This window comes from Ascaphus truei, chromosome 3 (genome assembly GCF_040206685.1).
Source record: "Ascaphus truei isolate aAscTru1 chromosome 3, aAscTru1.hap1, whole genome shotgun sequence".
NCBI classification, from domain to species: Eukaryota; Metazoa; Chordata; class Amphibia; order Anura; family Ascaphidae; genus Ascaphus; species Ascaphus truei.
Genome location: NC_134485.1, coordinates 7,171,945 through 7,309,444, shown reverse-complemented (window position 1 = coordinate 7,309,444; position 137,500 = coordinate 7,171,945). Strand labels below are relative to the sequence as shown.

The 137,500-nt window shown below is 44.0% G+C and overlaps 2 protein-coding genes across 3 annotated transcripts; one reads left to right on the top strand and one right to left on the bottom strand.

Annotated features, from left to right (window-relative positions):
- Positions 1–34,746: 34,746 nt before the first annotated feature.
- LOC142490608 (uncharacterized) lies at positions 34,747–37,325 on the bottom strand. The gene is made up of 3 exons (XM_075593025.1): positions 36,576–37,325; positions 34,814–35,554; positions 34,747–34,755 (listed from the first exon to the last, which is right to left on the bottom strand). Exons 1-3 carry the CDS (start codon positions 36,858–36,860, stop codon positions 34,747–34,749), a joined length of 1,035 nt encoding a protein of 344 aa, XP_075449140.1. The 5' UTR covers positions 36,861–37,325.
- Positions 37,326–58,247: 20,922 nt separating this feature from the next.
- Positions 58,248–114,962, top strand: LOC142491270 (cell surface glycoprotein CD200 receptor 1-A-like). Of its 2 annotated transcripts, XM_075593575.1 has the most exons (6): positions 58,248–58,569; positions 93,169–93,468; positions 96,341–96,604; positions 106,459–106,558; positions 107,477–107,540; positions 112,345–114,962. In XM_075593575.1, exons 1-6 carry the CDS (start codon positions 58,470–58,472, stop codon positions 112,411–112,413), a joined length of 897 nt encoding a protein of 298 aa, XP_075449690.1. In that variant the 5' UTR covers positions 58,248–58,469; the 3' UTR covers positions 112,414–114,962. The 2 variants fall into 2 exon arrangements, with proteins under 2 accessions (XP_075449690.1, XP_075449691.1); XM_075593576.1 differs by lacking the exon at positions 106,459–106,558.
- Positions 114,963–137,500: the final 22,538 nt, after the last annotated feature.

The window sequence follows — 137,500 nt, the reverse complement described above, 5'->3', positions numbered from 1 at the left end:
ATTATACACACACACACACATCATTATACACACACACACATCATTATACACACACATACACACATCATACACCTCTGTACTGCTTGCTCGACTCCCCACGCTTCTGAGCACTGGAGGAGTAAAGCCAGGAAGAGGAGGGCTTGTGTATACAGCTGTCCCCCTGCTATGTTCAGTTTTGGAGACAATTGGGCCTATTCACTAAACTTCGATAAATTCATTGCATTACCAAACGTGTTTGCATGTTCCTACCGAACGCTATGAAATTTGTGTAAAAATCGCAAATATTTTAGCGTTCGGTAAAAAAAATGCTAAACCGCACTAATTGTTTGTTTTTTTTGAGAGATTATTTTTTATTAAAGATAATACATTCTGTATGAAACATGATAATAAAAATGTGCACGTGTATTTTAGCTTTGATTTAATGCTTTTTTTTTTTTTAAGCTACAGACCAAGCAATATCCTACATGTGTTTTTTTTAAATAAATCAGTTCTGTACTATGAGAAAATACTGCTAGCATTTTTTTTCCCAACAGCTCGAAATTACATTTTTTTTTTTATAACTCTCATTTTTATTTGGTATTACAGTGCGTACATAATATCATCACCTATTGGCATACGTTACAGAATACACAATTTTATCATCCAAACAGTGACACTTAGACAGGACATGAGACAGACGTAACGAACCACGAGTAAACCACACCACTAAGACAGACAGGACGAACAAAACTGGGGTGAGACACAGTATTGTGGGGGGGGGGGTGGGGGCCACCTGGAGCTGCTGCATCGGAGCGGAGGAACTGCTTTTTGCTCGGTGTGTACGCTAGGGTGTATTGTGGATGTCTCAATAGTTCTACGTTCTCCGTCGCTATGTCAACGTCACGTCGGGTCTGCTCTGTCCAAGGAGAACGCATTTATATATATTAGTGCAAAATGGTGGCGGCGTCCACCCCCGGGATGTCTGTTTGGGCCAGCCATGGGGCCCATACGTTTAGAAATTTGGGGCCAGAGTCGTTTATCCAACTCGTCAACTGTTCCATCTGGCAGACATGCCAAATTCTGTTCCTGATTTTAGCTATAGTGGGTAATTCCTGTTGTCTCCATACTGCTGCGATCTCACACCTCGTGGCGGTTGCGAAATGTGCAACCAATTTGAGTGTCGCGTTGGACACGCCCTGAGGCCGACTGCCCACGAGGAACAGCCACGGGTCCAGGGGGACCTCCAAGTTGAGAATCCTTTCTAGCCATTCCCTAATAGATTCCCAAATCGGGACCACGTTCGGGCAAGACCACAACATATGTTTTAAATCAGCAGTTTCCCCGCACTGTTTTGGGCAGAGCGGGGAATAGCCCTCGATAAATTTAGATAATTTCAATGGGGTATGGTACCACCGCATTAGGACTTTATATGCGTTCTCCTTTAACGTGGCACAGATTGAGCTTTTGGTAGCTGCCTGTAATATCTGATCCCATTCCTCGTCCTCTAGCGTCTCCCCTAAATCTGTCTCCCACTGTCGCATGTATTTCAGTCGGGGGGCATCGGAAGTCTTCGGACAGATCACCTCCCTGTACATCCGAGAAGTTAGTCCCCTTGTGTCTGTCTCTCTGGAACACAGCTGTTCGAAATTGGTTCGTGCTGGGCGAACCGGGAATTTATTATAGAATACCCTGACCTGGAGGAATCTAAATAATTCTGTGTTGGGTAGCTTTTTCTCATCCTTAATCATATTGAACGTCTTGATATATTTACTTCCTTCCAGGTCCTTTAATCTTAAATATCCCGCTTGCGTCCATTTTACAAATTTGTCACCTAACAGCCCTGGAGCAAAATCCGGATTTCCCACCAGGGAGGTCATCAAAGACTGTCGTGTGGTCAATTTAGCTTTAAATTTAGATGACTCCCAGACCGCTAGCGAGTTCGCAATTGCACAGAGTGGCATCCCTAATGATTTCTTACACTGTTTTGGAAGCCAAATCAGATCATGTAGTTTTACTGGTGCGCAACATTCTGTTTCTAGGGCCACCCACCTTCTATTTGCTGGGTTCAAGTGCCAGAGGACAATTTGGCATAATTGTGCCGCCTTGTAGTATGCCAACAAGCAAGGTACCGCTAACCCTCCTCTTGTTACTGGTTTTGTCAGTATGTTTTTCGCAATTCGTGGGCTTTTTTTATTCCAAATAAATTGAATAATGCGAGCCTGCAGCGTGAGGACCTCAGTCCTAAAAAGAGGTATTGGGATGGCTTGAAACAGATATAACAATTTAGGCAACAGGTTCATTTTGACACTGTTGATCCGCCCAAACCATGATATGCCATAGCCCGCCCAAACCCTGAGATCCTCCTTCCGTTTCTTCACCATTCTGGGGAAATTTGCTTTGTATAGTGTGTTGTTGTCCTTTGTGATATATACCCCTAAATATTTGATAGCGGAGGGTTGCCATTTAAAATTGTAGTTGAGCTCTATCAATTTTTCGACCGGCTTGGGTAGATTGATGTTAAGCGCTTCCGACTTGGCCTGGTTAATTTTAAACCCCGACACCAAGCTGAAAGTTCCCAAGATCGCAAAGACGTTGGGCAAGGAGGTGAGGGGTTTTGACAGTGTCAAGATTACATCGTCTGCGTATAACGTTACTTTATGTTTCTGCTCCAATAAATCTATCCCTGTTATATCTGGGCTTGCTCTGATATGAGCCGCTAGCGGTTCTATGCAGAGAGCGAATAGTAACGGTGAAAGTGGGCATCCTTGTCTTGTCCCGCTACGGATGTTAAATACCTCCGAGGGGAACCCTTGGTGTCGCACCCTTGCAGTGGGACCATTGTAAAGGGCTAGCATTGCCTCTAGGAGGCGCCCCTCGAACCCAAACGCCCCCAGCATCTCCCTGAGGAAGGGCCAATCAATCCTATCAAAGGCCTTTTCGGCGTCCAGACTCAATAACATAGACGGAATATTTTTCTTTTTTGCCAGATCAATCAAATCTACAATCCGCCTAGTATTGTCTGCCGCCTGCCTGCCCCAATAAAGCCTACTTGATCCGGGTGAATCAGCCCCGGAAGGACAATGCCCACCCTGTTAGCTAATAATTTTGAGAAGATTTTAGTGTCTGAATTGATCAGGGATATTGGCCGGTAGCTCTTGACGTCTGCCGGGTCCTTACCGGGTTTGTGGATCACAGAGATAGACGCCTGGAGCATCTGCGCCGGGAGGGGTTCTCCTGCTAGAATCCCATTAAATATGGACAGCAAGTGGGGAGCCAGAATCTTGACGAATTTTTTATAATATAAATTTGAAAATCCGCCTGGACCAGGGGCTTTAGCGGGTTTAAGGGACTTCATTACCTCTGTTACTTCCTCGAGGGTGAAGTCGCCCTGGAGTGCCTCCCTATCCTCCCTGCTCAAGGTAGGTAGATTTGCCTCTTTTAGAAATTTGTTCAGAGCTGCTGCGGTCTTTTGTGTGTGGCTGACCTTATATCCGTCATATAGTGTGGCGTAATAATTCTTAAACACCTCCACTATTTGTCTAGGATCAGAGGTAAGGTCCCCCCCCTGAGATTTGATGGATGCTATGTGGAAATTTGGAAGCTTGTTTCGGAGCTTATTGGCTAATAAGGTATCTGGCTTGTTGGCTTTCTCATAGAATCTGCGCTTTGACCATGCCAACTCCTCCTCGGCCTGAGAGGACAGCACCAGGTTAAGTTTAATTTTAGTGTCGCTCAGTTCTTTCCAAACCAACCTATCCTTATGAATTTTGTGTTGAGCAGTGAGATGTGCCAATTTCTCCCGCAGCTCTTTTACTTTCGCCTCCTTCGCTCTCTTTCTTTTACCTGCTATGTTCAACAACACCCCCCCCAGAGCGTGGACTGAGCCATCACACTGCCTGTGTTGTCCCGAAAATATTCTTTGATTCGCTCACCAATTTCTTTTGCAGTTACGGGGCATTTAAGGAGGAGCTCGTTGAGCTTCCAGTTTGCTCCAGGTCTGTCTAAGGCATCTAATGTGCACTGCAGCTCTACCGGTGCGTGGTCGGACCACGAGATTCCATGGATCTCTGTGTGCCCCACCACTGGAACCACTCTATTGGATACCAGGAGGTAATCTATCCGACTGTAACGATTGTGTGGGTGGGAAAAAAAGGTATATTCCCGTGCGTTGGGATGTTGTTCCCGCCAGATATCTATCAGCTGACAGTCTTGCAGGCCCTTATGTATAGTTAGTACGTCCTGTTTGTGGGATAGGTTAGGTCTTGTACATCTGTCCAGGTCAGGGTCTAATGTGCGGTTAAGATCGCCTGCTAAAAAGATATGTCCCTTCGCGACCGTGTGTAATTTATTAAAGAACTGCGTAAAGAATGCAGAACTCATCTCGCATGGGGCGTATACTGACACTAATGTCAGAGGTTGGCTTCGTATCATCCCCGTAAGGATGATATACCGACCTTCTGGGTCCGCATAGTGTTTGTTTATATCTAGCGCTAGGTTATTGTGTACTAAGATAGCCACCCCTCTTTTCTTTGCCTTGGTTGAGGCAAGATAAAATGTTCTGTAATTTTTGTCTAAATATTTCGGGTGATTGGAGCGGGAAAAGTGGGTTTCTTGTAGAAAAATTATATCGGCTTTCAGTCGGTTATAATCTTTGAATGCGATTCTACGTTTAACCGGGCTGTTAAACCCTTTAACATTATGTGTGATCATTATTAGCTCATTACTCATCTTGTCTGCGGGAATGGTGCGCTCCGTTAGCAAGGTCATCTGGGCCGTTTGTTGGTCCACAAACTCCATCTGCTGCTGGGTATCTGCAGGTCTCCCTCTTCCTGTAGGTTGGTGCACTATCGGGGAGGAGAGATGAGAGGGGGGGGGAAACAACTAGACAAACATAAACAAAACATATAAACATTGATCTCAGAGCCTCGGTACCAGTACCCTGGCTGTGAGACCAACGCCCTTGGGCACTCAGTGTAGGCAGCCAGGTACTCCCATTCCCCCAGCCCTCCTCCCTCCCTCACTGAAATCCCCTCCCAAGGGACTTGACGTCATGATTGGGACATCATAAAAGAAACCGACGTACGTTTCGCGCCACCTGGCGCTTTCTCAAGGTAATGCAGGCACTGCTGGAGCGTCATTTCCCTGGTATTTTATCTTGATTGGCTGGAGGTCAAGCCAATTTCCAACGGTTTCTTTTATGATGTCCCAATCATGACGTCATCAGGTGGCGCGGGGTCGGAGTGGTGACTGAAAGACGGAGAGACCAGGTTGTATACTACCTTCCCAGCAGGATCGCAAGCCTGCGATCGAACCTATTCAAGGTTTATACTAAGACTGGGTTGTTTGTAGCAAGCACTGGTTGGCGCAGTAAGCAGCTTATAGCTGCATGAGTCGGTTTTTTTCTCTGCTCCATGATTAAATAAGGAATAAACTTGTACACACGTATTACAGAGTATATGCTACAGCAGACTATGCGCCTACCAGTCAGATTATAACATCGCATGACAGTAGTCACTATATAACAGATAACTGGTAGGCTTGCACAATATCTGTGTTTTATGTGTGTTTCTGTGCAGTGTATGTATGACGATATAGAGCGGTAGTAAACATTATATGCCTGCTCCTCTGCTTCATGTAAGCAATAGGGAAGTACGCACATCCCATTAAGGGAATAGATATATGTATCTGACCCAACCACTGGTGAAATAGGATTACCTGTGTGGTATTGCTACAAGCACACATAGGAGGCACCTAGCACGTTACCCTCTGTCCCCACTTACCCCCTGATCAATTTTTAACCCATTAGTTGGTATATGTCTTTGCATAGATGTTCAATAAATTGTTTTAATATGTTTTTTTAAATGGTGTATGGGCTCCTCCCAAGGATTCAATTGTTCCTAACCATTTATTTGAAATAGCGAGTGCAAATAGGTTCTTTTTGGGCTACTCTCTCTGTACCCTCCCCCCTTATATGTATCTACCTATCCTGTATGCACCCTATTTTTGACATTATTCATTACTGGTGGAGAGCGGCAATATATCTTGTTGTGTATACATGGGCAACTTAAAAATTAGCCTGCTATATTTGGTCAAACATTTCATTAACTCACCACTAATGTGATGGCTGGAACTGCTTCTCTTTGGTGAGGTGTGTGATGATAGCTGGTATTGATGATTTTGGGGGAGGGGGGGTAAAATCCCCCCCCCCACACACACACACATACACTCTCACACACACAGGGGGGGGGGGAATTGGAGCAGGGGGAAAATCACACACACACACACACACACACACACACTCTCAGACACACACTCTCACTCAGACACTCAGACACTCACATACACACGGGGGAAATCAGAGCAAAAGGGGAATCGGAGCAAGGGGGTGAATCGGAGCAAGGGGGTGATTCGGAGCAAGGGGTTTCTCGCTATGCACCATCCCGACTCTTGCGTTCTGCTCAAGGATGTCTTCTTTCTACCCCCTTTTTATCTAAAGCTCTCCCGCCTTAAACCTTTTTCACTGACTGCCCCACACCTCTGGAATGCCCTTCCCCTCAGTACCAGACTAGCAACCTCTCTATCCACCTTTAAGACCCACCTTAAGACACACTTGCTTAAAGAAGCATACGAATAGCACTGTGAACATTCTGAACACATGATACATAAAGCTTGGCCCCCTGCAGATGCACATACCAGAACTCCCTCCTACTGTCTCTGTACGTTCTCCCTACCTACCAATTAGATTGTAAGCTCCTCTGGGCAGGGACTCCTCTTCGTTAATGTTACTTTTATGTCTAAAGCACTTATTCCCATGATCTGTTATTTATATTATCTGTTACTTATTCGATTACCACATGTATTACTACTGTGAAGCGCTATGTACATTAATGACGCTATATAAATAAAGACATACAATACAATCAGAGCAGGGGGGGGATCGGAGCGGGGGGGGAATCGGGGCAAGGGGGAAGCAAGGGAGGCATGGAGTAGACTTACCACTTGCTCCATGCAGGAAGAGGCGGGCCTCTCTTTGCAAGCTCGGATAGAGTTTGCTGTGGGCCAAAAAAAAAAAAATCTTGGCAGTGTGCCAGCACGCGGCAGCCAATCAGGAGAGGGGGAGGTTTTTTTTCTTTTCTTTCTTTGTGCAGGCGCATCGAGAGCGTGCTAAAACCTGTCACCCAGTGGTAACCGGGCGACGGGATTTATCGAGAGGCACGGCCGCGCAGGGGGCCCCGACTCACGGGAGCCAGACCAAATGATTTTGGGGGCCTTATGCGGCATGCTGGCCGGACGTTCCCCACCCCTGCTCTGGATCAATATACTGTAAGTACGGATATAGTATCTGCCGTGTAAATTTAGCATAGGTTGAACGTCATGGACGCATGACTTTTTTCAACCTCATCTACTATGTAACTATATGTAAGTATGTAACTGTGTAACTATGTAACTATATGTAGCTATGTATGGTAGAGCTGCATAACTTCCTCCCATTATATTTCATTATAGAGATTTCATTTGACCGGTTTAAGGAGAGTTCGAAGGTGCTGTCACTGCAAATCTAAACCCCAGTAGCTAACCTTTGATTTACTGTAGCGATTGTCGACACTGCACAACCCTGATAAACTTTAGCGCTGTTTTTTTCTCTGCATTTCTGCCTTCCTGCTGAGCTTGGACTGCTAGCATATGAGTAAGAGGTGTGTGCTGTCAGTTGTGGGGGAAGTTATTAGTGGTTAGAGACCACAAAATAAACTCTGGTCATAACAGACCATTTTGCAGAAAGTAGAGCATGTGCTCAAACTAAAGTCTAATTCCTTGACCTGATGATTTGGTGCAAACATGTGTTATTAAGAATTTGAATGGAAGAGCCAAGAAGCAAAAAGGAAAGCTCTTAAGACAATTTTTTTAAAAGCTGTTAATTTGTGTATATGATCATGTGAATCTCTTTAGTGGTATTCTGTGTGGAACTGTGCGTTCCCGGGAATGCTTTAAGTACTGCACGTACTCAGTGGTGGATTTACCTTTTTTCCGCCTGTATGCTCGGGGGCGGCCCTCCTCTGCAGCGTACCGTCACGTGACGTAGCGTCATTTGACATTGCGTTGTCATGGCAATTCATCGTCATGTGATGAGACGACATCATTTGACATCACGTCACCATGACACTGGGTTTGACAAGCAGTGAGACACCCATAGTAAATACAGATAATACTAGAAAACTACTAAAGACTAAACCAAGTGGGCGCAGAAAGTAAGGAGCAGATAAGATAATAGTACAGGCATACCCCGGTTTAAGGACACTCACTTTAAGTACACTCGCGAGTAAGGACATATCGCCCAATAGGCAAATGGCAGCTCATGCATGCGCCTGTCAGTACGTTCCGAACAGCAATACCGTCTCCCTACCTGTACCAAAGATGTGCGCATGCGGGGAGACTATAGAGCCTGTTACAAATGCGTTATTTACATCAGTTATGCATGTATATGACGATTGCAGAACAGTACATGCATCGATAAGTGGGGAAAAGGTAGTGCTTCACTTTAAGTACATTTTCGCTTTACATACATGCTCCGATCCCGTTGCGTATGTTAATGCGCGGTATGCATGTACAGTGAAACAAGAACACAGCGCACAACGCAAAATAGTGAACTATGAACAAATTAAATTTATAATAAAACATTTAAGGTTCTGCGTACATCAATATGAAAAAAACAGGCAACCAGTAAAGTATTATGGAATTACCGCACGCCGGAACTGGAAACCGCAGATAGCAGAAACACCAGTGGTACATCAGCAGCAGAAAACTTCCTCCAAAGCACCATTCATATGGCCCCTCTGTGATCCAACAACAATTAAGTCAATGGTGTCGGTAAGAACCGATGGCAGGCTCCCACAGTAATGTCCTGAGCACTCGTGTTTCCAGCTTCGCGCCCCGCTACACTTACTTCCGGTCGCGTGACTCAGGTGCACCGGTCGCAAGCTGATGACGTGTCACACACAGTACACCTCTCTCAAGGGTTGGATGATAGTCCAATCGTGTGCAACATAACAGGAGCGCAACAAAGCAGCATGGGTATAAGGGACAAGCACAAATGGGCCAAATGATGCAGATAGGGCAGATAATGCAGAAATAACTGTTAGCAGTTGTTTGGCATATATCCAACGCATTTCATACCGCGAAAGCTACTTCTTCAGGGAACGTGAAGCACTGGGCAAACACTGATATTATATACCCATCATTCCACTTTGATTGCTCAGGTTCTCAAATTACCTGGCGAATCACAACACATTGCAGAGACATGTCAGACATCTGTAAGCACAATACATAATTAAACATTGATAAACAACATAAAAAGGTATATAAAAATATATAAAATTATGCATAAACAATACATAAAATATATAAAACCAAACGAATGCTGAAAGAAAAGAACACCGAATTAGAAATACAGGTAGGGCATAAATAAATAAAAAATATTCAGTTAATGGACTAGAAGGAGAAATAAGAAGGAAACAGTAGTACTAGCATTAATAAAGGGACCAGATATCTATATCCTCATTTAACCCTTTCGGGGAGAGAGAGTCGAGCTTATATATCCAGAATGTCTCCTGATAGGAGAGACTCTTGATCCTATCACCCCCTCGTCTCTCCCTAGGAACAATCTTTATTCCCTTAAACCTCAATGTGGAGGGGTTCTTGTCATGATGTGACGCAAAATGGCGAGATAAACTATGTTTATCATAACCATTCTTAATGTTCCTGATGTGCTCCTGGATACGCACCTTCAAATATCTTTTTGTGTGGCCTATATATTGAAAACCACAAGCACAATTTATCAGATACACCAAGTGGGTTGAATTACAATTAATGAAATTATCCACAGTGAAGCTCCCACCAGTAGCAAAATACGCAAATGTTTTTTCTATCAGTGTGCATAAATTTACACACAGCACATTTCCCACAAATGAAATTACCAAGGGGTTTTTTGTTGAGCCACAATTTAGCATCAAACTGACCCAGCTTGACCCCACCATCACTGGGGGCAAGACAGTTTTCAAATTTCTTGCTCTCCTGTATATGAATTTAGGGGAATCAGTGATGCGGTCACCCAAAACAGAATCATTACATAAAATCCCCCAATGTTTTTTTAACAATTTTCTCTATTTTCTGTTCACAGAGTTAAAGGTAGTAATAAAGGGTATCTCCAACCGACTGCCGAGATCCCGCATATTATCTCTAACTCTGGGAACAAGCATGGGAACAAGCATGGATTGCCTATCCATAATTCTGATTCGATCCAAATCTCTAAGTAGACTGTTTTTAGAATAACCTCTCTCCAGGAATTTGTATAACAGTTGTTGTGCCAATACCTCGAAATCCTCCTCACCACTGCAGTTTCTTTTAATCCTTATGAATTGGCCTCTAGGTATGTTGGTAATCCACGATCTTGTACTGTATGTTTGCTAGAGGCCATCTTCCTTGAAAAAAAACTTTAGTGGAAATATTTCCATTCTCCAACGTAGTCAACCTCAGATCCAAAAAGTCAACTGTTTTAGAATCTGAAATATGTGTGAAGACAACATTTTTGTCATTGTCATTCAAATAAACAAGGAATGAATTAATAGAGGAATCATCCCCCTCCCTGAATCAGAGAATGTCGTCTATAAAGTGACGCCAGACAATATGTTTTGTCTGAATGGATTATTAGTCCAAATTCTCTGCGTTTCCCATTCTCCCATGTGCAGGTTTGCGAAACTGGGCGCAAAGCACGTCCCCATTGCAGTTCCGCAAACCTGTAGGAAGAATTCTGAGAGGAACATGAAATAGTTATGAGTTAATATGAACTCAATGGATTTCAAAATGAATTCAATATTCAAATGGTGCAGTGAAGTATCCGCCTCTAGGAAGGATTTCACTGCCTGCAGTCCCTTATCATGTGGAATATTGGTATAAAGAGCCTGTACGTCACAGGTTAACCACCTGTACGTGCTCTTCCACTCAAACTCCTGAAAGGTCTGCAGGACAGAGGAGGTATCCTTCAAGTGAGGTGGCAAATCACTCACGTACATCTGAAGAAAAAAGTCTACATATTGCGAGAGTTTCGCAGTCAATGATTGTATTAACAAAATTATCGGGCGTTCGGGGGGATTCATAATCGACGTATGTATTTTAGGTAAATGATACAAAATCGGTACTTTTGGGAACTCAGAATACAAAAAATCAAATTCTACCTTGGTGATCACAGATTTAACTAGAGCATCATCCAATAAATCCTTCAAAAGAATGACATACTCACTTGTGGGGTCTTTTTGCATTAAAGGAATGGAAGCAGGCACACGGTCTTACTAAGGTGCAGTTTATTGTGCCACCAAAGGTCCAACGTTTCGGCAAATAGATTGCCTTTATCAAGGAGAGGGCTACAGAACATGTTAAACATACCACAATATATACACAAATGGGTACTCACCCCCCCACGATCACTGCTGCCTTGCTCCTGGATGTCAACGCCCCCATCGTGACGTCAGGGCGCCAGCGCGACGCAGCGTGATGACGTCATGCACCACCAGGGGAGGAGGAGACAGCCTCCCCAATGCCTGTAACAGGCTAAGATGGCTGTCCAGCAGGAAGCTGGAAACTCAGGGAGCCGCCCCCTCACTGGCAGCAGAGGCTCCCCTGGTGACGTCATCACGCCCTCACGGGGGAGGAGGGGGGGCGGGCCTCAGGCATCAGACCTGCCCTGGAGTGGAAAAAAGACAGCCTGATGCCCAAGGAGGACTGAATGATCGTGCTGGGGTGAGAGCCCTTACATAAACAATCAAGTGTAATGTGACTACAGTTTTATTAAATAAAATAATCAAATAAAGTGTACAAACTAATAGTATAACCACAGTGTCATCTAATGCAGTGTATAAAAAATGGTGGAGGCTGTATTTATGCTAGCAGCATTACATATAGAATTAGAACCTGAAAGGATACATGATACATATAGATAAATGCATATACAGCAATCCTTAGAGGAGCATAATGTACATAATGGGTCGCAGGGGTCCACGGCGAGACGCACAGAGCCTTACAGAGTCCTTCTGCTACCTCCTGTTGAGAAAGCATTTGAAATTTTGTTGTTCATTAAGACCCCTGCCATTACTTGTCTGCAGTGTGTGGATCCAATAAGCCTCACGCCTCAGTAAGAAGGTTTCTCTATCAGGGTATCCTTGTCTTGGTGCTATGTGTTCAATCCCCATCACTCTGAGGGATGACACATTGTGTCTGTGTTCAACACAGTGCTGTACCAGTACAGTAGGGTCCGTACCCTTACTGCACCGACACACTTTATTCGAGCAAATGCCTGGTTTGTACCTGGCAGAAACCTGGAATCCGCCACTGCTCACCTCTTGCATGCTTCGTTGCGCTTGCCTTCCCAGCCACGGTTCATGCCTGGCTGACGGGGGCCTGATCTTGTTAAATGATAATGAGAATGATTTACTAGGCTGCGATGTTTCGATTGTCCACCAGATGGCATAAACTCATGACTTAAGTAATGTGTGGCCTTTGCAAGTTGTTTCGTTTCCAAAAAAAGTTACTTTATCCCAGTACAGTATGCTATTGTGTAACTTGTCCTTGAGACTGAAGGAATAGTTGCAAAAAATGTATCAATTTAGGCTTTACATACAGTAATGTATTAAATAAAGACAAAGATCATTTTCACTTACACTATTCTACAGAGACATGAGTGAACAAGTGGAGCCCGTGTTCCAAAAACCTGACAGAAGTTATGCTTATTTGATATGGGCCGCTATAAATGCAACAGAGGATAAGATGGCAACAGTTGTTCAAATTTATCAGTATTTTATCGAAAATTATGACTTTTACAGATTTTCGCCAACTCCTCATTTGTGGAAGCATGCAATAAGGAAAAGGTTATGTAGTGACCCCTGTTTTCACCGTATTGAGCCCCAATTTGTTGGAGGGTATTGGTGTGTGTCACAGGGTTTTTCCCGTATCTATGATAATGGAGGCGGCAAAAGGCGAAGGGTCGTGTTAAAACGAAATAAGAAGCGACAGTCCCTGCCAAGCAATGCGCCAGAACCAGAACCAGAACCAGCAGCAGCACCAGCTTATCATCATGGTCCTGCCGTCGGTGACAAATCTGAGATGGATTTCGCAGCCAGTTTTGATGAAGCTTGCATGTACCTAAGCGATTTCCCGCTGACTACAGGTGGGCTAGTCCCTCTGCAAAATGATGAAAGCTGGACTGGAAGTGGGCCGGCGCCAGCGCAAGCTGAATGGGAAATTTAGTAATACTGTACTGTACAGTATGGTGAGTACTGTATTTTTGCCGTATTATTTTGGTGGGGCTGGCTGGGAACTTCTTTAGGGGGCTGACCATTACTGTACATTAAAACTTTTCATTTTGTTTTTCCTCAGAAAAGAAAACGGCTAATGGGGGGATTTCGATGGATTATATTGTACTGTATGCTGATGTTTTCCGGCCATACAGTATACTGTGTAATAAACCCGAATAAATAAAACTACTGTATGCATTTATTCTACAGTACATGTTCAGTAAATTACTGCACATACTGGGGGCGAGATGTGTTTGCAGCAGAGAGAGATTTAATAATATTGTACAGTGAGCAGGGGGTTCCCTGAGCCAGAAATTAATGCTCAGGGAACCCCCCTGCTCCTGATCAATATTATTAAAAATACGGAAAATGCTGCGTCATTACCATAGCGGATAGCCGCTAAGGCAATGAAGGGGTTAACCCACCGTGCCCGCTTTATTGTGTGTAGTGGGGATGGGTGAGGGGGGTATTTGGCCCTTGGTGTGAGTTTAGGACTTGCGGGAGGGGGGGGGGGTTGCGGGTGCACTTAACCCCTTCACGATCGTAGCAGTTAATACCGCTACGGTCATGAAGGGGTTAAGCCCTCCCGCTACCCCACCCCCCCCCCCCCCCCGCAAGCCCTCCCCAACCATCGTTGGGGCGAATACCCCATTCACCCACCCTCCCGCTACCCACAATAAAAAAATACACACACACAGCAGCCGCCAAAAAATAAATAAATAAATGACAATAAATACATTGGAAATACATTTTTATTGATAGTGTAGATGTGCAGGGGGTCTCCGGAGCTGAACCGCGGTGGTTTTAGGTCTGGGGACCCCGTGCCCCCCGAGATACAGGCCCCTTTAGGGGGTGCCGGTATCCAGCTCTGCGTTAAAAGCCCCGATCACGTGACCGCGGCCTGTAAACCAAGCAGAGCAGAGGGATACCGGCACCCCCTAAAGGGGCCTGTATCTCGGGGGGCACGGGGTCCCCAGACCTGAAACCTGTGCGCTTCTGCTCTGGAGACCCCCTGCACATGTACACTATCAATAAAACACATACAATATACAGTATAAATAAACACTCGTTCTTTACCTTAGCGTCTATGCGCTATGGTAAAGAAGCATCATTTCTGTATTTTAATAATATTGTACAGTACAGTGAGCAGGGGGTTCCCTGAGCCAGAAATTAATGCTCAGGGAACCCCCCTGCTCCTGATCAATATTATTAAAAATACGGAAAATGCTGCGTCATTACCATAGCGGATAGCCGCTAAGGCAATGAAGGGGTTAACCCACCGTGCCCGCTTTATTGTGTGTAGTGGGGATGGGTGAGGGGGGTATTTGGCCCTTGGTGTGAGTTTAGGACTTGCGGGAGGGGGGGGGGGGTTGCGGGTGCACTTAACCCCTTCACGATCGTAGCAGTTAATACCGCTACGGTCATGAAGGGGTTAAGCCCTCCCGCTACCCCACCCCCCCCCCCCCCCGCAAGCCCTCCCCAACCATCGTTGGGGCGAATACCCCATTCACCCACCCTCCCGCTACCCACAATAAAAAAATACACACACACAGCAGCCGCCAAAAAATAAATAAATAAATGACAATAAATACATTGGAAATACATTTTTATTGATAGTGTAGATGTGCAGGGGGTCTCCGGAGCTGAACCGCGGTGGTTTTAGGTCTGGGGACCCCGTGCCCCCCGAGATACAGGCCCCTTTAGGGGGTGCCGGTAGCCCTCTGCTTGGTTTAAAGGTCCCGATCACGTGATCGCGGCCTGTAAACCAAGCAGAGCAGAGGGATACCGGCACCCCCTAAAGGGGCCTGTATCTCGGGGGGCACGGGGTCCCCAGACCTAAAACCTGTGCGCTTCAGCTCCGGAGACCCCCTGCACATGTACACTATCAATAAAAATGTATTTCAAATGTATTTATTGTCATTTATTTATTTATTCATTTATATTTATTTATTAATTGTGCTGCTGCTGCTGCAAGTCGTAAACTCACACCAAGGGCCAAACACCCCCCTCACCCCCAATAAAAAAAAATCACGCACAGCAGCCCCACAATTAATAAATAAATCTAAATAAATAAATAAATAAAATCTATGTAAAACCCCCTCCCCCTATTCTCGCTTTTAAAACGCCCTGCCTTCTCTCTAATCTATGTAAAAAAAACCTCCCCCTATCCCCCTATCCCCCTATTGTGTGTGTGCGTTAAGCTTCCCTGCAAGCTATGTAAAAAAAACCTCCCCCTATTGTGTGTGTGTTTCAATCTGGCTGGCCTGTGTTTCTGAGTGCTGAGTGCTCTGCGTTTAACCAAGCAGAGCAGAGGGATACCGGCACCCCCTAAAGGGGCCTGTATCTCGGGGGGCACGGGGTCCCCAGACCTAAAACCTGTGCGCTTCAGCTCCGGAGACCCCCTGCACATGTACACTATCAATAAAAATGTATTTCAAATGTATTTATTGTCATTTATTTATTTATTTATTTATATTTATTTATTAATTGTGCTGCTGCTGCTGCAAGTCGTAAACTCACACCAAGGGCCAAACACCCCCCTCACCCCCAATAAAAAAAAATCACGCACAGCAGCCCCACAATTAATAAATAAATCTAAATAAATAAATAAATAAATAAAGACATGAAGAGAAATAAATACTGTATATACTGTACAGTATATACACTGTATACATATATATATATATATATATATATATATATACAGTATACATATATACACTGTGTATATATACTGTATATATATATATATATATATATATATATATATATATATATATATACATACTGTATGTGAGTGAAAAGAGAAAAAAGTAACCCGTATGGGAGCACTCAGGTATGCAATTGATATATTTGTTTATTTATTTGACACAGTGCAAAAAGGGATGAATAAACAGTACATGATTTAAAAACACTTAAAAAAGAGGCATGGACCCTTAAACACTAATGAACAGCACTAGGGAACGACACACACTGTCAACCCTAAACATGAAAAGGATAGTGACTCAAAAAACACTAGGGAGAATCAAAGTGAATCACAATACAGTAGGTTACTGGGTTTAAAGGCACCTACAGTATACAACGCTAAGGATAATGCACACTACAATACCAAAAAGTATTTTAACCAAGCAAGTAAACCAAAATCAATATATACTGTAAGTAACAACCAGAAAAGACAATTTAAAACCAAACTAACCCTTACAATACCAAGGATTACATCTATCTAATTGTAAAAAACCTTATACAGTACATTATACACAGCATTGTTTAAAAACCCCTTCCCCCCCTAATGTTTCTGTTAAGTAGATTACACTGAAGGGAGAGAGATATAAAGGCCTAAAGCCCCTTCCCCCCTAATGTTTCTGTTAAACAGATTACAGTACATTGAAGGGAGAGAGATTTTACAGAAACACACATTAGGGGGGAGGGGGCTTTAAACAGATTACAGTACATTGAAGGGAGAGAGATGTTTCTGTTACCAGTAAATCTCCCTCCCTGCATTGCTAACCACCCTCACCCCCTACCCACATACCGTTAACCCCCCCCCCCATCCTGGCCATGGCCCCTCCGCTTCTGCAAAACAGACACAAAAATTAAAACATACAAAGTAATGTCCCCTAACCCCTTAATCACCATAGCGGTTATTAACCGCTACAGTCATGAAGGGGTTAACCCACCCTCACCCACCCACCACTCGGGATGCCTACATACCCTCCCACACTAACCCCCCCCCCACCCGTGAGGCCTAACCACCCAATCAGTTCCCACAAGGGAGGCCTACCCACATACCGTTGGGGAAACACCCCACCCCCACCCCAGTACCCACAATAAAAACAGTACAATCACCCACAATAAACAGCATTCTATTTATTAAATACATTACCCACCCCCTGTGCCCCCCCCCCCCCCATAAATACAAGATTTATTCTTTTACATTCAGGGTCCATAACGCAGCCCCACGCTAGTCCCCGGTGGGCTGGCAGGGCACCTGGACAGACCTACAGTTTACCAGCAGCATTCCACAGGTTCTGGAGGCCTGCTGGTGGATCCTGCCAGCACCATGGCGCCCAGGTGGTCTCCTTGGGTCACCGTGAGCCTCAATTGGGTCCACACGGTAGGCCCAAGGATGTCTGGGAGCCCCGGGTCAAACCCACAGGTGTCTGCGGGGCCTCGGGTGGTTCCCATGGGGGTCTGGGGAACTCACGGGTGCTCACTACGGGTCCGCGGTGCCCCCACAGAAGTGGGACCACACATCATCATCCCCGCACCTACGGCTCGGAGGTGCCCCCACAGAAGTGGGACCACACATCGTCATGCCCGCAGACTACGGGTCCGCGGTGCCCCCACAGAAGTGGGACCACACATCATCATCCCCGCATGTGTCACCCGTGGAACCACCAGCCTGCTACCCTTTAGGATACCCGAGGATTCCCCGCGGGTGGTCTCCAGAGGTCCCACGCAAAACCACGGAAGTAACCCTGAATGTAAAAAAAATAAACCTGGCCAATACATTCAATACATACACCCTCCCCCCCAACACCTACAGTACAATAATGTGCAAAATAACTATTATCCAGATATGGATAATAGATTAATTGCCCATTATTAAAAACATTAACTAGCATATACAAATAAATAAAGTACTACTGACCTCATCAATACGAAGTGTCCGATGCCAGCGCCTTCCTTCTCTTGCCCACACAAAACATAGCCAAAACCAAGCCAATACATTGCAATTACATTCAGATATCAATTAACCCCTTAAACACCTTATCGGATAATAACCGCAAAGGTAATTAAGGGGTTAAGCCACACAGGCACGATACCCACCCTTCACCCATGAATTTGTACTGTGGCTTCATCATGCAACTATATATATATATACTGTATATATATACATACAGAGAGACAGAGAGAAAGAGAGAGAGAGAGATATATACAGTATATATATATACACACGTTATATACACACCCATGATAAACCAAATATACAGTACAAATAAATGTAGAAGGGTTATCAAAACCATACTGTTCTACAACCAAACACTTCTCCATACAGATACTACATTAAAATCAATTTCCTTTAAAAATCCTAACTGATCTCACAATCTACTGTACTGTATATGATCACAAACCAATGAAAAAAAAGTCACATTCCAAAATGCATAAAATCTATGCACCATACTGTATACATTCTGCAAATTAATCAAACGTAAACAAAAATCAGTTAGCAATCATTATTTACACCCCTAAACATTTCACACTCAATCAAGAACAATGAGACCATTAACAGATTCACGCCTAGAGCAGAACAATTAAGCCTTTGAAAAAATATAAGTACCGACAAAAATACAACCTTTACAGTACAGTACAACCAAGGCTATCTATCCCTGACCTTCCTCAAACACACAATACAATACCAAGGAATAATACATCTATCTAATTTTAAAATACTTTAAACTCACAAAATAATTAAAAACACATCTAATCCAGCTTTTAAAACATCATCATTTCTTACCCTGAATGTATACTGTACAGTATATCTCTCTAGACATATATATTGTACATACATACATACAGTGGCAAGAAATGATATACCACAAGCAAAAAAAAAATACACAGGTTAAAAAACCTTTTGAAATAATGAACAAGTTAAATAAAATACATTTCTTTACTGTAGTTCACTTACCATTACTTGCCCCCACCGACTCCCGTTGCCCAGCTTACTCACGAACCAATCCACGATCAGGAACCCATAAAATAATAAACCATTGAAAATAATAAACATTAAACTAAAAATCCAAACCAATCCACGGGTCTTCTACTTGTAATACACCTTCATCTGTATTCTTCTTTCTTCTATCTCCTTCCGGGCGGGGCAGGGCGTGGTCTTCTTTCCATCATCGGCCACGCCCTTGTCTTTTTCCTTCTCCGGAGGTCCTTCCTCCGCGGCGTCTGGCTGCAAAATGAGACGACATAGGCTTTTAAAGGCCTATGACGTCACATTTTGCGTCATGGTTCCCACGGTCCTGATTGGACCGTGAAAACCATGTGTGTTGGCCGATAATAAAAAAATGATGACGTCACTTAAAGGGAATGAAAGCACAGCCAATCAGAATGGCTTTGCTTCAATTGCCTTTAAGATGACGTCATGAAAAGGCACATGGTCGTGCACACATGGTACTAGAGCCAATCAGAGCGTGGGAACTTTATGCCTACTCTGATTGGCTCTGGTATACCATGTGTCAGGGGCTTGGGGGAGAAAGGATGTGACGTCAATGAAAACCTGTCACGTGGTACGGTAGCCAATCAGAGCGTGGGAACTTTATCCTTATTGACGTCACATCCTTTCTCCCCCAAGCCCCTGACACATGGTATACCAGAGCCAATCAGAGTAGGCATAAAGTTCCCACGCTCTGATTGGCTACCGTACCACGTGACAGGTTTTCATTGACGTCACATCCTTTCTCCCCCAAGCCCCTGACACATGGTATACCAGAGCCAATCAGAGTAGGCATAAAGTTCCCACGCTCTGATTGGCTACCGTACCACGTGACAGGTTTTCATTGACGTCACATCCTTTCTCCCCCAAGCCCCTGACACATGGTATACCAGAGCCAATCAGAGTAGGCATAAAGTTCCCACGCTCTGATTGGCTCTAGTACCATGTGTGCACGACCATGTGCCTTTTCATGACGTCATCTTAAAGGCAATTGAAGCAAAGCCATTCTGATTGGCTGTGCTTTCATTCCCTTTAAGTGACGTCATCATTTTTTTATTATCGGCCAACACACATGGTTTTCACGGTCCAATCAGGACCGTGGGAACCATGACGCAAAATGTGACGTCATAGGCCTTTAAAAGCCTATGTCGTCTCATTTTGCAGCCAGACGCCGCGGAGGAAGGACCTCCGGAGAAGGAAAAAGACAAGGGCGTGGCCGATGATGGAAAGAAGACCACGCCCTGCCCCGCCCGGAAGGAGATAGAAGAAAGAAGAATACAGATGAAGGTGTATTACAAGTAGAAGACCCGTGGATTGGTTTGGATTTTTAGTTTAATGTTTATTATTTTCAATGGTTTATTATTTTATGGGTTCCTGATCGTGGATTGGTTCGTGAGTAAGCTGGGCAACGGGAGTCGGTGGGGGCAAGTAATGGTAAGTGAACTACAGTAAAGAAATGTATTTTATTTAACTTGTTCATTATTTCAAAAGGTTTTTTAACCTGTGTATTTTTTTTTTGCTTGTGGTATATCATTTCTTGCCACTGTATGTATGTATGTACAATATATATGTCTAGAGAGATATACTGTACAGTATACATTCAGGGTAAGAAATGATGATGTTTTAAAAGCTGGATTAGATGTGTTTTTAATTATTTTGTGAGTTTAAAGTATTTTAAAATTAGATAGATGTATTATTCCTTGGTATTGTATTGTGTGTTTGAGGAAGGTCAGGGATAGATAGCCTTGGTTGTACTGTACTGTAAAGGTTGTATTTTTGTCGGTACTTATATTTTTTCAAAGGCTTAATTGTTCTGCTCTAGGCGTGAATCTGTTAATGGTCTCATTGTTCTTGATTGAGTGTGAAATGTTTAGGGGTGTAAATAATGATTGCTAACTGATTTTTGTTTACGTTTGATTAATTTGCAGAATGTATACAGTATGGTGCATAGATTTTATGCATTTTGGAATGTGACTTTTTTTTCATTGGTTTGTGATCATATACAGTACAGTAGATTGTGAGATCAGTTAGGATTTTTAAAGGAAATTGATTTTAATGTAGTATCTGTATGGAGAAGTGTTTGGTTGTAGAACAGTATGGTTTTGATAACCCTTCTACATTTATTTGTACTGTATATTTGGTTTATCATGGGTGTGTATATAACGTGTGTATATATATATACTGTATATATCTCTCTCTCTCTCTTTCTCTCTGTCTCTCTGTATGTATATATATACAGTATATATATATATAGTTGCATGATGAAGCCACAGTACAAATTCATGGGTGAAGGGTGGGTATCGTGCCTGTGTGGCTTAACCCCTTAATTACCTTTGCGGTTATTATCCGATAAGGTGTTTAAGGGGTTAATTGATATCTGAATGTAATTGCAATGTATTGGCTTGGTTTTGGCTATGTTTTGTGTGGGCAAGAGAAGGAAGGCGCTGGCATCGGACACTTCGTATTGATGAGGTCAGTAGTACTTTATTTATTTGTATATGCTAGTTAATGTTTTTAATAATGGGCAATTAATCTATTATCCATATCTGGATAATAGTTATTTTGCACATTATTGTACTGTAGGTGTTGGGGGGGAGGGTGTATGTATTGAATGTATTGGCCAGGTTTATTTTTTTTACATTCAGGGTTACTTCCGTGGTTTTGCGTGGGACCTCTGGAGACCACCCGCGGGGAATCCTCGGGTATCCTAAAGGGTAGCAGGCTGGTGGTTCCACGGGTGACACATGCGGGGATGATGATGTGTGGTCCCACTTCTGTGGGGGCACCGCGGACCCGTAGTCTGCGGGCATGACGATGTGTGGTCCCACTTCTGTGGGGGCACCTCCGAGCCGTAGGTGCGGGGATGATGATGTGTGGTCCCACTTCTGTGGGGGCACCGCGGACCCGTAGTGAGCACCCGTGAGTTCCCCAGACCCCCATGGGAACCACCCGAGGCCCCGCAGACACCTGTGGGTTTGACCCGGGGCTCCCAGACATCCTTGGGCCTACCGTGTGGACCCAATTGAGGCTCACGGTGACCCAAGGAGACCACCTGGGCGCCATGGTGCTGGCAGGATCCACCAGCAGGCCTCCAGAACCTGTGGAATGCTGCTGGTAAACTGTAGGTCTGTCCAGGTGCCCTGCCAGCCCACCGGGGACTAGCGTGGGGCTGCGTTATGGACCCTGAATGTAAAAGAATAAATCTTGTATTTATGGGGGGGGGGGGGGCACAGGGGGTGGGTAATGTATTTAATAAATAGAATGCTGTTTATTGTGGGTGATTGTACTGTTTTTATTGTGGGTACTGGGGTGGGGGTGGGGTGTTTCCCCAACGGTATGTGGGTAGGCCTCCCTTGTGGGTAGTTAGTGGGTGAGGGTTGAGGGTGGTTAGGCCTCACGGGGTGGGGGGTTAGAGTGGGAGGGTATGTACAGTAGGCGTCCCAAGTGGTGGGTGAGGGCGGGTTAACCCCTTCATGACTGTAGCGGTTAATAACCGCTATGGTGATTAAGGGGTTAGGGGACATTACTTTGAAAGTGTTATTTTTTTTCTCTGTTTTACTGTACAGCAGCGGAGGTTGCCATGGGTAGTGGGTAGTGTATTGAATGTATTTATTGGTTATTATGCGTTAACCCCTTCATTACCTTAGCGGCTATACGCTATGCTAATGAAGCCTCGTTTCTGAACTTTTAATAATATTGTGCAGGAGCAGGGGGTCCCCTGAGATTAGATTTCTGTCTCAGGGAACCCCCTGCTCACTCTACAATATTATTAAAAAGACAGAAATGCTGCTTCTTTACCATAGCGCATAGCCGCTAAGCTAAAGAATGATTCTTTAATGATGTGTGTGTTTTATTCACAGTGTAGATGTTCTCCGGAGCTGAAGCGCACAGGTTTCAGGTCTGGGGACCCCGTGCCCCCCGAGATACAGGCCCCTTTAGGGGGTGCCGGTATCCCTCTGCTCTGCTTGGTTTACAGGCCGCGGTCACGTGATCGGACCTTTAAACCAAGCAGAGGGCTACCGGCACCCCCTAAAGGGGCCTGTATCTCGGGGGGCACGGGGTCCCCAGACCTAAAACCTGTGCGGTTCAGCTCCAGAGACCCCCTGCACATCTACACTATCAATAAAAATGTATTTCCAATGTATTTATTGTCATTTATTTATTTATTTTTTGGCGGCTGCTGTGTGTGATTATTTTTTATTGTGTTTAGCGGGGGTGGGTGACGGGGTTTATAAATGTGAGTTTATAAATAAAATAAAGAATATTATTTATAGGGGCCTTAGAACAGAAGTTCCCACGCCAATTGCGCGCTCATTGCTCTTTTGTTACAATGTTGCTGGTCTTGCGGGTTTGCAGTCTGGCAGCAAAAAGCAGTTTGTACTGTAGTACTGTGTGTGAGATAAAGTAACCAGTTCTTTTATTGCTGAAGTCGCCACTAAAAACTTTTATTTACAAATACAGTACAAAAACCGTGCAACACACAACAACATTCAGTATCCTTTGTTTAAGTACAGCAGGTACTATAGGGTAAAACATGTACTGTACAGTACAGCACAACATTACAGTATGGTCTCACTGAAAGTCCTCCCCATTTTCCAGCCATGGCCGATGCCTTGCATGGCGCAAAACGCCATTAATGCAGTCTCTAACGCCTCTCATTACAGGATCTGTAACAGGGTAATAGCGCTGCATTTCTTCCACAATCTTTTTCCTTAAATTGGCAGGAAGGGCATTTTTTTGGCGATTCCCATCATAGTTCACTTTGAACACCCACTCGCAGTACAATGTGTAGGGAACATGGTGTTTAAATATGATCAAGGCATACTTGTGTGGTATACCAGCACTCCTCACCCTATACTTCTCCCTCAGCGCCGGTGTCAGATCGCACAGGGAGATGTCGGGCACTGTTTGTATGCGAGCGGGTGTAGGAAGTCTTTTGGGAGCGGGTGTACTTGAGGCGATGGGCAATGGTAGGGTGTCTGGGAGGAAGCTTTCCTCCGGTAGTGGTCGCCGGGTTGTCTCCTGGCGTGGTCTAGATGGGGTTGTCATGTCCTCCTCAATAGCATAGTACACTGTATCTTCTGGTGGAGGGTGTGTGCTTGGTGATGGAAGGGGGTCGAAGGTACCATGCATCACATCCATGTCACCCCCCTGCTCCAGCATCGGGGAAACAGGGGCATTAACACCGAGCAAATAATGTATGCCCGCTATGTCTGCCTCTATCTTGTCCATCCGTTGATCCATCCGTTGCTCCATATGTAGCATCCGTTGATCCAGCCGTTGCTCCATATGTAGCACCGACTCCAGAAGCAGATCTAGCTTTGCCAGCACACTAGAATTCCCGGGGAGATCCACACTTAGCCCATTCAGGATCCGGTCCAACGAGCTGCTTGTGCATGGCATCTGGAGATCTGGGGGGATGGGTGCAACGGAGGATGAGATGGGGGTTCCCTGGAGAGAAGCGGCATCGATGGAGAGTGGAAGAGGTGACCTGGGGATGCCCGGTACAGGAGAAGCTGCAGCGTGGTGGAAGAGGGATGGAGAAGGTGACCGCTGGATTTCCGGGAGAGAAGCAGAGTCGTCCAAGAGCAAAGGAGACAGTGACCCGTTGATTTCAGAGGCAGCAGCATCTTCAGATGGAACCGGAGAAGATGGGGGTGGAGAAGCCGGGCTGAAGATTTCCGGGACAGCTACAGCAGAGTCGTCGAAGCATATGGGAGCAAGTGGTCTGCGGATTCGGTGAGTTGGCTGCCATGCGTCTTGCGAACCGAGCACAGTACCGTATTTCTTCTTCACATAATAAGGCTGACGTGTTTTAAAAGCCTTAGCCTTTGGGGTCAGCAGAAGGTTTTCTTTGTTGGCCTTAGCCTGTCGCTTTGCCTTTGGCTTGGGAACGGTAACTGCCTTTCTTTTTTTCAGTGTGGCAGGCACAGCAGAGGTGAGATGATTCTTTCTTCCATAGAACCGGGGCTGCTCCATGTAAGCGGGAGGCACAATGCAGTATCTGGACAATGCCTCAGATAAAGATCAGCAAGTGGTGGGCTATGCAACGTGTACAACCTTTTATGCATGGTGGCCAGGTACAGGTGTTGAAAGTGGGTGGTCTGTTATGTGAGTCATTAACATATAAATACACCATCCATTTTGTGGATTCACTGCACATTGAATACACATCGACTAAACATCGAATACACATTCTTGTGTTTGTATTTCTTTCTACAGTACTCGCAGCAATGCCTGTTAAGAAGATTTCAAAGGATCTCAGCATGAGAATGAAGGAGATGTACACGAGCGGACAACGAATTGCAGATATCCAGCGCTGGTTAACTGCTTCTGGCCTCGTTGTGCCATCAAGCACTGTGTGCTATCATGCACAAGGAAAAAACAGAGACCGCAAAAAGGCACCAAGGGTAACAAATGCGTAAGTATACTGTATTTATAAAACTTAACCAAAAAAAATATAGAAAACTGTAGTGTACATCTACAGTATACCGTATTTATATAGTATATTTATTATATTACAACAGTATATACTGTAGTGTACTGTATGTGTGGTCAATTTATATTTTTTGTGCAGCAGTATACACTTTTGGTATATTGCAATTCATCTGACAACGGAATATACAGTATATGATGTGTATTTATTATGATATAACAACAGTATACCGTATTTATATAGTATATTTATTATATTACAACTGTATATACTGTAGTGTACTGTATGTGTGGTCAATTTATATTTTTTGTGCAGCAGTATACACTTTTGGTATATTGCAATTCATCTGACAACGGAATATACAGTATATGATGTGTATTTATTATGATATAACAACAGTATACCGTATTTATATAGTATATTTATTATATTACAACTGTATATACTGTAGTGTACTGTATGTGTGGTCAATTTATATTTTTTGTGCAGCAGTATACACTTTTGGTATATTGCAATTCATCTGACAACGGAATATACAGTATATGATGTGTATTTATTATGATATAACAACAGTATACCGTATTTATATAGTATATTTATTATATTACAACAGTATATACTGTAGTGTACTGTATGTGTGGTCAATTTATATTTTTTGTGCAGCAGTATACACTTTTGGTATATTGCAATTCATCTGACAACGGAATATTTATATAGTATATTTATATTACAACAGTACTGTATACTGTATATTTTGTCTATTTATATTTATAGTACAGCAGTATACATTTTTTGTATATTTATATTTACTGTATATTACAACATTACATGTACAGTATACAGTATACATTTTATATTGCTGCATATTAATAACACAATATAATTTCTTTGCATTGTAGGGAGACTACTCTTCTGGTGGACAGAATAAGTGAGGAGAATGATGAGAGGAGCGCATTAAGGGTTAAAAACACTCTTCAGGAAAACCACAATCTGACTGTATCCGAGAGCAGCATAAAGAAGATGAGACGCAGAATTGGATGGAAATATGGACGTGTGAGGTTAGTAGTGGACAGTACAGGAGGTACTGTACTGTAAAGTAAAAATGTTGTTTTGCAAACTGTACTGCGCTGTGACGCTAACATTTTTTATTCATTGTCATTACAGAGCGTACCCCATGATACGGGACGCAAACAAAATCAAAAGAGTGCTCCAGGCCCAGGCATGGATCGACAGCGGTGAGACTTTCCAGGATTGCATCTTCACTGATGAGTCTACTGTGTCGCTGGAGAGATTTGCAAGATTTGCGTTCCACAAAAAAGGCCGCATAACTTTGAAGCCACGGCCAAAACACCCTGTGAAGCTGCATGTGTGGGGTGCCATCTCTAGGCGTGGACCGGGATGCATTGTCGTCTTTGAAGGTACAATTTCTCAAATATAATGCCGCCTAATGCACTGTACTTGACTAGTGTTGCCTTACCGTATGCACTGTACTGTACTATTGAGCACTTTTCTTTTCTTGCTATAGGAATCATGAATAAAGATTTCTTCCAAGACAACATTGTGCCCGTGATAGTGCGATACATCACACAAGACTTTCCCAATGGTCATCGCTTTTACCAGGACAATGATCCCAAGCACACCGCGTCGACGGCGCATATCCTTGAGCGCGGCATCAACTGGGTGAAGACGCCAGCGGAGTAAGTGTAGTAGACCGTGTCCCATTTATATGTTCCCCACTGTTTTTACTGTGTACTCTATCTCTTAAACTAATTGTCCTTTCTTTCCAATCACAGATCACCAGACTTCAATCCGATCGAAATGGTCTGGCATCAGCTGAAGGACCACATCCGTAAAGTGGCGAAACCCTCCAAGAAGGACGAGTTGTATACAGCCATAATGAGTTTTTGGAACGATGTACTCACCGAGGAACGATGCAATAAATATATAGACCATATTGCCACTGTGTTGCCCATTGTCATCGCGCGCAATGGACAAGCATCAGGAAAGTAGTACAGTGCTGTAGTATTGTACAGTAGGTACACTATGATACAGGTAAGTATGGCACAGATTTTAGCTTTCCCAATAGTCAGAGTTTACAGTAGTTCCAGTATACAGTACAGTAGACTAGTTTGACATACTACAGTAACTGCCTACTAACTGCTCCATTTTTTCTTTCCAGAGAAAGCTGCACCAGCCACCTACTGTACAGTAGGTCTACCATAATACAGTACGCACATACAGTACAGTACAGTAACTAAACAAAGTTTTTGTTTTCTTGTCGTTCCAGGAAAAAGGGTGCACCAGGGTGGAGGGGGGGCCTTGTGTTCGTCAAATCTGCTTGTGCAGTCAAATGTACAGTATATAAACAGCAGTAATGATGTACACAAAACCTCTCCTCTCTCAATGAACTACTGTACCGCAGACACAATGAGGATACTGTTACAGTATGAAGGGAAAAAGAACAGGATGGGTTATTTAACATTACAGTATACTGTGCAATATTTATACTGTATATTTATATATACTGTATTTTTATTCTAAAGGTATTCGAGAATGTACTCTACTGTATGAGGACCTGGTGACTTTCAACCCTCTCAGACCCACAGAAAGGATTATTTCACATCACTGTATATTTATCCTGTATATTTTCAGTAATTTAGAAGCAGTGGCTGTTCTGAACAGCCCAGGGCCAGATTAACAAAACAATGGCTTGGATTGGATTAGCCAGACGATTGATGCTTGGCCAGGGAGGGATTAAAATCTCTAAGGGAGGGGGTGGGTGGTGTAGCTGTAGGATTGTACTGTGTCAGTATTTCCAACGCCAGGTCACCCTAATAATTGCATGAATAAACCCCCAAAGACAAGGCCCAAATATACTAGTACAGTATACTGTACAGTACTGTAAAGTATGTATTATTGTGTGTTGATGTTTTGAATTGCTGTTAACTTGAAAAGTTTCACCATTGTATTGTACTGTATTTGTAAATAAAAGTATTTTGTGGCGACTTCAGCAATAAAAGAACTGGTTAATTTATCTCACATAAAGTACGTGAATACGACCGCAATCACCATTGTACAGTAAATGGGTGCATAGGATGGAACGACAGGTGCTAAAGGGGTATACAGTAAATATGATACTGTATTTATCAGTATTGATCAAAGAGAGTTGATCAGAAGGATTCCCCTTATAAAGTATACAGCACTCTATTGTCATTCATACAGTACAGTATACTGTAGTAAAGGGTAGACAACACATGGTCTTGCAGTATACTGTATTACTAAAAATCTGTCAGGTTGACCAGAATCACTGCGGATATCGGAAAATAATACAATTTTATTAATTCTACGTACTGTATATAAGGGGAATCCTTCTGATCAACTCTCTTTGATCAACACTGATAAATACAGTACAGTAATTTATCTCACACTCAGTACTACAAACTGCTTTTTGCTTGCAATAAACAAACAAACAGGGAAGCGCTACTGTATACTGTATGAGTTAGGATCAGGCCCAGCAGCCACTTTATGTTGAAAACCACATATGAAATGAGCATAAATTTGCATGAATAATTACACAAAAATATATAAAATAAATAGCACAAGTCTCTGACAGAGAGAAATTGTCCAGGTGGTGTGGATACAGGTTAATGCCCCTGTCTGATAGGACAGACTCGGGCAAGAATGGCCTGTGAGAGGTGAAAATCCAGAATGGTAGCTGGGATGGAAAGCGCTACCAACTGTGCAGGTATTGAAGTGTGTAGAAATGGGAAGGTGCCGTAGGCATCAAATGTGGAAAGCGCTCACCCAGACTTCATACAGTACACTGCGCTTTTTGCTTGCATACTGCAAAGCCGCAAGACCAGCAACATTGTAAAAAAAGAGCAAAAAAAAGAGCAATGAGCGCGAAATTGGCGTGGGAACTTCTGTTCTAGGGCCCCTAGAAATAATATTCTTTATTTTAGTTATAAACTCACATTTATATATAAAGTATATATTTATTTCTCTTCATGTACTGTATTTATTTAGATTTATTTATTAATTGTGGAGCTGCTGTGCGTGAGGGGCCATGGCCAGGATGGGGGGGGGGGGGGGGGGTAACGGTACAGTATGTGGGTAGGGGGTGAGGGTGGTTAGACCTCACAGTACATTATGCACATTGGGCCCCCCTCCTCCCCACATTTACATACTGTACTGTACACTACACGACATCAATGCAGGGAGGGTTTACCAATGCAGGGAGGGTTTACCAATGCAGGTAAGGCTTTAGGCCTTTATATCTCTCTCCCTTCAGTGTAATCTACTTAACAGAAACATTAGGGGGGGAAGGGGCTTTAGGCCTTTATATCTCTCTCCCTTCAGTGTAATCTGCTTAACACAAACATTAGGGGGGAAGGGGTTTTTAAACAATGCTGTGTATAATGTACTGTATAAGGTTTTTTACAATTAGATAGATGTAATCCTTGGTATTGTAAGGGTTAGTTTGGTTTTAAATTGTCTTTTCTGGTTGTTACTTACAGTATATATTGATTTTGGTTTACTTGCTTGGTTAAAATACTTTTTGGTATTGTAGTGTGCATTATCCTTAGCGTTGTATACTGTAGGTGCCTTTAAACCCAGTAACCTACTGTATTGTGATTCACTTTGATTCTCCCTAGTGTTTTTTGAGTCACTATCCTTTTCATGTTTAGGGTTGACAGTGTGTGTCGTTCCCTAGTGCTGTTCATTAGTGTTTAAGGGTCCATGCCTCTTTTTTAAGTGTTTTTAAATCATGTACTGTTTATTCATCCCTTTTTGCACTGTGTCAAATAAATAAACAAATATATCAATTGCATACCTGAGTGCTCCCATACGGGTTACTTTTTTCTCTTTTCACTCACATACAGTATGTATATATATATATATATATATATATATATATATATATATATATATACAGTATATATACACAGTGTATATATGTATACTGTATATATATATATATATATATATATATATATGTATACAGTGTATATACTGTACAGTATATACAGTATTTATTTCTCTTCATGTCTTTATTTATTTATTTATTTATTTAGATTTATTTATTAATTGTGGGGCTGCTGTGCGTGATTTTTTTTTATTGGGGGTGAGGGGGGTGTTTGGCCCTTGGTGTGAGTTTACGACTTGCAGCAGCAGCAGCACAATTAATAAATAAATATAAATAAATAAATAAATAAATGACAATAAATACATTTGAAATACATTTTTATTGATAGTGTACATGTGCAGGGGGTCTCCGGAGCTGAAGCGCACAGGTTTTAGGTCTGGGGACCCCGTGCCCCCCGAGATACAGGCCCCTTTAGGGGGTGCCGGTATCCCTCTGCTCTGCTTGGTTAAACGCAGAGCACTCAGCACTCAGAAACACAGGCCAGCCAGATTGAAACACACACACAATAGGGGGAGGTTTTTTTTACATAGCTTGCAGGGAAGCTTAACGCACACACACAATAGGGGGATAGGGGGATAGGGGGAGGTTTTTTTTACATAGATTAGAGAGAAGGCAGGGCGTTTTAAAAGCGAGAATAGGGGGAGGGGGTTTTACATAGATTTTATTTATTTATTTATTTAGATTTATTTATTAATTGTGGGGCTGCTGTGCGTGAATTTTTTTTATTGGGGGTGAGGGGGGTGTTTGGCCCTTGGTGTGAGTTTACGACTTGCAGCAGCAGCAGCACAATTAATAAATAAATATAAATGAATAAATAAATAAATGACAATAAATACATTTGAAATACATTTTTATTGATAGTGTACATGTGCAGGGGGTCTCCGGAGCTGAAGCGCACAGGTTTTAGGTCTGGGGACCCCGTGCCCCCCGAGATACAGGCCCCTTTAGGGGGTGCCGGTATCCCTCTGCTCTGCTTGGTTAAACGCAGAGCACTCAGCACTCAGAAACACAGGCCAGCCAGATTGAAACACACACACAATAGGGGGAGGTTTTTTTTACATAGCTTGCAGGGAAGCTTAACGCACACACACAATAGGGGGATAGGGGGATAGGGGGAGGTTTTTTTTACATAGATTAGAGAGAAGGCAGGGCGTTTTAAAAGCGAGAATAGGGGGAGGGGGTTTTACATAGATTTTATTTATTTATTTATTTAGATTTATTTATTAATTGTGGGGCTGCTGTGCGTGAATTTTTTTTATTGGGGGTGAGGGGGGTGTTTGGCCCTTGGTGTGAGTTTACGACTTGCAGCAGCAGCAGCACAATTAATAAATAAATATAAATAAATAAATAAATAAATGACAATAAATACATTTGAAATACATTTTTATTGATAGTGTACATGTGCAGGGGGTCTCCGGAGCTGAACCGCGGTGGTTTTAGGTCTGGGGACCCCGTGCCCCCCGAGATACAGGCCCCTTTAGGGGGTGCCGGTATCCCTCTGCTCTGCTTGGTTTACAGGCCGCGATCACGTGATCGGGACCTTTAAACCAAGCAGAGGGCTACCGGCACCCCCTAAAGGGGCCTGTATCTCGGGGGGCACGGGGTCCCCAGACCTAAAACCACCGCGGTTCAGCTCCGGAGACCCCCTGCACATCTACACTATCAATAAAAATGTATTTCCAATGTATTTATTGTCATTTATTTATTTATTTTTTGGCGGCTGCTGTGTGTGTGTATTTTTTTATTGTGGGTAGCGGGAGGGTGGGTGAATGGGGTATTCGCCCCAACGATGGTTGGGGAGGGCTTGCGGGGGGGGGGGGGGGTGGGGTAGCGGGAGGGCTTAACCCCTTCATGACCGTAGCGGTATTAACTGCTACGATCGTGAAGGGGTTAAGTGCACCCGCAACCCCCCCCCCCCTCCCGCAAGTCCTAAACTCACACCAAGGGCCAAATACCCCCCTCACCCATCCCCACTACACACAATAAAGCGGGCACGGTGGGTTAACCCCTTCATTGCCTTAGCGGCTATCCGCTATGGTAATGACGCAGCATTTTCCGTATTTTTAATAATATTGATCAGGAGCAGGGGGGTTCCCTGAGCATTAATTTCTGGCTCAGGGAACCCCCTGCTCACTGTACAATATTATTAAAATACAGAAATGATGCTTCTTTACCATAGCGCATAGACGCTAAGGTAAAGAACGAGTGTTTATTTATACTGTATATTGTATGTGTTTTATTGATAGTGTACATGTGCAGGGGGTCTCCAGAGCAGAAGCGCACAGGTTTCAGGTCTGGGGACCCCGTGCCCCCCGAGATACAGGCCCCTTTAGGGGGTGCCGGTATCCCTCTGCTCTGCTTGGTTAAACGCAGAGCACTCAGCACTCAGAAACACAGGCCAGCCAGATTGAAACACACACACAATAGGGGGAGGTTTTTTTTACATAGCTTGCAGGGAAGCTTAACGCACACACACAATAGGGGGATAGGGGGATAGGGGGAGGTTTTTTTTACATAGATTAGAGAGAAGGCAGGGCGTTTTAAAAGCGAGAATAGGGGGAGGGGGTTTTACATAGATTTTATTTATTTATTTATTTAGATTTATTTATTAATTGTGGGGCTGCTGTGCGTGATTTTTTTTTATTGGGGGTGAGGGGGGTGTTTGGCCCTTGGTGTGAGTTTACGACTTGCAGCAGCAGCAGCACAATTAATAAATAAATATAAATAAATAAATAAATAAATGACAATAAATACATTTGAAATACATTTTTATTGATAGTGTACAGTACATGTGCAGGGGGTCTCCGGAGCTGAACCGCGGTGGTTTTAGGTCTGGGGACCCCGTGCCCCCCGAGATACAGGCCCCTTTAGGGGGTGCCGGTATCCCTCTGCTCTGCTTGGTTTACAGGCCGCGATCACGTGATCGGGACCTTTAAACCAAGCAGAGGGCTACCGGCACCCCCTAAAGGGGCCTGTATCTCGGGGGGCACGGGGTCCCCAGACCTAAAACCACCGCGGTTCAGCTCCGGAGACCCCCTGCACATCTACACTATCAATAAAAATGTATTTCCAATGTATTTATTGTCATTTATTTATTTATTTTTTGGCGGCTGCTGTGTGTGTGTATTTTTTTATTGTGGGTAGCGGGAGGGTGGGTGAATGGGGTATTCGCCCCAACGATGGTTGGGGAGGGCTTGCGGGGGGGGGGGGGGGTGGGGTAGCGGGAGGGCTTAACCCCTTCATGACCGTAGCGGTATTAACTGCTACGATCGTGAAGGGGTTAAGTGCACCCGCAACCCCCCCCCCCTCCCGCAAGTCCTAAACTCACACCAAGGGCCAAATACCCCCCTCACCCATCCCCACTACACACAATAAAGCGGGCACGGTGGGTTAACCCCTTCATTGCCTTAGCGGCTATCCGCTATGGTAATGACGCAGCATTTTCCGTATTTTTAATAATATTGATCAGGAGCAGGGGGGTTCCCTGAGCATTAATTTCTGGCTCAGGGAACCCCCTGCTCACTGTACAATATTATTAAAATACAGAAATGATGCTTCTTTACCATAGCGCATAGACGCTAAGGTAAAGAACGAGTGTTTATTTATACTGTATATTGTATGTGTTTTATTGATAGTGTACATGTGCAGGGGGTCTCCAGAGCAGAAGCGCACAGGTTTCAGGTCTGGGGACCCCGTGCCCCCCGAGATACAGGCCCCTTTAGGGGGTGCCGGTATCCCTCTGCTCTGCTTGGTTTACAGGCCGCGGTCACGTGATCGGGGCTTTTAACGCAGAGCTGGATACCGGCACCCCCTAAAGGGGCCTGTATCTCGGGGGGCACGGGGTCCCCAGACCTAAAACCACCGCGGTTCAGCTCCGGAGACCCCCTGCACATCTACACTATCAATAAAAATGTATTTCAAATAATTTTTAATGTGTGGATGTTTGCGCAGAGAGAGAGCAGCGGATCTCTCTCTGCTGCAAACACATCTCGCCCCCGCCGCCCATACAGTACTGTAGTATCATTTATGTATGTGCATATACAGTACAGTACAGTACTGTATGTTAGGGCTTACAGGGGTTGTTGTTATACAGTATATATATATATATATATATATATATATATATATATATATATATATATATACTGCATTACAATTCATTATAGGGGACGGCTTCACAGAGAATAGCTCGCAAGCGCCACCATGTGTATTTTGACGGCATTGCAGTATTGTAACCAGCCGGAATAAAAAGCTTAAATTCCTGCCGGAAAATAACGCAATGCACTCTGGCTGAAAAATATCAGAAACCTGAATACACCCGAGTATACCCGAATTCGCGGGACTAGCCGTGCTCGAATAAAGTGTGTCGCCAGTGTACGTATCACACTTTTGTGTTCAATGTATCTCACTTTAAGCATGCGTGTAGTCTTGCCTACATAGACAAGACCACACGGGCACCTGATAATATACACCACAAATGTAGATCTACATGTAATACGATTATGAATAGTGATTTTTTTACCACTATGTGGATGACAAAATACGTCCCCGGTAGTAAGACTGTTACACACTGAACAATTCATACACCGGAAGTTACCCTGTTTACCGCCTTCTAGGAAGTGGGGCGTATGGTAGTGGTCCTTGTTGTCAGCATGTATCAAGTTGTCTGACAAGTTTCTCCCTCTCCTATAAGCGATCAAGGGGGGTGTCTGACAACTAGCTGCTAACACCTCATCATTCTGCAGCAGGTGCCAATGTTTCCGGATAGTAAATCTGACTAAATTACTGGCCCTATTGTATGTGGTGGAAAATACAATGCGTTTCTCATCCTTAGTCGCCCTATTAGGAATCACCTCTCTGTTAAGGGCTGCATCAAGCACTGCCGGGGTATATCCCCTTTTAGTGAACCTTTCACGAAGGTCATCCATGGCCGGTGCTAGTTTGTCCTGTCGACTAGTGATCCTAGAAACCCTCACTTTTTGTGAGAAAGGTAGGGCATTGATGAGGGATGGGGGATGGTGACTGTCAGCACGTAACAGGGCATTTCTGTCAGTATCTTTCCTGTAAAGGTCTGTGTGGAACTCACCATTTTCTTGGGAAATCAGGACGTCTAGAAAGGATAATTGCTTAGAGCTCCAGACATTAGTAAGCTGTACAGGAGAAGGGAGATTGTGTAAATAATCAAAAAATGACAATAACTGGTCCTCAGTACCTGTCCACACAAAGAACAGATCGTCAATATATCTATAATACCCAATTATGTATTTATAGTATATTGATGCATATATGTACTTCTCCTCAAAATCTACCATAAATAGGTTGGCATATGCGGGCGCCATGTTGCTGCCCATCGCAGTTCCCTTAATTTGCAAAAAATGCTCCTTTTCAAATTTAAAATAGTTTTTTATGAAGAATGAAGTGTAATAGGAGCAAAATATATTCAGTGGGGACTGTCGCCTGGTAATGGGCAGATAAAGCAGTTTTTACTATATTTAAGCCATCCTCATGAGGTATAATAGTATAGAAGCTGGAAACATCCATACTGACCATTATATGGTCAGTACCATTGCATGGAATATCTTTGAGTTTGGTTAAAAAGTCAAAGGTATCCTTTACGTATGACCGTGCTTTTTGTGCTATGGGGTTGAGGAATGTGTCAACATATATGGCTAATGGCTGATTAAGTGAATGTATAGCTGCTATTATTGGTCGCCCTGGAGGTAATTGGAGATTTTTATGTATTTTCGGGAGGGTGTAAAACAGTGGGCATTTGGGATGTTCTATTGTAAGAAATTCTGCTTCAGTCTCAGATATCCAGCGGTTATTAAGGCCAAGCTGGATAATCTCCTTTATCTCCCTCGCATACGCCGGAGTGGGATCTCTATCCAATTTGATGTAACAATCAATAGAGCTCAGTTGTCTTTTAATTTCTGTTTTATATGCTATGTAGTCTTGTATGACAAGGGCGCCACCTTTATCTGCCCTTTTAATGATAATATCACTATTACTGGACAGTTTTTTAAGGGCGTTCTTTTCCCTAAGTGTCATATTGTGCGTGATTTTATGCCTATTGGTAGCATATTTAGCAATGTCTGCCTTAACTAATCGCATATAGGTGCTCACTGATTGGTTTTTGAAAGGAGGTATGAATGTGGATTTTAATTTACATACTTTGGTACCTTTCTGATCGGCTGAATTAACTGTCCCTGACGGTTCGATAGGCAGTGCCAAATTATCTGTCCCTGGTGGCTCTGTAGGCGGCATCGTTTCTGTTGTCCTGTGGGAAAAAAAGGATTTCAGGTTAAGTAAACGTTCAAACTTAAATAAGTCAACTTCTAGCCCAAAATCATCAAAGTTCAAGGTGGGTACATAGGAGGGGCCACGTGCCAGTACAGACATTTCATCTGCACTTAGTATATGCTGTGAAAGATTAATGACCAGGGTATCCATACTCATTGGCGCGTTTGTGATCGGAGGTAAGGAGATTTTCCTTTTCTTCCCCCGTCTGGTTTTCTTGCCCCCTTTTCCGCAGTCTGTCCTAAAAAAGGAGTCCGCGGTGCTTCCCTCTGTCGTTCAGTGGAGGAGTGGGCTTCGGAATCACTGGTGTTGGCGTCTGTGTTTGTCGGGGGGGTCTGTCCCTTCCTGGGTTTGCGTTGCTTGCGATCCTGCTTTAGCCACGGGTAGACCCTTACGTCCTTATAATCCTGCACCACTTTCTTGAATTTCAATTTTTTGAAATGGATCAGGTCACTCTTAATTTTCTCCAATTTGGTCTTTAAAGTGTCCAGAGATTGTATAATGTCAGTACTGGAACTCGCCTGCTCAATCAGGATTTCCACCTTCAGTATATCCCTTCTGGTGTTATTAAGTTGTTCCCCCACCTCCTCAATCACCAAGATGATAAGGTCTAATGAGGCCTTATTAAGTACCTGGCACCACCTTTTTGCATTACCCTGTAGAAAGGGGTATCATAAAGGAGATGGGCTTGACCTTTATTGTTGAGCCCAGTTACCCCCTCACCGTCACACACAGGCCTTGTCCCACTGCCTCCCCTGTGACTCACTGAAGCTGCTGTGGGTGGGGAAAACCCATGATATCTCCTGGCAGCCTGTTCTTACCAGGGCTTACTGCCAGGAGGGGGCAAATTGGTAGCCAGAAACCAGTCCTGGCTACACTTATATGTTAAACCGGATCTAAAACCTATTGTAAGGGAAGATGTTTATGAGGGGAATGATGAAAATGTAGAGAACATTTGGATAGAAATTAGCAGTGGAGGTAAAAGTATAAAGATAATATTTGTAGTGATATGCTATAAATCACCAAATATCTGTGAGATTGAGGAAGCTAAAATACTTTTACAAATGGAGAAGGTATCAAAACTAGGTCATGTTTGCATAATAGTTTCCCCTAGGCATAGGGAATTGGGGTTACATACATATACATACATACATACATACATAAAAAAAGAAGAACAGAGAGCGCACCTCCCATAGTGTAAAACAGTACATTTATTTAAAAAAAGCACAAGGGGATTAAGGACAATCACAAGGATAAAAGATAAAAAGGCAATTTGTGATATATATAATCACCACCAGCAAAGCCACACCGTTCAGGAACACATCTGGTAGGTACAGGGTCCCTCCGGTGTATCTGCAGCAATAGTTGGTAATGAGGAACAAGTTCTATCAGCGTCCGTGCAGTTATAGAGATTTTTTCAGCCTCAGATCAGCTCCATGTGCTCTCCGGCCGTAAAGCACACACTGCGTGATTACGTAATGTCGTGGTTGCCTCCCTGACGCGTTTCGTCACGACAGTAACTTTTTCAAAGGGAATAATAACTGAGGGGAGGGCTCGGTATTTAAAGGAAAGCTTTCAATCAAGTGGGAGTGGTAACAGAGCAACCAGTGGCCAATCGCCAGTGTCCAGACAGATTATCAAGGCATTGGCGACGGGCCAATGAGAAGAATCCTCCCAAACCTATCAACACAAGTATACAGTGCACTTGGGTATATATAGAAACAAATACGAATATATACACATATATGCTCCATGCAATATAACCAATCTTAACCACTGAACAAGACAGGTATATGTGTTAAGGATAACAAAGCTATTGCACATAATCACTAAGAGAATTAAACACAATATGAAGATGAGAGTTAAAAACCCATAATGTTAAAAATATCTTTGTCCATATATAGGTACCGATATCAGTAATTAAACATACAACAAGAGTAAATCCATTATTAAAGGAAGACCCTAATTAAATAACACTTATTTAAACAATCAATAATTATATAAACACATAGACATATACATATGTTATGAATCCAAAAAAAAAAAACATTAATTATTAATTATAACCTCACTAGACTATTGAAAAGGATGAAAAACAAATAAAATATAATAATTAAAATAATAATTAAAATATATATATATCACGATGTATAGGAAGGGAGGGAAGGGGAGGAAAAGGGGGGGAATGGAGGGGGGGGGGGAAGAATTTGCACTATGGAGGGGGAGAGGGGAAACTTTCTAATTGGAGGGAAAGAGAACAGCAGAGTCAATAGACCAGGACTGGGGATTACACCAAGGTACTAGTGTCTAAACATTCATTGAGTCTACCGGGGGTTAAAGTTCCCAACTGGTGGATCCAATATGTCTCCCTCCGACACAACATTTTGAAACGATCCCCCCCTCTAGCAGAGGTCGGAATGTGTTCAATACCCATAATCTTTAATGTGTCTGGATTCTTGTTATGAACATTTCTAAAATGTCTAGATAGACTATGGGCATTTAAACCATGCAACACATTCCTCCTGTGCTCGAGGAACCGAGTACTGAGGGGTCGTGTGGTGCGACCAACATATTGCTGGCCGCAACCACATTGTACAAGGTAGACAACATAGGTGCTAAGGCAATTTATACTGCCCCTCACCTCATGTTTCCTCCTTTTCGAAGGGAGACAAACTCCGCTGAGCTATTGAGATGCTTACAAGTGATGCAACGGCCTCTGCCACATCTGTGGTTACCGTTAGGACCCACATGTGAGGCACAGGCAGCCCCATCCATCTTGGATCATTTACTCGGAGCTAGAATAGTTTTTATATTTCTGGCCTTTCTATATATTATAGGTGGTCTCTCAGGGAGGATATTACCCAAATGGGGATCGCACAAAATGGGGATCGCATTTCAAGATACTCCAGTGGGAATTTAATATACCCCTAATAGTTCCAAACGCCTGATTGAAAGTGGTAATAAACCTTGGGTTCCCATCGATGTTATTCGGTCCATTCCCAGGTTTACCATAACCCACATGCGTCTTAATGGAGTCTTTAGATTTCTTGAGTAGCGTAGATCTGTCCGCTGCCCGTGCCCTACCAAAAGAGTCATTGACAAGGACGGGGTCATAGCATTTGGCAGCAAATTTGTTACTTAAATCAATTGACTGATCCACAAAATCGCTCTCTCTGGTGCAGTTCCTTTTAAGACGATAGAACTGCCCCAAAGGTATATTTCTGAGCCACTGTGCATGATGATTACTGGATGAATGGACATAGTTGTTGACTGAAACTGGCTTGAAATGAGTGTTAGTGATAATATTCCCCTCTGCATCCGAGGTCAAATTGAGATCCAAGAAGACTGCAGAGGTAGTATTTATTTCAAATGTGAATTTCAAGCCCAGTTCATTGTGATCAAAGGAACTCAGGACATCAGACAAAACTGTGCTATCACCCTCCCAAATCATAATAATATTATCAATGAAACGGCCATAGTAGACGTGGCCCACCCCCAGTTCGGCATTTTGCCAAATGGTTGTTTCTTCCCAATAACCCATAAAAGGTTGGCGTAACTGGGGGCAAACCTCGTACCCATGGCCGTTCCACAAATTTGAAGGTAAAATAAATCCTCAAAAGAAAAATAGTTGTGCGTTAAAATAAAAGTGATACTATCCAATAAAAATCTTTTGTGAATTGTGGGGATAGCGGGATCCGTGTTGAGCCAGAAGTCAATCGCCCTGACCCCCCTGGAATGATCAATGCACGTGTATAATGAAGACACGTCGCAAGTGGCCCAGACGTAATTGGGCTTCCATTTGAACTCAGAGATGGAGTCAATGACATGCAGCATGTCCCTAATATGTGACCTGAGCTTAGCTACAAAGGGTTGAAGATAGTCATCAACATATTGGGACAGGCTAGACGTCATCGACTCCACCCCCGAGACAATGGGTCTTCCAGGGGGGTCAGTGAGAGACTTGTGGACGTTGGGTAAGTGATAGAAAATGGGAATACGTGGGTGCTCTGAATAAAGAAATTTGAATTCCAATTTATTAAGTATACCATTATCCACAGCCTGTGATAGAAGTGATTTTAACTCACAAAGAAAAGGTGCAGTGGGGTCGGACGACAAGGAAGAATAGGAGGCAGAGTCACCCAGTAGTCGAAAGGCCTCCCTGAGATAGTCCGATCTATCCTGGATGACTATGCCACCACCCTTGTCGGCCTGTCTGATGATAATATCCTTGTTGTTCCTACTGTAAGATCACTAAGAGCATCCAGTTCACCTTTAGTCAGATTGGAATTAAATCTATAAGGTTTTGTGCACAGTGACTCGAAATCTCTCAATACCAAGTTGTAAAATGCATCAATAAATCCTCCCTTAGATTGATAAGGGAAGAAAAGCGATTTTGGTCTAAAGGGGGAATGCATCACCAATAATTCCTCCTCCAGACCAGTATCTATTGGTGATGCATGCCCCCTTTAGACCAAAATCGCTTTTCTTCCCTTATCAATCTAAGGGAGGATTTATTGATGCATTTTACAACTTGGTATTGAGAGATTTCGAGTCACTGTGCACAAAACCTTATAGATTTAATTCCAATCTGACTAAAGGTGAACTGGATGCTCTTAGTGATCTTAGGAACAACAAGGATATCATCATCAGACAGGCCGACAAGGGTGGTGGCATAGTCATCCAGGATAGATCGGAATATCTCAGGGAGGCCTTTCGACTACTGGGTGACTCTGCCTCCTACTGTATTCTTCCTTGTCGTCCGACCCCACTGCACCTTTTCTTTGTGAGTTAAAATCACTTCTATCACAGGCTGTGGATAATGGTATACTTAATAAATTGGAATTCAAATTTCTTTATTCAGAGCTCCCACGTATTCCCATTTTCTATCACTTACCCAACGTCCACAAGTCTCTCACTGACCCCCCTGGAAGACCCATTGTCTCGGGGGTGGAGTCGATGACGTCTAGCCTGTCCCAATATGTTGATGACTATCTTCAACCCTTTGTAGCTAAGCTCAGGTCACATATTAGGGACATGCTGCATGTCATTGACTCCATCTCTGAGTTCAAATGGAAGCCCAATTACGTCTGGGCCACTTGCGACGTGTCTTCATTATACACGTGCATTGATCATTCCAGGGGGGTCAGGGCGATTGACTTCTGGCTCAACACGGATCCCGCTATCCCCACAATTCACAAAAGATTTTTATTGGATAGTATCACTTTTATTTTAACGCACAACTATTTTTCTTTTGAGGATTTATTTTACCTTCAAATTTGTGGAAGGCCATGGGTACGAGGTTTGCCCCCAGTTACGCCAACCTTTTATGGGTTATTGGGAAGAAACAACCATTTGGCAAAATGCCGAACTGGGGGTGGGCCACGTCTACTATGGCCGTTTCATTGATAATATTATTATGATTTGGGAGGGTGATAGCACAGTTTTGTCTGATGTCCTGAGTTCCTTTGATCACAATGAACTGGGCTTGAAATTCACATTTGAAATAAATTCTACCTCTGCAGTCTTCTTGGATCTCAATTTGACCTCGGATGCAGAGGGGAATATTATCACTAACACTCATTTCAAGCCAGTTTCAGTCAACAACTATGTCCATTCATCCAGTAATCACCATGCACAGTGGCTCAGAAATATACCTTTGGGGCAGTTCTATCGTCTTAAAAGGAACTGCACCAGAGAGAGCGATTTTGTGGATCAGTCAATTGATTTAAGTAACAAATTTGCTGCCAAATGCTATGACCCCGTCCTTGTCAATGACTCTTTCGGTAGGGCACGGGCAGCGGACAGATCTACGCTACTCAAGAAATCTAAAGACTCCATTAAGACGCATGTGGGTTATGGTAAACCTGGGAATGGACCAAATAACATCGATGGGAACCCAAGGTTTATTACCACTTTCAATCAGGCGTTTGGAACTATTAGGGGTATATTAAATTCCCACTGGAGTATCTTGAAACGCGATCCCCATTTGGGTAATATCCTCCCTGAGAGACCACCTATAATATATAGAAAGGCCAGAAATATAAAAACTTTTCTAGCTCCGAGTAAATTATCCAAGATGGATGGGGCTGCCTGTGCCTCACATGTGGGTCCTAACGGTAACCACAGATGTGGCAGAGGCTGTTGCATCACTTGTAAGCATCTCAATAGCTCAGCGGAGTTTGTCTCCCTTCGAAAAGGAGGAAACATGAGGTGAGGGCCAGTATAAATTGCCTTAGCACCTATGTTGTCTACCTTGTACAATGTGGTTGCGGCCAGCAATATGTTGGTCGCACCACACGACCCCTCAGTACTCGGTTCCTCGAGCACAGGAGGAATGTGTTACATGGTTTAAATGCCCATAGTCTATCTAGACATTTTAGAAATGTTCATAACAAGAATCCAGACACATTAAAGATTATGGGTATTGAACACATTCCGACCTCTGCTAGAGGGGGGGATCGTTTCGAAATGTTGTGTCGGAGGGAGACATATTGGATCCACCAGTTGGGAACTTTAATCCCCGGTGGACTCAATGAATGTTTAGACACTAGTACCTTGGTGTAATCCCCAGTCCTGGTCTATTGACTCTGCTGTTCTCTTTCCCTCCAATTAGAAAGTTTCCCCTCTCCCCCTCCATAGTGCAAATTCTTTCCCCCCCCCTCCCTTCCCCCCCTTTTCATCCCCTTCCCTCCCTTCCTATACATCGTGATATATATATATTTTAATTATTATTTTAATTATTATATTTTATTTGTTTTTCATCCTTTTCAATAGTCTAGTGAGGTTATAATTAATTATTATTATTTTTTTTTTGGATTCATAACATATGTATATGTCTATGTGTTTATATAATTATTGATTGTTTAAATAAGTGTTATTTAATTAGGGTCTTCCTTTAATAATGGATTTACTCTTGTTGTATGTTTAATTACTGATATCGGTACCTATTTATGGACAAAGATATTTTTAACATTATGGGTTTTTAACTCACATCTTCATATTGTGTTTAATTCTCTTAGTGATTATGTGCAATAGCTTTGTTATCCTTAACACATATACCTGTCTTGTTCAGTGGTTAAGATTGGTTATATTGCATGGAGCATATATGTGTATATATTCGTATTTGTTTCTATGTATACCCAAGTGCACTGTATACTTGTGTTGATAGGTTTGGGAGGATTCTTCTCATTGGCCCATCGCCAATGCCTTGATAATCTGTCTGGACACTGGCGATTGGCCACTGGTTGCTCTGTTACCACTCCCACTTGATTGAAAGCTTTCCTTTAAATACCGAGCCCTCCCCTCAGCTATTATTCCCTTTGAAAAAGTTACTGTCGTGACGAAACGCGTCAGGGAGGCAACCACGACATTACGTCATCACGCAGTGTGTGCTTTACGGCCGGAGAGCACATGGAGCTGATCTGAGGCTGAAAAAATCTCTATAACTGCACGGACGCTGATAGAACTTGTTCCTCATTACCAACTATTGCTGCAGATACACCGGAGGGACCCTGTACCTACCAGATGTGTTCCTGGACGGTGTGGCTTTGCTGGTGGTGATTATATATATCACAAATTGCCTTTTAATCTTTTATCCTTGTGAGTGTCTTTAATCCCCTTGTGCTTTTTTTAATAAATGTACTGTTTTACACTATGGGAGGTGCGCTCTCTGTTCTTCTTTTTTTATAGTTTTCCTGTTGGAATTGGTCATTCCTTCTGAGAGCAGCCGTGGATCCCTGAACAGCATACTTTATACATCATCATTGACTTTGCACTGGATTTCCATCAAGGGTTGGACTTTACTCCATTTTTTGTATCCTCTTCCCAATTTTTCCCTGTTTGATTATCAGCACATTCACCCACCACTTTTTCCCCCCTTTTTTTTTCATATATATAGTTTTTCAACATCAAAATATACTGTTTGTCACATGTTTTAGATTGATTAATATTGTAATATATTGCACATAACTATTGCACTTTTATTACTTTTAATTAATTATTATTATTATTATTGATACTTGGTTTCACGAGTGGCGCTACTGAAATTCCTTTTTGTATACATACATACATACATACATACATACATACATACATACATACATACATACATACTGTGACAGAGTCACTGACTCAGTAAGCTTGAATGGAGGATATGTGTGCCTTCCAGCACTCAACCAGTTCACCTCCTGCTTGAGAACTACATGCACCTGCAGCTAATAAAGCAGAAAGGACTCCTGAGAAACTGCAGGTTTAAAAGGCAGGAAGTGGCTTACATAAGCAGTTAGTTTTTCCCCAGGAGGATAGAGAGGCTTCTCACAGCCGGGAAGGACCCTGGCTGTTCTGGTTCCCCAGCCCTGCAAGAAGCTCTGCTGCTGGGACCCAAACCCAGGATAAAGACTGATACGAGCTGGAAACAGCCTGCTCCCCGGAACCAGCGTTCCTTATTGCTGTTGGAGCTACAAGGAGAACTTGGGATAGGAATCTCCTACAATTACAGATAAAAGACTTTCTTATTGAACTTTCAATGTGTAGTACTTGTTTTGGGCGGATAACGAGATTATTTAGCTAGCCGTTAGAAAGGGCCACAGTAAAGTTCCGTAACGGAAATAGGTGTTTATTTTATGGTTTATTTTGCCTTAAAAGGACAGTGCACCTGATGTTTATTTGTCTTGTGGATAATAAACCACTACAGTTAAGCTTTACATAGTGTCTTAGTGTCTTACTGACCCTGCTGCGATGCCGTCCTGCCAAAATACATACATACCATACTTTATATAAGTTATGGTGGGTGAAAAAGGTGACAAAAAACTTCCACCGCATAGCATATAGCAAATAAAAGATCACTTGTGAGCACATTCATTTGTCTTAGACAGGTCTGCGACCCTGCCTTTGACCATTATCACCTACAGTAGTATACAGTGCTTCCACTGCGGCAAGGGATTCTGGGAAATGACATGCAAATGAGCACACTGTGTCACATTTTGCTCGAAATCCTTTTTTATATGTAACCCTTATAAGCTAATGCTTACTGTTCACGATGCTTTTAAGCACAGCATGGGATTATATATATACTTTTGAGATGCTGGTATCCCCATGTTAAAATCCTGTGGGTCACATGACCGTGGGATCTAAACAAAGCAGAGGGATACCGGCACCCCATAATGGGGCCTGTATCTCGGGAAGTAGTGGGTTCACGAGGCTGAAATCAACTTTGTTCAGCTCAGAAGACCCCCTGCTCCAGCAAGCTAGTATCAACTCCGTCCCCCAAAGAAAAAAATCATTACCTTAGTGGATAGCTGCTAAGGTAATGAAGCTGCTTACATTGTATTTTTGTTCAGAGTGTGCATGAGCAGGGGGTTTCTGGAGCTGAACTAAGTTGATACATTTGCTTTCTAATTGCTCTGATTATTTGTATGTCCTGATATAAAAGTCAGATGCTGACGAGAATATAAATTCATGGTCCAAGCTGGGAAATAGAGAGCACGGTAATAACGGCTCGGTGCTATTTATTTATGATCTGTAAATGGAACAGGCCCTGCATCAGACTGTCTGCAGAAATAGCTATATATATATATATATATATATATGTCTTATTATATATTAGTGAAAGCACTGTATGCCTGTCTGCATGTTCCTGTGTCCCTAGGGGAAAAAATCTCATTGGTCCCTTGGGCCGCCCGCCCCTGCACCTCTCATTGGCCTGAGGCGGAGTGACGACACACACACACACACACCCTCCAAGTCATCGTGACCCACGCGCACCTCCTCCTCTCCCCGTGTCTCCCTGTTTCCCGCGCTTTCACCCCCCCTGGCGCCGCTACAGTCAGCGGGGGAGCGGAACGAGCGCCCGGGACACCCCCCCACGGCTCTCAAGCACGCGCCGCGCGCCCCCGCGCTCTCCTCCTCTCCCCACGTCAGCTCCCCCCGGTGCTCCGCTCAGCTCTCCCCCCCGGAGCTCCGCTCAGCTCTCCCTCCCGGTGCTCCGCTCAGCTCCCCCCCCGGTGCTCCGCTCACCTCCCCCCCGGTGCTCCACTCACCTCCCCCCCGGTGCTCCACTCACCTCCCCCCCGGTGCTCCGACAGGCAGTGGACACGCGGCGCCTAAGATGGCGGCGCCCGGAAGGACCCCCTTCCTCCCTCGCGGAGTAAGATGGCAGCGGACGGAAAGAGAGGTGACGTGTGTGTGTGTTACACTGTGTGTGTGTGTTACACTGCCTCTTACTCCTGTCTGGGTGTGTGTGTGTGACACTGTGTGTATGTGTGTGTGTGTGGGACACTGTGTGTGTGTGTTACACTGTGTGTGTGTTACACTGTGTGTGTGTGTGTTACACTGCCTCTTACTCCTGTGTGTGTGAGTGAGTGTGTGTGTGTGTGTGTGTGTGTGTGTGTGTGTGTGTGTGTGTGTGTGTGTGTGTGTGTGTGTGTGTGTGTGTGTGTGTGTGTGTGTGTGTGTGTGTGTGACAGTCTGTGGTGGGGGCCGGGGGGTGATGTGGTGGGGGCCGGTGGGTGATGTGATGGGGGCCGGGGGGTGATATGGTGGGGGCCGGGGGTGATGAGGGGGGGGGGCAGTAATGTGAGGTGCAAGGGGGGGGAGTCATGTGAGGTGCAAGGGGCGGAAAGTGATGTGATGTGCAAGGCGGGGGACACTGATGTGGGGGCCAGGAGGGGTGGAGAGTGATGTGGGGTGCAGGGAGGGGAGATGTGAAGGGGGGGGGGGGGCGGAGCTGTGAAGGGGAATGGAGTTGTGAACGTGGGGGCCAGCCAGCTGTGAAGGGGGGTAAATCACGTGCAAAGCCGGGTATATCAGCTACTATATATATATACTAGCTGAGAGCCCCGGCGTTGCCCGGGATGTTTGTGGTGTGGGTGTGGCATTTGGGTGAGGAGTGGTCAACGCGGCCCATGTGCGGTGGTAGTGCTGCTGTGGCTGTACTGATGGTGATTGTATCGGTGTGCTGATTTGGGAGGGTTTGGTGCTGATGTGGGGGTGCGGATGTGGGTGTGCCGATGGGGGAGGTGCAAAGGTGCCGATGTGTGGGTGCTGATGGTGTTGATGGGGGCTGGGAATGGTGGGGAGCCGAGAATGCCAGTGTGCTGGGGCGGCATGGGATAGCGGTGTGCTGATGTGGTGGTGCTGGGGATAGTGTGTGTGTGTGAATACGTGTGTGTGTATACACGTGTGTGTGTGTATACATGTTTGTGTGTGTGTGTATACATGTTTGTGTGTATACATTGTATGTGTGTGTGTGTGTGTATACATGTGTACGTGTGTGTGGGTACGTGTGTGTGTATACACGTGTATACACATGTGTGTGTATACACATGTGTGTGTAGACATTGTGTGTATGTATATATTGTGTGTGTGTGTGTGTGTGTATCCATGTGTGTGTGTGTGTATACATGTGTGTGTATACACATGTGTGTATACACATGTGTGTATACACATGTGTGAATACACATGTGTGTATACACATGTGTGTATACACGTGTGTATACATGTTTGTGTGTGTGTATACATGTTTGTGTGTATACATAGTATGTGTGTGTGTATACATGTGTGTGTGTGTGTATGTGTAAGTGTGTGTGTGTACATTTGTGTGTGTATACATGTGTGTGTATACATGTTTGTGTGTGTGTATACACGTGTGTGTGTGTGTGTGTGTGTATATGCGTGTGTATACATGTGTGTGTGTATAGGTGTGTAAATACACGTGTGAGTGTGTGTATACGTGTGTGTATACATGTGTGTGTGTATACATTATGTGTATGTATACGTGTGTGTGTATACGTGTGTATGTCTACATGTGTGTGTGTATGTCTCCATGTGTGTGTGTACGTGTACATGTGTGTGAGTATACGTGTACATGTGTGTGTGTGTACATGTCTACGTGTACATGTGTGTGTGTGTCTACGTGTACATGTGTGTGTGTACGTGCGTGTGTGTACGTGTGTGTGTGTCTACGTGTGTACGTGTGTGTCTACGTGTGTGTACGTGTGTGTGTCTACGTGTCTGTGTGTGTGTCTACGTGTGTGTGTGTGTCTACGTGTGTGTGTGTCTGTGTGTGTGTGTGTCTATGTGTGTGTGTGTATACGTGTGTGTATACGTGTGTGTGTATACGTGTGTGTGTGTGTGTGTGTGTGTGTATACGTGTGTGTCTACGTCTGTGTGTGTGTGTGTGTACGTTTGTGTGTGTCTACGTGTGTGTGTGTGTCTACGTCTGTGTGTGTGTGTGTGTGTGTACGTGTGTGTCTACGTGTGTGTGTGTCTACGTGTGTGTGTGTCTACGTGTGTGTGTGTTTACGTGTGTGTGTGTCTACGTGTGTGTGTGTGTGTGTCTACGTGTGTGTGTGTGTGTGTCTACGTGTGTGTGTGTCTACGTGTGTGTGTCTACGTGTGTGTCTACGTGTGTGTGTGTGTGTCTACGTGTGTGTGTGTGTGTCTACGTGTGTGTGTGTGTCTACGTGTGTCTGCGTGTCTCTGCGTGTCTACGTGTGTCTGCGTGTCTACGTGTGTCTGCGTGTCTACGTGTGTCTGCGTGTCTACGTGTGTCTGCGTGTCTACGTGTGAATGCGTGTCTACGTGTGTCTGCGTGTCTATGTGTGTCTGCGTGTCTACGTGTGTCTGCGTGTTTCTGCGTGTCTACGTGTGTCTGCGTGTCTACGTGTGTCTGCGTGTCTACGTGTGCCTGTGTATATACGTGTGTCTACGTGTGTGTATACGTGTGTCTACGTGTGTGTTTGTACGTGTGTCTATGTGTGTGTGTGTCTACATGTGTGTGTATACGTGTGTCTACGTGTGTGTATGCACGTGTGTGTACGTGTGTGTGTGTGTACGTGTGTGTATATACGTGTGTCTGTGTGTATACGTGTGTATAAGTGTGTGTGTAAACGTGTGTCTGTGTGTATACGTGTGTCTGTGTGTATACGTGTGTCTATGTGTATACGTGTGTCTGTGTGAATACGTGTGTGGGGGGAGCTGCTTACGTTGCAGTTGTGTGTCTACGTGTGTGTGTGTGTCTACGTGTGTGTGTGTCTACGTGTGTGTGTGTCTACGTGTGTGTGTGTCTATGTGTGTGTGTCTACGTGTGTGTCTACGTGTGTGTGTCTACGTGTGTGTGTGTCTGCGTGTCTACGTGTCTCTGCGTGTCTCTGCGTGTCTACGTGTGTCTGCGTGTCTACGTGTGTCTGCGTGTCTACGTGTGTCTGCGTGTCTACGTGTGTCTGCGTGTGTCTGCGTGTCTACGTGTGTCTGCGTGTCTACGTGTGTCTGCGTGTCTACGTGTGTCTGCATGTCTACGTGTGCCTGTGTATATACGTGTGTCTACGTGTGTGTATACGTGTGTCTATGTGTGTGTTTGTACGTGTGTCTACGTGTGTGTGTGTCTACATGTGTGTGTGTATACGTGTGTCTACGTGTGTGTATGCGTGTGTGTGTACGTGTGTGTATATACGTGTGTCTGTGTGTATACGTGTGTGTATAAGTGTGTGTGTATAAGTGTGTGTGTAAACGTGTGTCTGTGTGTATACGTGTGTCTGTGTGAATACGTGTGTGGGGGGAGCTGCTTACGTTGCAGTCGGCAGCATCTTCCTCGTGCAGGGCGGGAGCCCCCCCCCGCTGCCCTCCGGCTCGAGGTGAGGCCTCCTGCAGGGCGGGAGCCCCCCCGCTGCCCTCCGGCTCGAGGTGAGGACTCCTGCAGGGCGGGAGCCCCCCCGCTGCCCTCCGGCTCGAGGTGAGGCCTCCTGCAGGGCGGGAGCCCCCCCGCTGCCCTCCGGCTCGGGGTGAGGCCTCCTGCAGGGCGGGAGCCCCCCGCTGCCCTCCGGCTCGGGGTGAGGCCTCCTGCAGGGCGGGAGCCCCCCCGCTGCCCTCCGGCTCGGGGTGAGGCCTCCTGCAGGGCGGGAGCCCCCCCCGCTGCCCTCCGGCTCGAGGTGAGGCCTCCTGCAGGGCGGGAGCCCCCCCGCTGCCCTCCGGCTCGGGGTGAGGCCTCCTGCAGGGCGGGAGCCCCCCCGGGAGCCCCCCCGCTGCCCTCCGGCTCGGGGTGAGGCCTCCTGCAGGGCGGGAGCCCCCCCGCTGCCCTCCGGCTCGGGGTGAGGCCTCCTGCAGGGCGGGAGCCCCCCCGCTGCCCTCCGGCTCGGGGTGAGGCCTCCTGCAGGGCGGGAGCCCCCCCGCTGCCCTCCGGCACGGGGTGAGGCCTCCTGCAGGGCGGGAGCCCCCCCGCTGCCCTCCGGCTCGGGGTGAGGCCTCCTGCAGGGCGGGAGCCCCCCTGCTGCCCTCCGGCTCGGGGTGAGGCCTCCTGCAGGGCGGGAGCCCCCCCGCTGCTCTCCGGCTCGAGGTGAGGCGGCGGTGCCGAGGAGCATTGCAGGCGGCGCCGGGTCACCCATCCTGCCGCTGCCTCACTCATCCTGCCGCTCCCACGTGGATGTGAGGCGGGAGGCCGCGTGTGGTGGCCGCTCCCCCGCGTGTGTCCCGGGCGCTCGCTCCGCTCCCCCGCTGACTGTAGCGGCGCTGGGGTGTGAGCTTGGGGGGGGGTGAGCTTGGGGGGGGATGAGCTTTGGGGGGGGTGAGGTGTGTGTGAGATTGGGGGTGGGTGGGAATGTGTGTGTGTGTGTGTGTACACGGGACTCCGGGTAAGTTCGGGCACAGGGGGGGTGTGGAAGTTGAGGTGCGGTCCAGCTGACGGGGGAGAGTGAGGGGCACCGGGAGGGGAGTGTGTGTGTGTGTGTGTGTCCCTGTGTGTGTGTCCCTGTGTGTGTGTGTGTGTCCCTGTGTGTGTGTGTGTCCCCCTGTGTGTGTGTGTGTCCCCCTGTGTGTGTGTGTGTGTCCCTGTGTGTCCTTTGGCCCGTCACTCCGCCTCAGGCCAATGAGAGGTGTGCGGGGGCGGGCGGGCCAAGGGACCAATGAGATTTCCCCTAGGGACACCGGACATCCAGGCAGGCAGGCAGGCAGGCATACAGTGCTTTCACTAATATAGTATAAGATATAAATAAAAACTCACATACACACATATACACCCAACAGGGGTGGGGAAGTTGCTGGCTCGAAGCTAACCATATTACTTGGTGCCAAAACAGTCATAGCATAAGTTACATATAAGGCTAGTGACGGTGCTCAGGGGTAAGATACAGTATATAGCACTGCCATCTACGGCACTTATTCCTTCACCTACAGTCTCTGTAAGTTTCCCATGAAACCTCTTAGATTGTAAGCTCTTCAGGGCAGGGATTTCCTTTCCTATTGTCTTATTTTGCTGCACTTATTGTATAATTATAATTCCCTGTACTGTATTCTTTGTGAAGCGCCGAGTACACTTTTGGCGCTATATAAATAAAGACATACAATACAATACAACAAATGCTACAAAACCAGTGAAATTGTTTGGGGAGTGAAAAGTGCAAGAACTCCCCCCTCCCGCCCCCATCATACACAATAAAGTAATGATATTAGTAGACATGAGTCATAATGGCACCTATCAAAGAGTGTAGTACTTGCAAATATTGCAGTTGTGTGGGTGGATCTGCAAAATCACATGAAAGGAATTAGCTTCCATACAGGGACTCTCTCTAAAGCACAACTGTTTTATTTCATTAATCAGCGATAATTTGGGGTATTACCGCTGCATTTCAAGGTGGTAAGTAGGCAACAAAACAGACACACAAGGTTATTACTGGGAGTTATACTGTATCAGTGGGAAGCAATTAGCGGGGGGATTTTTTAATCAGTGAAAGTTTGGTGGCAAGTTATAGATATTATAAGCAGGTGGGCACTCTAACACTAAAAAACAATAGGAACATAACTAGGTGCTAGCGCAGGTTGGATGGCAATCTGCGGGCCCAGCCGGGAATACTGAGGCAAACAAGAAACGGCAGAAACTAACAATTCAATGAAAAAATGGTCAGGTGATGCAGCGTGAATGTGTACAGAGAACAGAAGCACAACGTTTCGGGGGTCAGCCTTCTCACGGATTTGGCTTTGTCTTATACAGTCCCACACCGCGCGTATTGTGCTCTCACGGGTCCTGTTACTGAGAAAGTCCAAAGGCAGAGGTGTGCAGCGCACAGCAATAAGTAGAAACTTCTTGATAAAGTGCACTAGCACGAAACGCGTAGAAGGGTTGCTGCCCTCGATTTTATGGCTTGTCAATATTTATGTTTTATGTAATGTCAATAAAGGTTATATTTTAAATGTATGTGGTGTGCATCTAAGTGAATTCTACTCTGAGTGCACTGCCTTGTGTGCTCGCCACCTTCCTTGTCAATAAAGGATTCGTTTGCCAGACCTGCTCTTTCTACTTATTGCTGTGCGCTGCACACCTCTGCCTTTGGACTCTTCATCCTGCTACAGCTGCATGCTCTGGAAGGGAGGCTCTGGGAGATCTGAGTTACGTGAGTAATTACCTGGGGCTAACCCAATGAGGAAGGGGAGGGTGTCCTAGGGCAACCTACCCCAACCTTCAGGGTAACCTTAGTGCCCCCCTAAAGGATTAGCACTGTTACTACTTTATTATCAATACCCAGTTTATGCTCCATTCCATCACATATATACGGTCCCAGCACTTTTGAGCACCATCACACCACTAAACCCTGTTACTGAGAAAGGGCAGGCATGGCACGCCGGACGCTTTCTGCTCACAATATATCTCTGTGTTCATATTTTGAATTGTCTGCGTCCGCTGGGATAAATGCTGACCGTGCCTCCACCTTGCAGGTACTGTTACCTTTTGTGTCATGTTTGGAAATAATTGCAACCGCGTGTGTTACATTATTTTAGATTCAGTTTGCTACAATGCTTATTCATGGAGCCCCTCCCCCACGACTCCAAGGTCCCCTAGACCAGGGGCGAGCAAACTTTCTGTGCTGCCCCCCCCTTGCCTGGCAGCCCCTATGCTTGCGCCCCCCCCTTACCTAATATCCAGCGTCAAATGACCCGCCGGGTCATGTGACATTACATGACTCCTGCGGCGTCATTTGACGTGCGTTGCTATGGCGACGTTTCATGCCTGAACGGCAGCCCGAATCCTTAGCAGTGCTCAACCCGACTTTTCTCATTTCTACATGTTCAAACATCTTCCATCAGGAAGGGGTAACCACACCAGTCAGATGTTACCAAATGACCAGCTATATACACTCTATTTTATTGACTTAATGTCCTAACACGATAGGATATGTTAGAATAAACACAGCACACCAAATCATATAGAAAGACCCCCACTACCCCCAATATATATAAAAAGACCCCACCCCCCCAATACATATAAAAATATAAAAGCCCCCCACTCCCCCAATACATATAACAAGACCCCCGCTCCCCCAATATATATAAAAAGACCCCACCCCCCCAATACATATAAAAATATAAAAGCCCCCCACTCCCCCAATACATATAAAAAGACCCCCACTCCCCCAATACATATAAAAAGACCCCCACTCCCTCCAATACATATAACAAGACCCCACTCCCCCCAATACATCTAACAATACCCCCACCCCCCAATACATATAAAAAGACCCCCACTCCCCCAATACATATAAAAGACCCCCACTCTCCCAATACATATAAAAGAACCCCACCCCCCAATACATATAAAAGACCCGACTCCCCACCAATATATATAAAAAGACCCCCACTCCCCCCCAATACATATAAAAATACCTCCACTACCCCAATATATATAAAAAGCCCTCCACTCCCCCAATACATATAAAAAGACCCCCACTCCTCCAATACATATAAAAAGACCCCACTCCCCCCAATACATATAAAAAAAAAAGTAGACATACCTTGGGGATAATGGTGAACCCCGCTTCAGCTGAATATTGAGTAAATGTTTAGGGGTAAGGTGCTGATGGGTGACGTAGTAGGTAAACAACAAGGAGAAAAAAACCCACTTAAAGCACTCATTGCCCCCTGTGAAGTATAGTGATAATATTAAAAATAATCTTTAATGGTAAGCTAATTAAAATAATGGGTGTTAAAATACATCAAATGACACACATATATAATAACCCTATGATGAGTATATATGACACTCCGGGTTAATGTAATAGAGGGACAGTTTGAGGTGTATTAGATCAAACGTGCCCAGAGAACAGATATGCAGTGTTCCCTAATTGTGGTAGTTAGGTATGAGCAAAGGTGGGGAGGGGCTGCAAAATCACCTGTCTTGGGTGTAAGACAAGTCCCAAGGTGATAGTAGTGGGAATGTGAGACTGGTCGTAATGTTGCTATGTATCAGCAATAGATAAATACACACCAATCAGTGTGTGCTCACTAGACATATAGTATATTGCATCAATGATAGAAGATCAATATTTTAAACACTGTATATTCTCCCACACGTGACCACCTATTAACAGCTAATAAACTCCAAATTGGTAAGGAGCTGGCTGTCATACACAGAACACAAGTGCAATGGCTAATAGCTCCCAATAGATGGTGTGGCTGTTGGTATACCTATGCACATATTCATGAATGTGCTACCACCGTCAGGAATGCTTCTACCACTATATAACTGTGTATAAGTATAACGAGACCTGTCTAAAGTGTCAAACAAGTCCCAAGGTGGATAAGTGGGGAAAGATGAAGATGTGAGACAAATCGTAGTCCTGCTAATAAGCAATAAATACACACTGATCAGAGGGTGTGCACTCAGCATATGATATATTAAACCAATAATGGATGGTCAGTCACATATACCCCACATGTATACACCTAAAAATCAGATAATAAACTCCAAGATAATAAAGAGCTAGCTGTCAACAATGAACATAGATGCCATGGCTAATAGACTCCTATAGACGGTGTGGCTATGAGTATACCTATGCACATATTCATGAATGTGCTACCACCGTCAGGAGTGCTAATACCACTAATATCGAGAGAATTCGAGAGAATCGAGAGAATTCAAGCAGCCCTAACCTCACCATATCGAGAGAATTCAAGCAGCCCTAACCTCACCATAAGCTGCCGAGTCACCACAGAGACTCCTGCCCAGTATTGAAGGGAGTGCACGTGAATCCTCACACGCGTTTCGCGATTAGAAACGCTTTCTCAAGGCTCAGTGTGAGGGGGAAGTCCCATTGATCGTAATGAGGTTTATATATGCATGAGTGTGTTTCAATTAGTTGGGGGTTTCACCCTAGAGGTCTGTCTATGTAGTGCTGTTGTACAGGCTCTAATACAGCACTATCTAGTAAACATAGGCTGTCCTCAGACAAATACAGTTGATATAATCACAAAAACGTTACTGCAGTGCGTAAGGAAGGGTTGAAGCACTGTTGCACATGATCCCTGCATGTTAAGTGTTAATAAGCATGATGGGCAGAGAGTTGTGATAATGATGGTGGGGTGTAAATAAAATGTAACCCCAGAGGCTCAAATGTAATAAAGACTCTAATCAATGCGGGTGAAACATATAAGATATTAATCAGGATGTAGCATAATCATCTTCTGTGGATAATACTCACAGAATTAAGATGTAGGTAGATACATAACCGACCTAATAAAGCAAATTTATAATTAGTAGTGGAAAATGGCAGGCAAGATGAGGCCGCGTTGAGCAGTGTGGGTGAATATATAGTGTACACAATGTAGCTATAAGTGCCACATTGTGTACATTCTGAAGGACCGAAATCAGGTAAGTATGCATATAAAGGTAAAAATCACAGTATGTACAAAATGGTTACTTGATACCACAGTTCTGTACACTATGGGAGGTCTGCACCAGGTAAGTGTATATTCAAAGGATGTGATAAATATCCGTATAAGGTAGAGGGATAGACATTTACAGACATACATCAGTATATGAGGTGTTACATGGTAAATACATACTAAGTTCTAGAATAGTTGTTCTTGACAAGATCTTAAATGAATGGCGTGAACACAAACCCTTCGTTCAAACCCTTAGGCGATAATGTCTGTAATGTATATATCCATCTTGCCTCTTTTTGTAACAGAACTGTGTCCCAATCCCCATGTCGTCGGTGCATTGAAAATTGATCCATACCAATGAATTTAACAAGGATTTGATTACTTTGGTGAACAGAGTTTATGTGTCTCGCTAAAGGAATATCCATTTTATTTCGTATGGAACCCATATGTTCCAAGACCCTTACCTTCAATGGGCGGCGGGTCTTGCTAACATATATCTTGCCACAGTCGCAAATGGCTTGATAGATAACGCCTGCGGTCTGGTAATTAATAAACTTACGGATAATGTAAGTTTTGGTTCCATTCCAATTTGAAAATTTACTGGTGGTAAGCATGTGATCACACGCCTTACATTTGCCACATTTGAACGACCCCTGTGGTTTGGGAGGTAGCCAGGTCCTTTATACCTCTTCGTCAAAGTGGCTATGAACCAAAACATCATTCAAATTTTTGGCCCTCCTGCTGACCATTGATGGACGGTCATACAGAAATTCCCCAATGGTGTTATCGGCCCTTAAAATGTGCCAGTGTTTGCAAATTATGTCCCTGGCATGTTTCCATTGGTTGTTGAATGTGCCAACAAACCTTACTGTTTTATCATCCGTCTTAGTGATCTTGTCTTGGAGCAATGAACAATGTGTGGTATACTTGGCTCTTTTATATGCCAACTTCACTATTTGCTTACTGTATCCACGTTTGTGAAACCTTGGGGATGGTCAGGACAGGTGGCTGCGGGGTCAGGTGGCCGGTGGGGGGTTTGAGGAGCCATTTGGCTGGGGAGGACGCTGAGCGAAGGCCCGGGTCACATGGGCCTGCCCAGAACAGGACTCGCAGGCCGCGGAGGATGGTGGATGCCGGTAAGGGGAGGGGGGGTGGGAAGTGGAGGGGAAAGGATCCTAGTAGAAGAATGCCGGGCGGTAGGGCCTGGCGGGGGGCCCGAGGGGATACGGGTAGGGGCCCGGGAATGGTGAGGGGGCCTGGGGATGATGGAGGGGGGCTGAGGAGCGTGGCTGGGGACTCGGGGAGAGCTCAGGTTAGGTCCTAGCCGCCTGGGCCCCTACTGCAGGCAAAGCGGGCCTTTTTTTTTCAGACACTTTATTTATTTATTTTTCCTGACACGGGACCGACAGCGGCCGCGGAAAGCCAGGCCCCCTGAGTCACCGGCCCGGGATGCCAACCCCGGCAGGCCCACCCTGTTGGTGGCCCTGCAAAGGCACAGCAAATATGTATACAGGCAGTTACAAATATAAAAGGAACGGCAAGTTCAACTTTTAAGGAAAGAACGTTGTCATTATTACAGAATGTAATGGGCAGGAAAAGATCTAGAATTTTAACAGCATATTTACATTCAAATGTGCAGCAGTTACCATGTTTACTGAGAAATAAAAGAGGACATATTAAACAAATGCAAAAGTGAGGTTATTAGGGCATGTAAAAAAAGAAAAAAACGTAACATTCAAAATGTGGTCATTTTCAAGATGTCATACGACTCCATGTAATGGTTACAAAATAACATTTTCTATGAGATCCACCACGTGTTATCTCATTATGTTAAAACATGAAATACAGTAAATATAGTACACTGACACATCACTGCTCAGCTCACATCAAATGCAACATATCCAGCAGAGTGCTTCCTCACTGTCAGCTTCACATACCACGCAGGAAACCCAAAGCTGCTGCACAGGTCAAAAATAGGAACCTCTCCTCCAGACCAAAGCTAATCTGTCTGGAACAGAACAGTGAGCCTGGCTGCGCCGCCGATGCTAAAAGAGAAGGAGTCATCGACAAACTCGCCATGACCACGGCTGGCTCTGGACGTGACATTGTGAAGTAACACTGGGCATGATGATGGTGAATAAGAATCCTAATGTGCACTTTCTACAGACAATATACGTTGTGCTTAACCTGATGATATTTAGTTTCATGCATTTGGTCGCAGCAGGTAAGACTTTTTTCAGTAAGCCCCTTTTTTTTTTAGTGTGTTGAGGCAGAATTTAAGACCACAATATACTTAGAGTGGTCCGCTGTATTTCCATTAGTGGATGGAGATAGAAAGTACAGTATAGGCAATTCCAAAGACCCTATGAGGTTTCTTCCCTTATCAATATTTTGCTCCTTTCTTCCTTTCATAAGACTGCCAATTGGTGAATAGTTATAATTCAATGTTTGCCTGCTTTAAATGGGAATTGTGGTTGTGATCTGGCTACAGTATTGTATAGTCACACTCCTATAACTGAAAGCTTGAGGTTGTAATTTCTATAAATGACAATTCTTGTGCATACAGTAGTAGGTGTATAGTTATAAATAAAAAAAAAATACAATTCGGGGAATCTGTAGGAGACTCCGTGGGCTGGTGCACTTCTGAGAGATGCACACAGTACATTAAAAATAACCTTTAAATCCAACGGGAACTCCCTGTCTACAAACCTTTAGCACAAAAAAGGATCCTTTCACTTCTAACCTCTCACGGGGTAGGTACCCAGTTCCAGTTTCATTAATACCTGTTCTCACATTTAACATTTGATTACTGGCGACCTGTTAATTAAACTCGGAAGAACACGTTGCAAATGCAGGTACTGTACCTGCAGTGAGACAGGCTATTTTACTGTCAAGAACAAAGTTCGATGTGAAAAATATGAATTGTGCTTAACAGAGATGTAGTGTGTATTACCAAAGATTATGACCTGCTACGTTATTTAACTATTTTGACAAACTAAATCTATAATTATTTTCATGTTAAGCAACTACATTGATTGATTATTTACTACTATTGTTTTTAGGCAGGGTACATTTAAGGTATATTTTTATTATGTAACTATTTCAATGTGTTATATACGATTTCTGTTGACAAATAATACATTTAGGCTGTGTTCACAATCACCCCCTAAAAAATAACTAATCAAAGTACTGTACAGTTTTGGGTCATGAATTCCACACAATAAGTTATGAAATTCCACTTGTGGGTCTATCCCAGTATTACATACAGTGAGTAATCGGGGAACATGCGGCTACCAATGCATTACCTCCCATTTATTTACGTGGATTTGTAATTGGGGAGAGTTATGCATTTCTTAATTGATTAAAATCCTCATACTGTACTCAGTGAGTGTAACATTACTACATTACGATGCTCCACAGCTCACACTGTACTCAGTGAGTGTAACATTACTACATTACAATGCTCCAGAGCTCACACTGTACTCAGTGAGTGTAACATTACTACATTACGATGCTCCAGAGCTCACACTGTACTTAGTGAGGGTAACATTACTACATTACGATGCTCCAGAGCTCATACTGTACTCAGTGAGTGTAACATTACTACATTACGATGCTCCAGAGCTCATACTGTACTCAGTGAGTGTAACATTACTACATTACGATGCTCCAGAGCTCACACTGTACTCAGTGAGGGTAACATTACTACATTACGATGCTCCAGAGCTCACACTGTACTCAGTGAGGGTAACATTACTACATTACGATGCTCCAGAGCTCACACTGTACTCAGTGAGGGTAACATTACTACATTACGATGCTCCAGAGCTCAGACTGTACTCAGTGAGGGTAAAATTACTACATTACGATGCTCCAGAGCTCAGACTGTACTCAGTGAGGGTAACATTACTACATTACGATGCTCCAGAGCTCAGACTGTACTCAGTGAGGGTAACATTACTACATTACGATGCTCCAGAGCTCACACTGTACTCAGTGAGGGTAACATTACTACATTACGATGCTCCAGAGCTCACACTGTACTCAGTGAGGGTAACATTACTCCATTACGATGCTCCAGAGCTCACACTGTACTCAGTGAGGGTAACATTACTACATTACGATGCTCCAGAGCTCATACTGTACTCAGTGAGGGTAACATTACTACATTACGATGCTCCAGAGCTCACACTGTACTCAGTGAGGGTAACATTACTACATTACGATGCTCCAGAGCTCACACTGTACTCAGTGAGGGTAACATTACTACATTACGATGCTCCAGAGCTCACACTGTACTCAGTGAGGGTAACATTACTACATTACGATGTCCAGAGCTCACACTGTACTCAGTGAGTGTAACATTACTACATTACGATGCTCCAGAGCTCACACTGTACTCAGTGAGGGTAACATTACTACATTACGATGCTCCAGAGCTCAAACTGTACTCAGTGAGGGTAACATTACCACATTACGATGCTCCAGAGCTCACACTGTACTCAGTGAGGGTAACATTACTACATTACGATGCTCCAGAGCTGACACTGTACTCAGTGAGGGTAACATTACTACATTACGATGCTCCAGAGCTGACACTGTACTCAGTGAGGGTAACATTACTACATTACGATGCTCCAGAGCTCATACTGTACTCAGTGAGGGTAACATTACTACATTACGATGCTCCACAGCTCATACTGTACTCAGTGAGTGTAACATTACTACATTACGATGCTCCAGAGCTCATACTGTACTCAGTGAGTGTAACATTACTCCATTACGATGCTCCAGAGCTCATACTGTACTCAGTGAGGGTAACATTACTCCATTACGATGCTCCAGAGCTCACACTGTACTCAGTGAGGGTAACATTACTACATTACGATGCTCCAGAGCTCACACTGTACTCAGAGAGGGTAACATTACTACATTACGATGCTCCAGAGCTCACACTGTACTCAGTGAGGGTAACATTACTCCATTACGATGCTCCAGAGCTCACACTGTACTCAGTGAGGGTAACAGTACTACATTACGATGCTCCAGAGCTCATACTGTACTCAGTGAGGGTAACATTACTACATTACGATGCTCCAGAGCTCACACTGTACTCAGTGAGGGTAACATAACTACATTACGATGCTCCAGAGCTCACACTGTACTCAGTGAGGGTAACATTACTACATTATGATGCTCCAGAGCTCACACTGTACTCAGTGAGGGTAACATTACTCCATTACGATGCTCCAGAGCTCATACTGTACTCAGTGAGGGTAACAGTACTACATTACGATGCTCCAGAGCTCATACTGTACTCAGTGAGGGTAACATTACTACATTACGATGCTCCAGAGCTCACACTGTACTCAGTGAGGGTAACATTACTACATTACGATGCTCCAGAGCTCACACTGTACTCAGTGAGGGTAACATTACTACATTACGATGCTCCAGAGCTCACACTGTACTCAGTGAGTGTAGCATTACTACATTACGATGCTCCAGAGCTCACACTGTACTCAGTGAGTGTAACATTACTACATTACGATGCTCCAGAGCTCACACTGTACTCAGTGAGGGTAACATTAGTACATTACGATGCTCCAGAGCTCACACTGTACTCAGTGAGGGTAACATTACTACATTACGATGTCCAGAGCTCACACTGTACTCAGTGAGTGTAACATTACTACATTACGATGCTCCAGAGCTCAAACTGTAATCAGTGAGGGTAACATTACTACATTACGATGCTCCAGAGCTCACACTGTACTCAGTGAGGGTAACATTACCACATTACGATGCTCCAGAGCTCACACTGTACTCAGTGAGGGTAACATTACTACATTACGATGCTCCAGAGCTGACACTGTACTCAGTGAGGGTAACATTACTACATTATGATGCTCCAGAGCTCATACTGTACTCAGTGAGGGTAACATTACTACATTACGATGCTCCAGAGCTCACACTGTACTCAGTGAGGGTAACATTACTACATTACGATGCTCCACAGCTCATACTGTACTCAGTGAGTGTAACATTACTACATTACGATGCTCCAGAGCTCATACTGTACTCAGTGAGTGTAACATTACTCCATTACGATGCTCCAGAGCTCATACTGTACTCAGTGAGGGTAACATTACTCCATTACGATGCTCCAGAGCTCACACTGTACTCAGTGAGGGTAACATTACTACATTACGATGCTCCAGAGCTCACACTGTACTCAGTGAGGGTAACATTACTACATTACGATGCTCCAGAGCTCATACTGTACTCAGTGAGGGTAACATTACTACATTACGATGCTCCAGAGCTCACACTGTACTCAGTGAGGGTAACATTACTACATTATGATGCTCCAGAGCTCACACTGTACTCAGTGAGGGAAACATTACTACATTACGATGCTCCAGAGCTCACACTGTACTCAGTGAGGGTAACATTACTACATTACGATGCTCCAGAGCTGACACTGTACTCAGTGAGGGTAACATTACTACATTACGATGCTCCAGAGCTCACTGTACTCAGTGAGGGTAACATTACTACATTACGATGCTCCAGAGCTCACACTGTACTCAGTGAGTGTAACATTACTACATTACGATGCTCCAGAGCTCACACTGTACTCAGTGAGTGTAACATTACTACATTACGATGCTCCAGAGCTCACACTGTACTCAGTGAGGGTAACATTACTACATTACGATGCTCCAGAGCTCATACTGTACTCAGTGAGGGTAACATTACTACATTACGATACTCCAGAGCTCACACTGTACTCAGTGAGGGTAACATTACTTCATTACGATGCTCCAGAGCTCACACTGTACTCAGTGAGTGTAACATTACTACATTACGATGCTCCAGAGCTCACACTGTACTCAGTGTGGGTAACATTACTACATTACGATGCTCCATAGCTCACACTGTACTCAGTGAGGGTAACATTACTACATTACGATGCTCCAGAGCTCACACTGTACTCAGTGAGGGTAACATTACTACATTACGATGCTCCAGAGCTCATACTGTACTCAGTGAGGGTAACATTACTACATTACGATGCTCCAGAGCTCACACTGTACTCAGTGAGTGTAGCATTACTACATTACGATGCTCCAGAGCTCACACTGTACTCAGTGAGTGTAACATTACTACATTACGATGCTCCAGAGCTCACACTGTACTCAGTGAGGGTAACATTAGTACATTACGATGCTCCAGAGCTCACACTGTACTCAGTGAGGGTAACATTACTACATTACGATGTCCAGAGCTCACACTGTACTCAGTGAGTGTAACATTACTACATTACGATGCTCCAGAGCTCAAACTGTAATCAGTGAGGGTAACATTACTACATTACGATGCTCCAGAGCTCACACTGTACTCAGTGAGGGTAACATTACCACATTACGATGCTCCAGAGCTCACACTGTACTCAGTGAGGGTAACATTACTACATTACGATGCTCCAGAGCTGACACTGTACTCAGTGAGGGTAACATTACTACATTATGATGCTCCAGAGCTCATACTGTACTCAGTGAGGGTAACATTACTACATTACGATGCTCCAGAGCTCACACTGTACTCAGTGAGGGTAACATTACTACATTACGATGCTCCAGAGCTCACACTGTACTCAGTGAGTGTAGCATTACTACATTACGATGCTCCAGAGCTCACACTGTACTCAGTGAGTGTAACATTACTACATTACGATGCTCCAGAGCTCACACTGTACTCAGTGAGGGTAACATTAGTACATTACGATGCTCCAGAGCTCACACTGTACTCAGTGAGGGTAACATTACTACATTACGATGTCCAGAGCTCACACTGTACTCAGTGAGTGTAACATTACTACATTACGATGCTCCAGAGCTCAAACTGTAATCAGTGAGGGTAACATTACTACATTACGATGCTCCAGAGCTCACACTGTACTCAGTGAGGGTAACATTACCACATTACGATGCTCCAGAGCTCACACTGTACTCAGTGAGGGTAACATTACTACATTACGATGCTCCAGAGCTGACACTGTACTCAGTGAGGGTAACATTACTACATTATGATGCTCCAGAGCTCATACTGTACTCAGTGAGGGTAACATTACTACATTACGATGCTCCAGAGCTCACACTGTACTCAGTGAGGGTAACATTACTACATTACGATGCTCCACAGCTCATACTGTACTCAGTGAGTGTAACATTACTACATTACGATGCTCCAGAGCTCATACTGTACTCAGTGAGTGTAACATTACTCCATTACGATGCTCCAGAGCTCATACTGTACTCAGTGAGGGTAACATTACTCCATTACGATGCTCCAGAGCTCACACTGTACTCAGTGAGGGTAACATTACTACATTACGATGCTCCAGAGCTCACACTGTACTCAGTGAGGGTAACATTACTACATTACGATGCTCCAGAGCTCATACTGTACTCAGTGAGGGTAACATTACTACATTACGATGCTCCAGAGCTCACACTGTACTCAGTGAGGGTAACATTACTACATTATGATGCTCCAGAGCTCACACTGTACTCAGTGAGGGAAACATTACTACATTACGATGCTCCAGAGCTCACACTGTACTCAGTGAGGGTAACATTACTACATTACGATGCTCCAGAGCTGACACTGTACTCAGTGAGGGTAACATTACTACATTACGATGCTCCAGAGCTCACTGTACTCAGTGAGGGTAACATTACTACATTACGATGCTCCAGAGCTCACACTGTACTCAGTGAGTGTAACATTACTACATTACGATGCTCCAGAGCTCACACTGTACTCAGTGAGTGTAACATTACTACATTACGATGCTCCAGAGCTCACACTGTACTCAGTGAGGGTAACATTACTACATTACGATGCTCCAGAGCTCATACTGTACTCAGTGAGGGTAACATTACTACATTACGATACTCCAGAGCTCACACTGTACTCAGTGAGGGTAACATTACTTCATTACGATGCTCCAGAGCTCACACTGTACTCAGTGAGTGTAACATTACTACATTACGATGCTCCAGAGCTCACACTGTACTCAGTGTGGGTAACATTACTACATTACGATGCTCCATAGCTCACACTGTACTCAGTGAGGGTAACATTACTACATTACGATGCTCCAGAGCTCACACTGTACTCAGTGAGGGTAACATTACTACATTACGATGCTCCAGAGCTCATACTGTACTCAGTGAGGGTAACATTACTACATTACGATGCTCCAGAGCTCACACTGTACTCAGTGAGGGTAACATTACTACATTAAGATGCTCCAGAGCTCAGACTGTACTCAGTGAGGGTAACATTACTATATTACGATGCTCCAGAGCTCATACTGTACTCAGTGAGGGTAACATTACTACATTACGATGCTCCAGAGCTCACACTGTACTCAGTGTGGGTAACATTACTACATTACGATGCTCCAGAGCTCACACTGTACTCAGTGAGGGTAACATTAGTACATTACGATGCTCCAGAGCTCACACTGTACTCAGTGAGGGTAACATTACAACATTACGATGTCCAGAGCTCACACTGTACTCAGTGAGTGTAACATTACTACATTACGATGCTCCAGAGCTCAAACTGTAATCAGTGAGGGTAACATTACTACATTACGATGCTCCAGAGCTCACACTGTACTCAGTGAGGGTAACATTACCACATTACGATGCTCCAGAGCTCACACTGTACTCAGTGAGGGTAACATTACTACATTACGATGCTCCAGAGCTGACACTGTACTCAGTGAGGGTAACATTACTACATTACGATGCTCCAGAGCTCATACTGTACTCAATGAGGGTAACATTACTACATTACGATGCTCCAGAGCTCACACTGTACTCAGTGAGGGTAACATTACTACATTACGATGCTCCACAGCTCATACTGTACTCAGTGAGTGTAACATTACTACATTACGATGCTCCAGAGCTCATACTGTACTCAGTGAGTGTAACATTACTCCATTACGATGCTCCAGAGCTCATACTGTACTCAGTGAGGGTAACATTACTCCATTACGATGCTCCAGAGCTCACACTGTACTCAGTGAGGGTAACATTACTACATTACGATGCTCCAGAGCTCACACTGTACTCAGTGAGGGTAACATTACTACATTACGATGCTCCAGAGCTCATACTGTACTCAGTGAGGGTAACATTACTACATTACGATGCTCCAGAGCTCACACTGTACTCAGTGAGGGTAACATTACTACATTATGATGCTCCAGAGCTCACACTGTACTCAGTGAGGGAAACATTACTACATTACGATGCTCCAGAGCTCACACTGTACTCAGTGAGGGTAACATTACTACATTACGATGCTCCAGAGCTGACACTGTACTCAGTGAGGGTAACATTACTACATTACGATGCTCCAGAGCTCACTGTACTCAGTGAGGGTAACATTACTACATTACGATGCTCCAGAGCTCACACTGTACTCAGTGAGTGTAACATTACTACATTACGATGCTCCAGAGCTCACACTGTACTCAGTGAGTGTAACATTACTACATTACGATGCTCCAGAGCTCACACTGTACTCAGTGAGGGTAACATTACTACATTACGATGCTCCAGAGCTCATACTGTACTCAGTGAGGGTAACATTACTACATTACGATACTCCAGAGCTCACACTGTACTCAGTGAGGGTAACATTACTTCATTACGATGCTCCAGAGCTCACACTGTACTCAGTGAGTGTAACATTACTACATTACGATGCTCCAGAGCTCACACTGTACTCAGTGTGGGTAACATTACTACATTACGATGCTCCATAGCTCACACTGTACTCAGTGAGGGTAACATTACTACATTACGATGCTCCAGAGCTCACACTGTACTCAGTGAGGGTAACATTACTACATTACGATGCTCCAGAGCTCATACTGTACTCAGTGAGGGTAACATTACTACATTACGATGCTCCAGAGCTCACACTGTACTCAGTGAGGGTAACATTACTACATTACGATGCTCCAGAGCTCACACTGTACTCAGTGAGGGTAACATTACTACATTACGATGCTCCAGAGCTCACACTGTACTCAGTGAGGGTAACATTACTACATTACGATGCTCCAGAGCTCACACTGTACTCAGTGAGGGTAACATTACTACATTATGATGCTCCAGAGCTCACACTGTACTCAGTGAGGGTAACATTACTACATTACGATGCTCCAGAGCTCATACTGTACTCAGTGAGGGTAACATTACTACATTACGATGCTCCAGAGCTCACACTGTACTCAGTGAGGGTAACATTACTACATTATGATGCTCCAGAGCTCACACTGTACTCAGTGAGGGAAACATTACTACATTACGATGCTCCAGAGCTCACACTGTACTCAGTGAGGGTAACATTACTACATTACGATGCTCCAGAGCTGACACTGTACTCAGTGAGGGTAACATTACTACATTACGATGCTCCAGAGCTCACTGTACTCAGTGAGGGTAACATTACTACATTACGATGCTCCAGAGCTCACACTGTACTCAGTGAGTGTAACATTACTACATTACGATGCTCCAGAGCTCACACTGTACTCAGTGAGTGTAACATTACTACATTACGATGCTCCAGAGCTCACACTGTACTCAGTGAGGGTAACATTACTACATTACGATGCTCCAGAGCTCATACTGTACTCAGTGAGGGTAACATTACTACATTACGATACTCCAGAGCTCACACTGTACTCAGTGAGGGTAACATTACTTCATTACGATGCTCCAGAGCTCACACTGTACTCAGTGAGTGTAACATTACTACATTACGATGCTCCAGAGCTCACACTGTACTCAGTGAGGGTAACATTACTACATTACGATGCTCCAGAGCTCATACTGTACTCAGTGAGGGTAACATTACTACATTACGATGCTCCAGAGCTCACACTGTACTCAGTGAGGGTAACATTACTACATTATGATGCTCCAGAGCTCACACTGTACTCAGTGAGGGAAACATTACTACATTACGATGCTCCAGAGCTCACACTGTACTCAGTGAGGGTAACATTACTACATTACGATGCTCCAGAGCTGACACTGTACTCAGTGAGGGTAACATTACTACATTACGATGCTCCAGAGCTCACTGTACTCAGTGAGGGTAACATTACTACATTACGATGCTCCAGAGCTCACACTGTACTCAGTGAGTGTAACATTACTACATTACGATGCTCCAGAGCTCACACTGTACTCAGTGAGTGTAACATTACTACATTACGATGCTCCAGAGCTCACACTGTACTCAGTGAGGGTAACATTACTACATTACGATGCTCCAGAGCTCATACTGTACTCAGTGAGGGTAACATTACTACATTACGATGCTCCAGAGCTCACACTGTACTCAGTGAGGGTAACATTACTACATTATGATGCTCCAGAGCTCACACTGTACTCAGTGAGGGAAACATTACTACATTACGATGCTCCAGAGCTCACACTGTACTCAGTGAGGGTAACATTACTACATTACGATGCTCCAGAGCTGACACTGTACTCAGTGAGGGTAACATTACTACATTACGATGCTCCAGAGCTCACTGTACTCAGTGAGGGTAACATTACTACATTACGATGCTCCAGAGCTCACACTGTACTCAGTGAGTGTAACATTACTACATTACGATGCTCCAGAGCTCACACTGTACTCAGTGAGTGTAACATTACTACATTACGATGCTCCAGAGCTCACACTGTACTCAGTGAGGGTAACATTACTACATTACGATGCTCCAGAGCTCATACTGTACTCAGTGAGGGTAACATTACTACATTACGATACTCCAGAGCTCACACTGTACTCAGTGAGGGTAACATTACTTCATTACGATGCTCCAGAGCTCACACTGTACTCAGTGAGTGTAACATTACTACATTACGATGCTCCAGAGCTCACACTGTACTCAGTGTGGGTAACATTACTACATTACGATGCTCCATAGCTCACACTGTACTCAGTGAGGGTAACATTACTACATTACGATGCTCCAGAGCTCACACTGTACTCAGTGAGGGTAACATTACTACATTACGATGCTCCAGAGCTCACACTGTACTCAGTGAGGGTAACATTACTACATTACGATGCTCCAGAGCTCACACTGTACTCAGTGAGGGTAACATTACTACATTACGATGCTCCAGAGCTCACACTGTACTCAGTGAGGGTAACATTACTGCACCGACACACTTTATTCGAGCAAATACCCGGTATGTACCTGGCAGATACCTGGAATGCGCCACTCCTGACCTCTGACAAGCCCCGTTGCATTTGCCATCCCAGCCTGGGTTCATGCCTGGCTGATGGGCGGCTGATCTGTTAAATGATAATGATTAGGATTTAATAGGCTGCAATGCTTCGCGTGTCTACCAGATGGCATAAATTCATGAATTGTAATGCAGTTTATATATATATACTGTGCAGTATTGCAGCCAGAGGGAATAAAATGCTTCAATCCCTGCTTGGAAAATAACTCAATGCACTCGGGCAGAAAACAGTCACAAACCTCAATACACCCGGGTATACCCGAATTCGTGGGACTAGCCAAGCTCGAATAAAGTGTGTCGCCAGTGTTACTACATTAAGATGCTCCAGAGCTCAGACTGTACTCAGTGAGGGTAACATTACTATATTACGATGCTCCAGAGCTCATACTGTACTCAGTGAGGGTAACATTACTACATTACGATGCTCCAGAGCTCACACTGTACTCAGTGTGGGTAACATTACTACATTACGATGCTCCAGAGCTCACACTGTACTCAGTGAGGGTAACATTACTACATTACGATGCTCCAGAGCTCACACTGTACTCAGTGAGGGTAACATTACTACATTACGATGCTCCAGAGCTCACACTGTACTCAGTGAGGGTAACATTACTACATTACGATGCTCCAGAGCTCACACTGTACTCAGTGAGGGTAACATTACTACATTACGATGCTCCAGAGCTCACACTGTACTCAGTGAGGGTAACATTACTACATTACGATGCTCCAGAGCTCAGACTGTACTCAGTGAGGGTAACATTACTATATTACGATGCTCCAGAGCTCATACTGTACTCAGTGAGGGTTACATTACTACATTACGATGCTCCAGAGCTCATACTGTACTCAGTGAGGGTAACATTACTACATTACGATGCTCCAGAGCTCACATTGTACTCAGTGAGGGTAACATTACTACATTACGATGCTCCAGAGCTCACACTGTACTCAGTGAGTGTAACATTACTACATTACGATGCTCCAGAGCTCACACTGTACTCAGTGAGGGTAACATTACTACATTACGATGCTCCAGAGCTCATACTGTACTCAGTGAGGGTATCATTACTACATTACGATGCTCCAGAGCTCATACTGTACTCAGTGAGTGTAACATTACTACATTACGATGCTCCAGAGCTCACACTGTAATCAGTGAGTGTAACATTACTACATTACGATGCTCCAGAGCTCACACTGTACTCAGTGAGTGTAACATTACTACATTACGATGCTCCAGAGCTCACACTGTACTCAGTGTGGGTAACATTACTACATTACGATGCTCCAGAGCTCACACTGTACTCAGTGAGGGTAACATTACTACATTACGATGCTCCAGAGCTCACACTGTACTCAGTGAGGGTAACATTACTACATTACGATGCTCCAGAGCTCACACTGTACTCAGTGAGGGTAACATTACTTCATTACGATGCTCCAGAGCTCACACTGTACTCAGTGAGTGTAACATTACTACATTACGATGCTCCAGAGCTCACACTGTACTCAGTGTGGGTAACATTACTACATTACGATGCTCCAGAGCTCACACTGTACTCAGTGAGGGTAACATTACTACATTATGATGCTCCAGAGCTCACACTGTACTCAGTGTGGGTAACATTACTACATTACGATGCTCCAGAGCTCACACTGTACTCAGTGAGGGTAACATTACTACATTACGATGCTCCAGAGCTCATACTGTACTCAGTGAGGGTAACATTACTACATTACGATGCTCCAGAGCTCACACTGTACTCAGTGAGGGTAACATTACTACATTACGATGCTCCAGAGCTCACACTGTACTCAGTGAGGGTAACATTACTACATTACGATGCTCCAGAGCTCAGACTGTACTCAGTGTGGGTAACATTACTATTTTACGATGCTCCAGAGCTCATACTGTACTCAGTGAGCGTAACATTACTACATTACGATGCTCCAGAGCTCATACTGTACTCAGTGAGGGTAACATTACTACATTACGATGCTCCAGAGCTCACACTGTACTCAGTGAGGGTAACATTACTACATTACGATGCTCCAGAGCTCACACTGTACTCAGTGAGGGTAACATTACTACATTACGATGCTCCAGAGCTCACACTGTACTCAGTGAGGGTAACATTACTACATTACGATGCTCCAGAGCTCATACTGTACTCAGTGAGGGTATCATTACTACATTACGATGCTCCAGAGCTCATACTGTACTCAGTGAGTGTAACATTACTACATTACGATGCTCCAGAGCTCACACTGTACTCATTGAGGGTAACATTACTACATTATGATGCTCCAGAGCTCATACTGTACTCAGTGAGTGTAACACTTCTACATTACGATGCTCCATAGCTCATACTGTACTCAGTGTGGGTAACATTACTACATTACGATGCTCCAGAGCTCATACTGTACTCAGTGAGGGTAACATTACTACATTACGATGCTCCAGAGCTTACACTGTACTCAGTGAGGGTAACATTACTACATTACGATGCTCCAGAGCTCACACTGTACTCAGTGAGTGTAACATTACTACATTACGATGCTCCAGAGCTCACACTGTACTCAGTGAGGGTAACATTACTACATTACGATGCTCCAGAGCTCATACTGTACTCAGTGAGGGTAACATTACTACATTACGATGCTCCAGAGCTCACATTGTACTCAGTGAGGGTAACATTACTACATTACGATGCTTCAGAGCTCACACTGAACTCAGTGAGGGTAACATTACTACATTACGATGCTCCAGAGCTCACACTGTACTCAGTGAGGGTATCATTACTACATTACGATGCTCCAGAGCTCATACTGTACTCAGTGAGTGTAACATTACTACATTACGATGCTCCAGAGCTCACACTGTACTCAGTGAGGGTAACATTACTACATTATGATGCTCCAGAGCTCATACTGTACTCAGTGAGTGTAACACTACTACATTACGATGCTCCATAGCTCATACTGTACTCAGTGTGGGAAACATTACTACATTACGATGCTCCAGAGCTCATACTGTACTCAGTGAGGGTAATATTACTACATTACGATGCTCCAGAGCTTACACTGTACTCAGTGAGGGTAACATTACTACATTACGATGCTCCAGAGCTCATACTGTACTCAGTGATGGTGACATTACTACATTACGATGCTCCAGAGCTTACACTGTACTCATTGAGGGTAACATTACTACATTACGATGCTCCAGAGCTCATACTGTACTCAGTGAGTGTAATATTACTACATTATGATGCTCCAGAGCTCATACTGTACTCAGTGAGTGTAACATTACTACATTATGATGCTCCAAAGCTCACACTGTAATCAGTGAGTGTAACATTACTACATTACGATGCTCCAGAGCTCACACTGTACTCAGTGAGGGTAACATTACTACATTACGATGCTCCAGAGCTCATACTGTACTCAGTGAGGGTAACATTACTACATTACGATGCTCCAGAGCTCATACTGTACTCAGTGAGGGTAACATTACTACATTACGATGCTCCAGAGCTCACACTGTACTCAGTGAGTGTAACATTACTACATTACGATGCTCCAGAGCTCATACTGTACTCAGTGAGTGTAATATTACTACATTATGATGCTCCAGAGCTCATACTGTACTCAGTGAGTGTAACATTACTACATTATGATGCTCCAAAGCTCACACTGTAATCAGTGAGTGTAACATTACTACATTACGATGCTCCAGAGCTCACACTGTACTCAGTGAGGGTAACATTACTACATTACGATGCTCCAGAGCTCATACTGTACTCAGTGAGGGTAACATTACTACATTACGATGCTCCAGAGCTCACACTGTACTCAGTGAGTGTAACATTACTACATTACGATGCTCCAGAGCTCACACTGTAATCAGTGAGTGTAACATTACTACATTACGATGCTCCAGAGCTCACACTGTACTCAGTGTGGGTAACATTACTACATTACGATGTTCCAGAGCTCATACTGTACTCAGTGAGGGTAACATTACTACATTACGATGCTCCAGAGCTCATATTGTACCCAGTGAGGGTAACATTACTACATTACGATGCTCCAGAGCTCACACTGTACTCAGTGAGTGTAACATTACTACATTACGATGCTCCAGAGCTCACACTGTACTCAGTGAGGGTAACATTACTACATTACGATGCTCCAGAGCTCACATTGTACTCAGTGAGGGTAACATTACTACATTACGATGCTCCAGAGCTCACACTGTACTCAGTGAGGGTAACATTACTACATTACGATGCTCCAGAGCTCACACTGTACTCAGTGAGGGTAACATTACTACATTACGATGCTCCAGAGCTCATACTGTACTCAGTGAGGGTATCATTACTACATTACGATGCTCCAGAGCTCATACTGTGCTCAGTGAGTGTAACATTACTACATTACGATGCTCCAGAGCTCACACTGTACTCAGTGAGGGTAACATTACTACATTATGATGCTCCAGAGCTCATACTGTACTCAGTGAGTGTAACACTACTACATTACGATGCTCCATAGCTCATACTGTACTCAGTGTGGGTAACATTACTACATTACGATGCTCCAGAGCTCATACTGTACTCAGTGAGGGTAACATTACTACATTACGATGCTCCAGAGCTTACACTGTACTCAGTGAGGGTAACATTACTACATTACGATGCTCCAGAGCTCACACTGTACTCAGTGAGTGTAACATTACTACATTACGATGCTCCAGAGCTCACACTGTACTCAGTGAGGGTAACATTACTACATTACGATGCTCCAGAGCTCATACTGTACTCAGTGAGGGTATCATTACTACATTACGATGCTCCAGAGCTCATACTGTACTCAGTGGGTGTAACATTACTACATTACGATGCTCCAGAGCTCACACTGTAATCAGTGAGTGTAACATTACTACATTACGATGCTCCAGAGCTCACACTGTACTCAGTGAGTGTAACATTACTACATTACGATGCTCCAGAGCTCACACTGTACTCAGTGTGGGTAACATTACTACATTACAATGTTCCAGAGCTCATACTGTACTCAGTGAGGGTAACATTACTACATTACGATGCTCCAGAGCTCATATTGTAGTCAGTGAGGGTAACATTACTACATTACGATGCTCCAGAGCTCACACTGTACTCAGTGAGTGTAACATTACTACATTACGATGCTCCAGAGCTCATACTGAACTCAGTGAGTGTAACATTACTATATTACGATGCTCCAGAGCTCATACTGTACTCAGTGAGGGTAACATTACTACATTACGATGCTCCAGAGCTCACACTGTACTCAGTGAGGGTAACATTACTACATTATGATGCTCCAGAGCTCACACTGTACTCAGTGAGGGAAACATTACTACATTACGATGCTCCAGAGCTCACACTGTACTCAGTGAGGGTAACATTACTACATTACGATGCTTCAGAGCTCACACTGAACTCAGTGTGGGTAACATTACTACATTACGATGCTCCAGAGCTCATACTGTACTCAGTGAGGGTAATATTACTACATTACGATGCTCCAGAGCTTACACTGTACTCAGTGAGGGTAACATTACTACATTACGATGCTCCAGAGCTCATACTGTACTCAGTGATGGTGACATTACTACATTACGATGCTCCAGAGCTTACACTGTACTCAGTGAGGGTAACATTACTACATTACGATGCTTCAGAGCTCACACTGTACTCAGTGAGGGTAACATTACTACATTACGATGCTCCAGAGCTCATACTGTACTCAGTGATGGTGACATTACTACATTACGATGCTCCAGAGCTTACACTGTACTCATTGAGGGTAACATTACTACATCACGATGCTCCAGAGCTCATAATGTACTCAGTGAGTGTAATATTACTACATTATGATGCTCCAGAGCTCATACTGTACTCAGTGAGTGTAACATTACTACATTATGATGCTCCAAAGCTCACACTGTAATCAGTGAGTGTAACATTACTACATTACGATGCTCCAGAGCTCACACTGTACTCAGTGAGGGTAACATTACTACATTACGATGCTCCAGAGCTCATACTGTACTCAGTGAGGGTAACATTACTACATTACGATGCTCCAGAGCTCATACTGTACTCAGTGAGGGTAACATTACTACATTACGATGCTCCAGAGCTCACACTGTACTCAGTGAGTGTAACATTACTACATTACGATGCTCCAGAGCTCATACTGTACTCAGTGAGTGTAATATTACTACATTATGATGCTCCAGAGCTCATACTGTACTCAGTGAGTGTAACATTACTACATTATGATGCTCCAAAGCTCACACTGTAATCAGTGAGTGTAACATTACTACATTACGATGCTCCAGAGCTCACACTGTACTCAGTGAGGGTAACATTACTACATTACGATGCTCCAGAGCTCACACTGTACTCAGTGAGTGTAACATTACTACATTACGATGCTCCAGAGCTCATACTGTACTCAGTGAGTGTAATATTACTACATTATGATGCTCCAGAGCTCATACTGTACTCAGTGAGTGTAACATTACTACATTATGATGCTCCAAAGCTCACACTGTAATCAGTGAGTGTAACATTACTACATTACGATGCTCCAGAGCTCACACTGTACTCAGTGAGGGTAACATTACTACATTACGATGCTCCAGAGCTCATACTGTACTCAGTGAGGGTAACATTACTACATTACGATGCTCCAGAGCTCATACTGTACTCAGTGAGGGTAACATTACTACATTACGATGCTCCAGAGCTCACACTGTACTCAGTGAGTGTAACATTACTACATTACGATGCTCCAGAGCTCACACTGTAATCAGTGAGTGTAACATTACTACATTACGATGCTCCAGAGCTCACACTGTACTCAGTGTGGGTAACATTACTACATTACGATGTTCCAGAGCTCATACTGTACTCAGTGAGGGTAACATTACTACATTACGATGCTCCAGAGCTCATATTGTACCCAGTGAGGGTAACATTACTACATTACGATGCTCCAGAGCTCACACTGTACTCAGTGAGTGTAACATTACTACATTACGATGCTCCAGAGCTCACACTGTACTCAGTGAGGGTAACATTACTACATTACGATGCTCCAGAGCTCACATTGTACTCAGTGAGGGTAACATTACTACATTACGATGCTCCAGAGCTCACACTGTACTCAGTGAGGGTAACATTACTACATTACGATGCTCCAGAGCTCACACTGTACTCAGTGAGGGTAACATTACTACATTACGATGCTCCAGAGCTCATACTGTACTCAGTGAGGGTATCATTACTACATTACGATGCTCCAGAGCTCATACTGTGCTCAGTGAGTGTAACATTACTACATTACGATGCTCCAGAGCTCACACTGTACTCAGTGAGGGTAACATTACTACATTATGATGCTCCAGAGCTCATACTGTACTCAGTGAGTGTAACACTACTACATTACGATGCTCCATAGCTCATACTGTACTCAGTGTGGGTAACATTACTACATTACGATGCTCCAGAGCTCATACTGTACTCAGTGAGGGTAACATTACTACATTACGATGCTCCAGAGCTCACACTGTACTCAGTGAGTGTAACATTACTACATTACGATGCTCCAGAGCTCACACTGTACTCAGTGAGGGTAACATTACTACATTACGATGCTCCAGAGCTCATACTGTACTCAGTGAGGGTATCATTACTACATTACGATGCTCCAGAGCTCATACTGTACTCAGTGGGTGTAACATTACTACATTACGATGCTCCAGAGCTCACACTGTAATCAGTGAGTGTAACATTACTACATTACGATGCTCCAGAGCTCACACTGTACTCAGTGAGTGTAACATTACTACATTACGATGCTCCAGAGCTCACACTGTACTCAGTGTGGGTAACATTACTACATTACAATGTTCCAGAGCTCATACTGTACTCAGTGAGGGTAACATTACTACATTACGATGCTCCAGAGCTCATATTGTAGTCAGTGAGGGTAACATTACTACATTACGATGCTCCAGAGCTCACACTGTACTCAGTGAGTGTAACATTACTACATTACGATGCTCCAGAGCTCATACTGAACTCAGTGAGTGTAACATTACTATATTACGATGCTCCAGAGCTCACACTGTACTCAGTGAGGGTAACATTACTACATTATGATGCTCCAGAGCTCATACTGTACTCAGTGAGTGTAACACTACTACATTACGATGCTCCATAGCTCATACTGTTCTCAGTGTGGGTAACATTACTACATTACGATGCTCCAGAGCTCATACTGTACTCAGTGAGGGTATCATTACTACATTACGATGCTCCAGAGCTCACACTGTAATCAGTGAGTGTAACATTACTACATTACGATGCTCCAGAGCTCACACTGTACTCAGTGAGTGTAACATTACTACATTACGATGCTCCAGAGCTCACACTGTACTCAGTGTGGGTAACATTACTACATTACGATGCTCCAGAGCTCACACTGTACTCAGTGTGGGTAACATTACTACATTACAATGTTCCAGAGCTCATACTGTACTCAGTGAGGGTAACATTACTACATTACGATGCTCCAGAGCTCATATTGTAGTCAGTGAGGGTAACATTACTACATTACGATGCTCCAGAGCTCACACTGTACTCAGTGAGAGTAACATTACTACATTACGATGCTCCAGAGCTCATACTGAACTCAGTGAGTGTAACATTACTATATTACGATGCTCCAGAGCTCACACTGTACTCAGTGAGGGTAACATTACTACATTATGATGCTCCAGAGCTCATACTGTACTCAGTGAGTGTAACACTACTACATTACGATGCTCCATAGCTCATACTGTTCTCAGTGTGGGTAACATTACTACATTACGATGCTCCAGAGCTCATACTGTACTCAGTGAGGGTAATATTACTACATTACGATGCTCCAGAGCTCACACTGTACTCAGTGAGGGTAACATTACTACATTACGATGCTCCAGAGCTCAGACTGTACTCAGTGAGGGTAACATTACTATATTACGATGCTCCAGAGCTCATACTGTACTCAGTGAGGGTAACATTACTACATTACGATGCTCCAGAGCTCATACTGTACTCAGTGAGGGTAACATTACTACATTACGATGCTCCAGAGCTCACATTGTACTCAGTGAGGGTAACATTACTACATTACGATGCTCCAGAGCTCACACTGTACTCAGTGAGGGTAACATTACTACATTACGATGCTCCAGAGCTCATACTGTACTCAGTGAGGGTATCATTACTACATTACGATGCTCCAGAGCTCATACTGTACTCAGTGGGTGTAACATTACTACATTACGATGCTCCAGAGCTCACACTGTAATCAGTGAGTGTAACATTACTACATTACGATGCTCCAGAGCTCACACTGTACTCAGTGAGTGTAACATTACTACATTACGATGCTCCAGAGCTCACACTGTACTCAGTGTGGGTAACATTACTACATTACAATGTTCCAGAGCTCATACTGTACTCAGTGAGGGTAACATTACTACATTACGATGCTCCAGAGCTCATATTGTAGTCAGTGAGGGTAACATTACTACATTACGATGCTCCAGAGCTCACACTGTACTCAGTGAGTGTAACATTACTACATTACGATGCTCCAGAGCTCATACTGAACTCAGTGAGTGTAACATTACTATATTACGATGCTCCAGAGCTCACACTGTACTCAGTGAGGGTAACATTACTACATTATGATGCTCCAGAGCTCATACTGTACTCAGTGAGTGTAACACTACTACATTACGATGCTCCATAGCTCATACTGTTCTCAGTGTGGGTAACATTACTACATTACGATGCTCCAGAGCTCATACTGTACTCAGTGAGGGTAATATTACTACATTACGATGCTCCAGAGCTCACACTGTACTCAGTGAGGGTAACATTACTACATTACGATGCTCCAGAGCTCAGACTGTACTCAGTGAGGGTAACATTACTATATTACGATGCTCCAGAGCTCATACTGTACTCAGTGAGGGTAACATTACTACATTACGATGCTCCAGAGCTCACACTGTACTCAGTGAGTGTAACATTACTACATTACGATGCTCCAGAGCTCATACTGTACTCAGTGAGGGTATCATTACTACATTACGATGCTCCAGAGCTCATACTGTACTCAGTGGGTGTAACATTACTACATTACGATGCTCCAGAGCTCACACTGTAATCAGTGAGTGTAACATTACTACATTACGATGCTCCAGAGCTCACACTGTACTCAGTGAGTGTAACATTACTACATTACGATGCTCCAGAGCTCACACTGTACTCAGTGTGGGTAACATTACTACATTACAATGTTCCAGAGCTCATACTGTACTCAGTGAGGGTAACATTACTACATTACGATGCTCCAGAGCTCATATTGTAGTCAGTGAGGGTAACATTACTACATTACGATGCTCCAGAGCTCACACTGTACTCAGTGAGTGTAACATTACTACATTACGATGCTCCAGAGCTCATACTGAACTCAGTGAGTGTAACATTACTATATTACGATGCTCCAGAGCTCACACTGTACTCAGTGAGGGTAACATTACTACATTATGATGCTCCAGAGCTCATACTGTACTTAGTGAGTGTAACACTACTACATTACGATGCTCCATAGCTCATACTGTTCTCAGTGTGGGTAACATTACTACATTACGATGCTCCAGAGCTCATACTGTACTCAGTGAGGGTAATATTACTACATTACGATGCTCCAGAGCTCACACTGTACTCAGTGAGGGTAACATTACTACATTACGATGCTCCAGAGCTCAGACTGTACTCAGTGAGGGTAACATTACTATATTACGATGCTCCAGAGCTCATACTGTACTCAGTGAGGGTAACATTACTACATTACGATGCTCCAGAGCTCAAACTGTACTCAGTGAGGGTAACATTACTACATTACGATGCTCCAGAGCTCACATTGTACTCAGTGAGGGTAACATTACTACATTACGATGCTCCAGAGCTCACACTGTACTCAGTGAGTGTAACATTACTACATTACGATGCTCCAGAGCTCACACTGTACTCAGTGAGGGTAACATTACTACATTACGATGCTCCAGAGCTCATACTGTACTCAGTGAGGGTATCATTACTACATTACGATGCTCCAGAGCTCATACTGTACTCAGTGAGTGTAACATTACTACATTACGATGCTCCAGAGCTCACACTGTACACAGTGAGTGTAACATTACTACATTACGATGCTTCAGAGCTCACACTGTACTCAGTGAGGGTAACATTACTACATTACGATGCTCCAGAGCTCACATTGTACTCAGTGAGGGTAACATTACTACATTACGATGCTCCAGAGCTCACACTGAACTCAGTGAGGGTAACATTACTACATTACGATGCTCCAGAGCTCACACTGTACTCAGTGAGGGTAACATTACTACATTACGATGCTCCAGAGCTCATACTGTATTCAGTTAGTGTAACATTACTACATTACGATGCTCCAGAGCTCACACTGTACTCAGTGAGGGTAACATTACTACATTACGATGCTCCAGAGCTCACACTGTACTCAGTGAGGGTAATATTACTACATTACGATGCTCCAGAGCTCACACTGTACTCAGTGAGGGTAACATTACTACATTACGATGCTCCAGAGCTTATACTGTACTCAGTTAGTGTAACATTACTACATTACGATGCTCCAGAGCTCACACTGTACTCAATGAAGGTAACATTACTACATTACGATGCTCCAGAGCTCACACTGTACTCAGTGAGGGTAACATTACTACATTATGATGCTCCAGAGCTCATACTGTACTCAGTGAGTGTAACACTACTACATTACGATGCTCCATAGCTCATACTGTTCTCAGTGTGGGTAACATTACTACATTACGATGCTCCAGAGCTCATACTGTACTCAGTGAGGGTAATATTACTACATTACGATGCTCCAGAGCTCACACTGTACTCAGTGAGGGTAACATTACTACATTACGATGCTCCAGAGCTCAGACTGTACTCAGTGAGGGTAACATTACTATATTACGATGCTCCAGAGCTCATACTGTACTCAGTGAGGGTAACATTACTACATTACGATGCTCCAGAGCTCATACTGTACTCAGTGAGGGTAACATTACTACATTACGATGCTCCAGAGCTCACATTGTACTCAGTGAGGGTAACATTACTACATTACGATGCTCCAGAGCTCACATTGTACTCAGTGAGTGTAACATTACTACATTACGATGCTCCAGAGCTCACACTGTACTCAGTGAGGGTAACATTACTACATTACGATGCTCCAGAGCTCATACTGTACTCAGTGAGGGTATCATTACTACATTACGATGCTCCAGAGCTCATACTGTACTCAGTGAGTGTAACATTACTACATTACGATGCTCCAGAGCTAACACTGTACTCAGTGAGTGTAACATTACTACATTACGATGCTCCAGAGCTCACATTGTACTCAGTGAGGGTAACATTACTACATTACGATGCTCCAGAGCTCACACTGAACTCAGTGAGGGTAACATTACTACATTACGATGCTCCAGAGCTCACACTGTACTCAGTGAGGGTAACATTACTACATTACGATGCTCCAGAGCTCATACTGTACTCAGTGAGGGTATCATTACTACATTACGATGCTCCAGAGCTCATACTGTACTCAGTGAGTGTAACATTACTACATTACGATGCTCCAGAGCTCACACTGTACTCAGTGAGGGTAACATTACTACATTATGATGCTCCAGAGCTCATACTGTACTCAGTGAGTGTAACACTACTACATTACGATGCTCCATAGCTCATACTGTACTCAGTGTGGGTAACATTACTACATTACGATGCTCCAGAGCTCATACTGTACTCAGTGAGGGTAATATTACTACATTACGATGCTCCAGAGCTTACACTGTACTCAGTGAGGGTAACATTACTACATTACGATGCTCCAGAGCTCATACTGTACTCAGTGATGGTGACATTACTACATTACGATGCTCCAGAGCTTACACTGTACTCATTGAGGGTAACATTACTACATTACGATGCTCCAGAGCTCATACTGTACTCAGTGAGTGTAACATTACTACATTATGATGCTCCAGAGCTCATACTGTACTCAGTGAGTGTAACATTACTACATTATGATGCTCCAAAGCTCACACTGTACTCAGTGAGGGTAACATTACTACATTACGATGCTCCAGAGCTCATACTGTACTCAGTGAGTGTAACATTACTACATGATGATGCTCCAGAGCTCACACTGTACTCAGTGAGTGTAACATTACTACATTACGATGCTCCAGAGCTCACACTATACTCAGTGAGTGTAACATTACTACATTATGATACTCCAAAGTTCACACTGTACTCAGTGAGGGTAACGTTACTACATTATGAGGCAGCACTCCGGCGCTCATACGTTTTATGTTTTTGGGGGAACATAAAACATGGCTGCTATTTCCTCCCAGGGGGAAATGTAAATAAAATAAAAACAGGGCGCAGGTCGCTGGATACTTGGCATCACTATCCCCCTCAATAACATTTAGGGCTTATTCAATAAACTGCGTAAACGCAGCTTTGGCATCACCGCACCAAGTCCTACAGAATTGGCGCAATTACAATTTACTGAATACACCTCAATAAACGTACAATTATACTGCCGTGTACTGTATGTCGTGCAAACAAATCTATGCGCCTTATTCAGTAAAGTGCAGATTAGGCGATACCGAACCAACATACAATTAAACTCAATACTGTACGGCTTTCCGTGTGGAACGCTGATCACACGTTACTGTACAGGGCTCTACGGGGCCAATAAAGTTCATTCCGATTTGATCCCTGCCATATCACAGTTACATATAGTTACATAGTTACATAGTTACATATAGTTACATAGTTACATAGTAGATGAGATTGAAAAAAGACGTAGGTCCATCAAGTTCAACCTATGCTAAATTTTGACAACAGATACTTTACCCTATATCTATACTTACTTATTGATCCAGAGGAAGGCAAACCAAAAAAACCATTAAGGGGAAAAATTAATTCCTTCCTGACTCCCAGAATTGGCAATCAGATTAATCCCTGGATCAACATCCTTCCCATGTATACTTATTTGGTATATCCCTGTATACCAGGCCTGCACAACATACGGCCCCCGCGATGACCCCCTTCACACACCCCCCTTCACCCCTCCCCCCTTCACCCCTCCCCCCTTCACCCCTCTTCCCTTCACCCCCCTTCCTTGGTAAGGACAGGTGCGCGCTCCAGCATTAAGTACGAGCGCGCTCCAGCAGTGTCTGTGTGACCGCGCTCTCCAGGGGGGGGGGGTGGGCTGCTGGCATGTGAGGGGGCGGGGGTGGGCTGCTGGTATGTGAGGGGGGATGGGCTGCTGGCATGTGAGGGGGGAGTGATGTGCGGTGCAGCGGGAGGGGGAGTGTTGTGAGGTGCAGGGGGGGAGTGATGTGAGGTGCAGGGGGGGAGAGTGATGTGAGGTGCAGGGAGGGAGAGTGATGTGAGTTGCAGGGGGAGAGTGATGTAAGGTGCAGGGGGGGGAGAGTGATGTGAGTTGTGGGGGGTGAGAGTGATGTGAGTTGTGGGGGGGGATAGTGATGTGAGTTGCGGGGGTGAGAGTGATGTGAGTTGCGGGGGGGAGAGTGATGGGAGTTGCAGGGGGGGAGTGATGTGAGGTGCAGGGGGGGAAGTGATGTGAGGTGCAGGGGGGGAGTGATGTGAGGTGCAGGGGGGGGAGTGATGTGAGGTGCAGGGGGGAGAGTGATGTGAGTTGTAGGGGGGAGAGTGATGTGAGTTGCAGGGGGGGAGAGTGATGTGAGTTGCAGGCGGTGATTGATGTGAGTTGCAGGGGGAGGGAGTGATGTGAGGTGCAGGGGGGGGAGTGATGTGAGGTGCAGGGGGGGGAGTGATGTGAGGTGCAGGTGGGGGATAGGGATGTGAGGTGCAGGGGGGTGGGATGTGTGTGGTGTGCAGGTGGTATTGTGTGTTTTATGTGGAGGGGGAGTATTATGTGTATGGGTGAGGGGGAGAGATTGGGGTATGAGAGATCGATGGGGTCTCGCAAAGGTTGATGATGGGTGAGGGGGAGATATGAGGATGATGATGATGATGATGAAGGGTGCTGAGGGAGATATATATGAGGATGATGATGAGAGGTGCTGGAGGAGAGATGATGATGATGATGATGATGATGATGATGATGATGATGATGATGATGATGATGATGATGATGATGATGATGATGATGATTTTACCCGTGCGGCCCACATCTTTTTTCCTTGGAGCAGTTTGGCCCTTCTCCCTATACAAGTTGTGCAGGCCTGCAGTATACCTTGAGATTGCATCTCAATCACTGTGCATCTGCTTTGCCCCAAAAGCGCACAGCCTGATGGGGCTCCCAGTGCGACACCCATCTGCAAAGGACCACCGTGCTAAGGGTTAACATTTGCTTGTTCTCTGTGGAACGTCAACCCCACCCACTGGAATGTTAACGAGCCATGAGGACACAAAGTGCATTTGTTCACAGCTGCATTGCATCTCAGCCACCCACCCACCCCACTGTGCATCTGCTTTGCCCCAAAGGCGCACAAACTTTGGCGCAGCGGAAGGGTGTGAACCGTTTGCTGCCATTCACTGCTGTTGGTTGATGTTAAAGCTGCTCTATTTCTATCTGAATCTTATATGCCCTATATCCCTTGTACCCAATTTGCCAACTCTATCTGTCCTATGAAATGTCTGTGAATTCACTGTATAACCTCTGTTCTTTTAATATAACCATGTATTTTTATAACTCTGTGCCCAGGACATACTTGAAAACGAGAGGTATCTCTCAATGTATTACTTCCTGGTAATTTTTTTTATAAATAAATAAAAATACCTTTCCCATCAAAAAAGATGTCCAACCTTTTTTTGAACAAATCTATTGTATCTGCCATCACAGTCTCCATGGGTAATGAATTCCACATTTTAACTGCCCTTACTGTAAAGAACCCTTTCCTTTGTTGCTGGTGAAATTTCCTTTCCTCCAACCTTAAGGGATGGTCGCGAGTCCTTTGTACTGCCCGTGGGAAAGCTCCTTGTATTGTCCCCGAATATATTTGTATATAGTTATCATATCCCCTCTTAGACGCCTCTTTTCTAATGTAAATAAATCTAATTTAGCTAGCCTCTCCTCATAAGTTAGATTGTCCATCCCCTTTATTAATTTGGTGACTCTTCTCTGCACTCTCTCTAGTTCCATAATGTATTTTCTTAGGATTGGTGCCCAAAATTGTACTCCATATTCAAGGTGTGGTCTTACTAGTGCTTTGTAAAGGGGCATACTTACAGTATGTTTACTTCCCTTCCATACATTACATTAAATATAATGGTTTGGCTATTACTGAGCTTAACTCCTTGAGAACTTTTGGATGTATGCCATCGGGGGGCCAGGTGCCTTATTTACTTTAATTTATTCAAGCCGCTTATGAACTTCTTCCTCAGTTAACCAATTGTTCTTTAATATGGGGGTTGTGGCTTCCTCCTGCGGCACTACTATTGAACTTGGTTCTTCCCTGGTAAACACAGAGGCAAAGAATTTGTTTAATACCTCAGCTTTTTCCTTATCTCCAATAATCTGCCTACCCATCTCACATTGAAAGGGTCCTATATTTTCTATTCTTATTCTTTTGTTATTAAGGTACTTAAAGAACTTTTTAGGGTTGACCTTACTTTCTATTGCAATCCTTTTTTCATTATCCATTTTTGCTAATTTGATTGCCCTTTTGCCATTTTTGTGACATTCCTTATAATTCTGATACAATGTCTCCGTCCCTTCTGACTTAAAGAATCTAAACGCCTTCCTCTTCTTGTCCATTTCCTCCCCTACCTGTTTATTTAGCCACATTGGTTTTGACTTATTTCTTTTATACTTATTACCCATGGGTATACACAGAAAAGTGTGCTTTTCTAACAATGTTTTAAAGACTTCCCATTTATCTTCTACATTTTTCCCTGCAAAAACATCATCCCATTGTATTACTACTAGATTAGACCTCAGTTTATTAAAATCTGCCTTTCTAAAGTTTAAGGTCTTTGTTGAACCCAAGAAATCTATTTTTTGATAATTTATTTCAAATGAGACCATGTTATGATCACTGTTACCCAAATGTTCCAGGACTTGAATATTTGTTATTACTTCTACATTGTTTGATATGACCAAATCCAGTATTGCCCCTCTCCTGGTTTGTTCCTCATTAATTTGGGTCATATAATTGTCTTTAAGCACCTCCAAAAACCTGTTTCCTTTTGTTGTAATGCTAATCTCATTGCCCCAGTCTATATCGGGATAATTAAAATCCCCCATTATGCAAACATGACCTAGTTTCTGTGCCTTCTCCATTTACAAAAGTATTTTAGCTTCCTCAATCTCACAGATATTTGGTGGTTTATAGCATATTCCCACAAACATTTTCGTTATACTTTTACCTCCACTGCTAATTTCTATCCACAAAGTCTCTACATTTTCATCATTCCCTTCATAAACATCTTCCCTTATAATAGGTTTTAGATCCGGTTTAACATATAAACCTACTCCACCTCCCCTTCTATTTGTTCGATCCTTCCGAAAAAGGGAATAACCCTCTAAATTAACTGTCCAGTCATGAGTTTCATTCCACCATGTTTCAGTAATGCCTATGATATCATACTGCTCCCTTGCAGCTAATTATTCAAGCTCCCCCATTTTATCTGTCAGGCTTCTTGCATTAGCAAGCATGCATTTAAGTTTTTTTTCAGCTTGTACTATTATCTTATCTGCTCCTTCTTTCTGCGCCCACTTGGTTTAGTCTTTAGAAGTTTTCTAGTATTATCTGCATTTACTATGGGTGTCTCATTGCTTGTTAAACTCGCACTTGCCCCCATTCTACCTCCATACCAGCTTGTATCCTCCTCTATTCCATGTAGTTCATTATCTGTTTCATTCCCCTCCCCCCTCCATCCTGGTTTAAAATCTCCTCCAACCTTTTTAGCATTCTCCCCCCTAGCACAGAAGATCCCTCTACATTGAGGTGCAATCCGTCCCTAGAATATAGATGGCACCTCTCAGAAAAGGACCCCATTGCTCTAAAAACCCAAACCCCTCCTTCCTGCACCACTTTCTTAGCATGTATATTATGGACGTATGAAACAGTTACAGACCAGATTAAAATGTGAGACAGCCTTAGTTTTGAAAGAACTTAAACTGGTGGTGGATGTGAGAGTCTCCGGTAGGTTGTTCCAGTTTTGGGGTGCACGGTAAGAGAAGGAGGAGCGGCCGGATACTTTGTTGAGCCTTGGGACCATGAACAGTCTTTTGGAGTTTGATCTCAGATGATAAGTGCTGCATGTGGTAGGGGTGAGGAGCTTGTTCAGATAGATGGGTAGCTTGCCCAGAAATTATTTGAAGGTAAGACAGGAAAGGTGAATTTTGCGCCTAGACTCGAGTAATGACCAATCTAGTTCTTGCGCATTTCGCAGTGATGTGTGTTGTAGTTGCATTGGAGAACAAAACGACAAAGTGAATTGTAGAGGGTGTCAAGTTTGCTAAGGTGGGTTTGAGGTGCCGAGCCGTATACTATGTCTCCATAGTCGATAATTGGCCTTAGCATCTGCTGTGCGATACGCTTTCTGACCAGCAAGCTTAGGGAGGATTTGTTCCTGTAAAGTACACCTAGTTTGGAATAGGTTTTGGATGTCAGGGTATCAATATGCATTCCGAATGTTAAGTGGGAGTCAAACCATATGCCCAGGTATTTAAAACTAGTAACAGGAGTTAGGGTGGTGTTAGAGATGGTTCTGATCTGGAGCTCAGTCACTGGAAGCTTTAAAAATTTAGTCTTGGTCCCAAATACCATTGTTACAGTCTTTTCAGTGTTTAAAAACTGTTTGTTGTGGGAAATCCAGTTTTCAAGTCTCAAAAAGTCAGACTGAAGTATGTGTTCAAGGGCAGAGAGGCTATGGCTGTGCGCATATAGGATTGTGTCATCTGCATACATGTGTATTGAAGCTTCATTGCAAGCTGTGGGAATATCATTGATGAACACTGAGACGAGTAGGGGCCCCAGAACAGAGCCTTGCGGGACGCCACAAGTGATATCCAGGGGGTTGGAGTTAGAGCCTGAGATGGGCACATGTCCATCACACATGGATCTACCTGATAGGTAGGACTGAAACCAGTTTAAAGCATGCTGCCCTATTCCAGAGCTCTGGAGTTTGTTAAGCAGGATAGCATGATCAACAGTATCAAAAGCCTTTGCAAAATCTAGGAATATTACACCAGTGTGTTGACCCCGTTCCATTCCACACTGGATTTCATTGCAAACTTTTAGCAGGGTAGTTACGGTAGAGTGTTTGGGGCGAAAGTCAGATTGGAGTTGGCTAGGGAAATTTGTCTTGGTATAGTAATCGCTTAATTGGGAGTGGACACATTTTTCCATGACTTTGGATAGGATTGGGAGAAGAGAGATTGGCCTATAGTTTGAGACAGTGTTTTTGTCCCCACTTTTGAAGATTGGGACAACATTGCACTCTAAAGTCTAAACTCCATAAATTCTGGCATCTATATACATATCTCCTTTGCTGACATATAAACCCAGAATCTGGGTCCAGAAACCACCTATTCATGTAGAGGGAATAATTATCTGATGACGGTAGGCACAATCATCTCTGTGGTTCAAAACATGAAATCACTGTTATATCAATACATTATGAATTACATATTAAATAGGTGATACAATCTTTAATAATTTTAAAACCAAAATAAAAAAGAAAATGCTCATATAAACAATTAATACAATTAGAAACTATTTATTAATGGCTAACTTCAAATTTTGCATATACTTCATTTAAAAAATGTTATGTAAAACATATTTGAAAACTCATAGAACGGGAGAGGGAAAAACAAGAGAGACATGGAAAAACATATGTTAGTATATCAAATATTTTCTTCAAAAACAGACATGAATGCGCCATATGTAGTGGAAGCCACTCAGCATTGTGGTGTTTTAGAAAGGCCATGATTTCTCAATCAGTGGGTAGAGAATCATTGGGGAAAGGTGTAGACACCTGTGAAAATTGATGAGATGGCCTATTGGCTAAAAACGTAGTAAAGAGAAAGCTACATTGTTGTGGGAAGGTTTTTCGTGGGGTTTTTGCATACCTTCCGTGAATAATAAGTTGGAAGGGCAGGTGGATAGGTGATGCATAGTAGAATAGTTGAAGTGAAGTTACACTGTAGATAAAGCTATCTTTGGGGAGAATAGCTGGTCCTTTTTATTCAACGCCGTTTGAGGATTTTAGAGTATCTCCGTTGGGTGTTGTTCCCAAGAAAGAAAAAGGGGCACGTAGGATGATATTGTACATCATTTATCATATCCTAAGGGTTTATCAGTAAACAAGGGAATTAATAAAGAGTTATGTCAGGTGAGTTACGCTACTTTCGATCAAGCAGTGGATTTAGTTCCTAAGCATGGAAAGGAAGCATTAAGGGCTAAGGAATATATCAAATCAGCATTTAGGTTATTAACTATTAATCCAGCGTGTTTTCATGCATTAGGTTTACAGTTTCAGAACCTTTGACAAATGTTTCCCTATGGGATGTGCTTTGCCATATTTTCATTTTGAGTTTTTTTCTTCTTTTCTACATTGGGTTTTAGCGTTTGAATCAAATGGCAAAACAGTTCTTCACTATTTCGATGATTTTTGTGTTGGGCCCAAAGAGAGTGATCTCCAGCAGGGGTGCGCAAAGTTTCTGACAGGCGCCCCCGTCTCCTCTCCCCTCTTGCACGCGCCCCCCTCCCTGTAAGGCTCCGGCAACAAATGACATCACAGGGTCATGGTCGGGTTGCTATGGAGACGCGTCGCTGGAAGGTTAGATAAGTAAAAGATAGAGGCTTCATGCGATCCCCGGCATTTATATTTAAATGCTTTCGGGAAAACGCGGGGCCTCTGTAACAGCCGTGCCCCCCCCAGAAAGTGCCGTGCCCCCACTTTGCGCACCCCTGATCTACAGTATGCGTTAAGCTTTCAATTTCAATTACATGCCAATGTTTAGCAAAGAAATGGGATATTCCGTGGGCCAAAAGAAAAGACGCCACAACTTGTGACTTTAAATAAATTTTTAGGAATCTAAATAGATTCCGTTGTTATGGAATTTAGATAATCAATAGGAAAGATTGAGAAATTATGTGGTTTCATTTGTTTAGCGTTGTCATTGAAAAAGATAATGTTAAAACAATTACAATCGTTAGTTGGGCATTTGAATGTTGCCTGCAGTGTGATGCTTTTGGGGAGAATTTTTGTGAGGCGCATAGCAGCAGTGACAGCCGGGTTTACTAATCCTCACCATCACGTCAGATTGAATTTGCCTTTAAAAGAGGATCTGAGAGTCTGGGATACATTTGTGTTACATTATAACCACTGTTCCTATTGGCAGGAAGAATTTGTTTCAAATGTGGATATTGAACTATTCACTGATGCTGCAGGAGCTGTTGATTTTGGTGCTTTGTTTCAAGGACAATGGGGTGCAGGGAAGTGGCCAGATCATTGGGTAAAGGAGGGATTAACAAAGAATCTTACATCCATAGAAATGTTTCCCACAATGGGAGCAGTGGAAGTGTGGGGAGAGGTTTTAGCAAATAAGAGATATGTTTTGGAGAAGGCCCAATATCAGCCTCTCCACTGTGTGACCTGCCTTCCTCAAGTGGGAGAAGGCACTCTACAAATTTAGGGTGGTACTACCCTTAAGTACTGCCAGGAGGAGGGCACCAGGTCCGGCTCATGATTGGTCATGCCCAGGCCTGATGTCACCGCCCCCCGCTGTCACTCAAGTGCAGCTCCTCGGAGGGGGAAAACCCCATATAAACTACTGGCAAAATGATTGTACCAGGGTTTACTGCCAGAACAAGGGCAGAATAGTAGCCTTCAGGTGACCTGGCTACATATATAAAATATATATGGTACAGTATGTTTAAGGATTATGCTCTACCCTGGGAGGCAGAGTGAGTTAAAGTATAACAGTGGTTACCTTCCAGCTGTACAATGAGATTGTCTGCTGAACGTGATGTTGAATAAGATGTTATGGTTACATTGGTGATTAATAGATGTTGCCGTGACCTTTACCACTTAACTGGGCCATGTCCAAGTTATTTATAGTTAAGATATCTATTAATAAATGCGTCCTGCGCAGGATATGGACTCATTGTTATAGTAACGTTTTTTGGATCGCCCCATATAACTTACAGAATATGGCCCTTTCTGGCCTCCTTACAACTTCCATTCTTCTTGCACTCTTCAGAAGAGGAGTTTTTAGAGTGACGCTCAATATTCGTGTGTACACAAAAGCATCTTGATAGTTGAAGAAATAATCCAAAAATGGGAACACTGTATAAAATCCATAGGCTCACATATATATCATGATCATATAAAGGAGGGGGCAAAAATAAAGACCTAGCGGTCAGTCTGCACGACTACCGCAGAAATGGTCAACAATGCACACCCCTCTTAAGGCATAAACATCCCCATTAGGGGTCAATGGTAATAAGATAAAGGCTATTGCCCATTACCTGCCCTGGGGGTATACTGAAGTCCAGAGCGCCAATACAGGATAGTAGTTCCTCTGTGTGCAATCCTGGAGTGTAGAAGCAATCGTAGTAGAGTAGAGCAAAGGTGCACTGCAACTGGAGAGAGTCTTTGAGAAACATTTATTTCATTTGACATTTATTTTCTCAAAGACTCTCTCCAGTTGCACGCACCTTTGCTCTACTCTACTACTATTCTTGCACTCTTCATCCTGTTTCTGTGTGTTCAATATTAGAAAACAGCTATTCAGATGAGTACTGCTAGACCAGAGGAAGATAACAGGCTGGGAACAGAATGATGCAAGTGTTTTCAAAATTGGTTCACAACATTTCATCATGTTTTATAATTTCGGAATTTCAGAATATCGCAACATTTCACAAAATGTTCCCAGAATTTTTCAGTATGACAGAATGGCAGTTAATGGCCATACATGTTAAGGGCGACTTGATCTTGCACTTTCAATACTTGTTGTATGTGTCTTTTTTTTTTAAACGTTTTTGCAAAAAAAACAAAAGGCAAATTTTGCCTGTTGTGCAAACTTAAGTGAAAAATTTGCCCATCTCTACCTGTAACTCCTAACTGCTTGCTGTAAAATATACCTTCTCTAAGTCCAAATCAAAAGTTATTATTTACTATTGAAGTAAATCACTTCATTTTGCACATTCTCAATGGGACAAATGTTCACTACACTACAAATGATTTTCTGTATTTCAGGTGTGTCCGTGTCGGTCTGTGCTGGATATAGTACAGTTCTGAAGTGTGGGAATGATCCAGGAGACTCCTTATTAATGATTACTTGGAAGGTCGATCTTCTATACAACTCTCACTGTATATTGGCATCAGAAATAGAGGAAAACAAGACACACAGTAACTGCAGTAAAAGACTAAGCTTTAAACAAGACAATTTGTCCCTCAGGATCGATGATAGTAAAATAATTGATGAAGGGAACTACACTTGTGAATTTGTAAGTGATAAAGGAACTTTCATCAATGTGATTACATTAAATGTATTAGGTAAGCAACCATTTCCATTATGTAGTATTTCTTACATTAAATTAAGTTATTCTCCTTTATTTGATCACACAGATGTTGAACGCTCTTTCCCGGAAAAAGGAGTAATTTGTACACCTGCCACTATATCAAATACATGAAAGCTCGCAGGATCACATTCATCATACTTTCTTCATTTTAATTTTCTTTTACACGTTTTGTCTGTGCAGAGAAGGTTGTAAAGCCATGAAAACAATAAAAACAATTCTAATATTGTGCGGTATGTAGGCTATATCTTGACATTGCTGCCGACATTGATACCAAGCCCGGCTTACCTGGACATGAAGTTGGGCCAGGGAAGAAGTTAGGCCTAACTTCTGGAAATGTCCTCTCCAGTTCTGGGTGGGCCCTCCTCTCCATGGGCCCAGATGAGGAGGAGTAGACAGTGGAAGGAGGGAGGGGGAAGACAGTGGAAGGAGGGAGGGGAGAAGATAGTGGAAGGAAAGAGGGGGAAAGACAGTGGAAGGAGGGAGGGGCAGAAGACAGTGGAAGGAAGGGGAGACAGTGGAAGGAGGGAGTGGAGAATTAGTTAAAGGGGAGGGCTTTCAAGGGAAGAAGAGGGAGGCTGTCATTGGAAGAGGGGGTATCAGAGGAAGGGGGAGGTCTGTCAGGGGAAGGAGGAGGGGGGCTGTCATTTGAAGTAGGGAGGGGGGGACAGTGGAAGGAGGGAGGGGGGATCTGTCAGTGGAATCTGAGGGTCACTATCAGTGGAAGGAGTGGGGAGCTGTCAATGGAAGGGGGGGGGGCTGTCGGTAGAACTAGGATAGGGGAAGTATGGGGAAGGAAAGGGCTGTCAGTGGAAGAAGAGAGGTGAGAATCGGTGGAAGGAGGTAGGGGAGGAAGTCAGTTGAAGGAGGGGAATCTTTCATTGGAAGGAGATTGGGGCTGTCAATGAATGGAGACTGGGCTGTTTGTGGAAGGGGGGCTTTAATTGCAAGAGGACGTGTCAGTGGAAGGAAGGGGCTAGAAGTGGAAGGAGGCAGAAGACAGTGGAAAGAGGAGGGGGGCTGTCAATAGAAGAAGGGGCTGTCAGTGGAAGGAGTGGCTGTTATTGAAAGAGGGGGTGTCAGTGGAAGGAGCGAGACAGCAATGTGCAGCAGGAGGAGGGAGGGGGATGTCAGTGAAAGGAGGGGAATGCCCCATGCATCAGCCTCTTTGGGGCCGGTTCTAGTAGCTTCCATGACTTTGCTGCTACATCGCAAGGTTTGGAATGTTCTTGCCAAACGGTTTGTCATTTGTATTATCACGGTATTCAGACAGAATCTGAAACCCTCTCAAACCATGAGGTGGGAAAATGGCAAAAACTTTCGGCTTAGCAGCAAAGTGATCTCAGCTTTTTCTAAGTTCTCCCACGTACGATTTGGCCACAGTCTGAGCTGCACAGAGAGTAGCCTCACCCTGCACAGCTCGCGCAGGCGATCACACTGTTTTAATTAAAATTTGAATACTAGTGTGTGGGAGCAGGGGGTCTCCGGAGCAGAACCGCATTGATTTCAGGTCCAGGGACCCCCTACTTCCTGGATACAGGCCCCCGGTATGGGGTGCCGGTAACTTCTATGCATTTAAATGTCTTGCGTCACGTGACGCAGGAGATTTAAACATTGCATGGGGATACCGACACCCCATAACGGGGTCTGTATCTCGGGAAGCAGGGGGTCCCCGAACCTGAAATCCATACGATTCTGCTCCGAAGACCCCTTGCTCCACACACTAGTATTTCGTTTTTTATTAAACCAGCTATATTACCTTATTGGCTAGCAGCTTAGGCAATGAAGGGGTTCAACTTGAATAGCCTGTTTATTGGGGAGCAGAGGGGGTGGATGAAGGGGTAGTTGCTGCAGGGTGGGTGGTTAGGCCTGCCAGTAAGGTTGCGGAGGGGTTAACCCTTTCACTACCACAGTGGAGGGGTTAAGCACTCCCTCTACCCACCCGGTAGGCCTAACCACTCACCCTTGGGGCAACTACCCCCTTCACCCAATCCCTCTACACCCAATCCCATTGGGTAATGAAGCTGCCTGTAAATGTATTCTTATTGCATTTGATAGAAGCCGGGGGTCTACGGAGCTGGTATTAATGTGTATCAGCTCCCGGCATCAATCCGATGAAGGCAAAACGCATTTTTTTTAAAGTCCTGCTCTCAGATTCCATCTTGCCACCCTAGGAATGGCGATATGCATCGTTGATAAACTCACAATTCCAGAGCTCAGATAATCTCACCGGAGCTACTGAAATAGCTACTTTTGAGAAAAAATGCGAATTTTAGCTTTTTTGCAGCTTTTGCGCGATGTCTTTGGCAAGGAGCTAAAAATCGCGAAAAAATGCCTTCCCGTATGCTTTGGCCGACTCATCGAGGCTTTCTTAATAGCTACCTAGCAAAATGTTGTGATAGCTGTTCAAAATCCTCGTTGTATTGGGCAGCAGGGGGGACCAGGTGTCGGAAGCCTTGGGGGAAAGGGCCTTGATGCAGATTGGAAGGAGAGGTGCCTTGGTGCAGGGGGTGGGTGGAAGGTACCTTATTGTATAGAGGATGCTTCATGCAGTTGACAGGGAGAGCAGAGCGAGTTGCTTTTCTTTGTCCCTGCACAGAGACCACATGGTATCTCCGCCTCCCTTTGCGCTGAGTAACTGATGGAGAAGGGAGATTGAGCTCTGCATTAGCTGTGTGACTGGGCTGATATTAATACCGCTGTAACAGATTAGACAAATCGTCATACCGTTATTTTTTGTTACCGGGGTATTACTTTCGTACCGGTATATTGCCCAACCCTATCAAAGAGTAGATTTTAAAGATAGCGAAATTGAAATAAGCTGCTACATTATTTTCTCTCATCTTCAGTTCAACCTTTGGTGACCCTGGAAATAAACAGGTTTGGGTTTCCTGAGTGCAAAGCCCTCCGAGGGAATCCAGCTGCAAATATCTCCTGGATGCCGACAGCTGAACATCTAACCACTACAAATCGAAATATGGAGCCAGACAATACATGGACAGTTATCAGCACGTACGGACGGGAGCGTGTTAATGTAACTGAAGTTACATGTGTTGTTTTTCATCCTACGTTTGCGCATCCACAAAACAAATCCATTACAACAAATACCACTGGTATGTATGTATTTTTTATTAAATTAAACATTTGCTTCTCATTAGCCACATCCAAGTTAGAGTAAAGAAATATATTAAGAATAAACAAATGATCTTTTCTAGCATTCAACAATCTCAAATGATGCATTGGTTTTCTGTCATTTGTGTACGACAGAAATTCAAACTACCAGGATTCATGTATGAAGTAATGCATTTGCATCATGAGAATAGACAGTGTTAGGGGGCTTTGAATGGGGATGGGGCTCACAGCCACTTGTGCTTCCGATGAAAGGAATGGGAGGTTTATACTTACCACTTGCAGTGGCAATTTATTTTATACTTAGAGACGGGTGGCATTATCTGAAACATTATCTGAGACATTATCTGAGGAAGGGGCTGCATCCCTGAAACGTAATTGAAACGTAATTCTGTCTGCTTCAAGCATGGAGCAAAACTTCAGCAATTCTTCCTTCAACTCAAACAGTGTGCCTCCATCTTCCTTTTGCTGTACTATACTTAGAGATGTGTGCGGCTGTTTTTGTACATGTGTGTTTGCACTCTGCATTATAGGGACTTCTAAACATATAAAAGACCATTGCAAGTAACAGATACAGAATAAAATAATTTGAATTAAAAGTCAAAGAAAGCTGTATTTCTCGCTGCAGCAGCCTATTGGCGAAGGCTCCGACCCCTGACATAAAGATCTGGGATTGAAACAGATTATTCTATGACCTTGAGCAAATCACCTTACTGTATCTCCCGGCGCCCGAGATATTCATATTGTAGGGTCTTTGGATTCACATTTCTACTATATGCAAGAATACACAAAAAGAGGGGGTGACCCATGGGGGAGAGGGAAAGAGGGAGTGTCCAAACCATGGAAATAGGGAGTGACCCAAGATAGGGCAGGGCGAAAGAGGGGATAAGAAAGTGACAGGAGGACAAGGGGGAGTCAGTCGGGGGACAAGAAAGTGACAGGGGGACAAGAATGTGATGTGGGGAGGCAGTAGGGGGCAAGATAGGGTGAGGGGGACAATAAAGTTACAGGGTAACAAGGGGGAGGCAGTGGGAGATCAAGAAAGTAATGGGACAAGAATGTCAGTGGAACAAAGCAGAGACAGTGGGGGCATGTCAGACTAGTTCATCGGTGCCTGGCAATAATCTAGTTCTGTGCTCAGGATGCAGTACTAATAATGTCCACCAGATTGGAGATATTAGGAAAACTACAACTCCCAGAGGCATTGCGAGTTAGGACTCATCCACTTCCTGCTTTGGGAGCTATTTAAGATCAAGAAATGTAACACTCCTTCCGTTGCAACTCTTTCTGAACAGCCCATACTCCTGTTCCCTCTGCCTCTCAGCTAATTTATTTATTTTATTTATAAAATGTTTTACCACAAAGTAATACATTGAGAGTTACCTCTCGTTTTCAAGTATTTCCTGGGCAGAAAGTTATAATGACAAATATATGGTTACAAATACATAGTTACAATGAGTGAAGAGGTTTATACAGTACATTATATACAAGACATTGTATGCACAGTTAAAGATAATATATATTATAGGCGTACAGGCATACACCGCATTAACGTACGCAATGGGACCAGAGCATGTATGTAAAGTGAAAATGTACTTAAAGTGAAGCACTACCTTTTCCCCACTTATCGATGCATGTAATGTACTGCAATCATCAAATACGTGCATAACTGATGTAAATAACGCATGTGTAACAGGCTCTATAGTCTCCCCGCTTGCTCACAGCTTCGGTACAGGTAGGGAGACAGTATTGCTGTTCAGGACGTGCTGACAGGCGCATGCGTGAGCTGCCGTTTGCCTATTGAGCGAGATGTACTTACTCGCGAGTGTACTTAAAGTGAGTGTCCTTAAACCGGTGTATGCCTGTATATAACAGTTACAGACAAGATTAAAATGTGAGACAGCTTAAGTTTTGAAATAATTTAAACTGGTGATGGATGTGAGAGTCTTGGGTAGACTGTTCCAGTTTTTGGGTGCACGGTAAGAGAAGGAGGAGCGGCCGGATACTTTGCTGAACCTTTGGACCATGAATAGTTGTTTGGAGTCAGATCTCAGATGATAAGTGCTGCATGTGGTAGGGGGGGGGGGGGGAGCTTGTTCAGATTGGCAGGTCACTTGCCCAGAAAGTATTTGAAGGCAAGACTGGAAAGATGAACTTTGTGCCCAGACACAAGTGATGACTGTCATGGTGGACACAACTTTATCAACACTTTTATATTTCTGGGTCCTCGATTGAACACAACAAGGAGCAAAATAAATTGTGATTTATTTCCTTGATAGACAAACACACGACAACTTCAGAAAACACTTAAAACAACACTTACTGGGATGGGGAAACAAAATAAATTGTCCTTTTCACGAAAGCGCAAGAAATGCAGTCTTTGTTTAAAGATCCCGTGGCTAGATCGCAACTTGCCGATCTAATATCTTGGCCAAATCAAAGTATTTCATAGAAATTTGTACACATTCGCTCGGGAGTCCCCAGGGCTAACGAATTCCGAAGTTTGGGGTAAATTCTTGGTTGTGATGGTATTAACCCATTGCGTACTGGAACCGTTACCGCTGTGCTTGAACAAAGTCCTGCGTGAAGTGTAGTTACATCATGAATGGTATCTTGATCACACTGGAACACACTGGGGATAGTCCGGTGGGTACAGTTATAGGCTGATCAAGGGTATCCTTAACATGTGAACCCAATCCCCTCCGTGGGAATATTTCACCCACCAATGACCGTTTTGCCTGCAGTTTGCAAAACTGGGCAAAAAGGCTTTCCGGTTTGCAAAGCGCATGTGTCAGCCAGCTTTATTGAACCGACTTTCTTGTGGGAACCCAAGTTCACCCGGTTCCCATGTCAATTGACCTACTTCCCACGGCCATTGACTTACTGCCTTTCAAGTTCTGCAGGCTAACGAGGTACGGATACATTGTATCGGTAAAACTACTTGAAATCTAACCGCAAGCCAATTATTCAATTGCTTTGCGGTTACAGAGTCAAGCACTTGAAATGGATACCCATCTAATACAGCGGACCTCCCATACACAGGGCTGGCTGTAGTGCTCAATACTCCATCTTGTGTCGCAATAGAATATAGCAGGCATTACATTCACTTCCATTACAGCAGGCAGGGAATAACCTGCAAATTGGGGTTAAGGAGGCTGGGACAGGGCAAAGACAGCAGTGCAGTGCAAATACTTTTAACCCCTTCATTCCCAATGCGAGTTGGGGTTAATCAGCTAGGTCTAACACCTTTATTTAGGTCTGATTACCCCTGCTCTCGGCACCATGACCAATCTAGTTCTTTGAGCATTTTATAGTGGTGTGTTGTAAATGCATTGGAGGAGAAAGCGGCATATTGAGTTGTAGAGGGTAACACGTTTGCTGAGGTGAGTTTGGGGTGCCGTGCCATATAAATATTTCCTGCCGGACGATATATGACCTCAGATTTCTTCTGGACTTTTCCTTTATCTAACCCCTTAAGTTATACTGCTGCCTGCCTGGGAATGATCATAGATTTCTTTTCTCTGCTCTGATTAAATCCTGTTTTCATCATCTTTCTTTCTGAGCCTTCAGTTCTTAGGCCTCGGCCAGGCTCCCTGCTGGCGTGCTAAGGTGCGCTGAGGCTCAGGGAAAGCGGGTGCTTTCCCTGGCCTTGCGGGTGCTTTCCCTGTGCGCCATCAGGGAATGGGTCTGGGGCGGGCTGGGGGCGGGCCAGTCACAGAGCTGGTTCGCCCTCATTGGGTGAACCGCTCACGTGACCGGCCCTGCGCGCCGGCAAGCGGGGAAATTTTAAAATTCCCTAAAACCTACGCTTCCACGCGCATGCCGCGCGCTCTAATTGCGGCTGTAGGGGCTCAGTGCTGAGCGGGAGCGCGCCTCAGTGCTTCCGCGACATGCAGTAAGCATGGTCGAGGCCTTAGAGGGGACAAGAAATTGACAGGGGGACAATGGGGAGGCAGTGGGGAGAGAAGAAAGGGACAAGTGGACAAGGGAACAGCAGTGGTGGGACAAGAAAGTAACAAGGAGACAAGAAGGTGTTAGGTGTTCAGGGGGGAGACAAGAAAGTGATAGGTGGACAAAAGGAAGCAGTGGGGGGGACAATAAAGTGATGGGGATAAAGGTGTCAATGGGGGAACAGGGGGACAATAACATTACAGGGTGATAAGGGGAAGGCAGTGGGGTGACAAAAAAGGGACAAGTAGACAAGGGGAAGGCAGTGGAGTGACAGGAAAGGGACAACAGGGACGCAGTGGGGGACAATAAAGTAATGGGGACAAGAAAGGAACAAGTGGACAAGGGAAAGGCAGTGGGGTGACAGGAAAGGGACAACAGGGAGGCAGTGGGGGACAATAAAGTAATGGGGACAAGAAAGGAACAAGTGAAACAAGGGCACGTTCTAGGTCCAAATTTATTTGTGTTTTGTCAATGAAATTGTATTTTGATTTTTAATTAAAACATCACAAACACAAATACAATTTCTGTGACAAAAGTCAAAGAAGTTTCACTTGCTATGCGCGTGCACAGCACACACAGCTTTTTTTTCTCATCTGTTTCCATCATTTGGACTGGTTTGTTCTCTGATATTCACGTTATATGGTATTATTATTCAATTCTCTTATTGCTTTAATTATTTATTTTGTATTATTATACAAGCACAATTTGATTATTTAATAATTTAGTCCTACTCACTATCACATTAGAACGTACTTATCACACTTACAGCGCTACTCGTTGTTTCTTGTTTTTGTTATATATCTATCTATCTATATCGAAGAGAGGAAAAATCTCGAAAGTTTGTCCTATGACATAAATTGTTAGTCCAAATAAAAAAGGTATCACCTAATACTGAAATATATATATATCTATATATAGATATATATATCTATATATATATATATATATATATATATATATAGATATATATATAGATATATATATATCTATATATATATATATATATATAAAAACAAGCAGCTGGCACTCTATAGAGTAAACAACAGTGGTGGTGCTAGTCCCATAAAAATTAATAAACAAAGGATCTTACCCCTTTGTTTATATATATATATATATATATATATATATATATATACAGTGTTCGACAAACCTATACATTTGCTCGCCCCGGGCGAGTGGATTTAACCCCCGGGCGAGTAAATATTGGCCCAAGCAGCACACGTTTGGTACTAGGTGGCGAGTAGATTTTTTTGTGTGGCGAGTAGATTTTTTGGTGATTTGTAAACCACTGTGTGTATATACAGTATATATATATATATATATATATATATATATATATATATATATATATATATATATATATATATATAAATCTTTATTTCTTATACAAATGTTATTGTCCTCATACACAGTAATTTTCCTTAAAGTGAAAGTTTACATTTCAATTTCTTCTCAAATTAAGAGCATTTCCGCTGGTTCCTGCACCCCAGGTTTTTGCTTGGCTCTACCCCAGCGATGACGAGCATCATTGTTGTTCACAGTCTCTCCTTTTTTTTAAACGAGCAGGAGAGAGGTAGAGCAGCTTTGCGAAAAGAAAATCAGCTACTGCCTACTTTGTGCTATTTAAAAAAAAATATATATAGACGGATGCTCAATCTTTTAAATCTACCCTTTAGATATATAATGCATTGTAGGACCCCTTCATTTTCATTACCTACAGTAGTGCTTGCATTATTAAAACAACACAAGTTGCTATGCAAGTTGTAACGTGATTTTTGTTTGTCGTGGACATACTGTAAGTTCTCCTTGTTGCTGTGTTATTTTGTTTTACCATATTAATATAATTTTGGTAATTAATTCAAATTAATTTACATGTACAAACTAGTCACTTTAGTAAAACCTTCCTCATTTCCCACCAAAGAATGCATTATAATAAACCAAAGCTTGCAGCTATATTAGATGTCTCATGCTGAGAAATGTGCACATGGCAACCTGTCAAATTCTTTCTTCCCTAGTTTTCGCAATACTTTTAAACCCCTGCAGTGCTGTTCATTTTAACCTGTTTGGTTACACTGGCACAAAAATGAAAGCGCTCTTTCATAAATCTATACCCACTGTATGTCTGCCTCATTTTTACCTTAAGGTTACAGTGATCCCAGATAATTGCATCACCCCAGGAGTTTTTCATTTATAAGATCTTTTAAATATTGATTGCTAAAAAAGTAAATATCTGTAAACTTTACGGTAAAATAAACTACTCAGAACAGTTGCAAATCTGCACGGCCACTTCTATGCAGTATATTGTTGTGCAGGTCGGAGGTGTGTGTTGTAAACATATTTAAGATGACACAAATTCCCCTTTAAAGACATTTTATTTTTTATATATGTAGCCATGCATAATAATGACTGCGTACATCTTCCCTGTTGGCAGTAAGTCCTGGTAAGTACTGGCCTACCAACAGTAGTTATGGAGGTTTTACCTCACACCTTGGTGTGGTGCCCTGTGTAAGGAAGGGAGTGGCTGTATGCTCTGAGTCCCTGGATAGTGACATCAGAGATGCGCCTGCCCCCTGAGGTATAAAGGGCACAGCACTGTCAGTTAGTGTTGTTAGCCAGCAGTTGTGTGAAGCAGCTGGTAAAATGTATGCTACGGCATAAGGGATTGGAGGAATACTTTTGTGACCCTAGTGCTGTAACTAGCGGTAGCAGAGTGACCAATCAAGTCTGTCTAAGCCACACTGTGTCCAGGGACCTGGCGCAGTGGTGATCTCCCTAGGAGAAAGGGAATCCCACTTCAATACGGGAGGGCGTACCTGGCAAAGGGACAGCACGGAGAGATGTGCGGCTAGAGCCGGCAGCTGCATGGGGCAGTCTGCTACATCCCAATCCACAATAAAGATGCCATGTTCAAAGAAACCCCCACTGTGTGAGTGTGAGATTACTCAACAGTGGCAGTCACCACCGAGAAGGAGTTCCTCACCAGGACCATCTCCCTGCGGAAGCATAGATCCTGATGAGGTGGAGGCGCTGCACATGAAGTAAGTTGGACTCGTAACCACTACCTCAGATACCTGTCCTGCTGCCATCCTCTATAACACCAAGCGGGAGACTCAGGAGTCCTGTTACTTGCAGGTGCACCACCACACACGACCTTGTAATGGGGACCGGTTAGACCACACGGGCCAATGTGAGATTGGGTGGGTCAGACAAGGGGGGTCCAGCCGTTACATATATATAATACCTCTATCTTTCATTACGTTCATCTGTACATCTCTGTGCTGCACGGAGCTGGAGTAAAGTGCACCCAATAGTTCTTCCTTTTCTTTACAAAATCAGCAAACTGTACTCATAATTGTATATAGTTTTGCAGAATCCTGTTTTTTGAACAGTGACCAGGTGCGACTTTAACACAACTGCAAAGTTATACAAAAACCTATTTTAAAAACACAAAGGTGTACACTTTTTTTGTAAGATGTACTGTATTACATATTCCATGCTCTGTTAGGCATTTCTCTGCATGTGTTTGTTTCTTTTACATCTGCAGCAAATATAAACATAAAAGAGCCACATTTACTAAGCAGTGCAAACTAAATTGGCTGAAGGCATTTAATAGCTTAGCCCCACTTTAGTAAATATGTCCAAAATCTGTGTGCTGGAAGGGCTGCAGCGCTCAGAGGGTTAAATACATTTTAGTTGAATATTCATTACAAAAATAAAAGGGCTCTCCAGTAGTACTGTAGGTAATACAATAACCTTTTTTATTTGGATGAAAATTTTATATTTTTATGGAAAGCCTTTAAGAGCAATGGAAAAAAGGAATAGGTGCAAAACAGCGCTAGGGATACTGATGAATAAATGTTCAGGCAGCCAGGTGAATGACTGGTGGTACAACCAGTCAGGGAAACAGATGAAACAAAGGGGTTAACCGGCGCCAAAGAGGGTAAATACCAGTCCTGTTGTGACAGTCCAAATACAGTCCTTGGGATGATGAATGGTGATGATTCTCACCTCAGCAGTGCATATGTGAAAAAAGAGAAAGAGAAATAATAGTGCAGTAAATCAACACAGGGGGGGGGGTGATCACAGATATTGACAAAAAACAACAAACAAGACATACAAACATATAACACTAGCACGGCCTAAATATTAATAAAAAGCATATTTATTGATGTGGAAATGTGCATAAACCGCATCCGGAGGGGTAAAATTGCAACCCTACTCACAAAATGCTGGAAAGGTACAGGCAGATCTGCTGTATGCAGCTGGGCTCTCAAGATGGCGACCGGAGCACTTGTGCTGGCGTCCACACGTGACTAGGAAGCCAGGCAGATGACTCAGATGACGAGGCCTCTGGGCGGACGTGACGTCACCCCCGTTGTGTATTCTCCACCGGCTCACAGGACTCCAGTCCTCCAGTCCTCATCAGCAGCCGCAATATCGCCGTACCTCGGTTCAAAACACTAGTTGGAGACTGCAGAGTTTCTCCTTTGGAACTGCAGACTTCACCACACTGGAACACTCTAAAAACTTGAAACTTCCCGACGCGTTTCGTACGCATGCGCGTACTTCTTCAAGGGATGTTGACATCCCTTGAAGAAGTACGCGCATGCGTACGAAACGCGTCGGGAAGTTTCAAGTTTTTAGAGTGTTCCAGTGTGGTGAAGTCTGCAGTTCCAAAGGAGAAACTCTGCAGTCTCCAACTAGTGTTTTGAACCGAGGTACGGCGATATTGCGGCTGCTGATGAGGACTGGAGGACTGGAGTCCTGTGAGCCGGTGGAGAATACACAACGGGGGTGACGTCACGTCCGCCCAGAGGCCTCGTCATCTGAGTCATCTGCCTGGCTTCCTAGTCACGTGTGGACGCCAGCACAAGTGCTCCGGTCGCCATCTTGAGAGCCCAGCTGCATACAGCAGATCTGCCTGTACCTTTCCAGCATTTTGTGAGTAGGGTTGCAATTTTACCCCTCCGGATGCGGTTTATGCACATTTCCACATCAATAAATATGCTTTTTATTAATATTTAGGCCGTGCTAGTGTTATATGTTTGTATGTCTTGTTTGTTGTTTTTTGTCAATATCTGTGATCACCCCCCCCCCTGTGTTGATTTACTGCACTATTATTTCTCTTTCTCTTTTTTCACATATGCACTGCTGAGGTGAGAATCATCACCATTCATCATCCCAAGGACTGTATTTGGACTGTCACAACAGGACTGGTATTTACCCTCTTTGGCGCCGGTTAACCCCTTTGTTTCATCTTTAAGAGCAATGCTCACTTCCCTTAAGAGGTGTGACTGCTCTGGGCAGTACATTATGTGTCAAGAAAGAAAGCCAAGAGACACGGCTTCTAATGATCAGAAGGGTGGCGATTAGAGATGGGTGATTTTTTAGGGCGGAGTTGAATCAGCTGTGGACAGGCCAGTTCATTTGGCCCGTGAATTTCCGCAGATCGAGCTCATGAAGGGCAATTCGCCTTTTGCGGATTTTTTTGTTATTATTCACAATCCAATCCGCGGATTGCACGATTCGCTGAAATCCAATCTGCGGATTCAGCAAAACCACGCGTGGATTGCTGAATCCTCGGATTAGATTCTTAAAACCCATCAGCAGATTGCGGAATCCGCGGCTGGATTGTTGCAATTGTTACAATGGCGGTTTTGGATTAATCCGAGCAGATTGAAACTGTAACACGGTGTATCGGCGGATTTTACACCGTGGAACGGATTTTGAATGGCAAATGTGTGAATTTCCGGGAAACTAATTTGGATTTTTTCGCCTGTCTCTAGCGGGGATATGTATCATCAGCAATGGGTGCTCTTTTTCAAACTACACATATAACTTTAAAGGTTTGCGAGATTTAATTTGTTTGCACCTTTTTTTACTCCAGCTCCTTTAGATACAAATATTATTTGGTGTGTGGCTGTCCCCATCGTCTCCATCATCATCATCATCATTGTGCTCTGCATGTGGAAACAATCACATCTCAGGTATTGGGCACAACGTCAGCGAACTGAAATGTGTGTTGGCTGTAAATCTTCCTGGACTCCCTCTGCAGCAGTCACTGCAGCCGAACAAGGGACTATGTGAAAACGTGTCAGCTCTAGTACTGTTTAATCCCACTGACTGTTCTCTGTGGCCCCCTAGTGTCTGTGTCAGATGAGTCTTTGAGTGCACCTGCATCATGAGGTCTGGTGACTAGGTCATGGACTTTCATTTTTCTAGGGGAGATCTCATGCTGTGCTCCAGTAGTTTCCACGTTCGATTCCTGCATGGTATGCTACAATTATTAGTGTAGGGGTATTAGAGTGTGTGTGTGTCTGTCCGTTAGCAATAAAGCATTAATGTTATATAAAAAAAAACAAATAAAACTTGTAGATGTGCGCCGTGCACGTGGATGCAGCCTAATGAAGCGAGGAGAGAGCTGCAGATGCGCAGTGGCCATTTCACAATCCCAGTTATAACGCGATCCCGATTATATTCTGTCTCATTATGTGGACCCCGAGCACCGCGTTTTATCGGTGTTCAGCTGCACTTATAATATTTTCATTAAACGTGCACTAATCACTCAGACTAACCACGCCACTGCCATTAATGCACTTTGGTTCTTGGAGGCATTGCACCTTTAAATGAAGCAGTGATTAGATAAATACAGCCCGGAAAACTGATGGCTCTATGATCCCGCTATTCAATCCCCTCACACAATTCAGATTCAAGTGTGCATTCTCATTTATTAGGTGCCAAAAAATATCACCACTAGGGTTGTTGTCCAAGCAACTGAGGATAAAGAACTCACTGCTCAGACAGCTGTACAGAGAGGTTATACTAAAATCCGAAATGAAGAGGCATTGTAGGTGTGATAGGGGCCAACCTAACAATATAAACTTTTGTGTGTCTATATTTTGCAGAACGTGTTTCAATATGGAAAATAGAAACACTGCTACAATACAACCACAAGGTAACAATGAAGAGGTAAGAATTGCTCAAATATGCTACAGTTTTGAATTTCTGTTAACACTTAAAAGCAGGACATGTACTGACTTTGTCAACCCACACAGGTGAAAAATTACTAAATGGTGCTGTTGGATAGGCCCAGTTCCACTGAGCTCTGTTATTGACGTAATGAGGCATTAAATGAAGTGAACGCATCGTTCAGTGCTGACGGGTGTCTTCGAAGCTCACTAGCACAGTGTTAAGTGCTGTTTTCAGAGAGAATCTTGTTTGACTAGTTTCTTCGGTGTGTTCCTTTTTGTGCACTGGAGTCTCTCCGCATCTTGTATAAAGGTGTGTTTGGGGGATAGCACGGGTTGGGACTGCCTCGCTCAGGTTCTGGATGGCGCTAACGTTACATTTAGGCATAACGTGTGAAGCCGTGCTAACGTAACGTGCCGTTACGCCTATTCTAATGAGATCACGGCTGTGGTTTATGCATATAATTAGCTTGTGGATTCACGTTAACCTCGGGGAACACAAAGCCCGGCACTGATTTTGGTATGTTATGAGTCCTGAGTTATCTGTGCTTTGTGGATCTGGTCCTTAATGTTCTAAGGCTTAGAACCATTTTGTAAATTGGCCCATAGTAATAAATGGAATTGGGGTCTAGATTTACTAAAGGTTAATACATGAAAAAAAGTATTATCACTATTTAACACTTTATTTGAAGTGAAACTTCTTTAGTGGCACCTCATTCCTAATGGGACAAAAAAGGATTGTGAGGATAGAAAATGAAACGGATGTGACGTCAAAGTGCTGACGTCACAGTGCTGGCAGTTGAGGCCAGGCTGTGTTCTGGCAAATCACATGCGGCGGCGATAGCCGCCAGCGCCGCTCCTAACCATCACGCTCCCCCCACACGGCCGCTTACACGCTCCCCCCACCCGCTCAACATTTACTCGCCACCGCAGCTCCTAACGAGCACTGCTCCCCCCACCCGCTGACACGCTAGACGCCGGCGCCGCTCCCCCTCAAAATTTAATCTCCACCACTCCCTGCTGACCTCCCCCGGCCGAGGCATGGAACGGTTCCTGCTCCCGTAACGGAGGGGAGGGGGGTTGAGTGCGCTGCATTAACCACAGCACCATCAGAAGGGGATCGCTGCCACGGCCGCTGTAACGCTGGTCCCCGCCCGCTGCCATGCCGCGCATGCGCAGTTGTGATGGCGCCGCTGACGGACGCCACACATGCGCAGAAGCGGCTGGCAGCGGCGTCGTTCCCCCCACACGCTCCTAGTCCTAACGACAATTGGCAGCGGCGCCATTCAGCCCTCCACTGGCACATGGCGCAACCCGCGCGGCACAGGGGCTCGGTCACTCACGCCCATTTGCGTGCGAGGGGGGGGGCAGAATTTGTGTACATGTGAGGGGGGGTCGTCCAGAATTTGCATGTGGGAGGGGGGTCGTCCAGAATTTGCGTGCGAGGGGGGGGTCCAGAATTTGCGTGCGAGGGGGATCCAGAATTTGCGTGCGGGGGGGAGGGGGGCACACAACACAAAGAGACATACACACACAATGCAGAGAGAGAGAGACATACACACACAACGCAGAGAGAGAGAGACATACACACAACGCAGAGAGAGAGAGACATTGACACTCTCACACTGACTGACACTCTCACACTGACTGACACTCTCACACTGACTGACAGTCTCACACTGACTGACAGTCTCACACTGACTGACACTCACACTGACTGACACTCTCACACGCACACACACTGACTGACACACACACGCACACACACACTGACTCACACTGACTGACACACACACACACACTGACTGACACACACGAACACACACTGACTGACAGGCACACACACTGACGCACGCACGCACACACACACACTGACTGACGCACGCACACACACTGACTGACGCACGCACACACACTGACTGACGCACGCACACACTGACTGACGCACGCACACACACACACACACTGACTGACTGACACACGCACACACTGACTGACTGACACACACACACACACACACACTGACCGACACAGAGACATTCACACAACACAGAGAGAAAGAGAGACATACACTGACTGACACACACACACACACACATTGACTGACACACACGCACACACTGACTGACACACATGCACACACTGACACACATGCACACACTGACTGACACACATTCACACACTCACAAACAAACACACATACATACTCTCTGACTGACACACATACATACTCACTCACTGACACATACACTGACTGACACATGTGTGCCGAGCACGCGCGTTATAAGTCAATTTCTGTGACAAAAGTCATAGAAGTTTCACTTACTATGCGCGTGCACAGCATACACAACTTTTTTTTTTACCAATCCACTTACTAAAGCCATAGTGTCAGAGTTGAAGCAGCAATCTGGTTTTTGTTGCATGTTACCTGAACTGGGCTCCCCCAGGTCCTTACAGATTTTCACCTTCCACCCCACCTGCATATTTGCTCAGTGGGTTTGTTAGCAGCTGGAAGCAATCACCTTGTGCCAGGACTCCCTAATTGTAAGGATCCGTCATCCGCGCTCCTTCCGACGCGCTTCCAGCGTACCCAGATTCGCGATCGGGTGGGCTGCCTCCTGCAGCACATGTCACAGACCAGTCATTTCCAGCGTACCTTCTAGGGGCACGCGCGGACCTCACTCGGCACCAAATGCCTTTCCCGCTGGTCCCGCCTCGTGGCTTCGCTCGCATGGTGACATCACCGTTGCGTAGCGTGCTCCCGATATGTGCGGCACCCGCGCACACGCGCAGAGCCTCCTCCGTTCCGCTATGTAAATGGATTGACCTGCCTTGTCTCCATCAGCCAACCACAGCCGTGCATACTAGGGAGTATGCTACCTCCTCATTGGTCTGTTTTTCCTATATATACTCAGCTTGCCCTCTGGCACATTGGCTGAGCCCTCGCGGCTGTGGGTTGGCGTTTATCAAATCCCCACCTCGGCCTCACGGTCAGACCTTGTTTTGTGGTGAGCGCATCATTACACCTTTGATACGAGACCACACAAGTCTCCCCAAAGAGGTCTAGCCACCATGCTGCCCCTTCCCTGCTCCTGTGCACTAAACCAGCCAAAGGTGTCATTCGTTTGCTGCCATTCGCTGATGTTTAAAATGCTCCGTTACAATTCACACAATCATATATTATCTGTAACTGTCCATGAAATGTCTGTAAACATAATGTATTACCTCTGTTCATTTAAAGAACCATGTATTGCCATCATTACTCTGTGCCAATGACATACATGAAAAAAAGAGGTAACTCTCAATGTATTACTTAAGTTATAATCCCCGAAGAACAGGGCATTACTGGTCATTAATGCCCTGGCTGGGATAGTTGAAGTATCGAGGTGAAGCCGGGGGACTTTAACCTAGCCAGGGCATTATTGGCCAGTAATGAACTGTTCTGAGGGTATTATTGCTATTATAGGCTAAATGTAGGCTTATTTTTTTTTACATTAGCATAAAAAAGATAGCCAATTTTGTAGTCATATTGATTTTTATCAGCATGATTGTCTACAATAGCATAGACGCCCAAGACACAATTGGGGGTTAAAATAGCATATATATATATATATATATACTATTTTAACCCCCAATTGTGTCTTGGGCGTCCATGCTATTGTATATGTATATATATATATATATATATATATATATATATATATATATATATATATATATATATATATTCCAAGGGAACTTGTACACAAGCTACCAGCTGCCCCAGCATGGTTTGCCAATCCCAATTCCATAGCACCCTTTATAATGTCAACTCCCCACTCAGAACCACAACAACTACAGGGACTGGCCACATCGTGTCTCCTTTTTATAATTTCCTCCTGAAAATCACCAGAGAATGCCAGAAATCTTTAGCATTGTCAAGGAGTTTCTAAAGTTACTAGGGTGCCAAAAAAGGTCTACATTGTTCCAATTCCATCTTCTTCATTTCCCCTAGCCAGTGGCTACAGATGCAGTCAGACGTATCTCCACCCTGCTCTGGACTTGTGGCAGATGAACCACAGCGCAAGTACAGCCCAGGGGGGAACTCCCATTCAGAGGCAGAAACCCCCGCTGTGTTAATCCTTGTGGGCAATTAATCTACTGAGTTTTGGCCATGGGGAAACTGCGAGCTGGCTGTGGTCAGGCTGCATTTCATCTGCAGTTTCCTTGGGGAAAACTACTAAATAGATGTGACTGCATCTGTACTGTATGTCATCACATTTGACCCCTTGTGTTCTTTTCCTTAGCAGTTGTTGTACACCTTCACCTCTACTAGGGTACCAGCTTTTACACATGTTCAGTAGTGTTTTCAGTCACCCTAGCCCTATGGAAGCCTCCAAGACTTAACCCAGCATACTGTATGTATTGTATACTGTATAGGACCACTACTCTTCAAAATCATGACACTCTGCTGTAGCTAAGCTGCTTTTCCGCCTTTTTCTTTCTTTTTTTTTTGTCTCGGGAGCTGAACCGTCGAAATTATGTATTTGCATTCTGATTTTTAATTCGGTTGAAGAAAGTTTCACATTTTTCCTGGAGCTACTTTGACTTCCTCTTCGGCTGTTACGGAATAACGTAAACACAAATGGCCAAATGATCACTCTTCGGAGTTCATTGAATTGGTCCCTAAGTGATATAATTAATGGGTGTTTTGGGGAATGTTGGCATGTAATGTCATTTATACAGCGTTTTGTGAATGTGTGCACATGTTTTGATTATTTCTTTGATTGTGGTTAAATAACATGATTATTTTTATTTTCTATTAGGATAGGGAAGAGGTGGAACCGTATGCCAGCTACACTGAGAAGGTGAATACCATTTACTGCACAATGTGAGAGATCTGAGCAATGAATGAACGGAACTGAACGACAGTCTTCGGAGCCTAACATTTATGGGAAATAATGAATGATGATGAGAATAGTGAAAAAAGAATATATCATATATTTTGTCTGACCAGCATATACTGTAAGAGGGTACCTTGGACCCAAACCATCAATTGCAGAAGGTCCTGGAATGTAAAAGATGAATTAGTACTGAACATGGACACTTTCTGCACCAAACAGTTAAAAACCTGGCCTGTTATGGAACCAAATAGATCATTCACCAATTTCGATGAGATGAAGCAATTTGCTATTAGACATGTCATCAATTGTAAAACAACTTGGAGGATCTTCCAGATATAATGCATACTGTATGTGAACCCAAATATGTGGGGAAGATAATTAGGCGACTGCGCAGACGGCTCCCTGAACATGTCAGCTCAATTAAAAATGAACTTGTCACCCGGGGGCATGTCATCGGAAGACTTGCCACAGGGGTAAATGCCCCCTTACAAACAACATTACACGAGGCAAGCGTGACAATAAACTTCTGCTTAGGGAGGTCAAATAGATATTTACATCTAAAAGACTCAGTCCATCTTAATGAAGCCCATTCATATAGTAATATACCTTATTTATCACAAAATGAAGTGTTTTATATCACACTGACACAATATCTCTCAGGCCAGAGTATAACCTATTGTGAATTCATGAAGGAGAAGGATATCCACCTATTTATTATTTGTGACGTACAGTATGTGTTCATTTCATAAATAATTTGATTGCGGATATCTCTTTTTTATTTGGACCATTGACCAAACATTTATACATACATCACCCCGTCCTCTTCCACCATCAATGACCATTCGTTAATTATTCCAACATGACGGTTACCTTGGCAACAGACAGCTATTTACATGGTGCTGAGAGGAGGTGGGGCTTAATGCCCTGACAAAGCCTCGGGTGGAATGAAACATATGATGTAGGGCTAACTATGATGTCATAAGAGCAATGGTGTAGAAGACGAGTGGGGACACGGACGTTTAGGGGCAGGCAGTTGATGTAAATGTCGCTATTTATTAATGAACTCTACTTCTTAGGCCGCGCTTATAGTGCCGACGACAGCGACGGCGACGCTGACATCACGCTGCGGTCACTGGAAAAATCAAATTGTACTGACTTCCAGCGAATTGTATTGTAGTGACTTCCAGCGATCGCGACCAAGCCATTGCGCCGTCGCGTCTCTTTTACTATAAGCGCACGCGACTGCATCTATGCATTTGTTCTGATGCGACGTCGCATCGCTGTCGCCGGTACTACAATCGCGGCCTTATGAGGAGCGCTGAAATAATACCAGATATATTGTATTGTGTTAATTACAGCATGTTCCCGGCGCGTTCGCCTGACTGCAATTACAGATCAGCCAGCTACTGCGGCCGAGTAACAGGTTTACCATTTGCATGAAATTAATGAAAGTTAAGCAAGCAACATTAGTCGGGCTGACTGTAATTATAGATGCCAATACTTTATGTAATAGGTCTACCATTAAACTAACATTTAAACATCCACATCCAATGGTTACTGCTTCTAGTCACAGCTGCAGCAGTTATTTTATATTGAAATTGTGTGCAACATTATCTGAGATTGTCTGCTTGACTGCGATTATACTGCAGATCAGCTGCTTGTATGTGACAGGTCTACCATCAGACCACTACCTGAACAGCCTTATTAAATGGTTACTGCTTACTGTGACAATCGCTACACATACTTTATGCTGACATTGTATAAAGTTAAATCGGCAACTAGTAGAGAAGAGCAGCGTTTCCCAAATGGTGGGTCGCGACCCGGCACCGGGTCACGGCACCAAAATTGCCGGCACAAAAAATGGCGGCGATTCCCCCAGCGGTCCCGCGCGCATGCGCAGGGCAAGCAGGGCCCGCTCCCTTCCTCCCCCCCACTCCCAACGTGGGACGGAGGAGGAAGTAGCAGCTCCTCTGCGGCCTGCACGTTACGTGGGATGGAGGAGGAAGTACAAGCTCCTACTGCGGCCCGCTTCCCCCATGGCCAGCTTCCCGAGCTCACCTCCCGTGGCACCCCCTCCCGAGCCCACCTCCCGAGCCCACCTCCCGTGCCCCCAAGCCCACCTCCCGTCCCAGGCAGCAGGGGATATCGGGGGCAGCAGGGGAAAGCGTCCGGCGGTAAGGTAAGTCACCCCACCCAGTCACTGTCACCCACCCAGTCACTGTCACCCACCCACCCAGTCACTGTCACCCAGTCACTGTCACCCACCCAGTCACTCAAGTCACTCACCCACCGTCTCCCACACACCCACCAACCCAGTCACTGCCACCCACCAAGTGTCCCAGTTCCCCCCTCCCTCCCACCCAGTCCCAGTTACCCCCTCCCACCCACCCAGTCCCAGTTCCCCCCTCCCTCCCTCCCACCCTGTCCCAGTCCCCCCCTCCCACCCACCCAGTCCCAGTTCCCCCCTATGTCCCAGTTCCCCCTCCCTCCCACCCACCCAGTCCCAGTTCCCCCCTCCCTCCCACCCACCCAGTCACAGTTCCCCCTCCCACCCACCCAGTCCCAGTTCCAAACTCCGACACACCCAGTCCCCCCCTCCCACCCACCCACCCAGTCCCCCCCTCCCTCCCACCCACCCAGTCCCCCCTCCCTCCCACCCACCCAGTTCCAGTTCCGCCCCTTCCTCCCACCCACCCAGGCCAAGTTCCCCCCACCCAGTTTACGGCACCCCCTCCAGTCACTCACATCCATCATTGCCTGTAATTCACTGTTTGTGTCTGTGTGCATATAGGGGAGAGCGAGTGTGTGTATGTGTGTGTGTGTGTGTGTGTGTGTGTGTGTGTGTGTGTGTGTGTATCAGTGGCTGTGTGTGTATGTATCTGTATCAGTGTCTGTGTGTGTGTGTATCAGAGTGTGTGTGTATCAGTGGCTGTGTGTTTGTGTGTATATCAGTGTGTGTGTGTGTGTGTGTGTGTGTGTGTGTGTGTGTATCAGTATCAGTGTGTGTGTGTATCAGTGTCTGTGTGTGTATCAGTGTCTGTGTGTATCAGTGTGTGTGTGTGTGTATCAGTGTCTGTGTGTATCAGTGTCTGTGTGTGTGTGTGTGTGTGTGTGTGTGTGTGTGTGTGTATCAGTGGCTGTGAGTGTGTGTATCTGTATCAGTGTCTGTGTGTGTGTGTGTGTGTGTATCAGTGGCTGTGTGTTTGTGTGTATCTGTATCAGTGTGTGTATATCAGTGTGTGTATCAGTGTGTGTGTGTGTATCAGTATCAGTGTGTGTGTATCAGTGTCTGTGTGTGTATCAGTGTCTGTGTGTATCAGTGTGTCTGTGTGTGTATCAGTGTCTGTGTGTATCAGTGTGTGTGTGTGTATCAGTGTATGTGTGTGTGTAGCAGTGTCTCTGTGTGTGTATCAGTGTGTGTGTGTAGCAGTGTCTCTATGTGGCTGCGTGTGTGTCAGTGGCTGCGTGTTTGTCAGTGGCTGTGTGTGTGTGTGTCAGTGGCTGCGTGTGTGTGTATCAGTGGCTGTGTGTGTGTATCAGTGTGTGTGTCAGTGGCTGCGTGTCTGTCAGTGGATGTGTGTATGTGTGTGTGTGTGTATCAGTGTCTGTGTCAGTGGCTGCGTGTCTGTCAGTGGCTGTGTGTGTGTGTGTATATCAGTGGCTGTGTGTGTATCAGTGGCTGTGTGTGTATCAGTGGCTGTGTGTGTATCAGTGGCTGTGTGTGTGTCTGTGAGTGTATCTGTGGCTGTGTGTGTGTGTATCAGTGGCTGTGTGTGTGTGTGTCTGTACAGGCCCTATAGGCCAGTATAGGTGCTAAAAAATTTTAGTGGGTCACGAAGGAGAAGTTCAAAAATAACCGGGTCACGGAAAAATAAGTTTGGGAAACCCTGGAGAAGAGTATTGAGTTGTGGTTAGGGTGCTATACTGTACAGAAGTTTGACTCAGAGCTATCACCATCGGAACGAGTGTGAGAATTGCAGCGGTCACCTGAGCTCACCAGGTGGTTGCTGTACTGTATATGCTGTACTGTATATACTTGTGAGATCTCTCAATGGTGTAGCTGTTGTTGTAGGAAACAGGGCAGCACACATTATAGTGCCGTAGTGAACCCATTCATTTTTTATGCCTCCTATAATTGACCTACCATCCTCCCCACCACCTGTTCTATCTAACCTCTACTTTTAGATTTACTTTGGTCTAGTTTAATGTCTCCTTTGCTTTTAAACTAGCAGAATAAAAGTTACATTTTAATTTAGCATATTTTTTCATTACGCACTCAAGGACATCATTTCAGATGGCACTAGGATTTAGTCCCATTTTCCTGTTGATACTATTCCATTTGCGTACCAGTCCGCATTCTCCCAGTGGCTCAGGACCGTAGTGAGATACACTTTTTCTATAAACTGCGGATCAGCGCTATTATAGTTTATAGAATAAGGGCCTTTCAATCTAATGTCGCTGTATGGAGTGAACTTGATGCAATTCTTCTATTCTCTAACATTGTTTTGTGCAAATACAGTAATGAATTTTGAAAATAATATTACAAAGATTGGGTACTGTAAGTAAAGGTTTGTTACAAAACCCCAAAATTACATAGTATTTTTTGACAGAGCAAAATATTAGATATAGGTATATATAGATATATATAATTTATGACACCATATTGATGATTCTGCCAGCACAATGCCAAACCCCATATTATTTAAAAAAATGAAGCACTTCTAAAAATGCAAATTGTACAGTATTTAAGCCAAAATACATTGTTGTGTTCATTTAATTAAAAGGTGTTTTATTGAACAGATGGTTATTCAAAACCAAAAAAAAGGATGTAAATTTTTGTATTTGATATAGATTGCATATGTTAATAAAATAATATTTTTGCACGAAAATGCCTCGGGCCTTAAACTCTTCCAGCCAGGGCATTATTGGCCAGTAATGCCCAGTTCTTCAGGGATTATTACTTAAATATAGGGGTCTTGAAGTACTTGAAGTTCTTCTGCATGGATCTCAATGCATTATTGCCTCTGTTTTTCTTGTGTTTTTTGTACCTAATGCTAATAGTCTTTCTTCTAGTCACAACATATTATTGAGATATTACATCCATATCTGTGATAGCCTTCCTGTTGAAAGTTATGGTCAAATCAATTATATACATGTTGTTAACTATTGAAGCATTTTGGGTTTTACAGTGTTTTTTTCCATATCGATTAGGGGGCAATATAATAATATACTTCCATAATAATTGTATAAGATACTACTCACTAATTATATTTATTGCCTCATTGTATTATAATCATTTAAGATTTTTTTACCAATCAGATTATGAATGGATGTACCTTGATTCAACAATTGCTACTATGATCACTCAAATAGTTACCATCAGGAACAGCTTCTTGCTTGGATAAAAACTGACAGCATATCTATAAATCTACAGGCACTTATTTAAGATATATTATTGTCATTTATATTCATATAGAACAAAAGTGCTGAATAAACTGCTCTGTCCAACACTCAAAACAATACGTACGTATATAGGAGTATACAAAGGATCAGGGTGCAAATAGGAATACAATCTACATAAACAAAGGTATGACCACAGAAGGGTAGAAAAAAAGGTCCTGTTAAATGCCCTCACTGAGGAATAAAGGGATCAGGACCATATAGGTCCAAGAGATGTTAATATCTCATCCACTAGGTATGTAGATACAACCTAAGGGTTTGTACCTGGCTCAAAACTAACCCTCCAGAGGAGATCCACCTACTGTAGGATCATACAATTAAAATAATAACACTTTAATCACATCTGGAAATATTACAGTAAAAGTAAACTAATTACAGTGAAAAAAATGCTAAAATCCTCCATGGGGTGGCAGTCCAAAACCACACTTGGATGAAAGGTTTCAGTTACAATGTCTCAAACAGTGTGGGTATTACCTCTCCAGCAGGCACAAAAAGTCTTAAGGAATTGGGTGTATGATATGTATATAAAATATACCTGTAGCTCCGGGCCCCCTTGGGCTCCCGGTAGTGTCCCCTTACCTCCGCGGCGGCAACGGGTGCTGCCAGAGGTGTGCTAGAGTGTTCGGCGGGTGACGGGAGTGCAGCGGGAGGTGAGAGGTGGTTGCTCAGGTGAGCGCATGCAGGGCGCCGCCATCTTGGACTATGTTACGCATGCGCAAGATGCCGCGCATGCACAGTACTGGCGCGCGAGGCAAAATAGTGATAGAAGGATCCGTGGGGAACTACAACTCCCATGCTGCTTAGGGAGATTGCACTACCTGACCCACGGCAGCCAATAGGGCTCTAGGATTCCCTGCTGAAGGGAATAGATACATTTTGCGCGCTCAGCCCGTGCTAGTCAGTCGGTGCTGGAACAGGTTAAGGGGAGGTTGTATGTGCAGGGTGTCTGTTGCCCCTGACTAGGCCAGACATTCCCCTAGGCCCCAGCTAGGCCCCCGACTCCCTTCGGAAGATTGTGTCTGCTATAGGGACAGGCCCTTAGGTAGGGACACTGCCCCATTAGTAGTTTATGCCAAGGACTCAGCTGCCACATTGCGCAGCACTGGAGAGTGGTGGTCTGGGACCAGATCACCCTGCAAAGCCTAGAGAGATCTTCGTGTGGGACCCTTTAATGGGATACCACCCCACACGGAGGCGGACTCGTCGTGGATGACATCGCTGGATCGGCGGATCCCATCTGTTGTCCACTCAGCGCGCCCGGGTGTGGACACACCCGGCAGGTACCTTCACCACAAGTGCACCAACACACACCGTACAGTGGCAGCGCTGACCACATACAGAGGGTGGGGTATATCCTTCTGGACACTAGGGTGGTTGAGTGTCTGAGGGACTCATAAGGTACTGTGGGGACTGTGGACAAGAGTGTGGGACGTTGGTGGGTGGTTACTGCCGTGTGCGGCTGGCAGGTAGCTTTAACCAGTAGCCAATATATATATATGTAGTAAACTGTTATTTTATGTTACTCAGAGTGTGGTTATTGTGTGACTATATATGTGTACATACATATAGGTCCTGTAACGGACAAGTCCACAAAGTAGGATCCGTTACAGTTGGAGGCGCTGATGAACCTTGCTTCTGCATAAACCCCAGGCTCCCTGCAGCGGAGGCTCAGACCTCCTGTGAGCCATAGGTATTGCACCACACACGCTGATTTCACATCACCTCATGGAGGGTGGCTGATACATGTGTTACATACCTCACAGCGGAGAGGACACACTGTCACTGGGCACCTCTGTTTGTATCTCTTATAATATATATCAAAGTTATCTCAGTGGATATAAGTGAACATCTAGAGAGGGATCTCCTCCAAGGGGAAGGGAGGAATACCTGAGAGCACACTCAGAGGTGCTGAGGTGCACAAAGGGCATAATCTGTCACACAGTAACTGGAAACACATAAAAACACTTTGCCAATAGTATATCAGGAACGCATATCAGGCTCAGTGGGAATAGGTATATGTCGCGTGTAATCGCGTGAAAGAAAGGATTCTTTAGCACACCAATTACTCCTACAGAAAAAGTATCGTCAGTACAGGCTATCAAGACGAGATATAAATGGGTACACATAAGGAAAATAAGGACGCTAAGCGTCCGAGTGAACCGCAATTCTGGCCGTGTGGAGATCCAAGATGGCGTTGCCACACCCCCGGATGTCACGGCGTAACATCATCAAATGCCCGATGCGCGAAGTTGCACGTTTCATCGGGGGATGGGGGGGGAGATGTGTTCACGAAACGCGTAGGGTTAAAATCAAGGTTAATCAAAGGAGACGTGCAGCAGAGTGTTCCCGGAAGTTTGTGCATCTTCAATAACGGAGCAAGTTATTTCTCTCCCCCGGAGTCCACGAGTGCACCAAGTGTGACTGCGGAGTATGTGTGCGGCATCGGATCGTTTCTGCAGGCGTTCCGCTGCTAAGGAGGAGTGAGCAGCAGTGTGTTGCCTTAGTAGAATCTGCTTGAATTTATCTGCATTGCTGTGAGTTTGGTTCTGTTTTTTACCACCAGACCAGCACGTCATTCTTTTGTGGAACTTCATTTTGCTTTTAATATTTTACATATATTTGTTTTTAATAAATTAGCTCAAATTCATTTTCAGCTGTTTTTATCTGTGGTTTTTCTGTTTTGTGTGTTTTTTGTTTGTATTGGTGTCAGTGTATTTATGTATGTGGTCTTGTTTGTTATATGTTGGTTAACAGTATACACTATGAATTTTTTCTGTGTTTAACTCCACATATCACGAGACGGTCTTTCTACGGATCCCTCAAGCTGGCCCAGGCGTGCAGCAATTGCACTTTGATATAAAGTTCTTAACAGTATCCATTGGTTCATTTGGGCATTCACTGGACATTCTAAAGGCGCCGGTTATTATTTGTTATACATCCCAATCTACACAATAAATCACGTCCTAAAAAATGAATGGGAGAGAGAGGGCTGAGCAGGAATGCGTGTTTCTCAGTGATAGGACCCAATTTTACTGAAAGGGGCTCAGTGACGGGTTGAGATATAACCTGATTAAATATTCCACAGCATTTGCAACTTTTGTAGTGAGTGGCAAAGAAGAAAAATCTGTCGCCCAGAGAGTGGACCGGGTAGCTCCAGTATCAACAAGGCAGTCCACTGTGGAGCCGTTAATAGTGCAGGAGACATAAGGACCATCTTGATCAATGCAAAGGGTCGAAGCAAATCGAAGCAAAGGGGCTATACAGTCACATTCCTCTAGACTGTCCTAGTATTGCTGATTTTGAAACTGCTGCAGGGGAGGTGGGAACGGAGGGAGAGGAAGAGAGCCATTCTTGATTGGCCAGTATGATAAGGGCACTCATTCTTCCAGCGACCAGGTGTGACTGTGAAGGGGTTACAAAATTACCCAAAAAATAGGAGCGCATGGAAAGAAACAAAACCGAAATTAGTACACAAAATCTTTATAAGTAAAAAAGACAGAACATATAACACCACATTACAGGTAAAGATCACAATGATTAAATGATCCGTGACAACCACAGAGGGTATAGGAACTGCTGCAAACAGAACCTCACGACTAGGAAACCCAATGCTATCCCTAGATGTATCAGCAGGGAAAAGGTCTGGGTCAACATGATACAGAACACACAGACCTCAAGCTAAAGAGCTCCTGTCAGCGTCCTCGTGGAGTCTCAGAACTGCAGCTCGGATGTCCGTCGTCACGGATGTCGCGTCGCTGCGTATGATGTCACCTACACATTTCGTGTCATATGACACTTCTTCAGGGGATGTCATGTGATCCCTGGGTATTACTTAAATACCTGGCTAGAGGAACTCATAGTCAATAGGGATCACTTAACCTGGCTTATGAATAAAGGTCAAGCCCGCTTGGTTACCCCTGACCCATGTGTGGGGGTCCTAGAGTGTCAGCTTTTGAACCCAGATGTTAAAAATGCATTGCTGAGACTGTGCCACTTTTGCGACATTAAAGATTTATTTGTCTTTTGCCTTTCCTGGGGTGCTGGGAACGGGAGATTTCTAGGCTGTAAGTTTCAGGGTGGGTTTGTCGGAGAAAGTCTTTACAGAATGTGTCTATGTATTGGGGTTTCAGAGTTATGGGATACCCCAAAAGTTGTATCTGGGAATTGAGTGAGATTCTCTGATACAGCCAAGCACATTGCTCTGCCAAACTCTGACTCTGAAAGCGTTATTACGACTTACCGCCAGGATCCTGCTGCAGCATCATCCAGACAAGGTAAATGGGTATGCAAGGGTTAAACTATACCTGCAGCTATACACGGAGTCCCTAGTGTAATAGGGGTTCTCCAGTATAGGAGAGGTACCCAGATTCATGCCCAGGTACCCTGAACCTGGTATAGGGGTTCAGGGGATGCTCATGCTAGGTGATACAGCTGAGCATATTTGCAGTGTGTAAAAGTTTTAAAAGTTATTTTTCTAATGTGTGTCAAGAATGAGGCTTGTGAGTTTAGGTGAATTATACTCTCACTCCATCCCTGATACCAGAATAGGAACTTACATCTTTTAGCAAAGAGAAGACAGGACACAATATATTTTATTAAATGGTTATATTTTAATAGGTATATATATTGATAGAAATGAAACCCGCCCAACCTAAATTGACCTAAGGTCAAAAAACAGATTGGTGTATAAGGGTAAGTACATAGACAAAAGGAAGAAGAAACACCGGGTGGAGAAAAGGCACTGCCACGCGGATAAGACCCTTAATGTTGCTCTCAAAATCTGTAATGGGAGAGTGCCCTGTCTGAATAGAGAAATACAATCAGAAACAATAATCTGGTCCTATATGTATTGAGGATGAATAACTTAATGACTTTATCTTCTCATGAAGAAGCTAATGCGAAACGGACGTCAGAGGGCAAGCGTCATGACGTCACGCAGCGCGACACGCACCGCGGCTGCCTGCTGATTGAGTCATGCTTGCTTTTCCTCCCGACGAAGCAGCGCGGAGCGGCATATACACAGCCATCAGGTTCACAGACAACGCGGATCATGCTCCCGTAGGGATAGAGTACAGGGAAAACGGCGGTGCATCTGCTGCTGCTACTGAAGATTGGAAACCACAAACTGCAAACCACAAAATATACTAGGTGCAAAAATTTATTTTAGGGCATAGTAACAGCCAAAAAGAATATAGCGTATAGCATCAAAGATAAAGCGTGGGATACCACGGGAAACGCGTCAGAGTGTTCTTTTTGGCTGTTACTATGCCCTAAAATAAATACTCTCTTGAATTGTTCCTTGGTAGGAGCACGCAGGACAGGACCAGGATATCCCCAAGGTCAGCAGTGAGTAATCCATTTACTTCATTTATGTGATCAGTCCTACACACGGTTACCTAGACCACCACATAAGACTTACCTATATGGCTAGTGGCACAATCTATGGGAGTGTGTTTAACATTGGACTATCTGGAATCCTGAGTCTTATGAACTGTCCTATGCTATGAAGATGTTTATATTTTTATATCATGATCAAACATTGCCTACTCCTGGTTAGCATCACAAGTGGGAATTAACCCTCCCCTTCCCTTCCATATCCCATAGGGATAGTGCAGATGAGTGCAGAGAGTCCTCTTTCCCTCTGTTCTTTCCTCTCCCCACCCCTCTCCCCCCTCTGTGCAGTAGGGATATGTTTTTGAGGGATAGAAGTTAGGAGCTGACTATCCACTTGGCAGATTTTAGCAGACTACTATTCTACCCTGCAGGGACAGTATATGTTGGTGTGTAGGGACCTCCACACTTTCTCTCCTTTCCCTGTGCGCAGTTACATCAGCCAGGGTTATTACTATGCAGGGGTCTATGTTATTTCTGTTCACAGTCTATGTTTGCACTCTGATTGGCAGTACTATGCTGGAATGTATAATGAGATATTATATGTGATATTTGCTTATATAGCTAAATTTATGTGTATATCGCTGTGGTTTATATTGCGGAGCCTATAGGAACCTATAGTTCCATGTTATTGCTCCACCTGCATCCACTACACTGGGTCCTATGTGATCAGTGGGCTTTCTACGTAATTCAGCCAGTGGGTTATGTGTACTCTCTCTTATACCTATTCATTGTCTGTGTTCCTTTATGCAGGTTAACACGGCATATATGTAGGGCAAGCGGTGGTTACTTACCATCATTACGGGATGTCTGAGCATTCAAACATGCAGGTCCTTATTAGTTGTTCAAGGCAAGAATGATGCCACAATTATAATTGGTTATATTTACATGGTTTGCGTTGGCACTGTATGTGATGTTTATTCGAAGCATTTGTCTGCACTTACTTACGTGTGCTTCTAAAGGACCCTTTGCCGGTTGTGCTGACCACTCGGCTATCATCATTAGAGATTCATTTTTACTCTACGGATATTAGCACAACGTATCTATTTTAAGGCATTTATAGCACTTACTTTGTACTTCTCTGGTTCCGATTTACATACCCATAAAATTTAGTTTTAAGTTATTCATCCTCAACACATATAGGACCAGATTATTGTTTCTGATGGTATTTCTCTATTCAGACAGGGCACTCTCCCATTACAGATTTTGAGTGCAGCATTAAGGGTCTTATCCGGGTGGCAGTGCCTTTTCTCCACCCGGTGTTTCTTCTTCCTTTTGCATATATATATATATCGATAACCTGTACATGAACTGTGGGATTTCCAAGTCCTGGATTCCAAGGGACCAGATGGCTACCTCTATGTCTGTGCGGAGTCCGTACTTGAAAGCCTCAGGGATGCCCGGGTGTTAGAACAGGAGGGTCACTGCAGTTCTGCGTGAGTACCCACATCCTGGGCTAGCACAGGGCTATGCGGCCACCATTTGCCAGATCCCAGCCACTGTAGAGCCTGGACAGCGGGTGGGCTCAGTATGCAAAGAGGCAGAGGTGCCAGGTTGGCGAATGCCCCTTTACAGACTGAGAAAAGGTGCCCTCCCGGCTTTACAATACCAGCAAATCGGTGATTGGCTGGCAGGAGAATTCCCTTGCTCTGATAGGCTGTAGAGGTTGGTGAATGAGAGCCTGAAAACCTTAAGGCCGCGCTTATAGTGCCGGCGAGGGCGACGCAACATCGCCCAAAAACAAATGCATTGCTGCCGCTTGCGCTTATTGTAAGCGCGACGGCGACAATGCAACGGAGCGACGTCGCCGTCGCGAAAAATGGTTGCCGGCAAAATTTGATTTTTCAAGGGCTGTCGCCTCATGTGACAGCCCTTGAACCAATCAAATGCCTGGAAACCCCCGACGCCGCCGCCCAGCGAAATATAACTTTTGCCTTCGTGTCGCCGTCGCCATTGACGGCACTAAAAGCGCGGCCTTAGAGAGCTGGCAGCCAGTCAGGGACACAGATTCCAAGCGCCAAACCAACAGCAGCAAATAAAAAGATGCTCTGGACTGAATAGACGCGAGCCGGCTTCCGAGATTTTGAACTCAGAAAAGTTTCTAAGTCCCTCTTCTGAAGAACGCAGCGTTCGCGTCCGGCATTGCATGCCGAAAACAGTTCCAGGACTTTTGTGAGTAACTACCGGTCAGTGGAAAGTGCTCCTAAAAAGGTCATCTAGGTGAATTTAGTTCCAGAAACGGATTTATTCGTTAGCCCCGTTCGCAGTAAGTGTGTTAACCTTGTGATTGTGTTACGTTGTGTGTATGTCTTGTCGTGAAATAAATTACAATTTATTTCACCTCTTTGTTTTGCTCAATCATATGATCCCGGTATAAAAGGTGTTGATAAACCTGGTCTCCCGTGACACCAGGTTGCTGGCTGAGACTTGCTGTTGTTACCCCGTGCACTTCTCCGTCCGTTACCCCCTCTCCCATACCCTCCCTGATTCAAGTTCTGATTAGAGTTATACAATTGTCTTGGAGGACCTTGGTTTGTTTGATTTTTTAAATTACGGTTTGCAGAGCCATTAATTGTGTTTATAATTTTTTAATGATTTAGATTTTTCTACCTGTAGCCATGTATTCTTTTTGACTACTAATTCACCCTGCCTAACACATAAGCCCTGGTACCAGCGCAGGCAGTGTTAGGATCAATCCGGGGGTTCCCCTGCATTAAGCAGCTCCCTTGAGTGACAGGGGGTGGAACTAGGCTTGTGTTCTGTCCTATCAGGGGCTCAGACCTTGGGCCCTCCCCCGGGTATAAAAGGGGCTGCACTCCAAATTTAGTGGGTTCTCTCCCCTGAGAGAGAGAGTTCCAGGGAGTGTGGAGTCAGGGCTCTGACAACCATCCAACCTCTCCCTTAGGGGAGTGGGACAGCTACCCCTCATCCCACCAGGGGGTGAGGGAAGAGCTGAGGATAGACCCCTTGAGTCTCAAGCCTCCTGGGTTGTGTCCAGGAACCACCCAGAGGAGGGAAGAGAAGTGAACCCAGTTATATGCTGTATTCAGTGTTGGGAAGAATAAAGTGTTCTCGTATAGTTATGCATATATACATGTCCATCAGGATGTAGATAGTCCAATTTGGGAAATGTATGATATCTCCCCTTTCTGGTATATTGAGGTTACATACTTTTACACATTTTTTAATATGCCTCTTTGAATTTATAAGATCCCTTCTGTCTTTAGGTTAAATGAAAGATGTATTTATTGAAGTTCAGTGTCCCTCTTGTTAGTTTAATCTTTGCAGTTAATAAAATAGCAATATTGAGGAAAGCAAAGGAGCACAGCTGGTATGAAGACGGGACGAAACGCGTTGGTGTGTGGGCTGTGTTTCTGTCCCTGTGCACTTAAACATTAAACTACCCTCAGTTTTAGCTTGGAGTTGTGCCCTTCATTTTTTCTATAGGACTCTTCCTGTGGATCTTCATTCCAGGGGGCATATTCTCCACCAGAGAAGAACTGTAGCGAGTGAAAGGAGCGGCTTCCCACCAAAATCGGGAGGACCGCATGGAGGAGTTTTCAAGTTGCTTAAACATGTTCTGCAAAGTGTTCAGTTCGGCGCAAAAGCAGATGCCACACCTTTCTACATTGTACCCGTACTCCTTATTCCATCAGAGGGAGGAGGCACTCTAATTACAAGAAAGACTGTAACCACCGGGGGAGGAGCCAGATGCCAGCTACCGCACCCTCAGTTCCTCGTGGTGAGCTGGCTAAGCAAGCGCTAATCACTTTCATTCCAGCGCAATACACTACCATGTCTGGGTGTTCTGTATTGCAATATCTACTATATATATGGCAACTGCTAGGAGGCTTCCTGGTAGTAGAAGTCAACGGCGAGAGCTTTCCAAAGGGCATCTTCCCCTGCTGTGACTTTCCTGGCGGAGAGGCGAGCCTGACATCGAAGTGCCAAACACCTAAAGCCAAAGGTGTCGCTGCCTGGTCTACCGGACCGGAGAAAAGGTGTGGCCTTCATCTAGAGAAGTGCGGGCTGGACTGCGACCACGGGAGTGGACGCTCCAAGGGACCCATGTGTACATTGTATTGTCATTTTATAACCCCCATAACTCATTTAATGTGTTGAAACATTTCTCGGTAACTTTCTTATGTTCTAATGCTGAAATAAAGTTAACATTCCTGAGGGTCCAGAGGTTCCAGGGGGTTGTTTGTTCACTGCACCACGCTTTCGCAGGAAGATTCTGGAGTGGGGTCATTCTTCCATGTTCGCCGGACATCCAGGTACCAGAAGAACTACTGATCTTAATCGAACAAACCTTTTGGTGGCCCACTATGCAAGGAGATATCAAAGTATTCATCAAGGCATGCTCCACATGCGCCCGTAACAAAACTCCACGCAGTAAACCACCGGTACTCTTACATTTTCTCCCTTTACCAGACCACCCTTGGAAACACTTGTCCATATACTTTATTGTCTAACTGATTATGTCTAAAGGAATGAACACTATCCTTATCGTTGTCGATCGATTCTCAAAGCAGTCACATTTTATCCCATTGAAGGGACTTCCTAATTCTGCCACCCTGACGGACATTTTTGTCAAGGTGATATTTCATATTCATGGCGTGCCTCTGACCATAGTGTCCGACCGAGGCTCACAATTTGTCTCCAAATCTTGGAGCTCGTCCTCTCAAAGAATGGGTATTTCATTGCACTCTCATCCGGGTATCACCTTCAATCCAATGGCCAGACAGAGAGAACTAATCAAACCTTAGAACAGTATTTGCGCTGTTTCATATCAGACACCCAAGACAACTGGACAGACCTTCTTCCCTGGGCTGAATTTGCCCATAATTCTCTAAGGAATGAATCCACGCAGGAGTTTCTATTCTTTATCAACTATGAATTCCACCCATCACGACTCGCTGTCACCTCATCTTCTTCCGCGGTACAACTGGCGGACATTAGGATTCGGTCCTTACAAGAGTCATGGAGGAGGATTCAAGGGAATCTGAAAAACACAACGTCCAGACAAATGCTCCCGGTGGATCATCACTGTCGAAGTTCCGGAATTCAAACCAGGAGACAGGTTGTGGTTATCATCAAAGAACATACGTCTCAAGGTGCCCTCGCTCAAGCTGGCACCCAAGTTTCTCGGTCCCTATCCCGTGATTCAAAAGATCAACCCAGTGGCATAACAACTGCGCCTTCCCCCGTCAATGAAAATCCCCTAGGTCTTTCATGTGTCCTTACTAAAACCTGCATTCAACAGCTCACGCTTCTCCGATACTACCTCACCACCTCCTCCTCTACTCGTACAAGGACAACAGGAGTACAAGATCCAGTCTATTGTGGAGTGATGGAAATATGAGGAAGAATTTCGACAGGGCATGGAGGCAAACAAGGGAAAGGTATCCTGGAACGTTAAGGATGTAGACATATATCTAGGGCATATATTGGGAGGAGGCGCAGCACCCTTTTGCGGGGCGAGCGACGGCGGTTGGGACGCATGGCGATCAGGCGTGCAAACACACACATCGGTTAGGGGTTATACGCCAAACAGTCAGGCGTATGTTGGGCATTTAACGAGTCCAAATGTTAATACGTCAACTGCCAGTTCTGGCACACCTGCGCCACTTGTGGGGGCCAGCATACAAAGACAAAATGCCTTAGGAAAGATGCACATGGATTTAAGGGGGCAGGGCAGAGGGTTGACCGAGAGGGCTTTATCCCGATTACAGATGGCACAGTTTCTGAAACTGGCACAAGAGGTGGAGATTTACGGCAACCAGTGTCCTGTAGACTTGTGGTATCTGGAGATAGCTCCGTGATGAACTTAGTAAGAGCCTCATTGACTCCGGATTCCACAGATGCATAGATCATCAGAGATTCCCTCGTACACTGGTCAGAGAAGCGAGCGCTCGTACGCCCGTACGAGGGGAATCTGGGGTTGCACACTGAGCAGGTGAAGGAATTCTGGTGGGGAAAGAGGGGGATGTGGTGGGGACAATTGTTGTCTCCTTGGCCAGAGATAGGAGAGCACTGTGCCACATCATCATTCACGCCGGGGGTAACGACCTTGCAGTGGTGCGCTCCATCGAGCTGGTCCAGCATATAAAACAAGACCTGGCATGCATCCTCTCTCTTTGGCCAGGAATTCAAATTATTTGGTTCTGAAATAATTTGCAGACTAGTGTGGAAGGGTGCGCGGTTCGCAGGTGCAGTCGACCGAGCGTGCAGTAAGACAAAAAAGATGGTGGGGAACTTTATTACACAATGCAGGGGTTGGGTTGTTTAGATCGGACGGGTACACTTATCAGAAATCGGTTCCGATATGTTTAATAATGAGTTGCAGGAGGGTGTGGCGAGGGTCATCGCGAGTCTGGCTGTACAGGACTAATTTAAGGAGTCACTGTGACGTAACTTCCGGGAGCCCTCTCACGATAACAGCCGGCCCAAGGGGGCACGGCGACGGTGGACGGGGCCAGCGGGTCAAGGCCTGACCGACACTTGACTTAACCTAGTAAGCGAGCATTCTGGCAGGGACTAGCAGTTACGCTACTTTTTTTATATAACAGACAAAGTCATGGCCTTTTACACCCCCGGAACGAGTCTGTCGTTATTTGTATGCATTTGTGTGGGAAATGGTAAAAGAAGGAAGGTGGGCTTCCTCGCAGCCTCCCTGGTCATGAGCATTATAGGCATCGTTTGGCATGATACTACCTCATTAAGTAAGGATGCATTGTAGGCTCCTTGGGGAAGGGACCTCCTTCTGTGCAATATGTTGGTGACTTACAAATAAAAGATAATAATACATTGAACTCGTATCTTTATTGTTGTATTTAATGTCAAAATTGCCACCATTCTAGCATTTTATTTATATGAATTACTTAAGAAGAAAATATCTTGTGAGCTATGTAACATAGTGTTAAACCCCTTCACTGCCAGAGGAGCACGTAACACACTACAGAGAACGAATTAATGCCCCATTTCCTACATATACAGTATGATAGCTGTATTATTAGGAATCAACACAATGAACTCCCTGGGCTTAAGTAATTAAACTTAGATTGTACATTTTCACATAGATTATAAGCACTTTGGGGCATGGACTCCTTTAAACATACAAGTTGACTTTTATGTTTAAAGAGTTTATAACATAATGTATTTTATTTTTACCGTTACCCTGTATGTGTACAGATGGAGCTATACAAGTAAAGACATACATACTGTACATACTAGGATGCATGAAGGTAGCAGAAGGCCCCACTCATGGGACACCTAGGCCCCACAGAACGAGTAGCTCACCAGCCTAATCTTTCTTTAGAGCTTGCAGTAAGCGTTGATAAGGGAATTATCGCCATTTTATAGGCAAAATTGGGTTTGAGATTCAGTAAGCTCCGATAAGTGCTTGATATCGCCATGTTTCGGAGCCGATTATTTTGTTATGGCCAGTCGGCTGCCGATAAGCCTGTTTTCGCCACTGATCGCCACTTTTTTAAATCGGCTGGATTCAACAAAAAAAAACAGCTTATCGGGGCTGATCGGCACTACGAAATTGAGATGTTATGGCCAATTTCTCCCGCCAACTAAAGTTGGCAGTTTGGAGGGGAGAACGATCGCTAAGGCTGCCGGAACGGCACTTTGAAAAAAAAAATCTTATGTACATCAATGGAGTCAATGGAGCGGGGACGTATAACAGTATAGTACTGTTTACGTTTCATTGCTCACAATACAAACGTCATTTGCATTACAGTGTGGGGGCATTCCCTGCATTGTGTCACAGCTGACGTGTATTATTTGCATAACATTATACTTTTACATGTTGTCAGCATTTGCGGGTCACATTACTCATCATGTGATGATGTGCCAAGGGAAAATACTATACTCAACTCTTAAAGGAGAACCTCACATCATATCACACATTTTTATGAACTGAGCGACAATTATTTACATGATGTTACACATGTCACACATGTCACACATACACAGTATATTCATGTTCCTTTACATTACACAATGCTTGTAATGTGTCACGCATCTTTAAACGTTCATGTACATCTAAATTCTCATGTTTACATATACTTTTGGGTCCTCCCTATTTTTATGACGTCACTTATTGGACGCTCAATCACATTGCATGTTTACATTGTAACCGTAGCATTACAAGCACTTCAACCTAACTTATACACACATGTACAGTAATTCAGCATTGGGACACCTTGTAAACTCATTCTATAGCAACTATCCTCATTACACAAATGCATGCATATGCACACGACTATTCATTGTTGTCAACATGTCACAATAACATGCCTAATTACACATGTTACACAAAACTTTTCCCACGTCAATCTCAGCCTTTTTGTCTAATTACATGACTGACTGTTGCGTTCACAAGTGTTACATGCATTGCACATGCAACTATTTATTTGCAAGCAATGTTTCTACAAAGGTTCACGTCACATCATTGCCAAATATCATCATTCCCTGCAGAATACACACAACAAATACTTATAACAAGAACTGCACACAGCTTGCCACAGAAGTACTTTATTATGTTAATGTAACACCTTGCATTTTACTATGTCACCTGACATCATCACATACCTATTTAAAGGACGCCCATTACCTGCTCATTCACAGCTACTCATTTCAAAATGTTGAGATTGTTTAGGAGACGGAGGAACATTCTTTTCTATGACATGCTTGATGATGAAGAGAATCATATAGGGCAAGGAAGGGACACACCGAGGGACAGTGACAGGGACAGTCACGCGGATACGACAGGGACAGGGAGAGGGACAGGCCGAGGGACAGGTAGAGGGACAGGAGATCAGAGGAGAAGACAGAGGAGACAAGTTGTGCCTCGTCCGCGTCTGTACAGGGAGAGAACCCTGTTAGATGGGATGAGTGAGGAGGAGATTGTAAGTCGCTATCGTTTGAGTTCAGCAGCAATCTTATCTCTTTATCAGGAGATAAGGGGAGATTTAGATTTTTTCACAGCCAGAGGTCGTGCAGTCCCTGGGCTTGTTAAAATGCTGTGCTCATTACATTATCTTGCTTCCGCGTCATACCAGACAACTGTGGGCATAGTGGGCGGGGTCTCGCAATCTACATTCTCGCGGGCCTTGACCCAGTTTCTCTATGCACTCAATAGACGCGCTAGGAATTATATTCATTTTCCTACAGAGGCGACAGAGTGGCTGGAAGTCAGGACTGGCTTTTATAATATAGCAGGGATACCATGTGTGCTGGGTGCAATCGATTGCACACATGTTGCTTTGATTGCACCTAGTCAGAGTGAGCATGTGTACCGCAATCGTAAGCACTACCATTCACTCAATGTACAGGTGGTATGTGATGCGACGATGAGGATAATGCATGTGGTACCCAAATTCCCTGGTTCCAGTCACGATTCCTCCATCCTGAGGAACTCTTCAGTCTTCCATGCGTTCGAAGAGGGACATTTTGAACATGGTTGGCTGCTGGGTGAGTACACATTTACATGTTATAACACAAAACACATTTTTATTTAGGAATGTTGACATTGTACAATTTGATCACTAATGTCAGCTTATGTGTGCTCCATTCATTATAGGTGACTCAGGATACGGAATTAGGCCGTGGCTCTTGACTCCGGTGCTAAACCCTCAAACTGAAGCAGAGGACAGGTACAATGCAGCCCATATATCTACAAGATCTGTTATAGAGAGGACATTTGGCCTACTCAAGACCAGATTTAGGTGTCTGGACAGAACTGGTGGGGCTCTTCTATACAAGCCTCAAAAAGTGTCTGATATTATCCTTGCCTGTTGCATTTTGCACAATGTTGCACTCAGGCACAATGTACAGTCAGACCTAGCTGAGCCTGTGGTAGACGAGCATCCCACCCATGTAGCTGCTGAAAATGAACAAACAGCCAGTGGTGGCCAGACACGCCAGAATCTCATCAATTCATTTTTTTCTTGTAAGTAAAAACATATATGTTCCAAGTTCTACTTTTATAGTTACATTATGTTATCTTAACAATAATGTTTTTTTATATACCCTTCTGGTAGGACACAGATGAATATGGGTTGCACACCTTTCTTCTCTCTGCTGTGTGCACAAAGGGATGTGGCACCGGTATGTTATTGTTGCACAGGTTATATAATCCCTCTTCAATTTTACTTTAGTTGTGTGTATGTGAATACAACTGGGGTAACAAAGCACTAATATTTTAGCATTGTGTTGTTCCTTATGCTAACACAATACACATATTATGCCCATACTCATTCATGCTTCTAGTATGCTTACATACAATGTTATTGGTGCAGTGTAACATGTACATCCATATGATGTGTACACCAGGCTGATTTACATTTTGAATGTCATGAAATATACATGGTGTTGCACATTTAACACCAAATACACACTTTGCTGTGTTGTTTACGGTACTGAAGATGGCATGTCAATGTTTGCAATTTATATATTGTTCCTTTGCATTATAGGTATATCTCCAGTATGACTGATCATGGTATGTATATTTGCTGACATCTCTCATAAGATGTGCCTACATCAATCTTCCTATAATTATTTGAAGTCAAAACCCAACATATTGGTTTTAACACAAATGTAACATACATGTACTTTCTGTATCATGTATATGCATTTAGCTACTCTTGAGCTTTCATGTGCATTGTATTAGAAAATGATTACTCACATTTCATCACATTTTATGTATGTTTCCTTATAAATTCCATTAATGTAATATAGATGTGTTTGGAGACAAGGGGATAACTGTACTTATTTGTTTACTTACGGGAGCTCATTCATCACGGATGAAATTGACTGATCCTAACACTCCATGCATGAATGCCTGTAATCACAACAATGCGTACTACATCTTATATTAAGGAATGTAGGTGTTTTTTAATGCTAGGAATTAATAGTCAACATTAATTTACATTTGTGACATGTGTATGTATAAGTCACACGTGTGTGGATGTGTCCTACATGTACCAAGTGTAAAACTGTTAACAGAAAACACAATGTTGTTGCAAATGTTACTGTCATTTAGCATTTCTAATTTACCAATATGACAATGTTGGTAATATTTTTGCAATATAAATCACGTCACTTCATCATTATCATGATGATAATTATCAAGTATTCTCAGAATTGTAACGTCAATCATGTGCACATTAGCATAGACACACTTTGTAAGACAACTGTTTGTGTCTGTATCAATTTGTGTAGGATCCATGTATAACACCGACAAATGATAACACCAGCTTTATTATGGTAGCTTATATCATCATATTGACTATACTATGTATTTTTAGAACGTTTAATAAACACAGTAAACTATAGTTAGTTAGGTTAATGAAATATACACAGAAACGTACTTCATTACATGATGTTGATGTCATAATCAGAACATCATGCATTGTAGGGGACCACAACATCTGGCCAATAACATTATTTGCTACAGTCCCAAACCATTTTATCAACATACCCATGTAACAAGAGATTTTTAACAATAAATGGCTAGTTGGTTGTAAGTGTCCTTTACATTGGGAGAAGGAGTGGCTCAGTGAGTAAAGACACACACTGGCACTGAGATTTTGAAGCAGGGGAGTCTGGTTCAATTCCCGGTGTCGGCTCCTTGTGACCTTGGGCAAGTCACTTTATCTCCCTGTGCCTCAGGCGGCAAAAAATAAATTGTAAGTTCCACGGGCCAGGGACCTCAGCCTGAAAAATGTGTCTGTAAAGCGCTGTGTACAACTAGCAGCGCTATACATGAACATGCTCATATTATAATTATTATTATTATTATTATTGTTACATAGTTTCGACAGTCATACGTTCCATTACACAATAGAATTCACAAATGTGTTAGCAGAGTGGGAATGGTTGTTATATATAAAACACACCATGCCATAAAATGATAGTAGTCATTAAAGAACACTCAATAAAAATTCATGAGGCACTATTTTGCAACATCATTATGTTAATTAAGTGCTTATGCAATATAGGCATAAGGGTATCACATTTTTAATTGTTTGTTAATAAGCGCTGCAAGCAATATAAAATTAGTTCCATATGTAGTATAGTAGTCGGTGCCTCCTCCTCACAATCATCTCATATAAAGGTAGACTCTTCTGAAATCATACATTGATCCGATTGTATCTTCCCTGACATCTCTGAAATACAGCAAACACATGATGGTCAAATATGGCACCTTACTATATATGTATCCGTGACAACGCGTTACACAGCTCTATATGATTGTGTACATACACACGTCACTCACTTATATGTTAGAAGTACAAGTGTACATCAGTATGTAATGTTTATTTAAATTTGTAGCAGGCATAACTATGTATATGAAGTGAACGTTGCCTGTATACTGAAAAATGTGCGCGCACATCTTAGTGTGCGCACGCACTTCACGGTTGGGTCGACTAACTGTTAGCGCATGCGCAAAACAATGCGTACGTTGTGCCTTCAATACATGTTGAAAATACCAGTAAACATAAAATCTTTATTTCAAATACAATGAAGACGAAACTACATTCGTTATAAACGAGTACATCTGTATTATTTTTAAACAGACGTGTTTGGACAGAAAGCACGGCCGATAACACAATGCGCAAATGCAATACGTGTGACGTCATGTTAAGCCAGCGTGAAACGCACGCTAACACTCCTCCCACTCAATTAACATTCGGCTAACGCCCAGTGTACGCCCCCAGTGTATGACACACTGCAGTTACCGTAACTATAACAAAACAACACAGCCAATAGGCTTTGAGGCGCGCACGTCGCTTGGGGGCGGGACTTACATCCGTAATCCTTTTTAAGGACGCCTTGGCCCATGACAAGGGTCCCACGTCATACGTGGTGGACCCGGTTTTAAATGTTGTAGATGTTGCATGATAACAAAACAGGTATGTGTTAGAGTTAGGGTAAAATGTTGCTAATATGTTTTAAGGGATAGGAAAGTACGTATATTTATTCCGTCAGCAATGTGTACTACTCTTTCACGTTCTACTATATTGTATTAGGAAACAATGTGTTTGTGATCGCTACATGTTATGCAGTGTGCAATGTTACGCTGTATCCACGCATTGAAAGTGAAAATGGTGGTTACAAAAAACAAAAAAAAGTTTAAACGCAGAGTCAACGCATAACGATTGTTATATTTACCATTCTTCTAGAATTAACTCTTCGTCTGCCTGCAACTGGTCGCTCCAGAAATGCAAGGCTTTTTCATCCACGCTTGACCCACCCGCTGAATCCAGTATGACACACATCTCCTCCATGAAGCGCTCATAGGAATCGCCACTGCTTTCTTCAAACAATTGGTCGGGAGGTAGGTTCATTTCTTCGGGTACCCATTCCAATGCATTTTCAGCTGAAAGGCTTGGTACATAATCATAGTAGTATTGTTGTTGTACAATGTGGGTTTCAGGAATGGAGGGTGCAGATATTGCAGCAGGTATCGATTCACACGGAACAGTAGTAGCGGATCCATTGCTATTGGCATTAGGAATAAATATGCCTTTCACAACAATATATGTGCCCTCTTTCAGGGTAAAATGCTTTTCCTTTGCAATCTTCCAGAAACCATAGGTGTGTTCTAGCTTATCCTGCACACGTTCAAAAAAGTCATTAGTTGATAAAGTGAATCTTATTGATGAATTAAAATTCCGCGCATGCCTACGGTCTTGGTAATAAGGATATTTTGCTCGAATCAAATCATAGATTTGGCGTGTGCTCGCTTTGTGTCCGCGACTGTTCAAAATAGCTTCTGAAACCATGTACTTATAACCTAAGAGGGGATTCATATTGTTAACGAATTCATCAGCCATGTCAGAGTAGCACAAAAGATGTGTGCAGTTCTGTGTTCTTTGCTCATCAAAATGATTCTGCTCAATGGCTAACAAATTCCTGTGTTTCGTTTTCAAGGTCAACAAAAGTAACTACTTTTACTCCTTATTTCAAACGCCAATTGGATGTGTCCTTTTAATTGGTTTAACTTTTGTGGTTAGTGATAGGCGAATGTGGGAAAAACATGTATCATTTTTTTATCTCGTTTGTGAAAACATTCCTACACTTTTATTTCAGTAACATTGAGTTTTCTTGAAAAATAACAAAGAGCACTGTGTGAAAATAGTGCTTAGACAGCCATATCAGTAAATACACACACCTGCAAAATGAAATGGTTTTTTCCCACATACATTTC

Coding starts and splice junctions, on each gene's coding strand:
- LOC142490608 (XM_075593025.1), bottom strand. CDS start 36,860: ATGAGTATGGATACCCTGGTCATTAATCTTTCACAGCATATACTAAGT. Junction 35,555..36,575: donor CCGATCAGAAAGGTACCAAA/GTATGTAAATTA, acceptor TCTCCTGTACAG/CTTACTAATGTCTGGAGCTC.
- LOC142491270 (XM_075593575.1), top strand. CDS start 58,470: ATGATGATGGTGAATAAGAATCCTAATGTGCACTTTCTACAGACAATA. Junction 96,605..106,458: donor CATTACAACAAATACCACTG/GTATGTATGTAT, acceptor TTTTTACTCCAG/CTCCTTTAGATACAAATATT. Junction 107,541..112,344: donor CACAAGGTAACAATGAAGAG/GTAAGAATTGCT, acceptor ATTTTCTATTAG/GATAGGGAAGAGGTGGAACC.